Source organism: Bufo gargarizans, chromosome 2 (genome assembly GCF_014858855.1).
Source record: "Bufo gargarizans isolate SCDJY-AF-19 chromosome 2, ASM1485885v1, whole genome shotgun sequence".
NCBI classification, from domain to species: Eukaryota; Metazoa; Chordata; class Amphibia; order Anura; family Bufonidae; genus Bufo; species Bufo gargarizans.
Genome location: NC_058081.1, coordinates 152,535,331 through 152,679,509, shown reverse-complemented (window position 1 = coordinate 152,679,509; position 144,179 = coordinate 152,535,331). Strand labels below are relative to the sequence as shown.

General features: G+C 43.7%; 2 protein-coding genes and 1 long non-coding RNA gene across 4 annotated transcripts in view; 1 reads left to right on the top strand and 2 right to left on the bottom strand.

Moving 5' to 3' along the window:
- The window catches only part of LOC122927611 (nicotinamide riboside kinase 2-like), a 15,198-nt gene extending 1,462 nt beyond the window's left edge, over positions 1–13,736 (bottom strand). Inside the window, exons 1-5 of the mRNA XM_044279607.1 lie at positions 13,523–13,736; positions 7,755–7,845; positions 5,854–5,899; positions 5,544–5,727; positions 4,211–4,282 (exon numbers count right to left, since the gene is read on the bottom strand). Of these exons, the coding sequence (XP_044135542.1) occupies positions 4,211–4,282; positions 5,544–5,727; positions 5,854–5,899; positions 7,755–7,845; positions 13,523–13,548 (419 nt within the window). The 5' untranslated portion in view covers positions 13,549–13,736. The remainder of the gene's footprint in view (positions 1–4,210; positions 4,283–5,543; positions 5,728–5,853; positions 5,900–7,754; positions 7,846–13,522) is intronic.
- A 61,319-nt stretch (positions 13,737–75,055) lies between these two features.
- Positions 75,056–142,469, top strand: LOC122929629 (CDC42 small effector protein 2-B). 2 transcript variants are annotated; one of them, XM_044283264.1, is made up of 5 exons: positions 75,056–75,100; positions 87,752–87,887; positions 92,458–92,556; positions 96,790–96,866; positions 141,174–142,469. In XM_044283264.1, the coding sequence occupies exons 2-4, from the start codon at positions 87,834–87,836 to the stop codon at positions 96,859–96,861; spliced, it is 225 nt and encodes a 74-aa protein (XP_044139199.1). In that variant the 5' UTR covers positions 75,056–75,100; positions 87,752–87,833; the 3' UTR covers positions 96,862–96,866; positions 141,174–142,469. The 2 variants fall into 2 exon arrangements, with proteins under 2 accessions (XP_044139199.1, XP_044139200.1); XM_044283265.1 differs by lacking the exon at positions 75,056–75,100 and adding an exon at positions 75,133–75,151 and having other exon boundaries at positions 141,179–142,469.
- Positions 114,754–116,694, bottom strand: LOC122929630. The gene is made up of 3 exons (XR_006387989.1): positions 116,543–116,694; positions 116,319–116,439; positions 114,754–114,876 (listed from the first exon to the last, which is right to left on the bottom strand). It is a non-coding gene; the product is annotated as an uncharacterized LOC122929630 (long non-coding RNA).
- Positions 142,470–144,179: the final 1,710 nt, after the last annotated feature.

Sequence of the window (144,179 nt, the reverse complement as noted above, 5' to 3'; positions counted from 1 at the left end):
TGAGACACTGAAGATCAGAAGGGGCTACATTTGTAGAATAAAACTCTACAGGAGTTCATACAAATACATGATCAAATTCCTGCAGCTAGATGGAAGTGGTTTCCCACCTTTTTTTAACAAATTTGGCCCCTTATTCTCATTCTGATGGTCCTATGAAGGGAAGTATACTTACCTGCTCCCCGCTATTTAGTTCAGGCGTTCTGGTCACTTTTGCCATGGACAGGGGTCAAGTGTGCCGCTGCAGTCAATGACTGGCTGCATCTGTGACATGTCCCCCAACTGGCACATGACCCAGTGAGCAAGTATGTATGTTTCCCTCGACAGGTCCAGCGGGAAGGACCCAGAATTAGTTCAAAAGGTGGAGAATCCATTTAAGTCCCCAAAGAAATTCTATCAATTTATCTGACTATTGTAATCGAGCCTCTAGCCACCATATTGCTTGCAGAAATCACACTGGTCTTCCACAGTAAGAAGCTGCAGGGCAGTGTCCCTACTTGGTGCCTTGGCCTGGAGGATCTCTCAGTCAGAACAGTAGATCACACAACATAAAGGAGATCTACTATTGTCACTTTTTGTAGATGTAAAGTATTGCTATACAACAACCAAGAAAGTCCAGTGGAGGTTTCTATATGTAGAAGGCCAGGAGAAGAAGTACTGGCTTCAGGCATCCTGATCCATGTGAAACTCACATGAAAAGATTTGGTTTTTCTAGCATATTATCCTTATAGATTCAGTTGCGGCCAGCAAATTCCAGTAAAATTACTTATATGGCATCCATCAGTAACACAATTGCACTGGATCCCCATTTGAAGCGCTACATAAATGGGTTCGGAAGTTAAAGGGCTTCACAGATCCCCCCCCCCCCCATAACAGTGCGTCATCCACAGATCCCCCCCATAACAGTGCGTCATCCACAGATCCCCCCCATATAACAGTGCGTCATCCACAGATCCCCCCCCCATAACAGTGCGTCATCCACAGATCCCCCCCATAACAGTGCGTCATCCACAGATCCCCCCCATAACAGTGCGTCATCCACAGATCCCCCCCCATAACAGTGCGTCATCCACAGATCCCCCCCCATAACAGTGAGTCATCCACAGATCCCCCCCCATAACAGTGCGTCATCCACAGACCACCATTAGTTCAAAAGCTACCAAAAGCACACCTTTTGGTTCAAAATATTTTTTTCTTATTTTTCTCTTTAAAAACCTAGGTGCGTCTTATCATCAGGTGCGTCTTATAAAGCGAAAAATATGGTAATTATTTTGGTCCACTAGATTGTGTTAAAAACATGCTTTTAAAATATGCAAAATTACCTTGCTACCAGCAAGTACGGCGGCTACTTGCTGGTAGCAGCCGCATCCTCAGATCCTAAAGACACCTCCTCATGTTGATTGACAGGGCCAGGGAACGGGATCGTTTTCTGCTAGCCCTGTTTGCATTCAAAATCTCGCATCTGTGCCGTACCTGTCTTCAATCGGCGCAGGAGCACTGAGAGGCGGACGCTCGATTTTGATAGATATGCAAATTAACCTGAGACGAGTCAGAGCTTGAAAATATGACTCTTCTCTGGTCACACAAGTAAGATATGAAAGGCGGGAAGTACAAAAATGCATAATACTTTTAGAAAAGCTCAGTGAGGGTAGCATAGTAGAGGTGACAGGTTCCCTTTAAAGTATATTACAAAAATAGTTAACATCACTGCCCCTATACATTACACAAATAAAAATAGAGCAGCAGTTACACTTTAACCTCCTAACAGTCACGTTAAAATTGGAAAACCCACCCAAGAATGTAACTTTTTTTATTATAGATTTTTAATGTGTGTCTGCAGTAAATCTTGTAGGCATACAACTCAAGGTCACTATTGCTTTTTTATGCCCTTAGTGAATTAATTTTAGCCTTAAAGACCAATAATATTTCTCCCCTTTGTGTTCAATAAGTAATTTTTTCTTCTATATTTTTTTATTTAATTTTATTTTGCAGGATTAGTTGTAGGTTTTTTTATGAACCATTTTGGAGTATGTATAGTGTATTAAATAACTTATTTTATTTCTAGGAAGAAAGAAGAAAAAACAGCATTTTATTTATTATTTTGTAGAATTTATTTACGCCGTTGACTGTGTGGTACAAATAATTTTATTATGCGAGTCCGTACAATGATGATAATGCCATATTTTTTTTCCCTTTCCTCCTGCAGCCTGTCAGCTCTGCAACTACTCCCCTCCTCCAGACTGCTGACGCTAGAAGCATGTAACTGGTCTTGCTAGCTGGCATTCCAAGCTTTCAAACAATACCAGAATGACTGCATTATCTTCAGTACATGGGGAGATATCATTGTTAGAATTCGGGAGGCAGTGAACACAGATGAAAGTAAAAGCAGGTTTTACCCACAAATATTCCTGACTGTTTAGCTTGGACTTTAGCTGTCATTTTGGGATGCGAGCTTTCAAACAAGACCAGTTCCATGCTTCTAGCTGCTACTATTCCGGAGATAGCAGCATCTAAAGCAGTCCCCCCCCCCCCCCTTCCCCCCTCTACTTCTGCCCAAGCTGAACAGTTACCAGGTAGGTAGTTAAATCCCCTGATGATTCAACGCAGATGTTCCAGCAGTTTCCCTCCAGTCTTTGCTTACAGGCTGCCAGCGACTTGCCGCATCAGCACATTGCATTACCAAACCGTCATTGCTGGCAGCCTGTAAACATAGGCCAGTAGGGGATTGAGGAGAGGTGCATGGTTTTATTTTAGCATTTTCATTATTTTCCCCTCCAACTGTCAGACCCCGCTTTAAAGGGGTTGTCCGGGTTCAGAGCTGAACCCGGACATACCTCCATTTTCACCCAGGCAGCCCCCCTGACTTGAGTATTGGAGCAGTTCACGCAGCCAAATAGCCATGTGCTGCTTGCAAGTCAAAAGGAGGAATAGAGGTCAAAAGAAAATGCGTAATATCTTAATAAGGGATCTGGAACATGTTATCTGCAGGACAAATACATGAGCCGGGCCGGAATGCAGACATCATCATTCTAGGAAACACTTGAATACAGAACACTAAAGTCACAAAGTTTTATCTCATCCCTAAATCTCCACTCTCCTTCAGGACAGTCATCTGTATGCAGACATACTCTCTACAGGGGTGGTGCAGTATGGTTACAGCTGGTTAACCCTATCAATCCCACCAGTGCCTGGGATTACAAATATTTCAGCTGTTTTGTGGGCGATAAGAAAACACATGTTCTATGCTATTCTGGTACATAAGGTCTCTAGATAGGAAAGTTCATCACATCACATTGTTTCAAACTATCCCAAGGAATGACTAAGCAAGCTGCGATACCATAGTGCCAGGGCCAATGGTACGGTGTCCACTCTACAAAAAGAGGACAACTGCGAACATATGGCTATTTATATAGTAAGTGAATGTGATCACTCCTCTCACCGCAGTATTTCACATTCACGTTGCCAGAATGCTGACAGCAAAAAGTATCACCCTCCTGTCCACTAGCAGCTGTCTCCTGTGATATAGCACAGTGCCACGTCCTGCCATTAACACTGTGAATGCCAGAATCGCAAATCCGTGTAGTGCCATCACAGCTTGCCAATAATACATGTGTCACCAATTCCTAACCTATATAACATTATTAGTGTAAAACCACATGAGGCGGGGTGTTGCCTGCAGATTTGTTGCAAATTTCCCCCTGTGCATTGCAAAGGTTGAAACCCGCATCAGGAATTCGCAGCATAAGCTGACATGCCGCAGATTAAAATCCGCACCACTGGTCAAGTTATGCTGCAGATATTCCACTTTCATGCAAATCGGTCAGTACAGTTCATTACAGCGGAGCCTTATAAAGGATTATAATTAGTTGTCACTATAGCAGCATTCAGACTGGGAAATGACGCCTACACATTGAGAGCGTTTCCTGGAATGAACACGCTCGTCTGAAACTAGCCTAACGTTTGCATTGGCATAAAGGGAAAAGGCACATATCCTGTCCCATCCCATGAACACTGATGTAATGAGCACTCATTATAAGATGGGTGACAACAGACGACATCCTGCCACAGCATCCCTAACCCCCCGACTGCTAACAGATTCCTGCTGGACAGACATGAAAAGCTACAGTGTAACAAGGATCAGGCTGAAAGGGATATTGCACATTGTAGAACATGAGTGATTCACTAAAATATACATACAAACAAGTGCATTTACCTCCTTCTTTTCTTGCATTCATCGTAGGGTATGGAAATAAAATATCGGTGTGTAAATAACTCAATCAGTGGTCTGCAATGTAAAAAAATAAAATATATGAATCAAAACTAACATTTCAACAAGCGCTATATTGAAGTTTTATTATACAATTATATATTATACAAAAATAGAATGTATAGCCTAAGATCTGATATTCTACACCCAAAAGGTATGTGGCTTTTATTAGTTACACACATTGCAAATTGCACGCCAACTCACCCCATGTATTTAAAGAGAACCCATCACCTCTACTGACAGGTCTGTTTTAGTAAATACTTGCATTCATCATGAAATTACAATTCTGGAGCATCTATCCTTAGAACACTGACCAATCCCCCCCCCCCCCCTTGGAAAAAGATGAATAATTTGGCAACTGAGTGTCCCCTGCACAGTCCGATATTGCCACCACGGAGCACGTAGGGACAACCTGGTAACACCCAGATGTCCAGTTCTTCATAGGTTTCCAAGAAAGTTCTGCGAAAAAAATACTCCAGATGTCTTATTTCACAGGAATATAATTATGTCCTAAACAGACATGTCAGGAGAGGGGACAGGTCCCCTTTAACATACCAGTCCACAGCATATAAAGAAAACAAGGACGTTTCTAACAGTCAGGCAGAGGGCCCAAATATTGGCGGATGAACATCCACAAAGCATAAGGTCCTTGGCTTAGGGGGCAGACCCATGGGCCTTAGGCTTATGGATACTGCTGTATTACAGAGATCCACACTACACAGCCATAACCTGCTATAGAGCAGAAGTACCGCCATAGGCCTTGAATTTTAAACAAATGCACAGAGGTTTTTCCTTACGGATTCAAAAGGAATCCGCAAAAAACCATTGCAGCATGCTATATTACAGAAGTATTCTTCCCTAGAAGCAGTCCAGAAGGAGGCTCACAATACAGAACCGCTTCTAGGATGGAATATGATGCCATATGGAGAAATGCATACGGGGCAATACTCAGGACTTTGTGTGGACCATAAAGGGTCGGCCACCATACTGTGCAGCGTGCACGAGACTATTACTTGCAGGCAGAATTTATATATGATCTTTTAACACATGTAGGTATATGTCAGCAGCTACTGTATAGGCATACATCAGTCAATGACTCCCAAAATAATTTTTATTTATTTTTTAAAAAAGGTCGGCTGATGCATACCAGCTCAACATATGCCAAGGAACCCTCTTGCCATATTCTGGGTACATAGGACTCGTGGATGCATCTTGTTGTGTTCGTCAGGAGCTTTCCCCATATACACAGCCAAAGGAAAAAACTAAACAAAACACTTACTCATAGGTGTACAGAAGAAAACCTTCCACAATCAGGATATGAAAAGACTCCTGCTCCTTGGTTCCTTCGGAGGTCTCACTATCCAGACTGTTGTTTACACCATGGGATCGCTCAAACTTCACAGGATCCTTTTTCCAGGCCGCAATGGTTTCAATCATGGCTTCAATATCCAAAGCACCTATCACTGGAAAGGAGCGAAACACAAAGTAGTCGGAACGTTGGACTCTACAGAGGGAACTCGTTTCATGAATTTGCTAGCAGCAGCCGCCTTCAGTTATGTGAGGGGAGTGTAGCAGCGACACCTTCTTACCATCATACTGCTTAAATCCATCTTCCACTGAGATCTGGTCCTGAGGCTGAAACAGTGAAAAATATACAAGAGCATTGTCTCTATAAAACCGTAACATACAGCAGACTGACAGAACATGCAAACCATACTAGTCAATGTCCCAACGTGCACGAGCAGAGCTCTTCAGACTATATATATGTGTAGATTGTGGGCCCTCTCTCCTTCTGTACCAGTCTAGTCTAACTCGTCTTGTTCATGCTTAGTGCAATTATCTGTATTATGTATGTATACCCCTTATCCTATGTACAGTGCCATGGAATGAATGGCGCTATAATAATATTATTATTATTAATTCTCTTTAGTATTTAGTGTAGATTCAAAAAAAAACTTGCATTGAATAGGGTGAAATCCGCACACAAAAAAATAATATAGATTTGCACGAACAATTCACATGCTGCAGATTTCCAAATCTGCATGGCAGGTCAATTTCTGCATGGAAAAAAGAAAAGTGTACATGAGATTTGTCTAATCTCATTCACTTTGCCGATACTGTATTAGGGTTTGTTCACACGACTGTTGCCCCTCCATGCTGTGGACTGCCGCACGCGGATCACGACCCCATTTACTTGAATGGGGTCCACGATCCGTCCGTTCCGCAAAAAGATAGAGCAAGTTCTCTCTTTTAGCAGTGCGGAGGCACGGAACAGAACCCACGGAAGCACTCTGTAGTGCTTCTGTAGGGTTCCATTCCGCATCTCTGGAATTGCGGACCCATTCAAGTGAATAGGTCCCGCACCCGGCTGGTGCCCAGTGTATTGCGGACCCGCGTGTAATCTGAATCGTTTGCAGGCACCTTTAGGGTAAGAACACAGGCTGCGGTAAACGCATCCAGCCGACACCCATTACACATGCAACAACTAATGGCTCCACACTTTATTAGGCAATACCTCAGTTTTACCCGCAAAATAGTGAGACCATTATCCACTGAACAGAAGGGCATGTGAACCATGTATTAAGCTGTATACTAAAGTGCCAGCTGCAAAGACAACTATATCGCTCTATAAATGTCCCATGCCAACTAGAGGGTGGCACAAAATAAGCACCTAAGTAATCACCTACGACTATGAATGACTAATACACCATGATCCAAACTATATCATACACTTAACTTCTATCTCTACAGTAAGAGAACACACAGAAGGCTACTTTCACATTGGCGTTTTGGTTTCCGTTTGCGAGATCCGTTCAGGGCTCTCACTAGCGGTCCAAAACGGATCAGTTTTGCCCTCAATGCATTCTGAATGAATTAGGATCCGCTCAGAATGCATCAGTTTGCCTCCGTTCTGCCTGCATTCTGCTCTGGAGACAGACACCAAAACGCTGCTTGCAGCGTTTTGGTGTCCGCCTGACAAAACTGAGCCAAACGGATCCGTCCTGACTAGAGATGAGCGAACTTCTGTTTTAAGTTCGGCGTCTAAAGTTCGGGTTTGGATTAGCGGAGAATCCCGATCTGGAACCGGATATGGATTCCGACTTCCGTTGTGGTCCGTGGTAGCGGAATCAATAATCGGCCATTATTGATTCCGCTACCACGGACCACAACGGAAGTTGGAATCCATATCCGGTTCCAGATCGGGATTCTCCGCTAATCCAAACCCGAACTTTAGACGCCGAACTTAAAACAGAAGTTCGCTCATCTCTAGTCCTGACACATAATGAAAGTCAATAGGGACGGATCCGTTTTCAATGGTGATCAAGACGGATCAGTTTTGGCTATGTTACAGATAATACAAACAGATCCGTTTTGAACGGATGCAGACGGTTGTATTATCTGAACGGATGCGTTTGTGCAGATCCATGACAGATCCGCACCAAACGCGAGCGTAAAAGTAGCCTAAAAATAGAATCATTCACATCATTACCTTGAAGAAGTCATCTTGATGCACAACGCAACAGTTGGGCAGAGATTTTATTAATCTGTTGGTCAGAGTGGTCTTCCCACCGTTGGTAACGCTAAAACGAGAAGAAACATCTAGATGAGATGCAGTATACTTAGTGGCCCCACATGTTCTATTACGAGATCAGGTACAGCGCATTCAGAAAGTCTTCAGACCTTTTTTCACATTTTGTTCTGTTGCGGCCTTATGCTCCCAAATGTCACGTTTTCCCCATCATTCTGCACTCAATAGCCCATAATGACAAAGTGAAAACAGAATTTTATATATATATATATTTTTTTTTTCCAAATTAATAAAAAAAGGAAAAACTAAAATTAAATTAAAGTTTAGTCACTACTTTTGACCATGCTAAACTGATGGGTAGGGGCTGGGTAGATACCTTGTGTGGGGCTTTTTTCATCAGTAGTGAGAACATGAACTTTTATTGCGCCAAATTCTGATCCTGCAAGTGCCTAATGTGGGACTTCACTATGAAGGGCTCTCTGCATTGAGCTGCTTCACAGCCCCTCCAAGTGACAGCTGTAGTATCCAAATAGGAGACCACTATGACTGTCACTTGGAGGAGGGATTGTGAAGCAGCTTAATGGACAGAGCACTTCATAGTAGCTCCACCTCCTGGGTACTGAAAAAGGCAGAATATAACTTCATATTCACACTGCTCCTGAAGAGAAAATGTCATAAAAGGTATATTTCTAATTCTCTCCCAATCCCTACCTAGTGCTCTCTACAGCTTAGCATTGACAAAACTGCTGACAGATTCCCTTTAACTGCTTATCTGCATATGGACTAAAAGTACTTTTTCTCCAGAATAAAGCTAGCGCTACAAGTTAGTGTGCCTAGTTTAACAGTAAATTCCCTTTAATGGCTAAAAGTATGGAGAGGGTGTGTACTTTTGGTACACATTTGACGAGTATAAATCAAGATCGCACAGTCCCAACTACACTTTTAAATACAACAGTGCACAGTTATGGTATTTAAAAAAAATATATAAATTTATGGTAGACTTATGCTATTGGTATGGACAGACCAACATAGCGCAGATACCATGCCAAGGAAGACAGTAAACCTTGAACTACTAGCAACCTCAAAAGGAAATACCTGGCCTTTTTAAAAAAATAAAAAAAAAAAAAAGTATATTATCTATCTATCTATACACACACACACACACACACACACACACACACACACACACACACACACACACACACACACACACACACACACACACAAATTCTGATATAAAAATAAAGAACTATGGATGCTAAAACTTAGTACTGCCGTCAGGATCTTCACATATAACTAGTAACCTTGGCACGGCCATGGTAAGCAATATTATTAATTAATGGGAAATACAGTAGATGAAATTAATAATGAAATGTCACGATCAAAGAGCACCAAGCAGCCAACCAACCAGATATGAAGAACAGAACCTCGCGGAATCATGAATATTAGACTGTCTTAATTCCGACTGATGGCTAAGAGAATTTGTGATATGTAAATGACATACTGACCCTAGAGGTCCTAGATCAATAATTGCTATGACCATGGTAACACGGACAAGCGCCATGAAAGGCAGGCTCAGCGAGAGAACTTGACATTAAGGAACCCTGCAGAGGAGACACCATTGTCTGGATTTCCTCATAGGAATCAACAAGCAACGACTCATTGTTCTGCAGCCTAGTAACAAAGTCAACATTTTACAGCGTCTCTGCCTTAAAGGGAATCAGCCATCTTGAAAATGCAGTGCAATCTGCAGGCAGCACATTATAGAGCAGGAGAAGCTGAGCAGACTAAGTTTACTTTCACACTCCCATTTTGGACCGCTTGTGAGAGCCCTGAACGGATCTCTCAAACGGAAAGCCAAAACGCATCAGTTTTGCCATAATGCATTTTGAATGGAAAAGGATCCACTTAGAATGCATCAGTTTGGCTCCATTCCGTTTGCATTCGGCTTTGGAGGCGGACACCAAAACGCTGCTTGCAGAGTTTTGGTGTCCGTCTGACGAAACTGAGCCAAACGGATCCGGTCCTGACACACAATGTAAGTCAATGGGGACGGATCCGTTTTCACTCAAACAATCTGGCACAATAGAAAACGGATCCGTCCCCCATTGACTTTCAATAGTGTTAAAGACGGATCTGTCTTGGCTATGTTAAAGGTGTTCTACAGTTTGTTAAAACTGATGCTCTATCCTCTGGATAGATCATCAGCATCTGATTGGCGGGGGTCTGACACCAGGGACCCCTGCCGATTAGCTGTTTGAGAAGGCAGCGGCGCTCCAGTAGCGCCGCGGCGTTCTCACTGTTTACCGCAGGCCCAGTGACATCACGACTAATATCAACTGGCCTGGGAGCGGCTAGGCTCTGTTCACTTGAATGGAACTTAGCCCCGCCAAGGCAATTGATGCTAGTTGTGACGTCACTGGGCCTGTGGTAAACAGCGAGAAGACGCGGTGTTCTGCCAGATTTCTATAGTTTGCCGAAAGTCTATAGCGGAAGTGACGTGTGCGCTGCGCAAGCGCACTTCTACAAATCATCCGAATCATCGCCTTAAAGTGACAGTCACCTCCAGTAAAATACAGCATCTACATGAATTTGTACGCTCGCCACGCATCGGGCTCGGCCTCGCTGCGCTCAGCATTTAGTAAAACTGACTATGCCGCCATTGATAGTAAAGAAAGAGACTATCCATCTCTTTCTTTACCATCCGTTTCCTTCTTTACTATCAATGGCGGCATAGAGTTAGTTTTACTAAATGCCGAGCGCAGCGAGGCCGAGCCCGATGCGTGGCGAGCGAAGCGAGCCCGCGAGGGTACAAATTCATGTAGATTAATGGAGATGACTGTCACTTTAAGAAAGCTATACCCTTAAGTCAGCGCACGCGCGGTGTGCGAACTACTCCAGTGGAGGCAGCAGGAATGCTTCACTGGAGTACGCTTGTGCGCTTGCGCAGCGCACCACGTCACTTCCGCTATAGACTTTCGGCAAGCTATAGAAATCTGGCAGAACAGCGGCACTACTGCCAGCGCCGCTGCCTTCTCTAACAGCTGATCGGCAGGGGTCCCTGGTGTTGAACCCCCGCCGATCAGATGCGGATGATCTATCCAGAGGATAGATCATCAGTTGAAACAAACTGCAGAACCCCTTTAAAGATAATACAAACAGATCAGTTCTGAACGGATGCAGGCGGTTGCGTTATCTGAACAGATCCGTACCAAACACAAGTGTGAAAGTAGCCTAATATGTAGTTTCATGAAAAAAGATTTATAGGGGTTATCCAAGTCTAAAAATACCCCCACAATGCCCAGGCCCCTTCTATACTTAACCCATTGCCCGGCACCCGCGTCACTCTGGATCCCTGCACGGCCACCGGAGGTTTTGATCCACGCGATGGGGGTCCAGTCTGCCTAGCATCACGGGTGACGTCATCAATATAAAAAATCCAGAAAACCCCTTTAATGTAAATCTCATTCTGAGCTAAGCAGTCATGTAGGTGGTCCAAATCTGTGAATGCGCACTCAGCGAGAAAGCCGGCAGTCTGAGTAGGGCCACCCACATGACTCCTTAAGCACAGAACGTTTTTCTGAGTCTTTTCCCATAAAACTATACATCAATCTGCTCAGCTCCTCTCGCTCTATAGCCTGCAGCTCACACCCAGAGTGATTAGTTTGAATTTAATATGAGCAATTACCGTCTTATGTAATATTGTGCAATTACTGAACGACGAGCGATAAATCAGTCATTTTCCATGGATCAGACGAATCAGTCACCACCATACCACCTCATTTAATCACTTAGTAGTGTAAATGCTCTAGGGGCGAACATCAAATACATTTAGGGAGAGATTTATCAAAACTGGCATAAATGAATGCTGACAGTTGTCCATAACAACCAATCAGATTGCCCCTTCATTTTTCAGAGATCCATTGGAAAATGAAAGTTGGAATCTGGTTGCTATGGACAACTAAGCCAATTTTCCATTACACCAGTTTTGATAAATCTCCTCCTTAGCGATTATTCATTTCTGTTGTTGCTTGCCGAAAGGGGCGGATTGGCAACTAAAACTGGCCCTGGAAAAAAAAAAAAAAATACTAAAAGTGGCCCCATTTTGTAGTCAGGTCCAAATTGATGAAAGGCAGGACCGGCAATACCATATTGTGGCACATTATGCCACCCCACAGAGCCAAATACCACAGTCATCACGAAATACTGCCGACAGCACAAAATACATCCCCAGAAACTTCCACTGGCCGGCCGTGCGGAGGGCCCAGGCCGCCCCCTGGGAATTTTCCCTGTAAGGTCTATGGCCAATCGGCCTCTGCTTGCCGCTCATTAACGAAAGAATATCTGCCCGTCTAAGGGAAACTTTAGCCTGTCCAGTGGGGAAAACAGGCTACGCGTGGGAGTATGATTACCTGTTATGGACACTGCTATAATAACTTATAATGCTGTGTGTCTCTGGCCGACCTTAACTCTAAAGGTCCCTTTATAGGGGACAATGTACCAGCAGATTGCCGGGAGGGAAGCTTTCCTTCCTGACAACCTGCTGATCACTGGTGGAGGAGACCAATGCTATTACATGCAGCGATCTCCTCCACAGTATGGGAAGGAGTGATTGCTAATGCCATCACTCTTTGCCATATTGACTTGCTTGGTGACGCAGCGCAAACTGCTGTCGGTAAACAATTATTTTGGCGTGCGCACAAATGATCGGCTTAGCCTTTTTGCTTGTACTTTTTCACAGCCTGATCATCGCTATTGAGTGTTACTATGAGCGCTCGTTAGCGATCATCTGTACGATTAAAAACAAAAACATGTCCTATTCCTGTCTGTTTGGCAGACAAGAATAGGCATTTCAAACATATAGGGAGATGTGCTGATCAGCAAAATACGGAACGCTGAAATGCACATGGCCAGTATCCGGGTTTTGCAGAATGCCAAACGGATATGGTCAGGTGAATGCCAGGCAGAGACACAAAGCATTATAAATCATTATCATACCGCACGGTCCTGTAAAAGGTGGAGTGTCAAATAATGGGAAATCACGCTCCTCTGAAATACCCTAATGGTAATAGGACCTTTAAATCTGGACACTACAGTGGGACGTGGTCTGATCCCAGCTCCGTATCGGTGATCCGGGGACAGCACATGCTGGATGATGCAAACCATCAGTCCAGTTACCACACAAGACGTGTCCTGAGAATGGAGGGAAACATTATCACATCTCGCCAAGGCCACCACACCCACCGGGCACAGAAGTTACGTGTAACAGAGGAGATGGTAAGGGACAATATTAATATAGACGTAGAAATTAAGAGAAATACATTGATTAATTACGACTAACAGGACAGAAATATTCACAATCATGTATAATCAATCCTTATGACGTGACTGGATCCGAGAGTTGGTGCAGTCGGCAAGAAAAGCCACTTAATGGGACAAGAACCAGAAATACGGTGACATATTTACAACCTGATGACGTCATAGGACAGACAAGAAGTCCAGAGGACATGGCCATAATCTGCATGCAATTAAATGACAGTCCCTCTACCCCCAGTAAAACCATAGACTACAACACATCAGGATCTTTCGGCTCTAAGCCATGGAGCACTCAATCGCACACGCAGCAGCCAATCACAGCAGTGGGAGGCATGCTGGGCTTTACAGTCCGCCAACATGAAGCAGCAGCTGTTGCACAGCCTCGTGCAGTTAGCGCATGCGCAGTGACTCACCCGCCAATGCCTAAGATGATCTGCATAATGTCTCCTTTCAGCGAAATCCACACACACGAAAATAAAAAAAAGATGGAAATTGGTAAACCCTAGAGATGAGCAGAGAGCAGAAGGGGACGAAGTCAACGTCAACTACTTGTAAAAGCCTCCATTTTGACCGGAGCAGCGCGGAGCACAACTTCTCACTTAGAACGGGAGATAAGGAAAGGACGAGCCTGGGCTGCGGAGGGGGGCGCCAGGTGCGGCAGCCGCTCCTATTGGCCGCCAGTGTGGGAGGGAGGAGGAGCAACGTGACGTCATCTTCTGCTGTCAGTGCAGCGCTGAGAGATGCTAGGACTCGGTGCCCTGCTCCGGACCCCGGCACGGCTGTCACAGGACGGGAAGCCGCACATGTCACAGTGCCGCTCAGGAACCGCAACTGCTGTGTGTCTGGTCACCATGCTGAGACTGCTGCGCTGGGCAACCTGGGAATACACGGGCTGTTCCATCGCTTCTGCTGGGGTCCTGGAGTTTAGCTCTGCGCTTTTCTGAAACTCCTTAGCAAGGGACATACTAAGAATACTATTTGTAAGACATAGAATAGAAATATATTCTATATAACTATAGGAAGTAATCAGCTCCATGTATTTATTAAAGATGGAAAGAACACATATCCCACATCTACAGGTGTATAGTGAATTCCCTGTGCTTCCTAGAGGGGGAATGAGCAGGATATATGTGGAGTCTATAGTGCAAAGAACACATATTCCACATTAGTGATGAGCAGCATCAGGCAATATTCGTGTTCGCCTATATTTAGCAAATTTTTAACCTAATATTTGTGATAAATTAGCAAATTCTAGAATTCGTGATCTCCAGTCATTATTTTTCTTGATTGCGAAAATCGGCAATGTAATATGCGCATATTGTGTGCGCAATACAGGCGTGGGTCACTTTTGTTACATTTTTCAAGCTGCTAAAAGTTTCCTGAGACTGGAGAAAACACCCTGCACTGGAACCTATCAGCTACACTATATCAGGATATAACCTACACTGACTATCTCCCACTAACTATCTGTAATATATATATATATATATATATATATATATATACACTATCTAATATAATTGGATAAGGAATAAGATACAGATGAAAGCACAGAGCACAGCAATGTCACAGCTCAGAACTGCAAAAAACTGCAGAAAATGGCTGCTGGGCAGGTTCTTATATAGTAAGGGGTTTGGCAACTTTCCTATTGGTTGCTAGGGATGTTGCTAAGCTCAGACAAAGACATTGCAGCCTTCTCATTGGCCCACAAGCAAGAAGGGAGGTTACAGAAAAAAAAAATCTAGAATATTATTTGCGAAGATATAGCACTAAATTCTACATCTTCGCGAATTCTCAAAGTGCCGATAAAAATTCACAATTAGAATATTCACGATTAACACTATTTCACATATATAGGTGTATAGTGCATTCCCTATGCTTCCTAGAGGGGGTAATAAACAGGATATATGTGTAGTATAGTGGAAAGAACACATATACAGGTGTATTGTGAATTCCTTGTACTTCCTAGATAGGGAATGAACAGGTGTGGGGATTCGCTCTGGTAGTTAGGATTAGCGGGTGTAGCACAGAAGCAAAGTACCAGTTCTTGGTTCAAAACATCAGTGTTTATTCACACATGAATGCAAAACAAAAACCCAAGTTGCTTGGTGATCGTTCAAACACATGAAAAGTTCATATACAAAACAGTCACATTTTCTCCTGGGTGTTACTTCACACCCTGTTGGAAGTTCTGCCTTGTCAAGTGCATAGGCAGGCGTTAGGTGGCCTGTTCGCCCTCACAAGTGTGTGAGCCCTCCAGCCCGGCTCAAGCCGCAGATCCCAACACAGCCCTCAGATGACAGCTCACAGACCTCCTAAGCTCCACTGTCAGACGGAGGTAATCCTCTCCACCTGGCAGTGCTGGCTGGTTTTTATGCCTGCCAAAAAAGCCTGGAACATGGGGAGTAGTCACCCACCCAGCACTTTGACTACTCCCAGTAAGAGCAGTCCCGGATTAGCTATTATAGCCATACTAAGTATCAAGGTGTCACAGCAACTGCTGCTGACACATAAAAAACGTCTCTTACTCCACCGAGGACAAGAACCTCGGTGATATGTAAGAAAAGGGGCAGTAACGTGTTAAAACCTATAGTTTATTAGGACAATTAATATCCCTAACTGGGAAGAGAGAGCCCCTACCAGACAAACTAAACAAACATCGGCAAGGGACCTAGATAGATAGGTCACCATTAGGTCAGATCCACTTGGGCCCTTGAGGTGGTGCGAGAGTGTAACCAACCAGAAACATACACTGTGTTAGGACCACGGCGGTGTGCCTGAGGTCTAAAAATATGCCATTAGGCAAAAGTGACAGGGTAGATCTTACCGGTGATGGACGCCCCGACCGTCTACTAATATATCCACCATTATTAGTCCTTTGGGACTTAGAATATATCCACCAACATTAGCTTTCTACACCCTGATAGCTCAAGCCCCTTACAGGGCCACTTCCCCTGTCCTTACAGGGTCATCTAGGGTGTATTATTCAGGGTCAGGTTCCGGACGGGGCCACCCCTTGCGGGGATAGGACCCCGTGTTAGGAGGTCACCTTAGGGCATAATAGGCCAAGTAGGGAATTAACAGGGATAGACTTTTCCCTGCGGCCCTCGGCTACCAAGGTTTAACCTATTGAAGGACACGTTCAAACGCAAAGAATCCCCTTTCCCTTGAGCATTTGGACTACACGGTCCGGGCGTCCATTACCGGTAAGATCTACCCTGTCACTTTCGCCTAATGGCATATTATTAGACCTCAGCCACACCGCCGGGGTCCTAACACAGTGTATGTTTCTGGTTGGTTACACTCTCGCACCACCTCAAGGGCCCAAGTGGATCTGACCTAATGGTGACCTATCTATCTAGGTCCCTTGCCGATGTTTGTTTAGTTTGTCTGGTAGGGGCTCTCTCTTCCCAGTTAGGGATATTAATTGTCCTAATAAACTATAGGTTTTAACACGTTACTGCCCCTTTTCTTACATATTTCCGCTTTACAGAGCAGTACTCTTCAGGGGGTGCTTCTGCACCTTCTCCTCCCAGGGACCACCCCTTTTTTTCTCCAAGAACCTCGGTAACACGTACCTATCATCTACTAAGAGGAACATGATTACTAGTATGGGTACTATGGGGCATTATTTCTTCTGGGGCAAAATAAGGGACATTATTACTATTAGGGGCACTGTTACCACATAGTGCACTCTGGCAGATAATTAATTACTATTGGCGGTATGTTACAGTGGGTGGGCACCCTAGCACACTATCAGCTTAGAACAATTATTTTTGTAGGACACTTTACAGCACTATAAGTGTTAGGGGCAGTATTTGATGGGCACTGTTTTTTAAGGCACTGTGTGACAATAATTATTAAAGGGGGCAATATCTGTGGGGTAATAGTATTTTCAGGGATACTGTTTCCATATTATAGTATTAGGGAGCACAGTTGACACAGTACTGGGGGTGGCAGAATGGGGTGTTCAGAAGGTGGCGAAGAGGATGGAAAAGTAGGAAACTCATCATGGTGGTCTGGTTTGAATGGAGATAAGAAAGGTGAACGTGTACATCAGAGGAGACCTAACTGGATGTAAAAGATATAATGCACTATGTTAACCTGTATGTTTTGTAGCACAATATGTAATGTTTTCGAAGTACCAGTATACCTTTAACAGTGGCGCTGGAGGGAAGGGGTTAGGTTGACAATTTGGTATAGGGGGGAGGATCGTCATTTCTGTTTCTGCCTCAGGCAGCAGAAAGGCTAGGTGTACCCCTAGAAAAGAACACATATTCCACACATACAGATGTATAGTGAATTCCATGTGCTTTCTAGATGGGGAATGACCAGGATATATGTGTAGTTTATAGTGGAAAGAACACATTCTACATATTGTGGGGACTCACTCTGGTAGACAGGATTAGCGGACGAGGTATAGAGGCAACAACAAGTTCTTTGGATGAAACAGTTCAGTGTTTTAGTCACACTTTAGTCAAGTGACAAAACAAGCAGTCATCTTCAAACAAAAAGTCACCTTGCGGTGTTGGTGGTAATTCACACCATGCAGTAATTCTGCCTCAAAGAGTCCTTGCTAATAGCAGCACCAACCTGTTTTCACGCCAGGTAGCAAGCCTTCATCCAGACACAAGACTCCCAGATCCGAACACATAGACCTCGCTTCTGAGCCCAGCTGCCTATTTAAGGACAGCCAGGTGCTGCCAAAACCCAGACCGGCACTCAAAATCCAGTCCGGTATTTGACCTCACCTGGCTGTAAATCAGCACAGCAGCACATACTGGGAGGAAAATACCTGTTTTCCCAGACCAAACCTCTCATTGTGTCACAATATACATGTATTTAGTGAATTCCCTGTGCTTCCTAGATGGGAAATTAACAGGATAGATGTACAGATGTACTAGAATGAACAGATATTCCACAGGACTAGGGTCCTGTTACATGGACCGATGATCTGCTGCATTTATGAGCGAATGATTCAGCGATTACTTTTCCCGTTGAAAATCAATGTTCATAGTCTGCTGTGCAGGATGGATGATTTTCCATGCTGCCGGAATGACACAATCACCCAACGAACGAGAATTTTCTCATGCATGAAAGTCTATGTATGGCAACGCTGACAAGACGCCCCAAAGAAGCTCATGTACTTCTTGGGGCGTTTTACAGCGCGATCGTACGCGCTGTAAAACGCCCAGGTGAGAACCATGCCCATAGGGAATCATTGGTTTCTCCTTGTTGAGCGTTTTACAGCACGTAGGAACGCGCTGTAAAACGCTCAGGTGTGAACCCAGGGTTACAGATTAATGGGAGCAAGAGTTTATACAAAAGCTCTTCCCTGACATATAATTGGTCAGTATAAAAGGAACGATAGAAATGGAATAGTAATACATGTAGCTGAACAGGAAAAGAAGCAGCCTCATTTTGTAGAGACCTGGGTGGAAGACCCCTCAGCCCCTTGCAAGCGCAGTGGAAAGGGCAGCATCAATGGATCTGGGAATGACTAAGTACTATGTAAAAGATCTTCCTTCAACAGGTTAATACCAGCCACAGAAAAAGTTTCAAATTACTCATGTTCTATGTTAAATTTAATAAATTATTATTAAATATTTCCTACACACCAGTGCTCCAGATAGCGACCAAAATGGGCACCCATGAGACTTAGAATTTGTACATGGCGACAAAACGTTTCAGTCTTGTCGCCATTTGTGACTTGACCCACTGCTGCCGCTCTTCAGTTGAATACTGCGGCAGGGCTTGGGAGCCAAAAGTTCCCTGCCCCGCTGCCGAACACCCTCATAGGCCTCAGGCTTAGTAGGCCTTAAGCCTATAAGGTAGTAAATAGCTGCGTGATGACATAACGGCTGACGCATACATGCGTGATGAAGTCATCACTCCAGCCTGCGCTGAGACAAAGTGTGCCTGCCTTTTCCTGCCTGCATTCCACCAGTCCAGGCCATAGACCAGAAGAGGTTGTGGCCTGCATCGTGAATATTAGCGCACAGGAGTATTAGTTTTTGGCCTTTTTTTTTAATGCCAACTTGGGGGACATTACCGACAGAAAGGAGAGCACTGTGGGGGGCATTGGGGACAAAGTACTGAAGGGGCACTTTGAGGGACATTACTCAAGGGGAGGGATGAGCACTATGAGGGACATTACTGGGGATAATGTGGGGATACTACTGAGGAGAGAGAAGGAGATCACTGAGGGAGACACTACTGAGGGGCATTGTGGGGGACATTACTACTGGAGGGGCACTGTGGAATACATTGCTATTGGGCGGACACCGATGGGGACATTATTATTGTGGGGGACATTACTACTGGAGAGGCACTGTGGAGGACATTGCTACTGGGCGGACATCAGTAAGGACATTATTATTGTAGAAGACTTTACTATTGAAGGGCCACTGAGGGTTACATTACTAATGGAGGGGTACTTTAGGGGGACATTAATACTGTGGGGGGCATTACTACTGGGGGATACATAACTGGCAGCATTATTGGGGCACTGTAGAGGAATTTTTAATACAGGGGAGAGTATAAGGCTATTACTGGTGGCACTGGGGACTTTTAATACTAAGGCACTATAAGTCGTATTACCGGGGGGAATTTTTTAATATGAGGGCACTATATTAGGCATTACTGGAGGCACTGGGGGCATTTGAATCCTGGGGCACTATAGCAGGATTTTTTTGTACAGGGGCATTACTACTGGGCACTACAGGGGACATTAATACTGGGAGCAAACAATATAGGGTTTTATTATTACTGGGGGCATTTCAGAAGACAGTATTATTACTGGGGGGCATTCTAGGGGAAATATGGACACTACTCCTACTAGGGTCACTATTTATTCAGCAGTATAGTATTTGGGGGCATTGGGGAGCACAGTGGGCACAGGATTGGGAGGGACAGCAGGATGACATTGTTCAGACACCATGATGGGGAGGATGTGTTGAAAATATGGGGAGGTTGATGGAAAAAAATGGAGAAGCCTAACATGTCTGTAACAAACTCTGCAGATATGAGATGTGTAATTACTGTAAATTGGGGACGCAAAAACAAAAAAGTCTTTATTCATTATCACTCAATTAAGGAGCTCACGAGCGGAGCAGAACGCTTCCGTCCAGCCCTGATGCAGTCTGAATGGATGCGGATCCGCTCAGACTGCATCAGTCTGGCGGCGTTCAGCCTCCGCTCCGCTCGCCTCCGCACGGCCAGGCGGACACCTGAACGCTGCTTGCAGCGTTCGGGTGTCCGCCTGGCCGTGCGGAGGCGTGCGGATCCGTCCAGACTTACAATGTAAGTCAATGGGGACGGATCCGTTTGAAGATGCCACAATATGGCTCAATCTTCAAGCGGATCCGTCCCCCATTGACTTTACATTGAAAGTCTGGACGGATCCGTCTGAGGCTATTTTCACACTTAGCTTTTATATGCCAATATAATGCAGACGGATCCGTTCTGAACGGAGCCTCCGTCTGCATTATTATGATCGGATCCGTTCAGAACGGATCCGATCGAACGCTCGTGTGAAAGTAGCCTTAGTCAGTCAAGGGTTAAACAAACAAACCCTGCCGCTAGATGCTCATTTCAAATGGTTACTACCTATGCTATTGCTCCCTATGCCGTGGCTCAATGAGTTTCTTATAGTAAATCATCAGGAGCCCTACAGCACAAGCATAGTGTAAGTTGTTTTACATATATCAGAGCAGCATCACACCACCCCCCAACATGTATGGCGGCAGCGCACCGGCACTAGTTCATTCAGGGTATTTAAACCTGAAAACTCTCCCATCGCAGGGGAAGCAACGTCCACCCAGTGTCACATAATCAGAATGAGATGGAGAGATCCTAAGCGCTTCTATGATTCACGGATGCTGGCACAGTAAGGGGGGAACCTCAGGGGGGACAATTCCCCCAACAAAACTAGGGGTCAAAGAGGCAAATATTTTAATAAGGACCTCAGAAAACCAATACCAATAACGGACTAGGACGAGAATGCTCAAAAGAAATATAAAATTGTAAAAAAGAAAATAAAAAAAAACACACATATTAGGTATCGATGAGTCCGTAACAACCTGCTGTATAAAAATATCCCATGATTCACCCTGTCCAGTCAACATTGTAAAAAATATATATATTAAAACTGTGCTAAGCAAAAGCTTTTTGTCACCTTTTATCACAAAAACTGTAATACCAAGCGATCAAAAAGTCATATGTACCCAAAAATAATACCAATCAAACCGTCATCTCATCTGGCAAAAAATGAGTCCCACTCCCTACATAAGACAATAGACCAAAAAAAAAAAAAAAAAAAGATATGGCTTTCAGAAACTGGAGACAGAAAAACATCATTTTTTTGGTTTAAAAAATGCTTTTATTGTTTAAAACCAAAATATATATATATATATATATACAGGTCCTTCTAAAAAAATTAGCATATTGTGATAAAGTTCATTATTTTCTGTAATGTACTGATAAACATTAGACTTTCATATATTTTAGATTCATTACACACCAACTGAAGTAGTTCAAGCCTTTTATTGTTTTAATATTGATGATTTTGGCATACAGCTCATGAAAACCCAAAATTCCTATCTCAAAAAATTAGCATATCATGAAAAGGTTCTCTAAACGAGCTATTAACCTAATCATCTGAATCAACTAAGTAACTCTAAACACCTGCAAAAGATTCCTGAGGCTTTTAAAAACTCCCAGCCTGGTTCATTACTCCAAACCGCAATCATGGGTAAGACTGCCGACCTGACTGCTGTCCAGAAGGCCATCATTGACACCCTCAAGCAAGAGGGTAAGACACAGAAAGAAATTTCTGAACGAATAGGCTGTTCCCAGAGTGCTGTATCAAGGCACCTCAGTGGGAAGTCTGTGGGAAGGAAAAAGTGTGGCAGAAAACGCTGCACAACGAGAAGAGGTGACCGGACCCTGAGGAAGATTGTGGAGAAGGACCGATTCCAGACCTTGGGGGACCTGCGGAAGCAGTGGACTGAGTCTGGAGTAGAAACATCCAGAGCCACCGTGTACAGGCGTGTGCAGGAAATGGGCTACAGGTGCCGCATTCCCCAGAAACAGCGGCAGAAGCGCCTGACCTGGGCTACAGAGAAGCAGCACTGGACTGTTGCATGTCATTCGGAAATCAAGGTGCCAGAGTCTGGAGGAAGACTGGGGAGAGGGAAATGCCCAAATGCCTGAAGTCCAGTGTCAAGTACCCACAGTCAGTGATGGTCTGGGGTGCCATGTCAGCTGCTGGTGTTGGTCCACTGTGTTTTATCAAGGGCAGGGTCAATGCAGCTAGCTATCAGGAGATTTTGGAGCACTTCATGCTTCCATCTGCTGAAAAGCTTTATGGAGATGAAGATTTCATTTTTCAGCACGACCTGGCACCTGCTCACAGTGCCAAAACCACTGGTAAATGGTTTACTGACCATGGTATTACTGTGCTCAATTGGCCTGCCAACTCTCCTGACCTGAACCCCATAGAGAATCTGTGGGATATTGGGAAGAGAAAGTTGAGAGACGCAAGACCCAACACTCTGGATGAGCTTAAGGCCTCTATCGAAGCATCCTGGGCCTCCATAACACCTCAGCAGTGCCACAGGCTGATTGCCTCCATGCCACGCAGCATTGAAGCAGTCATTTCTGCAAAAGGATTCCCGACCAAGTATTGAGTGCATAACTGAACATAATTATTTGAAGGTTGACTTTTTTTGTATTAAAAACACTTTTCTTTTATTGGTCGGATGTAATATGCTAATTTTTTGAGATTTGGGTTTTCATGAGCTAAACAATAAAAGGCTTGAACTACTTCAGTTGGTGTGTAATGAATCTAAAATATATGAAAGTCTAATGTTTATCAGTACATTACAGAAAATAATGAACTTTATCACAATATGCTAATTTTTTGAGAAGGACCTGTATATATATATAAAACAGACATATAAGGTATCGCCGCGTCCGTAACGACCTGTACTATAAAAATATCACATAAGCTAACCCGTCTGGTGAACACCGTAATTTTATTTTTTAATAAAAACCGCACCAAAAAATAAATTATTTTGTCACCATACATCACAAAACGTGTAATACCAAACGATTTAAAAGTAGTATGTACCCCAAAATAGTACCAATCAAACCGTCATCTCATCCCGCTAAAAATGAGACCCTAAGTAAGACAATCGCCCCAAAAAAAATAATAATTAGACTTTCTGAAAATGGAGACAAAAACATGATTGTTTTTCTTTCAAAAATTGTGCACTCTGCCATGTTCTCATACAGCGGTTGACAACCACATATGGGGTTTCTGAAAACTACAGAATCAGGGTAATAAATATAAAGTTTTATTTGGCTGTTAACACTTGGTGTAAATGGAGAATCTGCCAAAAAAGTGAAATTTAAAAATGTAATCTCCTTTTCCTTTAATTCTTGTGGAACACCTAAAGAGTTAAAAAAGTTAGTAAAATCAGTTTTGAATATCTTGAGGGGTGTAGTTTTTACAATGGCCCACAAAGTGACTTTAGAATTGAAGTGGTCCTTAACCCCTTAGGGACACAGACTTTTTTCACCTTAAGGAACAGGCCATTTTTTGCAAATCTGACCAGTGTCACTTTAAGTGCTGATAATTTTAAAACGCTTTGACTTATCCAGGCCATTCTGAGATTAGTTTTTTCGTCACATATTGTACTTCATGACACTGGTAAAATGAAGTCAATTTCTCTACTTCTATAATACATAGTAATACCAACAAAAATAGTTATTACTTTACATTCCCCCATATGTCTACTTCATGTTTGGATCAATTTGGAAATTATATTTTATTTTTGGGGGATGTTACAAGGCTTAGAAGTTTAGAAATTTTCAAAAACCCACTTTTTAGGGACCAGTTCAGGTCTGAAGTCACTTTGTGAGGCTCACATAATAGAAACCACCCAAAAATGACCCCATTCTAGAAACTACACCCCTCAAGGTATTCAAAACAAACGTCGTTAACCCTTTAGGTGTTCCACAAGAGTTAATGGCAAATGGTGATAAAATTTCATGAATTTAGATTTTTTGGCAAATTTTCCATTTTAATAAAAAAAATTCCAGTAACAAAGCAAGGGTTAACAGCCAAACAAAATGCTATATTTATTGCCCCGATTCTGTAGTTTGCAGAAACACCCCATATGTGGCCGTAAACTACTGTACGGGCACACAGTAGGGCGTAGAGGGAAAGGTGCGCCGTATGGTTTTTGGAAGTCAGATTTTGCTGGACTGTTTTTTTGACACTATGTCCCATTTGAAGCCCTCCTGATGCACCCCTAGAGTAGAAACTCCATAAAAGTGACCCCATCTAAGAAACTACACCCCTTAAGGTATTCAAAACTGATTTTACAAAACTTTGTTAACCCTTTAGGTGTTGAACAAGATTTAATGGAAAATAGAGATACAATTTCAAAATTTCACTTTTTTAGCAGATTTTCCATTTTAATATTTTTTTTCCAGTTACAAAGCAAGGGTTAACAGCCAAACAAAAATTATTATTTATGGCCCTGATTCTGTAGTTTACAGAAACACCCCATATGTGGTCGTAAACTGCATTATGGGCACACGGCAGGGCGCAGAAGAAAAGGAATGCCATACGGTTTTTGGAAGGCAGATTTTGCTGGACTGTGTTTTTTTGACACCATGTCCCATTTGAAGCCCCCCTGATGCACCCCTAGAGTAGAAACTCCAAAAAAGTGACCCCATTTTAGAAACTACGGGATAGGGTGGCAGTTTTGTTGGTACTAGTTTAGGGTACATATGATTTTTGGTTGCTCTATATTACACTTTATGCGGTAACTAGAAATAGCTTTTTTGGCACTTTTTTTGTTATTTACAACATTCATCTGACAGGTTAGATCATGTGTTAATTTTATAGAGCAGGTTGTCACGGATACCTAATATGTATACAATTTTTTTTTATGTAAGTTTTACACAATGATTTCATTTTTAAAACAAAAAGAAATGTTTTAGTGTCTCCATAGTCTAAGAGCCATAGTTTTTTCAGTTTTTGGGCGATTATCTTAAGTAGGGTCTCATTTTTTGTGGGATGAGATGACGGTTTGATTGGCACTATTTTAGGGTGCATATGACATTTTGATCGCCTGCTAATACACTTTTTGTGACGTAAGATGACAAAAAATTGCTTTTTTATAAACCTTTTTTTTCTTTTTTTTACGGTGGTCATCTGAGGGGTTAGGTCAGGTGATATTTTTATAGAGCTGGTCGATATGGATGGGGTGATACCTAATATGTATACTTTTTTTTATTTATGTAAGTTTTACACAATTATTTCATTTTTGAAACAAAAAAAATATGTTTTAGTGTTTCCATAGTCTAAGAGCCATTTTGATTTGTACTATTTTGGCATACATGCGACTTTTTTTTATCACTTTTATTACCTTTTTGGGGAAGTAAGGTGGGCAAAATTTCCATTTCATCATAGTTTTTAATTTTTTATTTTTATGGCGTTCACCGTTTGGGTAAAGTAAAATGACTGTTTTATAGATCAGGTCATTACGGACGCGGTGATATCAAACATGTGTAGGGAATTTTTTTTTCTTCATTTGTAATCAGTGATAAATGTGTTTTTTGATTTTTACTTTTTTTTCACTTTTTTTTTTTTTTTTACCCAGACCCACTTAGTTCTTAAAGATCCAGTGGGTCTGATGTCTGTATAATACAGTACAGTACACTATATAGTGTACTGCACTGTATTTTACTTACACTTTGTATGAACAGATCTACGCCTTTAGCACAGATCTGTTCAGCACCATAGACAGCAGGATGCCTGAGAAGACGTCCTGTTGCCATGGGAACCTTCCCAGTCTGCTCAGTTCTGGCCACAACTGCGCAGACGGGGAAGGGTAAGGAGGGGGGCTCCCTCCCTCTGTGACACCATCCTGTCTGGGGGCTGCAAACATGGTTATAAGGGAACATGATAGCATTCTTAATACAGAATGCTTACTAAAATGTGGCTTGAGGGGTTAAAAAATAAATAAATAATTAACTCACCTCATCATCTTGTTCGCACAGCCTGCATCGTCTTCTTTCAAGACCTGCCAAAGGACCTTTGATGACGTAATCGTGCTCACCAAGTGAAAAAGTCCGGGTTCGCGTCTGGGTACCACATTCAGTTTTATATCACGCGCGTGCAAAACGCATGGCACCCGCGTGATAATAACTGAACAATGCAACGCAATCGCAGTCAAAACTGACTGAAATTGCGCGCGCACTCGCGTTGTTTTCCCGCGATGCACACGCAACGCATCCGGAGCAAATCCGGGACGCCCGTGTGAAAGAGGCCTAAAAGCCGAGAAATTTGCCAAATTTTCATGTAAATTCTGGATTTTTTTTTATAAATAAAGGTAAATTACATTAACTAACATTTTTCACTATAATGAAGTACAATGTGTCGCGAGAAAACAATCTCAGAATGGCTTGGATAAGTAAAAGCATTCAGAAATTGTCACCACATAAAGTGACACACGTCAAGTTTCCAAAAAACGGCCTGGTCCTTAAAGTGAAAAATGGCAAGGTCTTTAAGGTGTTAAAAGGAGGAACAATGAGAACCAGATTGCAAAATGATGTTGACATGCAGAGAATTAATCAGAGAAGTATTAATAGGAGTAGGACATCACTAGAATGTACAAAACAAAGAGAATTAAATGGCATACAAAATATATAATTGCACAATTATCCAATGTGTATAACATAAGCTTTGCTGTCACATCCATTGTTGACCCCAGCATATCATGTCCCATACTTATATTGTAAATCATATGGTCCAGGGACATAGATTTATGCAAGGTTCAAGAGGTATACCTGTAGAGTGTATAACTATAATAATCTATAGCCCAGGACTATAGGGAAATTATTATACAAAGAAATGTAAAGGGCCTCCCTTGCTATATATGGTATCAACATATTCTTAGGTACATAACAGCACCAGCCTGATTCATAGGAAACAAGTAAAGGATATGTGCTCATCAAGCTCCATTGTGCTTCCTTTTTAAGAAGACTTCGGTCGAAGTCACCTTCTCTTGGGGATGGTCTAACAACCTCAATGCCCTGGAACATAATTGCACCTGGGTCCCCATTATGGTGTTCAACCACATGGCGGGCCACAGATGTATCCTCTTAGTTTTTGACATCATTGAGGTGCTCCCCAATCCTTCTAAACTCTCTCAGAGTCTTTTCCACATATTGGACACCACAGCTACAGGTGACTAAATACACCAAACTTGTGGTTCTACAACTGATAAAATGTCCTGATGTCATAAGCAAGACGAGTACATGTACTTTGATAGCTCCACATGCAATGCAACCACACATTAGCTGGTTATCCAAGTGTGAGAAATGGGTTCATGAAAACTATGGACCAAACGATCCTTTAGATTCCTTCCTTGACCATAGGTGATCGCTGGAGTGTTCCCCACTGGATACCCAATATCAGGATCAGCTTGTAAAATTCCCCAATAACGGGATAAAATCTCCCTCACATGAATATGGGCCTCATCAAATTCTCCAATGATCCGATTCTGAGGGCCTAGCACGATGAGTCAAAAGAGATTCCCTTTCACATCCCAAGGTGTCCTGAAATGCCTGATTGAGCACTGTGGGAGGGTATCCACAGTGTATAAAAAGGCTGCCTAAGATCTTTGGCAGCCAAACGGAAATGCAGCAAAGGGGGGTGCATTTATGGCCCCATAATGAATTGGTGTTACAACTGATGAAGTTTATTTAGAACATAACAATTTCATGTTCAATGAAAAAAAATCATTGTTCCTTGTTCCTCCTTTTAATGGTAATGGCTGAGGTCATTATTGCATTATTCTCCTCTTTGATCCCTAGTCTTGTTGGGGGGATTGTCCCCCCTGGGGTCCACCACTTACTGTGCCAGCATCCGTGAATCATAGAAGCGATTTGGATCTCTCCATCTCGCTCCGATCACGTGACACTGGGCGGGTGTGGCTTCTCCTGCGATGGGAGGGGTTTCAGGTTTAAACACCCTGAATTTTGGCGGCCGCTTCACGGCCGCACTCAGGGGTGTATCTGTCACAAGGCAAACAAGGCATTTGCCTAGGGCGGCAAAATGCATTGTTTGCTTAGTAATAGTTACACAATATGCTAAATATTTTTATTGCTCCTTGTCCGATCCAATCCTTCACTATGCGAGCGGTATCGCCGGCGCCGCATAGTGAAGGAGTTGAAAGACTTACTTCCTCCTACTCCTGACTTCCTCCCGACCTCCCCTGCCTTTTGTGTCCGCGCGTTGCCGTCCAAGTGCAGAACGGATCCTGCACACGGTCCCTGTGAACACTGAGGCCAGGCCCCGGCCACCAATGCACTGATCCCTGAGCCTGCTGTCTTCAAAAACTGTAAGTACTTAAATTACAGTAATTCACAAAAAATCTATTACTTAGTTGTTTTATGGGGTAAGGGGGTTGGGACTCGTTAAGTGGTTAGAGGGGGGAGAAGGGGTGGGTCAAATTTATATTAGGGGGGTGCCCGAGTTTAGTCTCGCCTAGGGCAGCACAAAACCAAGATACACCACTGGCCGCACTAGTGCAAGATCACTGTCTTCATACATGTTGGGGGGTGGAGTGATGCTGCTCTGATATATGTAAAACAACTTACACTATGCTTCTGCTGTAGGGCTCCTGATCATTTACTATAAGAAACGCGTTGAGCCACGGCATAGGGAGCATCTAGCGGCAGGTTTTGTTTGTTTAACCCTTGACTGACAAAAAAGTGTGTCTTAGCCAAACTCCAGCTGCCCCAACATGCAGCGATAGTGGATGGTTTGCGGTTTAAGTGTCACGCTGCTACGTGTTTTGATTGTGTAGTCAGTCGGGTTATGTCAATATAGGCTACTGAAGAACAGAGGGGGTGTAATTACACCCTGTGTTGCATATTGAAGCCTCTTATCAGTGGTAACTATTGTGCACCCTATAAGTTTGGGGTGCAAATGACAATTTGGGCTTGCGGGTTTACTCCAGTTTATTACCTGAAATGTTCTTTGCTACCACTGATAACTATTTATTACTGTGTATTTAACACATCCTTCCCAACTTTTTTAGTGGATAGTGAATAAAGACTTTTTTGTTTTTGTTTTAGCGTCCCCAATTTACAGTAATTGCATGATTAAAAGGTGACCAAAACCTAATTTGGCTAAGCAAGCCTTCTGTGAGTCTTAGGGATGAGATGTGGCTGAAATAATTTGTCATGGCGGTCTGGGTCAAACGGAGGAGAAGAGGAAGTTTCCTAGTGCTGGCAGGCAGTATGCTGCAAGTAGAGCTGGTTCACTACTGTGACCTGCGTCTCACCTCCTCCAAGTCTTTTTTTATTATAATTATATGTATTTTAAATTTGGCGACTACAAATTTAATTTGACTCCTATATTTTTCAGTTAAGAAGCCAATGGCCCTAGGTATTTTTTTTTTTTCTGGACCACTGCATACTTATTAAGAGGTATCATGTTTTAATTGTGCACCAAGTTATGCAACCCTGTTCATATCATTATTTAAAAATGCCATATGTTCAGTTAAAGGGGTAGTCCTATCTAAACATGTGTGGAATATCGAAAGGATATGCCACAAATGTCAGATGGGTGTGGGGCATACCTCCGGGACCAATTCCTATCTTGGGAACGGGTCCTCCGAAGTGAAGGGAGAGCATATGAACATGCAGCCATCCTCTATTCACATCTCTGGGAGTTCTGAAAATATCTGACAGTGCCATGACAGTGAAAGGAGAGATAGCCATGCTTGGGCATCTTGATCTCCATTCACTGTTATGGCACAGTTGAAAATAGGTGAGTGCACTTGCTTGGCTACTTTCAGAAGTCTCATAGCAGTGAATGAAGGGTATTTGAGGGCCCCATTCTCGAGAGAGAAGCCTATTACACATATACCAATGCAAGGCAGGAACTATTTCTTCCAGGGCAATGTGCTGCCGATAATCGGCTTATAATATGGGCCAGTTATTGGGAACAAACTTCTATGAACAGCCTGACGTTTTTGTACTGCCCACTAAGCACCACTAAGACTAATAATAGGCGCTACTTCTTTGTCTCTATGGATCCAGCTATATACACAATGCATTCGGATTTCACATTTTTCCCCCATCATTCTGCACTTAATAGCCCATAATGAGAAAGTGTTAACAGAATGTTCAAAATATTTGCTAAATTTATTGAAAGGGAAAAAAATAAATCTTGCATTGACATAAGTATTCAGACCCTTTATGCAGTACTTAGTTGAAGCACCTTAGCCAGCGATTACTGGAAGTACAAAAAATCTGGATCAAAAATACAGTTCACGTGAGGCCTTAAGCCCTTCAGGACCCTGCTATTTTCCATTTGTGCATTTTCGTTTTTCACTCCGTGCCTTCCTGGAGCCATAACTTTTTTATTTTTCCATTCACTTAGTCATATGAGAGCTTGTTTTTTGCAGAACAAATTCAACTTTTTAATGGCACTATTTACTATTACATACAATGTGGTGGGAAGCGGGAAAAAGTTCCAAATGCAGTGGAATTGAAAGAAAAATGCAATTCCGCCACAGTTTTATGGGTTTTGTTTTCCCTATGTGGTAAAACTGACCTGTTACCTTCATTTTCCGGGTCAGTACCATTACGGCGAAACCACATTTATATAGTTTTCCTGAAAAAAAGATATACTTTGGAAAAAAAAATATATTGTTTTCTTTTCATAGCCATATTCTGACCCCATAACTTTATAGTTATGTCTATGCAGCCGTATGCTTATTTTTTCAGGGGCAATCTGCAGTTTACTACCATTTTGTAGTGTGTATGACTTTTTGACCACTTTTTATAACTTTTTTTTTCGACAGGTGAAGTGAATCGGCCATATTGATTTTTTTTTTTCTGTTACACCGTTCGCCGTATCGGAGTAGTATTTTTAGATTTTAATAGTACTCTTCCAAGAAACCATGTTTTGTATTACATATGTGTATCTCTTATTTTTATCTGAATATGGGGAGGTGGAAATAAGATTCTTAAAAATAGAGCTTTTTTCCAGTGTCCCTAAAAAAATAAAAGTAAAAACAGACACGTACGGTATAAGGCCTCTTTCACACTACAGTTTTTTGCGTTCCGTATACGGTCCGTTTTTTGCGTTCCGTATACGGTCCGTATACGGAACCATTCATTTCAATGGTTCCGCAAAAAAACGGAATGTGTTCCGTATGCATTCCGTTTCCGTATTTCCGTTTTTTCCGTTCCGTTGAAAAGATAGAACATGTCCTATATTTGGCCGAGAATCACAGTCCGTGGCTCCATTCAAGTCAATGGGGCCGCAAAAAAAACGGAACACATACGGAAATGCATCCGTATGTCTTCCGTATCCGTTCCGTTTTTTGCGGAACCATCAATTGAAAATGTTATGCCCAGCCCAATTTTTAATATGAAATTACTGTATACTGTATTTGCCATACGGAAAAACGGAACGGAACAACGGAACGGAAACGGAACCACAACGGAAGCAAAAAACGGAACAACGGATCCGTGAAAAACGGAACGCAAAACACTGAATGCAACATACTGTAGTGTGAAAGAGGCCTAAGAGTTTTTTTTAGGCTGGTGGTATTTAAGCAGATCGTTTTGATTATAATTATCACTTTGGTGCTCACAGCAAATGCTGGTAATGAGTTCTTATCAGTGTATTGAGCTACAGTAATGTATCACTTATACAGGGAGTGCAGAATTATTAGGCAAGTTGTATTTTTAAGGATTAATTTTTTTATTGAACAACAACCATGTTCTCAATGAACCCAAAAAACTCATTAATATCAAAGCTGAATATTTTTGGAAGTAGTTTTTAGTTTGTTTTTTAGTTTTAGCTATTTTAGGGGGATATCTGTGTGTGCAGGTGACTATTACTGTGCACAATTATTAGGCAACTTAATAAAAAACAAATATATACCCATTTCAATTATTTATTTTTACCAGTGAAACCAATATAACATCTCAACATTCACAAATATACATTTCTGACATTCAAAAACAAAAACAAATCAGTGACCAATATAGACACCTTTCTTTGCAAGGACACTCAAAAGCCTGCCATCCATGGATTCTGTCAGTGTTTTGATCTGTTCACCATCAACATTGCGTGCAGCAGCAACCACAGCCTCCCAGACACTGTTCAGAGAGGTGTACTGTTTTCCCTCCTTGTAAATCTCACATTTGATGATGGACCACAGGTTCTCAATGGGGTTCAGATCAGGTGAACAAGGAGGCCATTTCATTAGATTTTCTTCTTTTATACCCTTTCTTGCCAGCCACGCTGTGGAGTACTTGGACGCGTGTGATGGAGCATTGTCCTGCATGAAAATCATGTTTTTCTTGAAGGATGCAGACTTCTTCCTGTACCACTGCTTGAAGAAGGTGTCTTCCAGAAACTGGCAGTAGGACTGGGAGTTGAGCTTGACTCCATCCTCAACCCGAAAAGGCCCCACAAGCTCATCTTTGATGATACCAGCCCAAACCAGTACTCCACCTCCACCTTGCTGGCGTCTGAGTCGGACTGGAGCTCTCTGCCCTTTACCAATCCAGCCACGGGCCCATCCATCTGGCCCATCAAGACTCACTCTCATTTCATCAGTCCATAAAACCTTAGAAAAATCAGTCTTGAGCTATTTCTTGGCCCAGTCTTGACGTTTCAGCTTGTGTGTCTTGTTCAGTGGTGGTCGTCTTTCAGCCTTTCTTACCTTGGCCATGTCTCTGAGTATTGCACACCTTGTGCTTTTGGGCACTCCAGTGATGTTGCAGCTCTGAAATATGGCCAAACTGGTGGCAAGTGGCATCTTGGCAGCTGCACGCTTGACTTTTCTCAGTTCATGGGCAGTTATTTTGCGCCTTGGTTTTTCCACACGCTTCTTGCGACCCTGTTGACTATTTTGAATGAAACGCTTGATTGTTCGATGATCACGCTTCAGAAGCTTTGCAATTTTAAGAGTGCTGCATCCCTCTGCAAGATATCTCACTATTTTTGACTTTTCTAAACCTGTCAAGTCCTTCTTTTGACCCATTTTGCCAAAGGAAAGGAAGTTGCCTAATAATTATGCACACCTGATATAGGGTGTTGATGTCATTAGACCACACCCCTTCTCATTACAGAGATGCACATCACCTAATATGCCTAATTGGTAGTAGGCTTTCGAGCCTATACAGCTTGGAGTAAGACAACATGCATAAAGAGGATGATGTGGTCAAAATACTCATTTGCCTAATAATTCTGCACTCCCTGTACAGTCATGGCCGCAAGTTTTGGCACCCCTGAAATTTTCCCAGAAAATTATTGCAATTACACATGTTTTGTTATACACATGTTTACGTCCTTTGTGTGTATTGAACAACACAAAAAGAAAAAAAATAGATAAATAAAGGCAAAGTGGACAATTTCACACAAAACTCCAAAAATGGGCAGGACAAAATTGTTGGCACCTTTTTCTAAATTGTGGGTAAACAACTTTGTTTCAAGCATGTGATGCTCATTCAAACTCACCTGTTTGTTGACTCAATCTTTGCACTGTGTGTGCCACGATAAGCATGGAGAACAAAAAGCGGAGAAAAGAACTGTCTGAGGACTTGAAAATTGTTGAACAATATCAACAATCTCAAGCCCATCTCCATAATTAAGAAGTTTACAACCCATGGAACTGTAGCTAATCTCCCTGGACATGGACAGAAGAGAAAAATTTATGAAAGGTTGCAACGTGTCACGAACCAGCGGGTGTGAACCCACTGTGCCACGTGTCCTACCTCCTCTAAGGGCATTGTCTAAGTGAACCCCTCAATCTTAACAGTACCCCTGATGGTGGGGATAGACTTTCTGAGGGGAACACCAGGTCGCTACCTCTTGAGGGGGATTGGCACATGAGGCAGCTGGTCCAGGCGGACCAGGAGGTACCTGAGCGAGGTACCAGAGGTACAGGCGTTGTCAGCAGGCGTTGAGTCGTAACCAGAAGCAACAGTGCAGGACCGAAGGATGAGGAAGAGGCGAAGTCAAACAGGCAACAGGGCAGGAAGCATAGGTATATGTCAGGCAATCCAGATCGGCAACAGGAGAGTCAAGGCAAGCAGACAGGGATCAAACAAGTAGCAGAGTCTAGGAATACAAGTACGAGTCATGAATACAAGCAGATATCAGGAACCTTAACAGGACACAAGGACCTTGACACTGAGTCATCTGGGAAGGGGGCTGATCCACTTATATACGTGCAGGAGGGCTAGGATTGGTCAGCGAGGTCACATGATCCAACCCATAAAGCACAGGAAGTGACGCGCGCCGGCCCTTAATGAAGTGCTGCAGGAAACAAGCAGCAAGCATGGTGTGGCCAGGGCTGAAAGAAAACACTGGCAGCAGATCACAGCTCAACATGGCACCCGGAACCGCGGCAGTGAGCAGGGGAACAGCGGCGCACAGCAGCCGCTGTTACACAACGCAGAATAGTCCATATGGTGGATAAGCAGCCCCAATCAAGTTCCATGCTCAGGGTGCATCAGTGTCAGCATGAACTATCCGTCAACATTTGAATGAAATTTGTCTGTAAAAAAAATGTTGGTTGTCTGTGTTTTTTGATAACTTGCCCAAAGAAAATTAATATATTTAGCTTGGTAACTCTGACTAGTAGTCTATGGAACATTCTAGGTATTTGAAGAAAAGTAAAATGTTCATATTTGGTGGGTAGTTTGAGGATGGAATTGAATGTAGTGTCCTATTATAAGGAGAAAATAGAACATGTGCTTAACTCATAGCTTGCAAATGGGCAAACAGTGATACAGGAAAAGTTGGGTGATTAGAGTGCAGAGTGTTATCGGATTTTGGGGTGTTGTCTATATGTGGGCTGTTGGGTAGATTTTCTTACAGTGAAAGACCAAATCCAATTGCCCATTCTGGAAGTTAGGATTTCTTGCGAGGGTAAAATAAGAGTTGCTGGGGTTAAGCCCATAATTCTGACAGAATATTTTTGGCACGCATGCCATGTGAAAAATAATAGAGTTGTCCTTTACTGACAAAGGGAGAGATTTTTAAGTTGAGTATAATAGGTTAGAAAGAAGCATTTTTTCGTATATAGGTTTGTTTCAAGTCAATGTCAGTGTGAATGGAGACATTTTGGATCCAATCTTTGATAATTCTTAGTTGGTTTGCAAAATTAAGTGTCTATATGTCAGTAAAGTTAAAGGGGTTTTTGAGGCTTCTGATGATCTATCCTCAGGATAGGTCATCAATATCTTATCGGTGGGGGTCCAACAGCAGATAATCTATTGATAAGCCGTTACCTGTAGTCTCTGGAGCTCGAACCAGCACTTTGAATTGTGCCTGAAGACTCCATCTCAAGCAGGGGCGTAGCTATAGGGGGTGCAGAGGTAGTAGTCGCTACCGGGCCCAGGAGCCTGAGGGGCCCAAAGACCCTTGTGCCACATAAGACACTGGAATTATATAAAGTGCATGCTGGTCAATTTACACCTCTGCCTGTAGGGAAGGGGTTAGGTCAATGGCTTTTAGCTACGCCCCTGATCCCAAATGTAGTTGCCATGTTGGGTTACTGCAGTTCAGAGCTACACTTGGAATAGCTGATCAGTTGGGGTGCAAGGAAAAACCCCTTATGTCCTACATGCAATGCAGTATCGAATTATATTGTATGCGGAAGGGGAGAGATTTAATATAATTTGAGATGTTGGCAGAATAGAGTCTCATGGGCGTTTTGGTAATAGCAGTGCCCAAATAGTTAATGGATGACTTATTCCAGCATAAAGAAATTTATGACACTGACTTTTAGCTCCTGGACCAGTGATGACTGATATAAAGTGGGGGGGGGGGGGGGGGGGTAAGTTGGATGTGTTGATGTTGGAGAGTATTGACTGAAATATTGAAAAGAAAGGGACAGAATGAAGTGAAGAAAAAAAAAAAGATTTAAGTCAAATGTCCCCCAGAGGTCTTGTATGACCTTATGGGTGACACAAAGGGTGAAATAAAAAAATAAAAAATAAAGTATAAAAATTTAAAATCACCGCATCTGCAACAATCAGCTCTGTAATAATATAATATGATCTACCCCATCAGGTGAATGCTGTAAAAAATAAATAAACAAACATTGGGCCAAAACAGATTTTTTTAGTGAGCTCACCTCCCAAAAAACATAATGTTAATCAATAAAAAAGTCGTATGTACCCCAAAATGGTAGCAATAAAAACGTCACCTCCTCCCGCAAAAACAAGCCCTCACACAAGACTATAGCCACAAAATTGAAAAAAATAATATGGCTCTAAGAAAATGGCAGCACAAAAACGGAATGTTTTTATTGTGTAAAACGTAAAAAAATAAAAATTTGACATATTTGTTATCGTTGCATCCATAATGACCGGATCTATAAAAATATCACATGATCTACCCCATCAAGTGAACAGTGTAAAAGAAAAATGTGAAAAATTACACAAAACAGCTTTTTCTGTGACTTCACCTCCCAAAAAACGAGATAAAAAGCAACCAGAAAGCCAAATGTACCCCAAAATGGTGCCAATAAAAACTAAAGCTTGGCCCGCAGAAAATAAACCCTCACGCAGCTCATTCAACAAAAAATAAAAAGTTTTCACTCATAAAAACCATGACAGAAAATTCCATGTTAGAAAATCCAGATGAAACTCCTTCCCTTCTGAGCCCTGGCGTATCCCCAAATAACAGTTTACGAATTGGGGTCTTACTGTATTCAGGAGAAAATAGGAAGCAAATTGTGGGTGGATATTCTCCTGTTATCTTTTGTGAAAAAGAAAGTTTGGGCCTAAAGCACCTGTTGAGTGAAATGCTCGCTACACCCCTTAAAAATTCCTTAGGTGGTGTAGTTTACAAATGTGCTATGGGGATACCTCAGGGTCTCTTCAAATGCAACATGGTGCCCAAAGACCATTCCAGCAAATTATGCCCTCCAAAAACCATACTGGCGCTCCTTGCCTTCTGTGCCCTGCCGTGTGCCCATACAGCGGTATATGACCACATACGGGGTGTTTCTGTAAACTGCAGAATCAGGTTAATAAATATTGAGGTTTGTTTTGTTGTTAACCCTTGATGTGTGCCAGGAAAAAATTTATTAAAATGGAAAAGCTGCAAAAAAAGTAAAATTTTGAAATTTCACCTCTATTTTGCTTTAATTCCTATGGAATACCTAAAGGCTTAACGGGTTTTGAATAGCTTGAGGGGTGTCATTTCTAAAATGGAGTCATTTATGGATTGGTTCTATTATGTAAGCCCCCCAAAGTGACTTCAGAACTGAACTGGTCTTTAAAAAAAGCTAACTTTGGAAATTTTCTTAAAAATGTCAAAAATTGCTTCTAAAATTCTAAACCTTCTAACATCCTAAAAAAAAAATCTAATTACATTACCAAAATTATGCCTACATAAAGCAGACATATGGGTAATATTAATTGTTAAAGGGAATATTAATTATTAATATTTTGGGTTAATATCAATAATTAATATTCATAAATAGGCACGAGTCGTCTAGTGATGACGCCGCCTATTTATACTATAAATACAATCTACCTCGTGCGCTATGTTATATGCGGTGACTACAAATGATCACACAGCCTGCTCCTTTACCAGACTGGGAGCCACACCCAAGTCAGGCAACAGGATTAAATAGCATCCCTGGACATGGGCATATTCCAAAATCCCACACTGGAGCATGGGGAACAGGCACCCACCCTGCACATTGCCTGTTCCCAGTAAAATCCCACCCCAGACTAGCTGGAGCCAGCTAAGCTAACTATCTTGGTGTCCACCAACTAACTTAGTGGCCACCTATATCTAGGGCTTTTACTCCACCAAGGTCGGGCCCCTTGGTGACACGATCCTGGTGCAGACAACACCCCCTTTTCATGCTTCCCCAGGACTTTACTGCACCCATCACTATTCACATTGCCACTATATACATATTATATTTAAATCTACCCCTTCCCTCTACATTAATTAATGAATATTTTATGAGGTATCACCATCTGTCTTAAAAGCAGAGAGATAAAAAATTTGAAAACATTGTAAAAAAATTTCGTTAACTTTTGGATTTATTTTTATAAAAAAAAGGGTAAAACATATAGACTCAAATTTACCACTAACATGAAGTACAATGTGTCAGGAGAAAATTAGGCCTAGTCAGGAATTTGGTAAATGGCCCAATCTGGAAGTGCAGGGCCTTAAATTTGCAGGGCTCACTAGGATCATTGTCATAAGCCACTTTATTTCTTAGTATATTTTGGAGTGCAGGAGTAGACCTACACAAACACGGGGTAAGCATACAGTACAAACCCCATGCAAACATTGCCCTTGGTCAGATTTGAACCCAGGATCCTATAGCTGCAAGGCAACAGTCCTATCACTGAGCAATCATACTGGAATCCAGAGCTAGAACCTTTGGTGGTTATTGTAGATTAGTAATTTGCAGGTAGGGGCAAAGGTACATCTCCTTTGTGTAACTGAGGTCAAATAGTCCTGGAATACAAAGATTTTATTACCTCCAGTGCATTTGGTCATCTCCTTTGATGGTCTGAGGAGTTCCCAGTAAGTGAAGGTTTTTCTTCCTGGATATGTTTTCCAGGTTGTCACTTGCCTTGAAGGGATTTTGGGACATCTTCCTGAGTAGAGTCTTTCTTGAACAATAGAGATTGCTGTCTGTGAAGGTTCTCATTTATCCAGGTCATGGTATATATCTGTAAAGAAAAAAATCAAGGCAACTGGACGTACTGTAGATTTCTTGAAACTTTTTCAAGAAATCTACAGTACGTCCAGTTGCCTTGATTTTTTCTTTACAGATAAATAGAGATTGATGTTGTCCAGGAGTTGCATTATCCTCCTAGCATCCTCTTGCACCACAAGTCCATCGAGAGGGCACCCAGGCTGCTTGGCGAGGAATGTAGGGGGTTGCCACCTAGTTAGTTTCAGATATTGAGAGCAAAGGAGGTTGTAACAGGGTCATGGAATTTGTGTTTTTTTTTTTTGGTTTTTTTCGAGAGGGGGGTAACATATTTGGAAAATTGTCCTGTTTGTGCAGGTTCTGACTGGTGTAACATTTCTCCTTTTTACATGTTTGATTGGTAAGGAAAATCCAAGGAGGGAACATAAAATAAGTAGTTTAACAGCTATAAGATGTTGGCAGTCACTGTGGAATCAGAGAAGCAAGGTGTTACATCAGGAAAAGAGATGTCACCTCTTGTGGGTTTGGCGACATTTCTGTAATCACTGAGGGTAACAGGTGCTGCATCTCAGATTTAATCCTCTAAATGGATAATGATTTTGACTGCAGCAAGTGCTATTGGTGCAGTAATCCTTTACGGCGGGGTTGGGGGTTGCTAGTTGTTTTACATGGAGGACCTTGGTACAATGTTAGCTCGCTGGTTAGTGGAAGATGCTGCAGTACTGTCACCGGGATCATACAATGACAAGGGTCCCTGGAAGCCCTGTAACTCCCCAAGGTTTTGCTTAGTTCCAGTATTTGGCCAAGTGAAAAGTGAGCTGTGTGCAAACAGCCTGTTGAGCGGCCCCAAAGAATTGCAATGTAGGGTCCTAGAGTTTAGGCCATATGAGACTTCTAGCCTTGGTACCTAAAGCCCTGATCCTGGATACTGAGTCAATCAGGTTCCTGACTCAGCGTCCAATCTTGGAGCCCTTCATTCTCTGGGTCAATATGATTACAACAATACCACATACGTATAGGTTTGTACAGTCGTGGCCAAAAGTTTTTAGAATTACATAAATATTGAAAATTGGAAAAGTTGCTGCTTAAAGCGAACCTTTCACCTGCATTTCACTTAATAAACTATCAAAAGTACCTTATAGATCATCCTCATTGTGTTATCATACAGTCTTGTCCCACTATTCTGTCATGTATATGCATGAAAAAAAATCGCCTTATCGGGCGGACTCAATCGCGATCGTGTAATTCAGTTACAGGATCGCGCTTGAGTCCGCGCGATAGACGGGATCGCTCTGCTACTGAGGCCAACGGCGCATACGCTGCCTGTACAAGCGCGGTCCCGGCGACTGAGCCGGGTGTCAATTAGACTGCATAGAGGCGGGGTTAGGGCAGGGGAGTTACAGCCTGGAGTGAGGGAAGGGCTACCCCCTTGACTTCTATCGTGACTTGTGGAGCTGGAGAAGAGTACTTTATAAGGCGATTTTTTCATGCATATACATGGCAGAAAAGCAGGACAAGACTGTATGATAACACAATGAGGATGATCTACAAGGTACTTTTGGTAGTTTATTAAGTGAAATGCAGGTGAAAGGTTCGCTTTAAGTTTTTATAATAGCAATTTGCAGATACTCCAGAATGTTATGAAGAGTGATCAGATGAATTGCGTAGTCCTTCTTTTCCATGAAAATTAACTTAATCCCAAAAAAAACTTTCCACTGCATTTCATTGCTGTCAATAAAGGACCTGCTGAGATCATTTCAGTAATCGTCTTGTTAACTCTGGTGAGAATGTTGACGAGCACAAGGCTGAAGATCATTATGTCAGGCTGATTGGTCCATTGTTAACCATGGAGACCTGCAAAGAAACGCGTGCAGCCATCATTGCGTTGCATAAAAATGGCTTCACAGGCAAGGATATTGTGGCTACTAAATCAACAATTTATAGGATCATCAAGAACTTCAAGGAAAGAGGTTCAATTCTTGTTAAGAAGGCTTCAGGGCGTCCAAGAAAGTCCAGCAAGCGCCAGGATCGTCTCCTAAAGAGGATTCAGCTGCGGGATCGGAGTGCCACCAGTGCAGAGCTTGCTCAGGAATGGCAGCAGGCAGGTGTGAGTGCATCTGCACGCACAGTGAGGCGAAGACTTTTGGAAGATGGCCTGGTGTCAAGAAGGGCAGCAAAGAAGCCACTTCTCTCCAAAAAAAACATCAGGGACAGATTGATCTTCCGCAGAAAATATGGTGAATGGACTGCTGAGGACTGGGGCAAAGTCATATTCTCCGATGAAGCCTCTTTCCGATTGTTTGGGGCATCAGGAAAAAGGCTTGTCCGGAGAAGAAAAGGTGAGCGCTACCATCAGTCCTATGTCATGCCAACAGTAAAAGCATCCTGAGACCATTTATGTGTGGGGTTGCTTCTCTTCCAAGGGAGTGGGCTCACTCACAATTTTGCCCCAAAACACAGCCATGAATAAAGAATGGTACCAAAACACCGTCCAACAGCAACTTCTTCCAACAACAGTTTGGTGAAGAACAATGCATTTTCCAGCACGATGGAGCACCATGCCATAAGGCAAAAGTGATAACTAAGTGGCTCGGGGACCAAACTGTTGACATTTTGGGTCCATGGCCTGGAAACTCCCCAGATCTTAATCCCATTGAGAATTTGTGGTCAATCCTCAAGAGGCGGGTGGACAAACAAAAACCCACTAATTCTGACAAACTCCAAGAAGTGATTATGAAAGAGTGGGTTGCTATCAGTCAGGAATTGGCCCAGAAGTTGATTGAGAGCATGCCCAGTCGAATTGCAGAGGTCCTGAAAAAGAAGGGCCAACACTGCAAATACTGACTCTTTGCATAAATTCACAGAAGCACCACTATTCTAAAACATAACCTTTAATACTTTAATGTTAAAAGTCAATACACCCTTGTAATCATAGAAAATGAAATTAAAAAAAAATGAATAATCAAAAAAGAAAACCAAAACCTTAGGTCAATTGCTATTCCATTGCACAATGCTTGCAAGAGGGTAGGCACATGTTTATTGGGCCTTAATTGGGGGCGGTGTCCCTAATACTGGCCCTAAATCTGTCACCCTGCCTAAATACGGAATAGCCGCCCCGATAGGGGCGATCCTGTGTCTCGTGCCTCCTGGTGATCCTAGGATGACCCTAGCACGGGGGGGGGGGGGGGGGGGGAGATTCCAACAATGTGGAATATATAGCCCTATATTTAGAACTGGACTATATTAGATACAAAAAATAATAAAAAAAATACACATACCCAGATGTAGTGACAGAAAACACCCTAAATATTAGGTGAGATTAAACATACAATATAGAAACATAAAATAAAAAAGTTCATAGAAGTGTCCTATATCACCCTACGTGTTTCGCCTGGTTGGTGTCAGGCTCATCAGGGGACATATCTGACTAGAAAATACCTATCACCAATAGTAATCACCTGAGCACTTCAAGATACACTATATACAAGTTAATTTATTTAATGAATTTTCTTTTTACTTTTTACTCTCTCTTTTCTGATAGTGAGATGATCACTATTATAGGTGATCAATATTTGTTACCAGCTACTGACTGGCTCGTCTTATAGACTTAATGTATTCCGGCTAGCTGAACAGAAGACAAAGTTCATCAGGCTATGATAAAGTCAGTGTTATAGAGGACTGACTAGGACTGAAGCCAATGTCTAATGTTCATAGCTGGGGCCAAATGGGGTATGCCCATTTTTATCCAGCGCCTGCACTCCCCTAGGAATTGCTAAATGTTTATCTCCCAACCGTTATTAATTATATAAAGGCCTGTATCATGTAAAATTGTATTGGGTTTAACCTGATATTGTAGTACCCATAGATACAAATAAGAAGTAGAATAAAACAATGATGTCTTATTGAAGTTGCTCCAACTCTTTAAAAAGGGGCATCCCCAAAGGGCAGTTTTTAAGGGTTCGGAGGAACTGTTCTGAACCTAAGAACTTTACACATGAAGCATCCAAGCTTTTTGATCGGTTTAAACAAAGGGGGTATCCAAACCCATGCCTATATGAAGCATGGAACTGGGCAAACTCGAGAGATCACACCTCCCTGTTACAACCACAAGTAGTAAAAAAGAAGAGTCTCCAAGATCCAATCAGGATCATTTGAACATTTGATTCAGAGTCTCAACAAGTTCGAGACATCTTGAATCGATACTGGTCATTATTAAAGACTGACCCTGATCTGACTCCTAAACTATCTGAAAACCCGGCTATCACATATAGACGTGGACGCAGTATAGGTGACACATTAGTCCATAGCCACTTTGAGCCTCCAGAAAAAAGCACTTGGTTGTCCAACAGACAGATGGGCACATTCAAGTGCGGCAAATGCAAGGCGTGCACTTTTATAGCTCCAGGAAAAACTTTTATGACTAGCTTGGAAGATCAGATATTTTACACCCGCAGCTTTGCAAACTGCAATACTTCCGGAATTATCTATTTGGCTCAATGTGACTGTGGACTCAAATATATTGGTAAAACAAAAAGGATTTTCAAAAAGAGAATCCTTGAGTATATTGGGGACATCCGGAACAGACGGGATAAACCCATATCTAGACACATATGGACTAACCATGCAGGGTCCACAAAGGCTATCCATTTCTCCATGATTGAAGCATTAAAAATGTCCAAAAGAGGTGGGGATATTGACAAACTGTTAAAACAAAAAGAGTCCAGATGGATTTTCAGGCTAAACACCGTGGCACCTGCTGGAATAAATGAATGCATTGATTTTGAATGTTTCATATAAGGGGCCCTCTCTATCTTTGAATTAAGAATCAATCTATCGTGTGAATTATATACAGTACAATGATTGTTGACTGGGAGGTAAACCCCTCCAAAGTTGATCCTTATAATGTTTTTTAGCCAATCGCCCTTTCAATAATCTACTTAATCCAGCAGCTGGATATGTACATATGAATGTACTAGCCTGGGTGCCAAATGGGTCATACCTATATATATTTGCTATTGGATACATAGAAATATACTAAATAGACAATAACTTACTATTAACTTATGTAATCAAAATACATGAAAGAATTTATATCATCTATCATGTATATTAGCACACGACTCCTGTCCTGCCTCTTTACAATGGCTCTGATGACCGGTCATGTGATCGGCACTAGGGTCATGTGCTAGCGTCTGATGTCAGACGCCACCCGGCATCAGCATCACGTGGGAGCTACCTACGTCACCCGGAAGTAGCGCACAAAAAGGCGAGGACGCCAGCAGCACCTGACTGCTACATCTGCCGGACATCTTTGCCACTGTGCCTTTGAGTCATCCCGATGCTCCCACCAGAAATGGCCCCCTGAAACCGGAGATCACTGAAGGCCCATTCGACTACTTCTCATGGGCACGCAAGTACCAATAACCATATCAGTACTCATGTGACACTGGTTCATATTATATATTGACATTTGAATTATCTATTAATCATATGGACCTGTAGCCGTTTTTGGAGCAACTTCAATAAGACATCATTGTTTTTTTCTGCTTCTCATTTGTATTTATGGGTACTACAATATCTGGTTAAACCCAATACAATTTTACATGATACAGGCCTTTATATAATTAATAACGGTTGGGAGATAAACATTTAGGAATTCCTAGGGGAGTGCAGGCACTGGATAAAAACGGGCATACCCGATTTGGCCCCAGCTATGAACATTAGACATTGGCTTCAGTCCTAGTCAGCCTCTATAACACTGACTTTATCATAGCCTGATGAACTTTGTCTTCTGTTCAGCTAGCCGGAATACATTAAGTCTATAAAACGAGCCAGTCAGTAGCTGGTAACAAATATTGATCACCTATAATAGTGATCATCTCACTATCAGAAAAGAGAGAGTAAAAAGTAAAAAGAAAATTCATTAAATAAATTAACTTGTATATAGTGTATCTTGAAGTGCTCAGGTGATTACTATTGGTGATAGGTATTTTCTAGTCAGATATGTCTCCTGATGAGCCTGACACCAACCAGGCGAAATGCGTAGGGTGATATAACCAACTTTCTTATTTAATGTTTCTAGATTGTATGTTTAATCTCACCTAATATTTAGGGTGTTTTCTGTCTGGGTATGTGTATTTGTTTATTATTTTTTGTATCTAATATAGTCCAGATCTAAATATAGGGCTATATATTCCACATTGTTGGAATCCCCCCTTCCCCCGTGCTAGGGTCATCCTAGGGTCACCAGGAGGCACGAGATCGCCCCTATCGGGGCAGCTATTCCGTATTTAGGCAGGGTGACAGATTTAGGGCCAGCATTAGGGACACCGCTCCCAATTAAGGCCCAATAAACATCTGCCTACCCTCTTGCAAGCATCGTGCAATGGAATAGCAATTGACCTAAGGTTTTGTTTCTCTTTTTTGATTATTATTATTTTTAATTTCATTTTCTATGATTACAAGGGTGTATTGACTTTTAACATTAAAGTATTAAAGGTTATGTTTTAGAATAGTGGTGCTGTGAATCCTATTCAAATGACCACATTTTACTATAATTCCCCTGAACAGGACTGTGTTCAATCTGTGAATACTCTTTGCATAAATGTCATATAATTGTCGATAAAAGCCTTTGAAACGTATGAAGTGCGTGTAATTATATTTCACTACATCACAGAATCAACTGAAACAAAGATCTAAAAGCAGTTTAGCAGCAAACTTTGTGAAAACTAATATTTGTGTCATTCTCAAAACCTTTGGCCACGACTGTATGTCTAAATAGTATCAATTTTTTTTTTTAACTTTGCACATTTTTTTTACATCACCATATTATGACCCCCATAACTTTTTTATAGTTATATCTACTGAGCTATGTGGGGAGCTTATTTTTTGTGGGACAATCTGTAGTTTTTATTGATACCATTTTGGAGTGTGTATGCCTTTTTGATCACATTTTATTAAATTTTTGGGGTAAGAGAAGCGATGAAAAAATAGCAAATGGACCCTTTTTTCCGTTATGCCATTCGTCATATTGGAAAAAGATTTTGCTATTTTACTAGTGCGTGCATTTTCAAATTGCAGTATTACCCATGATGTTTATATTTTTTGGTATTTTTTTATTCTACGGGAAGGGGTTGATTAAAACTTTTAGATTTTTTTTACATATTTTAACAGTTTTTTTAAATCTTTTTATTATGATTTTGAAGCTTATATTTGAGCTTACAAAATCAAATTTTTTATATCCATTAATTGTTCAGAATTGCAATTTTTTTAATGTTGGCCTGCCACCTGCAGGCCAAAATAATAATTGCATCTTAAATGCCCTACGTCTCTTTAGCGAGACCCAGCACATTAAAATCAATTACCAGTGTCCTCATTGGTCCCAGAGGATGCTGGTAAGAAGCCCGGAAGCTTCCGTATTTAATCACCCTTTGTATGCTATGATCTCACTTAATGACGGCATCTAAAGGCTTTAGTGACCGTGATCTGCATTATTGCCGGTTGCAGTCATTAGCCACAGGTCTCTGCTGTTTGAAACAGCGGAGGCCCGCCTGCTATGACGCCCGCTGCACGTGCGAGCGAGATATTTGCCCATCGCTCCAGCGTCGTAGCGAAGGGGTTCAACTTTTAATATTTGAGTGTTTGTTTTTTTTAAACTTTTTTTCATTTTTATTTAATAACTATTAGGGGCTAGAACCTGGGATCTTTTTATTCCTTGTCCTATTCACCCTAATAGAGATCTATTAGGGTGAATAGGATTTTAACAGCAGTGTCCATGCTGCCATGGTAACCATGAGAGCCACATCCCTCTGCCTAACTCTAAAGAAGCAAAGATCAGAGTTGAATGCAGCACCTGAAGAGTTAAATGACAGGGTTCGCCAGGATTGCCATTCCCCATCATTGCAGCCGGGTGCCTGCTGTATGATACAGCCAGCACCCACCACGTATGGAGCAGGCTCACCACAGAATTAGTAGGTTTTTGTTTGTCCACCCGCCTCTTGAGGGTTGACCACAAGTTCTCAATGGGATTAAGATCTAGGGAGTTTCCAGGCCATGGACCCAAAATGTCAACGTTTTGGTCCCCGAGCCACTTAGTTATCACTTTTGTCTTATGGCACGGTGCTCCATCGTGCTGGAAAATGCATTGTTCTTCACCAAACTGTTGTTGGATTGTTGGAAGAAGTTGCTGTTGGAGGGTGTTTTGGTACCATTCTTTATTCATGGCTGTGTTTTGGGGCAAAATTGTGAGTAAGCCCACTTCCTTCGGATGAGAAGCAACCCCACACATAAATGGTCTCAGGATGCTTTACTGTTGGCATGACACAGGACTGATGGTAGCGCTCACCTTTTCTTCTCCGGACAAGCCTTTTTCCTGATGCCCCAAACAATCGGAAAGAGGCTTCATCGGAGAATATGACTTTGTCCCAGTCCTCAGCAGTCCATTCAGCATATTTTCTGCAGAAGATCAATCTGTCCCTGATGTTTTTTTGGGAGAGAAGTGGCTTCTTTGCTGCCCTTCTTGACACCAGGCCATCTTCCAAAAGTCTTCGCCTCACTGTGCGTGCAGATGCGCTCACACCTGCCTGCTGCCATTCCTAAGCAAGCTCTGCACTGGTGGCACTCCGATCCTGCAGCTGAATCCTCTTTAGGAGACGATCCTGGCGCTTGCTGGACTTTCTTGGACGCCCTGAAGCCTTCTTAACAAGAATTGAACCTCTTTCCTTGAAGTTCTTGATGATCCTATAAATTGTTTATTGAGGTGCAATCTTAGTAGCCACAATATCCTTGCCTGTGAAGCCATTTTTATGCAAAGCAATGATGGCTGCACGCGTTTCTTTGCAGGTCACCATGGTTAACAATGGAAGAACAATGATTTCAAGCATCACCCTCCTTTTAACAGGTCAAGTCTTCCATTTTAACCCAATCAGCCTGACATAATGATCTCCAGCCTTGTGCTCATCAACATTCTCACCTGAGTTAACAAGACGATTACTGAAATGATCTCAGCAGGTCCTTTAATGACAGCAATGAAATGCAGTGGAAAGTTTTTTTTTAATTAAGTTAATTTTCATGGCAAAGAAGGACTATGCAATTCATCTGATCACGCTTCATAACATTCTGGAGTATCTGCAAATTGCTATTATAAAAACTTAAGCAGCATCTTTTCCAATTTCCAATATTTATGTAATTCTCAAAACTTTTGGCCACGACTGTACATTGTTTTGTGGGATCACATTAATGTCCATAATATGTAATGCTGTTTTCAGGAGGCACATTGAGTCACTATTATATGCCAATATTCAGGGGGGCACAATGTGTGGCAGCATTGTTTTCAGGGGCACAGTGTGAGATTGTATTCAGGTGACCAGAGTGTGTCGAACTATGAGGAACTTGTCATAGAATCTTTTGCAAAAGTGAGAAGCCAAAAACATCTGGATGTCAAACTACAGAGGTAAGAAATAGCTATACGTGGTTGTCATGAAATCTAGGGATATGTTTATTCTGCTTCTATATCACTCATAAGGCCTGTAGCTAGATTCTTGTTTGTGAAACATCTCCCAGTATACCCTTGTAGCCTGTGCTAGAATGTACAACATGAGAGAACCTGGTTCCCAGGTATACTTGCCAACTCTCTTGGAATGTCTGAGGTTTCTGGAAGAAGGGGAGACCTCCCAAACTCTTGGAAGAGTTGGAAAATATCCTGGTTGCTGAAAAAACCCTTGACTACTCCCAGAGAGCAGCCCTAACTCTGTGTGGCACTGGGATCAGGGGCTGGCTAGCCATAAATCCTATAGGGAAACTTCCTGGTTGGCCGATGCCCAGGTGGCCTCATGAGCCTTCCTCAAGAAAGCCAGCCAGTTAAGTAATGATCTGACGTTCGCCTCCTGACTCTTGAATCTCTTTGCATTGAGTTCCCCTAGTGGTGGCTGTGTGAAAATGGAGTGGAAAAGAAAAGCTAGTTCCGTGCGGTCCCCCCTCCCCCCGGCCCCATTGCAGTGGCATGGTCTGCCTCTATTGCAGGTACTCCACTGCTCATGAAGCTGGTGACTTGTGTCTACATCTTGGTTTACATAGACTTCACAAGCCTTAGCCTATGCCCCATACAATAAACTTAAAGGGGGTATTCTGGTAGGTAAAAGTTTTTCTCTATCCACAGGATATGGGACAACTATCAGATTGGTGGGGGTCCTACCACTGGGACTCCCATCAATCATGCAAACGGGGGCCCTGTACCCCCTGCAGGCCCTCGTACAGCTCTCTGCTATCTCCGGAACTCCCATAAAAATGAATGACCCCATCCAGAGGTTTACATGCTGGGGACTGGAAGGAGCCGGACTGGAGCTTTTGCGCTGGAACAGAGTGACGAGAAGAAGGCTAGTGGTTGGCTTTAATTTTAGGTACAATGTTTTTGGTACAGCACCTTGATAAAATGAAGCTGGACAACCCCTTTAACCTTTTCTACACCAGACGATTTTTTGTTTTTGTGTTTTCATTTTTTACTGCCTGCCTTTTTTGGAGCCACAACTGTAATTTTGTCTCCCTGTGTTCCCTTCCCTGACTTGTGCCCTGCACGTATATAAAAAAGGGACTGCAGTCCAGTTGAAGGCCGCTGTTTAGGGAGGATCATGCAAATAGGTAGGGACAGTGCTAGGCAGGAGTACAGGGCCCACTGTTTCCTGCTGTTACAGAATGGCACAGCGGACATAAAACAGAACCAAAAACTTCCCGGGCCGAGGTCAATACAAGGAGAGTCCAAACCAGAATAAGAACCAGAAATGCAAACCAGGGGTCAAAACCAGGAGATCACGTCAAATCCAAAAGGTAAGACAAGTCAGAGTAAGGGTAGCCTTGACTCTGATTGGCAGGCACTCCCTCACCTAGACACCCAACATGTTCTCTAACAACCAGACGCTGGCGGTGCTGCTGGGAAGCGCCATGGCGGTCAGAGGACGTGACAGCTGCAACCTGCAGGCTCCAGCCTATTACTACAGTGTAACAGCTTCCCTGTTCTCAGCGAGAGAAGGCTGTTACAAGTAAGTAAGCATGAAGATCTGGCATTTTATCCCTTCAGATGCTGCGGTCATTTGACCAAGGCATCTGAGGGGTTAAATATCCGCGGTGGGCATTTTGGGCTGTCTAGCAGTCTGTGCATATACGCACCAAATCCACGCGTTACTTCCAGATTTAGTTGCGGATTTCATGCGGTTTTGCCGCAGATCTTACTCTTCCATTGAAAAGGTTGAAATAAGCACAAAAAAATAAAAAACCGCAAGGTAGGTTAATTCCCACACGGAAGCAAAATCTACATAAGATTTTTGATTTGCCTCATCTCATAAACTTTACTGGTACTATATTAGGGCTCATGCACACGGCCGTGTTTTGCGGTTACCAGCCGAGCGCATGTCAGGATTTTTTTCACTCCAGCAGAAATGTCCTATCCTTGTCTGCAAAACGAATGGAAAATTTTCTATATATATTTTTTTTTTTTGCAAGGCCACGGAATAGACTTACAGAGCGGACAGCACATGGGTGTATTGTTCACATGTTTTGCGGACCCATAGAGATAAATGGATTGTCATCCGATCCACAAAAAAAAAAAAAAACGGATCGGATGAGAAGCAAAACTACAGTCGTGTGCTTGAGCGTTTACACTGCAATTTTTCCACATAGGAATCCGTGCAGAAAAATTGTGTAAAATCCACAACACGTGCAGTTTTTCATGTGGATTTCTGTGTTTTCAGGGTACTGCCACAAAGTTGTTGTAAAGGTCTTATTTTTTGGCTTTTCTAGGAGTTTTTTTTGGCCAAACTGTGTTTAAATACAGGCTTTTTTTTGTTGTTGCATGTCTTTAGTTTTTATATAGGAAAGTAAGCACTTCCCTCCACTTCCTCTGTAGAGCAGAATGCAAAAAGATGTGTTTCTAGGGGGAAAAAAAACATGCTAAAACCCCATCAAAATGCAGCACACAAACCGGTGCCAAGGAAACCTGGCTTAGGTGCCCAAAGCAACCAATAAGATTCCACCTTTAATTTTCCAAAGAAGCTCTGAAAAATGAAAGGTGGAATCTGATTGGTTGCTATGGGCAACTAAGCCCTTTTTTCTTTACACCAGTTTTGATAAATCTCTTCTATTGTCATTTACGTATTTTAAAGCAGGACAAAAAAACGAAACCAAAAACAATGGATGTATATGGGCTAAAAAAAAAAGCCATTAACCCAAAAACTGGTTAACCCTGTAAAAATAAACCTACAGAATAAGACATGTTTGTCCTGCATTTAATATTACCCATAGACTTCCATAAATCATCTGGAGCTGGCGCTTTTTGCGAAAAATTCTCCAAAACCATTTAGAATGCCAACAATATAGATTGTGTTACACCAGCTTTAGGATATACTCACACAATGCAGGTTTCGAGTCACATTCAAGACATATTTATTTTTTCTCATTTATAATTTATAGATTTTTATCAAAAATTTAAATCACAGTGTGCAAGAATGGTAGCAGACGAATAGACAGATTTATTTAAAGTACATTGCATAGTAAAACAATAAAAGAATATAAAATGAAACAGTGTCCCTCCAGGTCTATAGTCCTATCATAGTTTTGCGAGTGTCCTACGGTTGCCAACATTTCAAGAATTTGGTCGTCGTATTCCACTAAAGAGCAACCGAATACTCCAGGGATCTGACATCTTGTATCTGAGTGTAGAGGTCTGAGCCAGTCCTCCCACTTCTGCATATAGCAATGTTTACCCATAGGAAAGTCCAAGAAGGATAATATCTGGTATATGTCAGAAATAAGGTCTTTAGAAGAGGGGCTCCGGGTATCTATGCGCTGAAACGGGGTGAGGGTGGGGACTTTCGTGGATCTTAGCACACTCTTACAGTAGTGAAGAATTCTGTGGTATTGAAACTCTAGAGTGTGTGTGAGGGAAGGGGGGGGGGGGGGGGAATTTAGCCTGCAATTCCCCAAACATCATAATTCAAGCAGGAAACGTTTTTTTTTTTTTAGGTCAAGAAAGCGATAGAGACCTGCAGCCGCCCACGGTCTAACCATCCCTGCCTCAGAGCTTACCGGAAAATGAGGAGTGAAGATGAATAGAGAAAGAGGGGAGCTGAGTGTAGCTAAATTGTATCTAATCCTAGTCCTATACTATATCTCTCCCGTAAATAACATAGGGCCGAGTAATTGTAAAGAAGGAATAGAGGTAGGAGAGCCCCAGATCATTGTTCCGGGGTGAGTTGGTGCCAGCCACAGCCTCTTAATCACGGCAGTGCTCCAGACAAAAAAATATATAAATGACCAGGAGCCATTGGCTCCTAAACGAAAAAATTTAGGAGCCAAATCAAATTTTTTACTCGCCAAATTTTAAATGCATATAATAATAATAATAATAAAAAAAAAGGACTTGGAGAAGATGAGACGCAGGTCACAGTAGTGATCCAGCACTACATATAGAATACCTATAATGAACAATTATGACCCTACCTGGGAAGGGTTTCATAAATCATCAAAAACTAAAGCCTAATTTGGCCAATAGCCTCACTTGTCCCAGATGATAAAACTTTACTTTTAATAAAGTGTTTAAGAATTACTTAAATAACTGAGCTAGAGAGGATTAAAACTATCTGATGCCTAGTCTGTAGTGAGCTTGATGTGCTATAGTTGCTATGACCAATGGGGGTGCACTCCCCAGGTCACACACTTACTAACTATATAGCACTCAGTGCTGTAACGTCCTATGTGTTTAGTTGGTGTAATTCAGCCACTATTCGCTTGTTGAACTGTAGTGACGCTAGACTGCACTTTTCACTTAGAACAGACATGTTTCAGAAGCTAAAAACACTAAACTCTGTACCCCAACATGTTTCGCCAGCTAATCTGGCTTCATCAGGGGTTCCGGACAGCATTGAATAGAGACGCTGCTGCTGGACTTTATAAAGGGTATCTCTACCTTCACCACCTGTTAGAGAGCCAATGGGTATGTGGGGCGGAACACGGTGGTAACAACAGTTAGCAATCTGCCAATAGGGAGTCCAAACAACACTAACTGTTGTTACCACCCTGTTCTGCCCTGCATACCCATTGGCTCTCTAACAGGTGGTTAAGGTGGAGATACCCTTTTATAAAATCCAGCAGCAGCGTCTCTATTCAATGCTGTCCGGAACCCCTGATGAAGCCAGATCTGTGGCGCTAATTGGTAGCGCTTTAAATATGATTAGGGACATACCAGCAAACCGCTTTACAGGGGGAGCGCCAAACACAAGGAGGCCTGGAATATGTAAGTCAAATGAATTATATACACTGAATGGACTGACACCTACATGTTGGTGTATAATTGGTGATCCTGTTTTTTGATCACAGTGTGGGCCTTATCAAGGCTATCCGCAGTGGGACGACAGGGATGTTGTCTAAGTAGGGTGCACTATACGCCTAACCGTGAGTGTATATTATTTCATTGTTACTTGATATTTATCATCGTGGAACAACACATTGACATTGGTATATGATCATCTTTATTCAACAGGGTGTGGAACACACTTGTCTTTGGCCTTCAGGACCTGCGACTGCAGCACCGATATAATAGCCACATATGATAACTGTGGTTGTGGCTGACCATAATTGGTGCCATATTTTAAGTTGGTCGGTCTCAGTAAGCTCCCTATATATATTTTATGTATAGCGGTTATCTTTCTAATGCAACTTGGTATTGTCTGAGTATTTATTGTACTATGTCAGTGCTTGATAAATTATGATAATTAATATCTTCACCTCCTGATGATCCCATAGTATTAACTAGGGGGGAAACGCGTCAAGGTTTTTCTTGGGTTTTGACTATATTGTTAACCCTGACTATATGTATGTGCACTTTGCCTGTAGCATCCAGTATATTTTGCGTATTTTTTGGGCACTTCTTTATCCTTGCTTCATACCCGGGGGTATCCAGACGAAAAAACCCTTAGGGACAATGCAGGGTCATCAATAGCCTAGGAACGTGGACAGGGGGTCTACACCATCAGGGGTCCTCCCTGGGCTGAGGCTTTAGGATAGGGGTAAGTATAGTGACAATTTATTTCCCCCCATCCCCAAGTAGCACTATCAATTATCTGGATGCAGTTTATTAGTAAATCACTCTATGTTAATTTTTTGTTTTGGTATCGGAGGTCCGTTTTGGATCTTTTTAATGTGTACCAATAAAATTATGATTTTAGGGGTTTCTTTGCTGGAACTTTTATATTCATTGGTGGCACAGTGGCGACAGCTCCTCCCCTCCTCCTCCCTGCTATTTCCCCAATGGTGGTAGTAAAAAGTCTTGTCGCCATCTGCAAATTTTAAGGTGCATTGGCGACCGTTTTAGTCGCCATCTGGAGCCCTGCAACACGGTCCATCAGTTGTATGAATGGAGCGTGGACCATGAGGTAACACGCCTCAAATCTGTCGCTAAGTAATATGAAGTAACCGGAGCTACTAAAATCTGATTAGAAAACCTGTGTCGTTTATAATTCCAGACAAAATTAGCGAAGAGCCGCAGCAGGCAACCTCACCGGAAGGGTCTCAAAGAGGTACAGGAATTTAGGGAGAATGGACATCTTTGTGGCTGTGATGCGGCCGAGGAGTGATATTGGGAGTGATTTCCATTGAGTGAAAAGGGCATTCATTTCTGATATCAACTGTGGAAAGTTAGCTTTGTAGAGAGCGGAGTAATGTGAAGTGAGTTGAAATCCTAGGTATTTTATTGATTGGGGACGCCACGTGTATTTAAACCTGCTTTGGAGGAGATGGAGTCTGTCAGGGGAGATATTGATAGGTAGCACTTCAGATTTAGAGGTATTACATTTATAACCCGATAACGCACCATAACAGTCCAGAGCCGCGTGGTGGATAGAGAGGGAGTGAAAAGGGTTTGTCAAAGTTAGCAGCGCATCATCAGTGAAAAGGGAGATAGAAAATGATTTTCCCCTGACGTCTATACCATGAATGTCTGGACTTTCATGTATAAGAGCCGCCAGAGGTTCAATGCTGAGAACATAAAGGACGGGGAAAAGGGGGCATCCTTGTCTTGTCCCATTGTAGATCGAAACTGAGGGGGAGAGGGCATAGGGCAACCAAACCACCTTCGTCGGGGAGGAGTAGAGGCGTCTCAGGGCAGTCAGAAATGGGCCCTTAAAGCCAAAGTAGTGTAATGTACGGAACATGAAGTCCCAATTCATGCGAGCAAATGCCTTTTTGGCATTCAGGCTTAGCAGAAAGGCCTCCACTCCCCCTGTCAGCCACATCCACCAGGTCAATGACTCTCCTAGTGTTGTCTCCCGCCTGGCGGAACCGAACAAAACAGACTTAGTCTTTATGAACCAGGAGATAAAGCCAAAGACTCAGCCGGTTCACTAACAATTTGGTGAATAAGATCAGGGAGGGACATCAGCAGAAAGTACCCTGCACCCAAATGACAAGTCCTGTTTTTTAAGGATGTCCCGTCTATAGTGATTGAAGAATGTCATAGGATTGGCCCAAGTTGCGGCCCTACATATCTGTTCTAGTGATACTGATGCCGCCTCGGCCCATGAGGATGATACTGCTCTGGTGGAATGAGCCCTTAGCCCAACAGGGGGCTGGAGGTCTTTCTGCAGGTAAGCTAACTTAATCATATTTTTTATCCATCTGGATATCGTAGGATTGCTAGCCCCGCGACCTTTGTTGGGCCCTTGGTACTGTAGGAACAGTTGGTCCGAATGCCTGAAGGATGAGGTTATGTTGAGGTAGCAGATTACAATCCTTCTTGCATCCAAGTTGTGATATTTCTTCTCCTTTTCTGAAGTTGGTGAAGGACAGAACGAGGGCAGCGATACTTCTTGTTCGCAGTGAAACCTAGACACTATCTTTGGTAGGAAGGCTGGGTAATGTTTCAGGACTATGCGGTCATCGTGGATCGTCAGATAAGGAGGTTTATATGAGAAGGCTTGTATCCCCCCAACTCTTCTGGCAGTTGTGATAGTTGTAAGGAACACGGTCTTCAGCGTGAGAAGTCTCAAGGATATTTCTTCAAGTGGCTCAAATGATGGAGACATTAAGACAGATAGCACTAAGTTAAGGTCCCAGGGAGCAACGGTAGGACGGGCTACAGGGGTCTTTCTCACAGCACCTTTAAGAAAACGCTTTACTAGAGAGGACTCTGACAACTTAATGTCCAAAAACACACTCAGGGCTGAAACCTGCACTCTAAGGGTTGCTGGTCTGAGGCCATTGTCAAGTCCAGCTTGAAGGAAGTGCAGAATTTGAGGAATATCTGGCGAAATTACTTCACCCGTGAATTTCTGAAAGGCTTTCCAGGTCCGCAGATAATTTCTGGACGTTATGGGTTTTCGGCTGAGCATAAGAGTGGAGATAACTTAATCCGAGAGTCCCTTCTTTCTTAAGGTACTGCGTTCAGTCTCCAGGCCGTCAGTTCAAGTGTTTGACGTTTGGGTGATTTACTGGGCCTTGATGAAGGAGATCCAGTACGGATGGAGGAGTCCAGGATTCTCCTGCCGAAAGATGAAGTAGAAGGGGGAACCAAGATCTTCTCGGCCATTGAGGGGCTATAAAGATTACTCTGGCCTTTTCTTCCTGCATACTTCTATTATGACGGAATGAATAACGGAATGCCTCTAAAGGCGTTCCGTTATGCATCCCGTCATAGAATTGCATTATGGTTCGGGGTAACGGAATCCATAACGCAATTCATGTTTTACCAGTAAACGAAGTGTGAACGAATTTCAAAATATGAAATTCACTTATCTCTGGTAGCTGAGCCAAATACAGTGACCTCGTTTGGGGAGGAAATAGCGGCAGCTTGTCAACCGTGGTACAAGACTAGATATTCCCCACCCCAGAACTCCACAGATAGAAGGAACCTATGAGGAACACTAGGGATGAGCGAATAGACTTCAGATGAAATATCCGAAGTCGATTTGCATAAAACTTCGTTCTAATACTGTACGGAGCAGGAGCTCCGTACAGTATTAGAATGTATTGGCTCCGATGAGCCGAAGTTATTGATTTGCAAAGTCTTGCGAGACTTCGCGCAATAACTTCATAAATTAATTTGTACTGTAAAAAACATTTCCCGAACTCTGGCTCGGTTCTAAGTGGCACCAGGAGCTCCGTACACTATTAGAACAAACTTTTATGTGAATTAACTTCGGATGTGTCATCCGAAGTCGATTTGCTCATCCCTAATGAACACCTTTTATAGAACACGTTAACCTGCTCAGGGAAGGAAGAAGTGGAGACCGATCTAGAGAGAGAGAAAAGGAGAGAGAAAATAATAAAATAAAAAGAGACATGATAATACTCCTGAAGAGAAACTTTCTAGGTAGAGGGCGGATGACGAGACGCAACCAACCATAGTTGAGAATTTGGTTGTAAATATCTTGACGAGTCAACTGACGAGAGACCAACTCCAAGTCTTGGGACAGGGGCTGTCCTTTTGCCCTGGACATGAAAGGGACTGGTTTGAATTGGAACTAGATCTCCATCGGTTTTACCGTTCTTTGAGACTGAAGGACTTCTTTTCCAGTAAGGAGGAGAGGGTGGTACCCATACCCGATGTAGGGAAGAGCGCTGACTTTGTTTTAAAAGCACTAGAATTGAGTAATAAAAGTGATTTTGCCCCACCGCGCAACAACCATGTTGTGGAGGCATATATCGATATAGTATCACAACAAATTGACCAATTGAGAGAAAAGAAGGGGAGGGGGGCCGTATCGAACCTGACACAGAACAAGACCCTGACGATTAAACCAGCGGACAAAGGAGGGGCGGTGGTGGTGATGGACGCGCTGGGCTATGAACGGGAGGTACATAGACAGCTGAGTGACCGGGAGGTATACACCGAGTTACACAATGATCCCAAGTGGGACATCAAGTGTATCTTGGAAAATGTAATCGGTGAAGCTTTGGGTGAAGGTATCATCGATTAGGATGTTAGTGAATTTCTCCTTGTTGAGCACCCGGTCACTCCTCTGTTCTATGTGCTCCCCAAAATTCACAAAAGCTTGGTAGATCCACCTGGCCGACCGATTGTGTCGGGCAGGGGATCAATTTTTAGCAACATAGCCATATTCCTGGATAGGGTGTTGCGTGTCCATGCCACCAGCGCCCCGTCCTATATCAGGGATACCAGCCATTTTTTATTGAAACTCAGGGATCTGAGTCTCCCCTCTGACCCTCTCCTCGTCAGTTTCGATGTGGTCTCACTATATACCTCCATTGGACACACCTATGGATTAGATGTTGTTGATGTGGCCCTGGCCGGCACCGGGCTCTCCCCGGGGGGCCGTGGGTTTGTCCTCCATCTCCTGGAGGTGGTCCTGAGGCGCAATTACTTCCGCTTTGGGGACACCTATTACCAGCAATTGCGTGGCGTGGCCATGGGTTCGAACGTGGCACCCACCTATGCCAACATGTTCATGGCAGAGGTGGGGGACAGACACATTTATAGATCACCCCTGTACAGGGGGGCCCGGTGCTGGTGGCGCTACATTGACGACATCTTTGTAATATGGGGGGGCTCTCATGATGAATTACAACAATTCTTTCAGTTTCTCAACAATATGATACCTGGGTTGGGGTTCACCATGACAGCTTCACCAGTCTCCTTGCAATTCTTAGATGTAATGGTACATCTCAGGAACGGGACAATCGAGACGGATATTTTTCACAAACCCACAGACAGGAATAATGTACTGGAGTTTAGTAGCAACCACCCACAACGGATGGTGGAATCACTGCCCTGGAGCCAGTTGTTGAGGGTGAGACGGGTGGTATCGGGGGATGAGCTGTTTGAGAAGAGAGCGGATGAGATGGGGAAGAAATTCCTTGACAGGGGTTATCCAGGGAAATTAGTGAAGAGGGTTGCACAAACGTTGGGTTGGTTGACCGCGAGTCCACGTTCCAGGGAAAAAAGAAGGATAGGGACCTTAAAAGGATCCCGTTTGCTTCAACATTCGGAGCCAACAGTGGAGACATAGCCCATATTATGCGTAAAGAATAGCACATTCTACAAAAAGGGCTACCCACAATAGATGAATTTGAGAGTTTTCCCATGATGACATACAAGAGAGGTGCCAACCTATGTGATAAATTGGTAAAAACCGAGGTTGGGGAGCCCCGTGGGGATGGGCAGAGGTATCTGGCACCAAGGAAGTTGGGATGTTATCCCTGCCTTGGCTGTTGCAACTGCGGCAACATGGTGAAGGGAGATACCTTTGCCCATCCCTACAGTGGCAAAACCTATAAGATTAATGTTTTTTTTACATGCAGATCACGGGACGTGGTATACATGATCACGTGCCCTTGTGGTCTCATCTATATAGGTGAGACCACAATGGAGGCCCGTGAAAGTATCAACTCTCATAAGAGCAACATCAGAAGGGCCCAGATTGACAAGCCTATGGCAAAACACTTCCTGGAGCGTGGACACTCGGTCAACCAACTCAGATTCCGAATCATTGATTCGGTTGGTAAAATGAGAGGTGGGGGAGACAAGGATCTTACGCAAAAAAGAACTTAAGTGGATCTTTGAAATGAGAGCACTCCAACCCTTTGGGATGAACCTAGATTTCTATGTGGGGAATGTGTAATGATCCGATTGACCGTTCACCGAAATCTGTTATCTATATAGTGTCTTTTAATGGATTGTTGTTTTTTACTATTTTCACTTGCACTTTAGTTTCCAGTCCACATTACACCATGTTGCACTGGATCCCTCTGTGGTCCTTCTCTGCCTAGGTCCCTGGCGTGTGCGCGGGGTTCCTGGCATGCGCGTCGGGGACACGGATGGATAGAGGCCCCCTGAGCGTCCTTGACAACGCAGGGTTGTCTAGCTGGAGTTCCCTGTGTGCCGGACTACATGGGTGAGGCGATTTTGGTTTGACGTGGTGCTGCGCCTAAATTAATCGCCTCTTAGGGAGAAGGCCCTTCCGCCGATGTCCGGGACGCGATTGTTTGGATTCGCTGCGCTTGCGCCGGGGCGGTGGGTGGATGGTTCCACAGGCGTCCCTGGCAACGGTGCGCTGGTAGGAGGAGGATTGGGAGGTGTCTCGATGACACTGTGATCACGTAGGCGGAGTGGCTGATGATCAGGTGACTCGGAGACGGCCATGTGATGACATGGCCCCGCCCCCTCTGACATGCGCGCTGGGTGCTACAGGACGCTCGGGAGATGTGCAACATGTAGGTATGTGGGGGGCTGGGCTATATGCCCGTAGCGGGCGCATACTATGACACCATGTATGAGCACTTATATTCACACCTGCGATATTAATAGAATTTCGCCGATGGGGCGATTGGCCACATCTGTGAGAGTGGGTGTGGTCTGTAATATTTAAGCATGATCCTCTAGAGCACACATTGTGTTTGATAAAGGCTGTGGGTCAGCCGAAACGTAACTACCTCTTGCACATGTATTCACTGTAGCGGCTCCCAATAAAGGGACATTTTGTACCGGACATGCTGCCTCCATCTCGATTTATTGGACTTGGTAGAGGGTCCAACTCCCTGCTCAGCAGCCACCGGTCAGGTTCGTCATTTGCGTGGGACCCATGACGGTCCAAGTCGCCGGGATTGTTGGCAGAGTAGAAGGTGTGTCCCAGTCAGGCAACTGTGGAGGAGTGATAGCAAGGTGAATGCAAAAATCAGATAGGTCTTTTTGGGTTTTTCATGGTTGCTGTAGTGCCATTTTTGCATGCGGTGAGGCTAAAGGGGAAACCCCAGCGATGGGGGTTTCAGGGCTCTCTGCTTCTGAAGGGTGATCCAGGAGAGATCTTGAAATAGAGACACCTTAGCCCCCTGATAGTCTACTTGTCGCATGGTACGAGCTTTCGCCATAATGTCTTCCTTGAGGCCAAAGTCATTAACATAACATATGATCTTGCGGTGGTCCCTCATGATTTCTGTCGAAGTGCCCTATGTTCACAATCCATCAAGATAGGATGAGTTGGGGGGCGACTCAGGATAGAATTGAAAATCAGGGATTTTATAAATCAATCTATCTTTATTCCATGATTATAATAAAATAAAAAAACACACAATTAAAAAAGATTTAATCTGTGGTGGTACATAGAATACATAAGACCAATAGCCGACGTGCATTTCGCTCAAAGCTTCATCAGGGGGTGATGAAGCTTTGAGCAAAACATGTGTCAGGGTGCAGGGTTCTCCCGGTCAGTATGGTATTCTTATAACTTGCACTATATGTTGTTTCTACTTGGCACTTTTATGGGCATTTTTTATTTAGCCCATGTTTATCTGTTTAGTCTCTTTGCACTTGCACTTTACTAGTTATGTTTCCAGCATTAGGGCTGTAGCGGGTATCGAATTATCGTTACTATTGTACCGGGATTTGACATTTACTACTACTGTGCAGCCTAGTATCAGAGAACATGGAGCGCACGCCATGTTCCCTCAGCAGCACAGGGGAGAAGGAGTCTCTCTCTCCCTCCCCCCTGTGCTGCTGCTCCTGCCAATAAGAGAGAGGGGCAGAGGAGGGGAGGGGCCACTGCGCCACCAATGATGATAACTCACCCATTAATACAAATACAGGAGGCGGGGGGATGACATGACAGGGCACTGCGATCCGCAGCAGTTAACCCCTCAGGTGCCTCACCTGAGAGGTTAACTGCCACAGAGGTCTTCATAGAAGTCGGGTGCCGGCTATGTGATTCTGCCGCAGGCAGCTGCCTCCTGTATTTGTATTAAAAGGTAACTTATCTTCATTGGTGGCGCTGTGCGCCCCCCCCCCCCAGTACTAAAAACATTGGTGTCGCAGTGCGCCCCCCCCCCAACCCCATCCAGTATTATAATCATGTGAAAGGGCTGTGTACTGGCTTGTACACACTATGATACCTTTTGGCGCAAAACCACAATAGCAAATGTCGTCTTTTAAGAGATATTTATTTGTTCAGATGACAATGCGTTTCGGAGTGACAATACTCCTTTATCAAGTCTAAAAGAAACAGTGGTGGTCCCTACTGATACAGCACTCTCTCTAAAACGTTTTACCAAACAATACTACCCTATGAGCGCCTTGTCTCTCGTTTATCCCACCAAAATTGCAGTATTATAATCATTCCATTGGTGGCAGTGTCCACAGGGTCCCCTCCCCGCCTTCTCCTCATTGGTGGTGCAGTGGCAGGTTCTGATCGGAGCCCCAGCAGTGTAATCCTGGGGCTCCGATCGGTTACCATGGCAGCCAGGACGCTACTGAAGCCCTGGCTGCCATGGTAACATCCCTGTTGCTGTGTGCACAGAGCACGTATGAGATCCTATTCAACCTAATAGAGCTCTATTAGGGTGAATAGGACAAGGGATTAAAAGATCACAGGTTCTAGCCAGTCTAAGTGAGTATGAACCTGTCGTACTGAAAAACAACCACCAGAGGTCAGTCTCAGACTAATAAAAATACGCCTCCTAATACATCATCTGCTGTGCAACTTTTAATAAATACTCAGCAAAATAAAGACATCCAAATCAAATATGCCAGTTTAATTTTATGGCCAAAAACAGGCGAGCTTGATAAATGTGATAAGTGTACATGACAGCCGTCTATTCTCATACACTGCTTTTTTTCTGCACAAAAGTGTGAACAGAAAGAAAACGCACCTAACCCTTCGATAGGTGGACTAGGGGCACCACAATCGTATACTGTAGATCCTATTTCATTATCTTCCTTCTATTGACGGAGTAGTTGCACAACCAGTAGTGCCTGCACTACCAGTGGACCCTGTACATCTGTCGGGTTTCCCTTTTTCTGTCAGCGGAGGAACTCTACTATACCACTGGAAACTGTTCATCCTGTTACATTATCAGTCTTTCTTAGGTGGAGATGGGTACCACACCTGTATACTGTAAGATCCTTTAGCATTATCTTTCTTCCATCGGCGAGGTAGTTCCACAACCAGTGGTACTTGTTCTACCAGTGGATACTGTACATCTTGTCGGGATCCCTTCTTTCTATAGAAGGAGTATTCCCACTACCTCTGGAATCTTCCGCCTTATCACATTATCCCCTTGTCGCATTCCATCCTGTTCCAAGGGTGGTCTCTTTGCTAGACACAGACAATTGCCTTACCCCCAGTCATAGGTGGTATTTTGGCACTACCACGGGTTCACACTATCCTTTTCCTCAGGTAGTCATTGTACAGATTGGGGCCTGGCGCTTACATGGCAGCCTCTGTCTTTCCAGGGTATTGACCCACGACATGCCTCTCCTCGTGCCTTGAGTTCCCATGCGGAGCATTCTAATTTTGTTATTTTTCCTTGGTGCGCTCGGCATCCACACTCCTTCAGTAGGTGGAACGTCTGCACGGGTTGCCAGTTTTCTTCCTTCCCCAGTGGAGTATTGCGCTACCAACAGTTCATGTTGGCTACTGCTGTTTGACCTCATTTTCAGGTAGAGTCTCCCCTCTGGAGAGTCCATGAGTGCTGTATGGCCTCCCCCTATGAGGCAGTCTTTGCGCTGGCCATAGATTTTTGGGCTACTCCTGTTCCGTGGCTACTACTGTGTGACCCCTTCCCAGGGGGAGTTTTTGCGTTCTTCCTTCAAATGCCAACAGTCACTGGTTCTGGCTTACAGGATGCATTGTCAGTGGGTGCGGCACCGGAGGTTCATGCCGCATCCCCTTCCTCCATGTGGGGTAACGACCCTGGCATACAAAGCCATTCTACTGGTGATGGCTTTGCTCACTTCTGGTGGGCACTAGTGCGGTTTTCTGTACCTGGTATAACCTACCGATTTCTGTGGTGCTGGTTTAGTGCCTTGTTCCCTTCACATGATGTGCATTGCCTCTACCATCTGCTACGGTGACAGCATCAACGTTCCCTCCCTGTGGAAGTTTGGGTATGCACTTATCCAGTTTGTGTCAAGATCAGTGGGGGGGGGGGGGGGGGGGGAAACTCCACACTAAACACAGGAGGAAAGGGGAACAGTAACTGGGCCTGGAAACTAGGAAAGAAACAGGTCACTTCCTAAACAACTCTAATCCAGGCCCTAACTACCTATCAATATGAATAGACCTTGAAGGTAGGAATATTCATATGCTGTATACCTAGGCCCTTATAGCCGTATAAACCCCTGGAAAGGAAGTCTCTGTCTCAGGCCCAGATACAAACAACAGGGAATATAACAAACACAAAACAATAAGATTAGACAATACTTATCTTAAAGTAGTAAACTGGCAACTCCAGAAGCACCACAGAGTACACCCGACCAGCTAGTTAGAAGGCAGGAATAAAAGTCTATAAACCGCACCTCCAAGAGTGAGAAGCTGCTACTTATGGGAAAGGTAGTTTACCAACAAGCAACACCTGAAGCAAGGGGTCTGGCATTCACCAAAACACAGACACAATAAGATCCACAGTGAACTTGTCAATTTAACCCACGAGTTGCCAGTCTCTCTGATCTCCTGGTACCTGCCACGGGAACGTCCGTGACAGTTTGCCTCTGTGAGTTGTCTGCACTGCTTCCCCCACCGGATACGGCAGTCGTACTGTCCTTGTTGTCACCATTTACACTAGTTCTCTACTGAACCGTGTCAGCCTGTTCTACTTCTCCCCTTCCGCAAGGCGAGTAGTTGCACTTCCCCAGATACTGTTTCTGCTTGCTTGGCCAGTTTCCATAGCCGTCAGGTTCCTGTAGGCCCCTGTGGAGTATCTGCGCGGGCAGTATGGTCCGCACTCCTTTCCTGGCGCAGTATTTATCCCATATCTGGTTCCGGTCAGGCCGTTTCATACATTCCTTTCATAGCCTCCTTCTCTTCTCCTTTAGGCAGAGTTGGTCCGCAGTGGCAGGTCAATGGTGTTTATGGAACTTTTACGTTTTCAGACATATATGTTGCTTCTACCGGTTCCCTTGGTCTCTGTACTTTTTCTTTAGCTTCCAGTTAGATCTACCAGTTTAGGCAGCTTTCCATAGGTATCAGATGGCTTCTCTCTTCTCTTGTTATGGAGCTTAAGGTCCTCCTCTCCATGTCTCTGCTTACCACATTGTCATTCTCCTTGAGGAACATTCTTATGAGACAAACCCCTTGGTCGTAGGTCTAAAGGGGACTTTTTTTGATCCCAGAGGACACTATTTTCCTACCAGGTTACTCCCCAATTCTGCATTTTTGGGGGTCTCTTCTCTCCCTCAATACTCTTTTCTTGTGGGCCATGGTCATGCCTGACATCCAGGTTCTCTACCCCTTATTTGTTAATGGTTCTGCTGGAGTGCTCTACTCCTTTGACAGCCTCATATGGAGTTGGGGATTGTCGCCTTCTGACACCTCTACTTCTTACCCCATGGGAGGGGTATCCAGATACCATTTTCAGTTTGTTTTCTTCTCATGCCATGGTGACGTTTCTGTTGATATCTCTGGGGGGAGGGTCTTTTCCTAGGGTGCTGGTCCTTGGGTATCACCTTCCTTAGAAGTCTTCTGGGCCCAGGCTATGTTTTCTCTCTCCGGTATATTGCGTAGTCGATCCGTTTGCTCTGGCTCCTGACTTGTTTTCATTCTTGTCCATCTTGTGGATATTCGGTGGGATCTCCACTTCTTCCAAAGTCTCCTAAGCCATGGCTTATGTCCCCGGGTCTGTTCTTGCATCTGGGTATTCAGACACTCTGATGGCCTTCCTGGGAATGGCTTTTCCTGTCCTTTTTTAGGGGTCCGGGTGTCCTTCCCCGCAATTCTGTGGGGGGCCTTATGACAGGCCTTGGATTCGTTCTGATCTTGTTTCCTCACCATGGAACTGCTCTTTAACGTCCTATAGTCTTCTGTGTCCCCCAATGATACAAGCGAGAAAGTAGGATTTTTTGTCTTACCTGTAAAATCCTTTTCTCGCTGAGTTCATTGGGTGACACAGCTCCCACCCCGTAAGTAAATTTCTGGCTCTCCTTGATGGGTCCCTCCGGTTTCGGTTTCTGACCTATCTTCGCCTTTCTTGCTTTTTATTGTTTTCTGTTGGCTTCTCCTGGCTGCTCCTACTGCTTTCGTACAAACTGATTAGCTCAGTGTCTGCAGGAGGGGTATAGCTGAGAGGAGGAGCTAACACTTTTTTTGCTTAGTGTCGCCTCCCAGTGGGAACAGCTATACCCATGGTCTTCTGTGTCCTCCCCAATGAACTCAGCGAGAAAAGGATTATACAGGTAAGACAAAAATCCTACTTACTACACGTTTTCATAAGCATTAATGTTGTTTACTTTAAGAATTCATAAACCCTTTTTAAAACTGTCCACTGTTCCTGCTGTGACCACGTCCTGAGGAAGTCTATTCCACAGATTCACAGTTCTTACAGTAAGGCCCCTTGCAGATGAGCGTTTCTCCCACAGCGAGTCCGCATCGCAGCACCCGGCCTGACCTCCCAGCACTGGCGGGATTCACATAGCATTATATTGATTTATGATGCTATGTAACCCTTACAGTTCTGGAATGTATTGGATAACACTGGCAGCATTATGCCAGTGTTATCCAATACATTCCAAAACTGTAAGGGTTACATAGCATCATAAATCAATATACGGTAATGCTATGTGACCCCCGGCAGCACTGGAAGATCTGGCCGGAAGCTGCGTTGTGGACTCGCTGTGGTCTGAACGCTTGTCTGCAAGGGGCCTAAAGAAGCTTTGACGCTTCTGGAGACTGAACTTTTTCTTCTCCAGATGGAGGCAGCGCCCCCTTGTCTTTTGAGGGCATTTTACATGGAACAGTTTTTCGTCATATTTTTTGTATGCCCCATTTAAATATTTGCAGGCTACTTTCACATCTGCGTTTTTACTGGATCTGTCAAGGGATCAGCAAAAGCGTGCCCGGTCAATAATACAACCGTTTGCATCCGTTCAGAACAGATCCGGATGTATTATCTCCAAAATTAACAAGACAGATCCAACACTAAAACCATTGTAAGTCAATGGGCACCGTATCTGGCACCATTGACTTACATTGTGTTTCATGCTGAATCCCGTCTTGATCAACAAAACAAAACAGAGCGCAATCTGGTGGACTCTGTTCCATTCAGTTTTGTCCCCACTGACAATGAATGGGGACAAAACTGAAGCAGTTTCCTCCGGTTTTGAGATCCTCTGACAGATCTCAAAACCGGAACGGAAAACTTATATGTGAAAGTAGCCTTAATCATGTCCCTCCTTAGGCTACTTTCACACTTGCGTTCAGAGCAGACGATGGATCCGTTCAGAACGGATCCGTCTGCATTATATTGTAAAAAAAATTCTAAGGGTGAAAGTAGCTTCAGACGGATCCGTCCAGACTTTACATTAAAAGTCAATGGGGGATGGATCCGTTTGAAAATGGAGCCATATAGTGTCAAATTCAAACGGATCCGTCCCCATTGACTTACATTGTAAGTCTAGACGGATCCGTTTGCCTCCGCACGGCCAGGCGGACACCCGAACGCTGCAAGCAGCGTTCGGGTGTCCGCCTGCTGAGCGGAGGCCAAACACCGCCAGACTGATGCATTCTGAGCGGATTCGCGTACACTCAGAATGCATTAGGGCTGGACGGATGCGTTCGGGGCCGCTTGTGAGAGCCTTTAAACGGAACTCACAAGCGGAGCCCCGAACGCAAGTGTGAAAGTAGCCTTAGACGTCTCTTCTCAAGACTAAATACATTTAATTATTTTAATATTTTTTCATAACTAAAACCCTCCATGCACCTTATCAGTTTAGTCACTCTCTGTACTTTTTTCAGCTGCAGAGCGTCCTTTCTATGGACTGGTGCCCAGAACTGAACTGCATATTCCAGATGAGGCCGCACTAACGCCTTGTAAAGTGGTAATATTACATCCCTGCCCCGCGAGTCCATGCCTCGTTTAATACATGACAATATCCTGCAAGCCTTAGAAGCAGACGTTCTATGCTGCTATTTAAGCTCTGAACCCGGACATACCCACATTTTCACCAAGGTAGCCCCCCTAATTTCATGCTCCGATGCTCTCCTTTGCTCTGCGCTGAATTGTGCAGGAAAAGGCATTTTCAGGAGATCCGGTGGACCTACCGGGCTCTCCATAGGGACTGCTAGACGGAGGCTGTAAAACGGTTAGGGCAGCTCTAAAGCCCGCCCTTCAGTGCCGGTGAGGTTACCGAATACACTGCTGGGTAGAGGCCTCTGCCTAGCAGTGTAAAAACATGAACAAAAATACCCAATGCTAATATCAGGGGGGCTGGAGGGGTGAAAATGGGGATACCCGGAAAACCCCTTTAATCTATAATCTACAGGTACACCCAAATCCTTCTCTATAAGTGACTCTCTCAGCGTTACTTTCCCTAGGACACGTGATGCACATAGATTATTACTACTACTACAAATTGAACCTCATTTGCCAAGATGATGCCCACTCAGTGTGTTCAAGCCATCTTGTAGTTTTTGGATATCCTCTATAAGCTGCACAGCAGGGATGAGCAAACTTGGGTTTTCAAGTTTGGCGTACAAGGTTCAGGTTATCTAAGAATTCCGCTAGCAGAGACCATAAGTTATGATCCGTGGTAGCGGAATCCATAGGGGAATTTTTAGATAACCCGAACCTTGTACACCGAACTTGAAAACACAACTTCGCTCATCCCTACTGCCCAATATTACATAGCTTGGTGTCGTCTGCAAAAATACAAACTGTGCTATTAATTCCATCCTTGATATCAATAAATGTATATAATAGGGGTTACAGCACTGAACCTTGGGGTACACCACTTATAACCAATTTAAAATTTTACGATCATTGACCTGTGGTGTGGAACGTCAATTTATGCTCTCCATTCCAGCCTCTACAATTTAAGTAGGCCTCATACACACCACTGTATTTTGTTGTTCAATCATTTTATTAAGGATGAACATAGATAGATATGAAACATCATGTACAAGTATAATGTGGAATGCATATCACATTATTAACTGTAGGGCTACTCAGCAAGCTTGTTGATGCCTACACAAGATAATAACCCACTTGCACAAGAATAATTACCACATAAAACCTGTGCATACATAACGAGACAAGACACGCGGGCTAGACAAACTTAAACAATACACACGAGACACATAAGGGGAAGGACAAACAACAAAGGTATCCCCACATGAAACCATATACAGTCACCCTGAAGTAGCTGGAGAGATGCTGGCCTGCTCCAGCCAAACAGAAAACTCCTGAGACCCCTTAAAAAGAAGCCATGGCATCCATAATTTCAAATATTTCTGATCAGTCCCTTCATCTTAAGCAATTAGTTCCTCCATCCTTCACATATTTTCGAACGTCTCTAGCCATTCCCATACCAGTGGGACATCCTGAGACTTCCAGTGCCGCGGCACCACCAAGCGTGTTGCCTGTACAAAAAATCTCAGGAGACCCCACTTAGCTAACTGAATGGAACCGGGAAGCATCGACAGCAGAGCTTTTTCTAGAGTCCATCTGGTCGCAGCATCCGTTACTCGATTGTACAACTTGTTTAATGCAGACCAAAACTGAGCTATTTTCGGGCACTGCCACCAGATATGGGACATTGTGCCAACCTCCTCCAAACATCTCCAACATATATTTGAACATTAAGGATAAAGGGAATGCAAGATAACAGGAGTCCTATACCATCTAGAGAGGACCTTATAATTTTTTTCCTGCACCCCGCAGCATATGGAGGTGTAGACTTGTGAGACAACGTAAATGCTTTTACCCATTGTTCAGTAGAAAATTCTTTGCCAAGTTCTTTCTCCCATGCCCGAACATAAGGCAAGGAAGAGGGAGGTCCAACACTCTCCTGAAGCAGCCGTACACCAGAGACACCAAATGCGTAGGCGGGGATGATTGTAAGCACACTGCCTCAAAGGATGTTAAATCCCTAGAAAGAGCATCTAACGGACCCAAGGATAAAATGAAATTCTTCAACCCACTATACAGTATATTTGGAGTACACAAGTCTCTAAAGTAAGAAGAAAACCGCAGTATACCTTCTGCGCACCACCTTGGGATTCTGACAAGCTTCCGAGTATTTCCAGCAAAGAAACTAAAGTCCAGCCTTGTCTTGCACCAAAAGACACAAAGGTACGCCGGATTCCACAGCCGGATTCCACAGTGGGTCCAACTATTCATTGACCCCGGCGTTAAAGCGGACTGTTTCCTTGTTCTAAAGACATTTCTCACTCATGATAAAGCCAACTGGAGGTAAGACCGCAAGTGCTGACAATACGTGGGACGCCCCGCAAAGCACAACAAGACGAACACCCCATCGCTGCCAAAAGTGAGTAATGGGTAGCAATTAACTACAGCAAGGCTGCATCTGTGAAATCAAAATTATAGCGGTGAAAAACCACATACCGCAAACCAAAAGGTCACCATACTTGTTTTGTAATCCCCAATAGTGGAATTTATTATACTAAACAAACCGCAGATATACCGCAGACCATTAAAGAGACCGGATTCACTAACGTCTTGGCCGAAACCAAAAACTTTGAATCAGGCAGTGTATCTAATACTGCAGTCTACGATCTTACCATAAATTAATCCTTAGGGCTTTATATTAATATTGGTTTTATATATTATTTGTAATATTTTACTGTGATTGATTAGGTACCTATGTTATATATTATAATAAATTTAACTTTAATATATTGGCTAGTGTTTTGTGTGAATCCAGATGTAGGTGTGCCCCCCTATCCTTTTTTACACTATACAGTATCCACGCCCCCCTCCCGCCTCGGCCTGGTAAAGAGTCTAATGGTCGAATTGAGGTCCTCGTGATCAACTGATGCACTCAGTTGATAACATCTTCCCCCTTGCGTAAACCCAATATTTCCTCCCTCTCCACCCCCAGCGGGAAACCTGGATTATCAAAAATGGGCGTCATAGGACCCGGGAAGGTCGTACACCCCGATGAAACAGCGCACCCATCCCACACCTGAAGAACACCTGCCGTGAGAAGTGGGAGCCTACTACTGCGTAAAGCTACCCAAAGAAGATTCTGAGGAGGAGCCTCGACCTTGATCCTCTCCAATCCAACCCACCTCTTAGTAGTCCCACTATGGAACCAATCTAATATGTACGCAAGGATTGCCTCTCTGTGATATGAGGTAACATCTGGGACACCCGCTCCACCCCTATCCTTAGGTCTCAAGAGGAACTTAATCCCCAATCTAGGTGAAGCCCCTGCCCAAATGAAATCAAGAAACAAAGAGCGCATGGTTTTGAAGAACACACGCGGTAGTGGGATGGGGATGGTCCTAAGAAGGTACAAAATCCTAGGGAGTACATTCATTTTCAACGCGTGTATCCTTCCAAACCACGACAGTGGTAAGTGCTTCCAGGCGGAGAGATCCTTCCTAATCTCTGACAGTAGTATAGAAAAATTCAGCTGATACAGGTTCTCTAAACGGGCTGGGACAGACACCCACAGATATGAAATGTAATCCGTCCTCTATTGGAATGGAAAAGCCTGTCTCAAGGATTGCACAGTGGTGTGCGGAACCATGACATTCAGAATCTCGGATTTATGGAAGTTCACTTTGAAGTTACTTAAGTCTCCAAATAAAGAAAACTCGTAATATTCGGTAAACTAACCACCGGGTCGGAGCAATATATCAATAGATCATCTGCGTAAATGGCAATTTTAGACTCTAGTAAATGGCCTCTTATGGACGCATTAGCCCTAAGTGCCCTTGCAAGAAACTCCATGACCAGAATATATAATAATGATCTGCTGCGAATGAGCCGACAGTACCTTATGCTGGTCCTCCAGCTGGTCGTGGAAGGCCTCTTGCGCCTTCTCTGAGGCCTCCACCTGGTGCCCAAGTGCTTAATTTCCCCCTTGAGGGTCTCCATCTCGGATCGGTAAGTCTGCTCCAACCTCTGCACCGATTGCGCCAGGTCATCCTTAGTAGGCAGCGCTTGCAAATAAGTACGGATATCTCAGTCTCCATCCGCAACACTGGATGCCGGACTCCTGGGCTCCCTATCAGAAGAAGGTGGGCTTGTGTTTCCGACTGCCGCGGGTAGATTTCTCCCGGTAGCCATCTTGGGCGTCTCTGTAGGCCCCGTAATGCTTGACTGCGAGCCAAAAAACGTCTGTATTCCGGAACTCTCCGACTGCTGTGCGGGCTCCTGCAGCCCCTTAGCAGTTTTGCGACCCATCAAGAACCATGAAAAGGCAGGTAGACTTGTTAGAATAGCCAATAATGTGGAGATGGCGGGAGAGCTTCACTTCCCTGCGTCCTACTCCGCCATGAGCAAGCCACGCCCCCCCCCCACTGTATTTTGTATCCGTGTCTGATCTGCGTTTCTTGCGGATTGCACTCAAACCCATTCATTTTTATGTACAGCACTGGGTTTATATTGTGCTCCCAGATCCATGTGTACAATCCAGCCATTTCTAGTGATGGGAGTGAGAAAAATGTAGAGTGCACATGGAAGGTAAACGTATTTAGTAGACCACAATATGTATATGGTTGTGTGCATAAGGTCTTAAGGCTCATGTACACAACTGTATGTATTTTGCGGTCCACAAAAAATGGATCCGCAAATAATCCATATGATGTTTGTGTGTATTCCGTATTTAGCAGAACGGAACAGCTGGCCCGTAATAGAACAGTACTATCCTTTCCCGTAATGTGGACAATAGTAGGACATGTTCTACTTGTTTGCGGAACAGACATGCGGACATACAGAAATGGAACGCCCACAGAGTAACTTCCATTTTTGTTGCGGACCCCTTGAATGGTTCCGCATACGGTCCGCAAAAAAAAAAAAACAGACAAAGAAAATATGTTCGTGTGCGTGAGCCCTTACGCTGGGTTCACACCTAGGCCTTTCTCAAACGCGCGTTTCTATGCGCGTTTTTGTCGCGCGTTTTTTTTAAGTGAACGCGCGAGTCTATGGCCCAAACGCGCGTCAAACGCGCCAAAAAAAGCTCCTGTACTTGTTTGAGCGTCGGGCGTTTTACAGCGCGATCGTACGCGCTGTAAAACGCCCAGGTGTGAACCCTTCCCATAGGGAATCATTGGTTCTTGCCTGTTGTGCGTTTTACAGCGCGTAGGAACGCGCTGTAAAACGCTCAGGTGTGAACCCAGCGTTAGGCCAAGTTCACATCACCACTAGATATTTTAGAAATAACGGAAGGGCCATATAGGGCACATAACTTTCCCAAACAAAGCTTAAGGGCTCCTTCACACGAGCGTGTCCGGATAAGGTCCGATTGCGTTCAGGGTGCATTCAGTGAAACGCGCACTATTTTGCAAGCAAGTTCAGTCGGTTTTGTCTGCGATTGCATTTAGTTTTTTCCGCGCGGGTGCAATGCGCTTTGATGCGATTTTCACACGCGTGATAAAAAACTGAAGGTTTACAAACAACATCTCTTAGCAACCATCAGTGAAAAACGCATCGCACCCGCTTGCGGATGCAATGCGTTTTTCACGCAGCCCCATTCATTTCTATGTAGCCAGGGCTGCGTGAAAAACGCAGAATATAGAACATGCTGCGATTTTCACTCAATGCAGAACTGATGCGTGAAAAACAACGCTCATGTACACAGACCCATTGAAATGAATGGGTCAGGATTCAGTGCGGGTGCTATGCGTTCACGTCACGCATTGCACCTGCACGGAAAACTCGCTCGTGTGAAAGGGGCCTAAAGGCTCATGCACACGGCAATTGCGGTCCCCAATGCAAGGGCACTATCTGTGCGGGTACCGCGACAGATCCAGACCCATTCAACTTAGGCTACTTTCACACCTGCGTTAGGTGCGGATCCGTCTGGTATCTGCACAGACGTATCCGCACCTATAATGCAAACACTTGTATCTGTTCAGAACGGATCCGTTTGCATTATTCTTTTAAAAAAAAGTCTAAGTCAAAACGGATCCGTCCTTTCTTACATAGAAAGTCAATGGGGGACAGATCCGTTTTCAACTGCACCATTTTGTGTCAGTGAAAACGGATCCGTCCCCATTGACTTACATTTTAACTGAGGACGGATTCGTTTGGCTCCGCACCGCCAGGCGGACACCAAAACGCTGCAAGCAGAGTATTGGTGTCTACCTCCAGAGCGGAATGGAGACGGAACGGAGACAAACTGATGCATTCTGAACGGATCCTTATCCATTCAGAATGCATTGGGGCTGAACTGATCCGTTTTGAACCGTTTGTGAGAGCCCTGAAACGGATCTCACAAACCTAGTGCTTCCATGCCTCCATTCCGCACACCTCCGGATTGCGGGCCGCAATACGCGCCACAGCCGGCAACAGCTGTGTACATGAGGCCTAAAATGGAGTACATTCAGTTGTCACTTAGAATCCTGTTTTTTGGTTTCTTACAGGACAAAAAAGTCCCATGTAAATGACTATTTCATCTTGTCTTTTTCACAGAATCTGTGACTGAGGCCCCAACGGAGCCTCCAGCACAGATGTCAATTCACCTAGAGGCCCTGGCCTCATGCATTGTACACAGACCCATTAATTTCTATGGGTCCTCAAAAAACAAACAAGAAAAAAACGGACAGCACACGGATGTCATCCATGTGATGTCCACACCTGTGTGTCCTTCCACAAAAAAATAAAACGTCCTATTTTTGGCGGACCACGGTGCCATTGAAATCAATGTGTCCACAAAATTTTTTTTTTTAAACACGCGGAGGTCACCTGTGTTTTGCAGATCACAAAACGGATACGGTCATGTGATCGAGGCCTAATAAAGTGAAGTCCTCAGACAGGATTTGGGTGCCATGGACTCCCATCCGGACACCATGCCCCTACTTGACATGGTGTTGGCTTTAAACGGTCCACCGCATGAACTGCAGCGCTGCATGGGCGGCAGACACTATACAGTGCCACCAGAAGCAGCATAAACAGTGTGAACATGCCCCAAGCCTGTGAAAAATCCGCATGTAACCTGTGCATTTAGCTTCAGAATCACAGCAAAATGCACCAAGTGGCCGCAGACTGAAACTGCATGTGTGATTCCAGCCACAGGATGTATATTTTTTTTACTACTACATTTGTCAGTAAGCTGTATGTTAACCACTATTGTACAAAAAAAAAACAACAACCAAGAACCAGCACGTTTTTACCGCACACGACCGAAGTTTCCACTACCGCACCTGCCAGTAATCAGCCACTACGAACTGGCGGAGGAGACTAGGAGCGCCGTGTAAGCCCCGCCCCGGGGCGTGGCTATGGAGATTGCTGCAGACGCTCTGGCAGTGGTGCTGCAGTGAGGGCTGATGCCTGCAGTCTTGTCGTGTGAGTATTCAGAAAGGATGGACGGGACCATTGATTGCGGGGCGGGGGGAGGTTGGTATATTGCTCCAGGCATTGATAACATGGAGCAGTGAGGTAGACATTGCCGGAATTTGAGGACTTCCATAAACTTTCTTGTTAACGTGCGTTATATTGTGGCATTCTCATTCTCATTGTATTGCATGAAGTTTTTAGGACCCTTTGTAATTGCTGGTTATTACAGTGCGTCTTATGTCTATGAAATAGATTTATAGCAGGGCTCATAGAGGGACCCCAAGAGCCGTCACCTCCAGAAACGTCTTCACATGCATTGGGTATTTAGGCGGCAAAGTGCCCATATACAACCCCCTCTCCCCCCATCCAGATTGGGCATAGGGGAGTGCAAGGATGTAATTTGCCATAATGGCCCTTCCCCGCTGTCCCAGAAGCGTGCTGAGGGTCCAGACATTTATGGAAAGTGTGTAAAAATAGGTGACTTTTCCTGTGTCCGTGAAAATAAATGGATTAATTTTTTTGAGGCCGGTGGTACTTTGGTGGTAATTATCCTTTTACAGGTGATGAGCTGTTACCACATATTGAGCTATAGACATGGATTGCTTATAATCTTCGTTATTCATTATGGTTTTCCAATTTGTCTGTCAAAAATATTGGCTGTTTATGAATCTGGGATAAATTGTCCAGAAAAATTCTGAATGGCAACCCTGGTGCCAACTGAGGAAGCTTTTGCATCTTCGTAATAGCGCATCACATCGCCTTTTTACAACTTAGTGCAGTGCCCCGTTGTAATGTCTTAGCGAAGCGCGGTTATGTATAGGAACCCATAAACCCTGGATTGTACTGTCCTGATATGACCGTCCCATGGAAGGCTTTCTGTATGAATTGTGGTGGCAGCCCATCAAGGGCAGGGAGTCACCAGAAGGAACTGGTACCGTGACCAGTCCTCCAGACCAGTGGTGATCAGCTGATTGCGATTTAGAAGAGGGAATTGTCCGAGATTAATCTCATAAGGGTCACTATACATATTTGATTCTGCTGGGTTTTGTGTGTGTGTGTGTGTGTGTGTGTGTTTTTTTACCACCAAATGCCACAATAGTAGCCAGTTTTAGTTTTGGTTTTTTGGGCGGTTTTTGCACCCAGTGGAGGTCATTTATCAAAGACTGGCTTTTTACACTGGTATTTGATAGCCCCTGCTCAGCCGGTGGAAGCACCGGATTTATGGTACATTCACACGAACATAAGCCGCTGTGCTGTGGTCCACAATGCACAGGCGCCGGCCGTGCGTATCCCATATTGTGGTGCAGAATGGCTCAGCGATCCTCACTGTAGGCAGAAGGTAGGACATGTCCTAAACTTTTGCAGTGCGGAGCCACAGACCAAAAATCCCACAGAAGCTCTTCCGTGGGCTTCTGACCCGTGCCTCAGCACTGCGCGGTATCTTGAGGATTACAGACCCTTTCAAGTCAGTGTGTCAGCATTCGTGATTATGGTATTCACACAGCCGGTGCCCTTATATTGCTTGCAGTCCGCGATAGGGGCCACGGATAGCCTACAGTCATGTGAATGGTTCCTTATGATGATGCACAAGCCTCCCTGTAAGGCCTCGTTCACACTTCAGTGTTTGGTCAGTGATTTCCATCAGTGATTTGTGAGCCAAAACCAGAAGTGGAGCCTCCATAGACATTAGGTAGAAGGGAAAGATATGCTCCTGTTCTATGTTTAGAGCTGCACCTGGTTTTGGCTCACAAATCACTGATGGAAATCACTGACCAAACACTGAAGTGTGAACTAGGCCTAAATCAGGCACCCCTCCGGCAGTCTATGTACCTAAAGTGAAAACTACTATAGCCCCTCACAGGTGTAGTTTTTACTCTTTTATGTATGTTTCCGGGTGTAAATGTTAAGCCCCTTGCAGACAAGCGAGTATTCTGCGCAGGTGTAATGCGAACGCATTGCGCCCGCACTGAATCTGGACCCATTCATTTCAATGGGTCTGTGTACATGTGTTGTTCTTCGTGCATCATTTGTGCTTTGCGTGAAAATCGCAGCATGTTCTATATTCTGCGTTTTTTTTCATAGAAGTAAATGGGGCTGCGTGAAAATCGCATCGCATCTGCAAGCAAGTGTGGATGCGATGCATTTTTCACGGATGGTTGCTAAGAGATGTTTGTATACCTTCAATTTTTTTAATCACGCGTGTGCAAAACGCATTAAATCGCATTGCACCCGCGGGATAAAAACTAAACGCAATTGCATACAAAACTGAATGAACTTACTTGCGAAATCACACATTTTTCACTGAACGCATTCACAATGCATCCGGACCTAATCTGCTCATGCTAGTCTGCAAGGGGCCTTAAATGGCCGGGGCAGAATAAAAACGCACGTGCGGCCAAATGTGGTCGCATGGCTGTTGCCGCCAAATGGGGTCTTGCGACTTCTGTATGCTAAAACCTGGTGTAGGTTTCTTAATAAATGACCCCCAGTGTGTCTTACCACTAGAGTTTTCTTCATGGTGTTTTTTCTAAAGAGAAGATGTGAAAATGCTTAAAAAAAACAAACACCATGCTGCTTTTCTGAAAAAAAAAAAAAAAGCAAGAAATTCAAATAAAGGCACCTAAGAACAAAAACACCAAAAGAAAAAAATAACAAAAAAAAACCTACTGGTGTGTCCTGCGTTTCATATTCCCCATAGACCTTCATCTGTAGCTGGTATTTTAACTAGGGATCGACCGATATTGATTATTTTATTTTTTTTAGGGCTTGATTCCGATAAGTTATACCGATATTCTGTGAACTTTCATTCTAGAAAAAAAATAAAAAATTCCTGCACAAATCTGCTGAAAGTTAATGTTTATTGTTTACGTGTATTTATTTATTGTAATCTTTATTTTTCATTTAGGCCCCTTTCACATGGGTGAGTATTCCGCGCGGGTGCAATGTGTGAGTTGAACGCATTGCACCCGCACTGAATCAGGACCCATTCATTTCTATGGGGCTGTTCAGATGAGCGGTGATTTTCACGCATCACTTGTGCGTTGCCTGAAAATCGCAGCATGCTCTATTTTGTGCGTTTTTCACGTAACGCAGGCCCCATAGAAAAGAATGGGGTTGCGTGAAAATCGCAAGCATCCGCAAGCAAGTGAGGATGCGGTGCAATTTTCACGCACGGTTGCTAGGAGACGATCGGGATGGGGACCCGATCTTTATTACTTTCCCTTATAACATGGTTGTAAGGGAAAATAATAGCATTCTGAATACATTCTGCATAGTAAAATAGCTCTGGAGGGGTTAAAAAAAATCCATTTGATCGCGCAGCCGGCATCTCCTTCTGTCTTCATCTTAGCTGTGTGCAGGAACAGGACCTGTGGTGACGTCACTACGGCAATCACATGATCTTTTACCATGGTGATGGATCATGTGATGACCGGAGTGACGTCACCACAGGTCCTGTTCCTGCACACAGATAAGATGAAGCCGGGCTGCGCGAACAAGTGAAAATTATTTTTTTTACTCCTCCAGCGCTATTGTACTATGCATTCTGTATTCAGAATGCTATTATTTTCCCTTATAACCATGTTTTAAGGGAAACTAATACAGTCTACAGAACACCGATCCCAAGCCCGAACTTCTGTGAAGAAGTTCGGGTACCAAACATGCGTGATTTTTTTTCTCACGCATTACAATGTTTTGCACTCGCGCGGGAAAATCACGCGTGTTCCCGCAACGCCCCCACACATTTTCCCGCAACGCCCGTGTGAAAGAGGCCTAAGACATTCAAAGGGGTTTTCACCGAATCACATTTGGCCTTTCAGTCAAATGTGTAATAATTATGTCATGAGATGGTAATGGATTCCAGGCAATCTAACAATTTCCCTAAATACTTATTTACTCGCAGTCACCTAAAATGTTAAGCCATCAGATTGTTTGTTTGAAACTGGAGGATACATTCACACATGGCAGAGAGATCTGTACCTGTTCTGTGTTTTTGACCCGCTCACAGTAAGGGCTCATTCACACGAACGTATGGTCACCATGGCCTTGTTGCGGACTGCAAATAGCGATACACAATTTTACGAGCACTGGCCGTGTGAACTCCGTGCTGCAGGTGCAGACCCATTGAATGGGTCAGCGATCTGCGAGGTTTGGCAAAAGATAGGACGTGACTCTTTTGCAGTGTGGAGGCATGGACCCGAAAGACCACGGAACGGCTACGAGTGTTTCTGTGGGCTTCCGATACGTGCATCCGCTCTGCAAAAGATCTGTTTCCGAATCCTGTAGACCACTGCTGTGTGCATCTCACCACAAGGACCTCTCTGCACCTCAAGTACCTTAGTAAGGGTCCATTCACACGTCCGCAAAATGGATCCGCATCCGTTCCGCAATTTTGCGGAACGGGTGCAGACCCATTCATTTTCAATGGGGCCGGAATGTGCTGTCCGCATCCACATTTGCGGATCCGCACTTCCGCATCCGTGCTTCCGTTTCCGCCAAAAAATAGAACATGTCCTATTCTTGTCCACAATTGCGGACAAGAACAGGCATATTCTATTAGTGCCGACAATGTGCGGTCCGCAAAATGCGGAACCCACATTGGCGCTTTCAGTGTTTTGCGGATTCGTGGCTCCGTGTATCCGCAAAACACATTGCGGACGTGTGAATGGAGCCTAAGTATAAGAACACGCTTCACACCTTGTGGATGTCATAGGCATAACCCCTTTGCTGGCCTCTGGCTTGGCGATGCAGCAGTGTATATGGCAATTAACCGCAGCATATACAGTGCGTGCCACATATACTAAAATGTAATTTGCCTTGCAGATACAGAATCTATAGCGCTCTTTGAGATCCCGCCTGAGATTATATGGATACTAGTACAATATGGGTGGTATTGTCACTATAACAGGGTCAAGGGGAACCCATAGAAATATTTATTTTCCAGTTCTGCACAGTTTACCTTTTCTTGTACGAGTGACTAAGGCTACTTTCACACTAGCGTTAATATTCTCCGGTATTAAGATCCGTCATAGGGTCTCAATACCGGGAAAAAAAAACGCTTGTCAATGGGGACAAACGTAACTGAACAGAACAGAATGCTCCAAAATGCATTCCGTTCCATTTCCATACCGGAGAGCAAACCGCAGCATGCTGTGGTTTGCTTTCCATCATGGGATGCGGAGCAAGACGGATCCGTCATGACCCACAATGCAAGTCAATGGGGATCCGTTTTCTCTGACACAATAGAAAACTGATCTGCCCCCCCCCCCATTGACTTTCAATGGAGTTTATGACGGATGCGTCTTGGCTATGTTAAAGATAATACAACCGGATCCGTTTATAATGGATGCAGATGGTTGTATTATCAGTAATGGAAGCGTTTTTGCTGAACCCTGCCGTATCCAGCAAAAACTCTAGTGTGAAAGTAGCCTAAGGGCTCATGCACACAACCGTTGTAGTTTTGCGGTCCGTTTTTAACGTTTTCTGTATCTGATTTATTTTATTTTTTTTCTGTTTCGTGGCCGCATCCGTTCCATTATGCCACAAAACATATCTGTATGGTTTCCGTATGTGATTCGTTTTTTGCGGAACGGAAACAGGAAGTTTATCATTACTGTAATGTATGCAAACAGCAAATACATGGGCAAAGTGGGCATGGATCTGCAAAATACAGACATACGGATGTGTTCTGTATGCATTCCCTATTTTTTGCGGACCCATTGACTTGAATAGAGCCACGGAACGTGATTTGTGGACAAAAATAGGACATGCACTGCTTTTTTGCAGAACTGCCAAGCGGACATATGGTAACGGAATGCAAACTGAGTCATTTCCATTGTTTTTGCGGACAAAAAAAAATAACTGACGGAAAGAAAATACGTTCGTGTGCATGAGCCCTAAGAGTCCTATATTTCAGGATTTTTAAGAAAGGTTCTCCTTCTATCTCGTGATTGGCACTTAAGTGTACACAAAATGGTAATACGCCATGTAAATAACGCCTAGGATTGAATACATTTTTAGTCGTCCTGTGCATCTGTAAAAGAAAATGAATGCTTGCTCCAGTTCTTCTGTTGAAACCATAAGACAGGCCGACTGATTGCCATACATATAATGACATACTTGTGGTCTGAACGTTTGGTTTCTGTGCTTTGTATAAAGTTGATGTTGCAAAAGCAAGTGAGATGTCAAAACGTATTTCCTCTTTTATATTTATAGATGTGTTGACTTTACAAGGAAGCTTTTCTTCTGTCTTTTAGACTGGCTTCGCTATTCTGGGGAATAAATAAAGTTAAAGGGGTATTCCGGTTGTTTCAAGTTATCCCCTAGCCTTTTACTCGGCTATCTTCGGAATTCCCATAGGATAGACTGGAGTGGCCACGATCATGTGTGACCAGCTACTCCATTTGTTTCAGGGGGGCTGCAGGGGGTACAGAGTAATGTTATGCAGGAGGTGCGGGCTGTCAGGCCCTGTCAATCAGCTAGTGATGGCCAATCCTGAGGATAATCCATCACTTAAATTCTGGACATCCTCTAATGCACTAAAAGTCCCAGTTTGGGAGCACAAACCTTTTATCCTTGAAAGTATGTGGAGTACACCTCAGATGCTACCGCATCTATCATAGAGAAGAATATCTCAAGGGCCACAGTATGGATAGCTATACTGCATTTTAAAGTAATAACTGTGACCTAATAGCTAGGGCTAGAGCCTGGGGACATCCAGGGCTTTATTTAATGTGTACCTGGGTGGGGACATGTATATTGATTGAATGCTTCTGACAGATACTATACAGTATAATTTAAAGAGGTTGTCTGAGATGTTTTTTTTTTTTATTAGTAATGACATTGTTATAATAAAAAAAAAACCTGTTCTTGCCATCCTGAACCCCATATTGTTCCAGCGCTGCTCCTCCTCTCCTTTCCACTGCTGCAACCATAATGTAAAGTTTTTACTGCAGCAGTGACTTGCCTATGTACAGCACATGACTGCTGCAGGCAATCACTGGCCTCAACAGTATACAGCTTAAGATCACGGAGGCCAGTGATTGGCTGCAGCAGATATCAGTCATGTGTGGTATCATTAGAGAGGCGCAGCCTGCTGAGAATCTCTGGAGGCAGGCCTGGGGCCTTCACTGGCATCTGCACTCCTCGGTCTTAAAAATCTTAAAATTTTTAAGACCATTTCCAAAACCCACTTTTTCAGGACCAGTTCAGGTCTGAAATCACTTTATGGGGTTTACATAATAGAAACCACACATAAATGGCCCCTTTTAGAAACACCACCCCTCAAGGTATTCAAAACTGATTTTACAAACTTTGTTAACCCTTTAGGTGTTCCATAAGAATTAATGGAAAATGGAGATGAAACTTCTGAATTTTACATTTTTGGCAGATTTTCCATTTGAATCCATTTTTTTCCCCGCTAACAAAGCAAGGGTTAACAGCCAAAACAAACTCAATATTTATTACCCTGATTCTGTAGCTTACAGAAACACCCCATTTGTGATCGTGTACTGCTGTATGGGCACACGGCAGGGCGTAGAAGGAAAGGAGCACCATGTGGTTTTTGGAGGGCAGATTCACTTGAATAATTTTAAGTTGCCATGTCACATTTGAAGCCCCCCTGATGCACCCCTAGAGTAGAAACTCCAAAAAAGTGACCCCATTTTGGAAACTACAGGATAAGGTGGCAGTTTTTTTGGTACTATTTTAGGGTAAATATGATTTTTGTTTGCTCTATATTACACTTTTTGTGAGGTAAGGTAACAAAAAATTGCTGTTTTAACAACGTTTTAATTTTTGTTTTTTTACAATGTTCATCTGACAGGTTAGATCATGTGCTATTTATAGAGCAGGTTGTTACGGATATGACAATACCAAATATAACTACGGTACTATTTTTGGTTGTTTGTTTCAGTTTTACATAATAAAGCATTTTTGAAAAAAAATATTTTTTAATGTCTCCATATTGTAATAGCCATATATATATTTTTTTTTTTTTTTTTAGGTGACGGTCTTATATAGGGTCTCTTTTTTTCGGTATTTTTTAGGGTGCATATGACTTTTTGATAGCTTGGTATTACACTTTTTGTGATGTAAGGTGATATAATAGCTTTTTTGATTTATTTATTTATTTATTTTTTACGGTGTTCACCTGAGGGGTTAGATTATGTGATATTTTTATATAGCAGGTTGTTACAGAAGCGGGAATACCTAATATGTATACTTTTTTATTTTATTTATTTAAGTTTTGCACAATAAAAGCATTTTCAAAACAAAACAAATCATGTTTTAGTGTCTCCATACAGAGAGCCATAGTGTTTCTTTTTTTTTTTTTTGGCCGATTTGTTTTATGTAGGGGCTGATTTATTTTTGCGGGATGAGGTGACGGTTTGATTGGTACTATTTTGGGGGGCATACGCCTTTTTGATTGCTTACTTTTTGTGATGTAAGGTGACAAAAAATGGTTGTTTTATCACAGTTTTTATTTTATTTTTATAATTTTCTATTTCATAAAGCTGGTCGTTACAGACGCAGCAATACCCAATATGTCTGTTTTTTCATTTTATGTGGTTTATTTTGGGAAAGGGGCTTTTTTTTTTTTCTTTTTTTTTTACTTGAAACTTTATTTTTATTATGAAAAACCAGTTTTTTTTATTTTTTTACTTTTTATTTTTGTCCCACTCTGGGACATCAACTTCTAGGGTCTGTATTATAATGCATTGGCTGTCAGCTTTTATGCTGACATCCTGCCTGTGAGACCCATCGGGCTTGCCTTCTATGCCATCGGTCCTCGCCACTGCAGTGTGGAGCCCTCATGGAGATGCGGAGGGCAAGCATACCCTTCGCAAACCCTCTGCCTGCCGCGGTCAGCTTTGACCGTGGCATACAAGGGGGTTAATACCCGGCATTGGGGTCTTCAGGAGCCCGGCTGTCAGTGACTGCTGGGTCCGTGCCGCTGATCAGGCGGGCGCTGACGCTGCACTCGCCCGATCAGTCCGCCGTACATGTACGGTCTGGGTCCTTAACGGGTTAATTGAATAGGAAGGAGCCGTCCCATTGAAGTGAATGGAAGCGCCGGAGTTGTAATTAAACCTGATGAACACTGCAATGTCAACGGTGAGCAGTCAGGCCCCTGCCCATCTGAAATTGATGATCTAATCTATCCTTAGGATAGGTCATCAATATAGCATAAGCGGAGAACCCCTTTAAGCACTTTATGCATGACACAGTGAGTGCAAATATACAGTATTTCTTGTTCAGTTTCAGCATTCATTAAAAAGGGACGCTAAACCTAGTAAAGTAATAAATGAGGTATTAAGATTTTAACAATTTTCTAGTAGACTTTTGTGGATGATCCATCCATACAGACCAACCTCAAAAGCTAGACGCCATTGGCAAATTTCCGAGGTATCCTGGCTCCTGGGATTTATCCATACGGATGTGAAAATAAGAAAAAAATAGCTGAAATAAAATGTTCACTTCCTGTATAAGAACGGATGGTAGTGCTTTGTATGCCACATGCATGATCCAGATACTGTTTACTGTATGTATTTTTCAATAAAAAACTAAACTTAATCACTTTTATTACTGCCAAGTTGGATGTGCAGGGTGTGGAGAGGATGATTAGATCTATCATGAAAAAGTCCAGAGAAATGTCTGTTTGTAGATCAAAACTTTTATCTAAGCAATCCTCAATCCCAAACTCTTCCAGGAAAAATGTTCACACCTATTTGTAAAATACATGATCAGCTTTATACCTGTTAGGGCTCATGCACACAAAGGTGTTCCCAGGGACGCTTTGGTCATAGACCCTAAAAGGAAATTTCCCAGTGGGCTGATGCCTAGGAGGGCCACCCAAGCCCTCCTCATTGCCGCCAGCTGGGTACATAATGATCCGATTCTCGTTTGCACAGCTGGCCAGCAGCTGCAGGTGCCCTCCTGAATTCAACTGTATTGACATCCACAGGACAGTGATACAGTTGAATACTTTGGCACGGGTGGCAGTATTTTGTGCTGCACTTTGGTATTTGGTTCAGCTGGGGCGGTGGTATTGCTGGCCCTGCCTACTTCTGTTGTCCTTGCCTAATTATTTTTCTCCGCCTTCTGTCAATTTGGGCCTGCCTGCAACAAAGGGACACTTTTACCATTTTTTTTCTAGGGCTACTTTTAGTTCCCAGTCCGCCCCTGCATGTGCCGGCCAGGCTAGTATTGCTACCTGCAAACAGCGGGTCTACAATAAACGGGCATCGGCCGTTTGTGCACCACATCACGGATGCGGACCCATTCACTTGAAAGGGTAAGCAATATGGAAGGTGCAGTGAGGAATGGAGGTACGGAAACACTATAGAGTGCTTCCATAGGTTTTCTGTCCGTGCCTCGCACTGCAAGAAAATAGAACTCGTTCTAATTTTGTGCGGACGGATTACGGACCCATTAAAGTTGAATGGGTTTGCGCCAGCCACACGGACAGTGCCCATGTGGCTGGGTCAGACGGATGCAGACAGTGCCCATGCATTGGGGACCTCAATTTTCAGTACCCAATGCACGGAACAGGTGGCACACCTGGTTCATGTGCTTGAGCTGATTTATATCGGTTATGCTGATAAGGGTCCATTCACACGTCCGTTGTTCTGGGTCTGCGTCCATTCCGCAATTTTGCAGAACGTGTACGGACCCGTTAATTTCAACGATTCAAAAAAGATAGAGCATGTCCTATCATAGGGTCGGCCATGTGGTCCGCAAAACACTTACAGACGTGTGAATGGAACCTAAGTTAAAAACTGGGAAAATGAAAAAAAAAAAAAAAAAAGTACTATGCTCTTATTACTAAGTTGTTGTTGTTGTTATTATTATTATTTTGGTTTTTATTACACTACAGGTCCAAACTTTTTTTTTTTTTCTTTTCTAAGCTGACATCTAGCCTTTGTGTTTGTCATGTTTAAGGCTACATGCACATGACCGTATGTGTTTTGCGGTCCGCAAATTGCGTATGACATCCGGTGTGCTGTCCTCGTTTTCTGCGGACCCATTGAAATGAAAAGGTCTGTATCCTATCTGCAAAACAAAAAAGGAAAGGACACGGAAACATACAACGTTTGTGTGCATGTAGAGTAAAGGGTAACTGTCATGTTTTCATCAAAAAATCTATTTTAGCATATGTTACTGCTTCAGCAGCATTATGCATAAAGCAATCTTTAGTGTCTTCACATACCACTGTTTTCCTTGATATATATTTTTTTTTCCTCTTAGTTTCGGGTGTTTAAACATGTACAATATGATGACCTTATCAAGATGGCTCCTCTGCCAGTTCTCTGAGGCCAAAACTGCTTTCCCTCACTTCCCATACACACTTGCTGTAGCCAGCAGCTCCCTGCCAGCCAATCAGATTGGATTACTGAGAGACACACCTCCTCACTCTGAAGCCTAATGCAGGCATGCAGTGTTAAGGACCACCCCTCTGTCTTAGGCCTCTTTCACACGACCGTGTGGCTTTTTCAGTGTTTGCGGTCTGTTTTTCATGGATCCGTTGTTCCGTGTTTTTTTTTTTTATTTCTGTTCCGTTGTGTTTGTTTCTGTTCCGTTTTTCCATTCAGCATATACAGTAGTTACATAGGAAAAATTGGGCATGGCATAAAATTTTCAATAGATGGTTCCGCAAGAACGGGTACGGAAGACATACGGATGCATTTCCGTATGTGTTCAGTTTATTTTTTGCAGACCCATTGACTTGAATGGAGCCACAGAACGTGATTTGCGGGCAATAATAGGACATGTTCTATCTTTCAACGGAACGGAAGATCCACAATACATGGGCACCGTTCCGTGTGCATTGAATGGGTCCTCAAATCCGGAGGTACAGAACGGAACCCTACGGAAGCACTACGGAGTGCTTCCATAGGGTTTCGTCCTGTACTTCCGTTCCACAAAAAGATAGTGAATGGGTCCGCGATCCGCTGCGGCTGCCCCACGGTGGGTGTTCGTGCACGGCCATGGAGTGCACATGTTTGTGTGCAAGAGGCCTCATGTTTATACTAGAAGACAGACAAGCCCTAGTAACGGTCTTTTAAGGGAGCAGTGAAAAGGGACAGGGGACATTAATAAAAGCTGTTATAAGGTAATTGCAGATCTTTTGACAATCATTGACAGACTAAGGGTTCATTCACACAAACGTGTGCTGCTCGTTGCCGTATTGCGGCCCGCATTTTCAGATCCGCAATACACGGGCACCGTTCCGTGTGCATTCCGCATCATGGAGGCAGACCCATTCACTTCAATAGGTCCACAAATCCGGAGATGTGTAACGGAAGCATGGAACGAAAGCACTACGGAGTGCTTACTGGGGTTCCGTTCTGTGCCTCTGCACTGCAAAAAGATAGAACATGCTCTATCCTTTTGCGGAACGGACGGATCGCGGACCTATTCATGTGAATGGGTCCGCGATCCCCATGCGGCTGGGCCACGGTCGGTGCCCGTGCATTGCGAACCGCAATTTGCAGTTTACAGCACGGGCTTCACACGGTCGTGTGAACAAGCCCTAACTCAGGTATACATGCCTAGCTCTAATAAACTATCAAATAAAAAAATATATATATGACCGTTACCCTTTTAAAGGCTGACAAGAATGTTCTTTGATTTACTTTCCGGGGTGTTTCTTCCGGATAGGTTTGTGGTGGTAGCATCAGACGCTGGCAGGAAGAAAAGCTATTTTTTTCAAGCAAACGGCTTCCATTAACCCCTTTTAAGAATGACTGAGCTTCTGTTCTGCTTCAGTTGCTGCATTGGAGAGCAGCCACAGCCGGTATGTTTCAAACTTTACTTTTCTTCTAGTGTATTGTAGGATCAGAACAATGAACAGTTTCTGAAGAATTTTAGGTTAACTGCTAAAAATATAGTAAGCCTTGGGGTACTGCTTCTGATGTCCTTCGTCTGTCCCTGTGCTCTCATCTGTATTAACCTTATTGGGAACTTTGATGTAAATATACATGCGATGTGCCGAGAACAGTTGATCTTTAGCCCTGGGACTAATCTGCTTCCTCTTGCTGTTCATATAGGCCAATTTCCTTAATGAGTATCATAAAACGGAAATGGGTGGAGTTGTACTAAATTGCACCACTTTGGTCCAATCCATAACTTAAAGAATTTACTTTAATGAATTTAATTATTGGAGAAAAGAGGGCATTCACGTTGTTGCACAGGTACAGTCGGATGGAGGGATGAAAAGTTTTGAACAGCTCCAGACAGACTGGCAGTTTCACCACACTTATGCGGCACAAAGTAAATTAACTACCGGTAGTTTGCAGGTTAAAGGGGTATTCCCATCGCAACGATCACGGTTTAATCTGTTAATGATGTGCCAGTGATCATTTTTGTAAATATATTGTATTGGCAAATTCCCACCCTTTTTGATAAAATTATTTCCCTCCTACCTCATTGTTGTGATATGGCCACCGCTCGCCTCCCGAATTCATGGGCCGCGCTTGCGCAGAAGACACTTTATTTTCACCCAGCCAGCTGCTCATTGCAGTCCTGAACGCGCATGCACAAGGCTTATTTCTTCAGTGCTGTGCCTCGCATGCCCTGTATGCAGTGCGGCTCTGTATGAGACACGGCACTAAAGAAATAAGCTTTGCACATGCGCGGCAGGGTGAGCTCTCAGGACTGCAATGAGCGGCCGGCTGGGTGAAAAAAAAAAAAGTCTTCTGCGCAAGCGTGGCCCAGGGGTTCAGGAGAGAAGCGGTGGCCATAGAAGACACATGAACGAGCACGCAAGGAGTGTGATGTCAGAAACAGGCGTCGCGGGGCTTCAGTTAAACTGCCTCAGCCCGCCCAGCCTTAGAGGCATGAATCCAGGGAGTGAACAGCAGAGCTGGCTGCAGGTGAGGATGAATTAGCAAGATGGGAACACCCCTTTAAGGGTACGGCGACACTGGTCGCACGACATCTGTCACGGCCAGGGTAGCAGTAATCTCATAGGCTCGACAAATCCAGCCATGGGCCATATGAAATTCTCATTCATTTCCATGGGATCACTGCTTCTCTGCCATCCTGGCCATGACACCCATGATGTGCGACCAGTGCTGTCGTGTAGCGACCTGTTGCTTAAACAATATATATATTTTTTTTTTTGTTAGACGGGTTTTATAATTTCTGGTGTTATTTTTAAATTCTTATGTCAATTATCAGAGTTTAAACAAAATATATAAAATTCTGCACTGGCCACTAAGGCTACTTTCACACTAGCGGCACAGACCTCCGGCAGGCTGTTCCATCGGGTGAACAGCCTGCCGGATCCGTCCTGCCGCTAGTGATCGTGTGCCTCCGGACTGCCGCTCCATCCCCATTGACTATAATGGGTGAGGAGTTCCGGCAAGGCACGGCAGCGCGCGGCGAGAGCCTGCCGGAATAAAACTACGACATGTCCGACATTTATTCCGGCAGCCTCTCACCGTGCGCTGCCGTGCCTCCGCTGGAACTCCGCCCCTGCCCCCATTATAGTCAATGGGGCAGAGCGGCAGTCCGGAGGCACACGTTCACTAGCGGCAGGACGGATCCAGACGGCTGTTCACCCGACGGAACAGCCTGCCGGTGGTCCGTACCGCTAGTGTGAAAGTAGCATAAGCCTAATAATAGGTGCCACTTCTTGGTCTGTACAAGTCACTTTACTGCAGTTATCTGCTTATTACAGGCAGGATTAGAATGACAGATATCACTTCTGTGTATAGATAGACAGGATCCACCATTGACAATAGGTGACTGTCAAGACTTATCTACTCCCTCCTGACCTCAGCACAGGTCACAGAGCATGTCTAGAGAACTCTCCCATAGATGTCAATGAGGTCCCCTACTGACCATTGTGTCTGTGACCCAGGTGGATGCTGTAAAGCAATTCTCTAAATGCTGTTAAGAACAGCTCATGGCAGCCCCCATAATCATGTTCAGGAAATAGCATATTTGCAGTCAGAAAATAAGAAAAAATGATGATTGTCGCTATCTGGTTTTAACTGGCAGAAAGCTTTTCGGTGACACATTTCACTTTAAAGTGAACTTTGTATCCTCTCAGCACTACTCATATCTGTCATTTATAAGCATCTGTTGTCGGCTCATTTAAAAAATGTTCCTGGACCTGCCAGACCATGATGGGACGCTGATGTGGGTGAACTGGCAGATGAGCAATGGTACAATCGAAGTTATCTTTATATGAGATGCAAATAACTATTTCTTATATATAGCGCCTATAAAACGCCTAGTCTGTTACATAAATGGGGTGTTCAGTCTGACTCTGCCTGCCCTAAGTGTGGACTGTCAGATGCACATCTTAGGCTACTTTCACACTTGCGCTTGATCGGATCCGTTCTGAACGGATCCGATCATATTAATGCAGACGGAGGCTCTGTTCAGTACGGATCCGTCTGCATTAATAACTTAGAAAAATTTCTAAGTGCGCAAGTAGCCTGAGCGGATCCGTTCAGACTTTCAATGTAAAGTCAATGGGGGACGGATCCGCTTGAAGATTGAGCCATATGGTGTCATCTTCAAGCGGATCCGTTCCCATTGACTTACATTGTAAGTCTGAACGGATCCGCTCGCCTCCGCACGGCCAGGCGGACAGCTGAACGCTGCAAGCAGCGTTCAGCTGTCCGCCTGGCCGTGCGGAGGCGAGCGGAGCGGAGGCTGAACGCCGCCAGACTGATGCAGTCTGAGCGGATCCGCTCCATTCAGACTGCATCAGGGCTGGACGGAGGCGTTCGGGTCCGCTCGTGAGCTCCTTCAAACGGAGCTCACGAGCGGACCGACGAACGCAAGTGTGAAAGTAGCCTTATGTGTATGATATGGGAATGTCTGGCACCAGGCCCTCATTGGAATGACATTTTGGTATTGGTGAACAAGGTCTATAAACTGAAAAATTGCAAAGCAGAGCCAAAGCTTTGCGTTATGGGCCTTGTGGAGGAAAAACAGGGAATCTCCCGTATGCTGTTTCATGCACTGAAGCTGATGGCTTTAGGCTACTTTCACACTAGCGTTCGGCTGTCCGCTCGTGAGCTCCGTTTGAAGGGGCTCACGAGCGGACCCGAACGCCTCCGTCCAGCCCTGATGCAGTCTGAATGGAGCGGATCCGCTCAGACTGCATCAGTCTGGCGGCGTTCAGCCTCCGCTCCGCTCAGCAGGCGGACACCTGAACGCTGCTTGCAGCGTTCGGGTGTCCGCCTGGCCGTGCGGAGGCGTGCGGATCCGTCCAGACTTACAATGTAAGTCAATGGGGACGGATCCGTTTGAAGATGCCACAATATGGCTCAATCTTCAAGCGGATCCGTCCCCCATTGACTTTCAATGTAAAAGTCTGGACGGATCAGCTCAGGCTATTTTCACACTTAGCTTTTTTTTGCCAATTTAATGCAGACGGATCCGTTCTGAACGGAGCCTCCGTCTGCATTAATATGATCGGATCCGTTCAGAACGGATCCGATCGAACGCTAGTGTGAAAGTAGCCTTACATTGGATCAACCACCCCATGAATTTTGAATTTATTGCCAAACTTAAGGGTGTTATCCAACCCCTAAAATGCCTCCCTTACTGCCTGGGCCCCTCACACTGATTATACTTCTCCTGCTCCACGGCACCCGCGTTGCTTCTGATGCCCGCATGGCTACCGCTGCATGTCCTCGTTGCGTGGATGAAAACATCCAGTGTTGGAGGGGGGAGCAGCCAATAGCAGGCTGCGAAGGAGATGAGCCTCCCTAGTGTCACCCGCGATACTAGGGAGGCTCGTCCCTGTCGTGGCCTGTCATCGGCTGGTCACCCCATCACCTGATGTTTTCATCCACGCGATGGTGAGATGCAGCGGCGGCCGTGCAGGTGTCAGACACGGTAAGCCGGGCCTATGGTGGGGATTTTAGTGGTTTAATAACCCCTTTTAATGGAATTATTCGGTTGGAGAAAGGAGTATATAAAAAAAATGAATGCAGAAGTTTAATCATATTTGGGGTTCATGGCTAGATGCTTTGGGGTTTTTGTATAATGTATATGCTGAGGGGTAGTTGGCGTATCCCTTCAGGAATGCTGATGCTATGTTCTTTGTACTTTTCAGTAGTTTGGCTGGGTCTTGTGTATCTTGTAAGCCCTAAAGTACTTTTTATATAATTTACCTGCTGCATATTTAAGAATGCGCTTATACCTGATCAGTTGTCCCATAATGGGATCTTCTCTGGACGGGGCGAGTTCAGGGATCTTTTTTACACCTGATTGTTGTACTGCTTTGTTACTGTATTGTGCTGAACATGGAAAGTGAATGGGCGGCGGGTGATAAAGGTTATTCCAGTGTCCACAAATGATTATGCCTGTGTCCATATGTCTTGTATGATGTTTTTCAGAGGCGCAGGCGGATTGATAGAAGTATGATTGGAGAGCCAATGAATTTCGTACATACTGCTCATGTAGGATCAGGAGATTCCAATGCAGGGTTTGCAATGGTAAGTCAAAAACAGGAATGCAGTAAATGCAAGGGCAACTGTTTTCTCTGGTGATTGTAACATTTGCAGTCACATTTTGTGTGATAATCAATTGGCAATAACTAATGAAATTTATTTATTTCATGGTGTTGTATAATATATTGAGCATTTTGGGAGACCGCAAGTGTGTGAAACAGTACAGTCATTGTTTGGGGAGGCTTTTTTTTTATTTTTTTTTTATTATCATTCCTTTTTAAAATCGGGCTACATTTCATGTTTTGTTACAATTCAATAGCGTAATACTTGCTCCGCAACAAACATCTGCAGTGTCGGACTGGGGTGCCTAGGGCCCACAGGTAAAATTCATTCTGGGGACCCAAAGGACAGCTACATGCAAAGACTACCTGTTCACACAGAGGCAGGCAGGTGCAAGAAGCTCAAAATCATCATTTCAGTAGCAACCACAGAGAACGGCAAGTCTTCACCACTTCTTCATCACGTGTGACTTTAGGGAGACCAGTCCCAGTTAATAGTGATTAAGGGAGTGTGGCTTCCTGAAATGCCCCACATGATCAGGAAGTGGGGAAGACTTACCGTTCCCTGTGGTTTCTACTGAAATTATGATTTTGTGAAAGTCTTTTGGATACTAAAATGGAAATATTAAGGTACTGAAGAATCATGAGAGAAGTATTTGGCTCACTTCGGCACTGATTGGCTGCATAACTTGCATGTCTTTTACAAAATGCATCTAACATAACAACTTGATTGAAACAATTGGTCATTTTCTGACGATACAAAACTTTTTTAAAGGGTCCTCTCCCATAAACTACAGTAATGCGTGAGTCTTATAAAGGATGCTGAGTTGAGATCAGTCATTTTTTTTTTATCTTTGTACCCACTGCCGTTCCCCTGCTGTGGCAGATATATAACAGAGAGAGGTCTCCTGAGTCTGTGTACATACAGGGACTCTCAGACTAGTTCTCTCTATCGCACAGTGGGGGAATGGCAGCGAGTATAAAGATACGAATTACTGATTTGAACCCTACATTCTATATATACTATTCATACATTATTGTAGTTTATGGGGGTGGTCCAAGGTCACAGGCCCTTTTAATTAAATAGGACTGTGGACAAAAGTGTCGATATGCATGCATATTTTTCTTAAGGCCTCTTTCACATGACCGTATGGCTTTTTCAGTGTTTTGCGGTCCGTTTTTCACGGATCCGTTGTTCTGTTTTTTTTTTCTTTTTTGTTTTTTTTTTTTGTTTTCATTGTGTTTCCGTTTCTGTTCCGTTTTTCCGTATGGCATATACAGTATATAGTAATTACATAGAAAAAATTGGGCTGGGCATAACATTTTCAATAGATGGTTCCGCAAAAACGGTCAGACATACGGATGCGGACCAATTGACTTTTGCGGGCAATAATAGGACATGTTCCATCTTTCAACAGAACGGAAATGCGGAAATGGAATGCATATGGAGTACATTTCGGTTTTTTTTGTGGAACCATTGAAATGAATAGTTCCGTATACAGACCGCAAAAAAACGGCCCATAAACGGAAAAAAAAATTGGTCGTGTGAAAGAGGCCTAAAGCTTATATTACAGATCAGCCAGGCGATTGCCAGGAAGGAACGCTTCCCTCCTGACAATCTCCTGCTCGGTAGCGGAGGAGGCCGCTGCTATTACATGCAGCGATCTCCTCCACAGTGTGGGGAGCAGCGATCGCTAATGCCATCACTCGTCCCCACACTGACTCATTGTTTTCCGTCAGCAGATTGTGATTACACACCACCATCTGCCGCCGGCAAGCAATGATTTTTAAACCTGCTGAAAGATTGTGATTGTTCAATGAAGGTTTGCTCATTCATCTGGTAATCGGCGGCAGTATTACATTGCTAGACCATTGCTAATGAGCGTTCCTACAAATGCTTCTTAGCAATAATCTGCCAGATTATCTGCTAGTGTCATATAAACTTAAAGGGGTATTCCCATCTCGGACAAGGGGGGCATATCGCTAGGATATGCCCCCATTGTCTTATAGGTGCGGGTCCCACCTCTGGAACACGCACCTATCTCGTAAACTGATCCAGCGAAGTAAAGAAGGGTGCACCGCGCATGGGCAGCCACCCTCTATTCATTTCTATGAGGTCACCAAAAATAGCCGAGCGCTGGCTCGGCTATTTCCGTCTGTCACATTGAATTGAATGGAAGCGGTAGCTGCACAAATGTGGTGCGCTCCCATACATTTTTATGGGGGAGATGGAAATAACCAAGCTAGTGCTCGACTATTTTCGGCAGCTCCATTGAAATGAACGCAGGGTGGCCACGAATTTGCTTTGTGCCCTCCAGGGGTGGGGCCGGCACTTATCAGACAATGGGGGCATATACTAGTGATATGCCACTGTCTGAGATGTTACCCTTTTAAAGGGCATCTGTCAGCATATTTGTACCTATAAAACTGGCTGACTTGTTATATGTGCACTTGGCAGCTGAAGGCATCTGTGTTGGTCTCATGTTCATATGTTCCCCCATTGCTGAGAAAAATAAAGTTTTCATATATGCAAATAAACCTCTAGGAGCGATGGGGGGCCTTGCCGTTATGCCTAGAGGCTCCGCTGTCTGTGACACTGCTGCGCCCTCTCCACTTTGACAGGGCCAGGTAGTGAAAATATCCTCACGCTTAGCCCTGTAAATTAAAGTGGAGAGGGTGTGTCAGGTGCAGAGAAGTGAGCCTCTAGGTGTAATGACAATGCCCCCATTGTTCCTACAGGCTCATTTGCATGTATTAAAACAGATTTTTTCTTAAAAATGTTGGCAGATGTGAACATGGGGCCAACACAAATGTCTTTAGCTGCTCAGCCAGTTTCACAGGTAGAAATCTGCTGACAGATACCCTTTAATGTTACCCCACAGACTATGCCATAAATGTCTAATTGGTGGGGGTCTCGCCTCTAAGACCTCCACCTATTGCAAGAATAGGGGGCCCCCTGATGCTGAATGCAGCATCCAAGCAGATAATGGTATCGCCACACATTTGTGCATCTCTCTCTATTAAAGTCTATAAAAGTTATGGAAATGTCCAAGCAATTTATGGTATGCTCCATTTCAAGCCTTTTACAAAAACATTGAGGTCTGTGAACTGCTTAAAGGGGTGGTCTCACTTCAGCAAATTATTCAGCATTTATTATGAAGAGAAAGTTAATACAAACAACTTACTAATGTATTGTGATTGTCAATGTTGCCTCCTTTGCTGGCTGCATAGATTTTTCCAATCACATTATACACTGCTCGTTTTCATTAATATGACCACCCTACAATCCAACAGTGGTGGTCGTGCTTGCGCACTATAGGAAAAAGCACTAGCTTATGTGTGCTCCTACGGTCCCAGCCACCAGAGAGGTCTGTGCTTTTTCCTATAGTGTGCAGGCACAACCACCACTGATAGATTGTAGGGTGGATAATGTATGGCTAATAACAGTATATTAATAAGTGCCTTGTATTAAAGGGGTTGTTTCATCATAGACAATGGAGGCATATCGCTAGGCTATGCCCCCATTGTCTTATAGGTGTGTGTTCCACCGCTGGGACCAATATAGAGAATGGAGCACAGCGCATGCGCAGCCGCCCTCTATTCATATTTTATGGGGCCGGCGAAAATAGCCGAGCGCTGGCGAGCCCATAGAAGTGAATGGGAGTGGTGGCCGGTCATGCGCAGTGCGCTCCCATTCACTTTTATGGGGAGCCGGCTTGGTGGTGGCTGGACCGGAGTCCTCCAGCCACCACCTTGCGGGGCTCCGTTTCCAATATAGGTGCGGGTCCCAGCGGTGGGACCCGCTCCTATAAGACAATGGGGGCATATCCTAGCAATATGCCCCATTTGTCTATGATGAGACAACCCCTTTAACTTTCTTTACATGATGAATGCCATTTGCTGACGTGAGACAACCCCTTTAAATAAAAAAAATATAAACTTTTAAAAGCTGTTCCTTTCAAGTGCAGAGACCATCTCTGCTGTTTCTGATCCCTGGCATACCAGAAGTTATGACGTCCCATTTGTGGTCACGTTACTCTGCAGTTAGCGCTGACAAACTGTTTAAAAACAAACACAACTTTTGGAAGCCCTGCTGCCGTTCCAGTACCAAGGCTGGGCTTTCAAATGTTTGTTTTTAATCAGTTATCCAGACAACCCCTTTAAGAAAACCTTGACTTGTTCTATAGTGTATGATGTTCAGATTGTTGTTTTATTTTAGGCTGGATCATTTCAGGATCAGATGAAATCAAAAGGTGGTTATACTCCAGAGATTTCAGATGTGGCACTGTAGCATTTGTAAGTATCTTACGTATTACCGTATATTTTATCTGAAATTTATTTATTCCTAGCAAACTCTGGAATAAATCAAGGCAACTGGACGTGCTGTAGATTTCTTGAAAACGTTTTGTTCGTTCTTCCAACGAGCTTTCGCAATTCTAAGTGACTGTGCAATAATTCTCTGGGAATAAATATGTAACTGAATCAACATCTGGTAATTATACCCCACATGGAGTCAGAGGTCATTATACCCAGCATGGGGTCAAAGGTGTTGATTCCAATATCCTAATTGGAGTCAGTAGGTGATAATGACATCCCAGAAAAAGGTGTCAAGACAGCATTGTATGTGGCAGCCTCTATTCAAGCTTGGCTTCTCCATTTTTACGTAGATGGCCTCCTTCACACCTTGTTTGTACCAATCGGCCTCCTTATCCAAAACACGTACTTGACTGTCTTCAAAGGTGTGACCCATTTCTTTTAGATGTAAGTACACGGCTGAATCTTGACCAGAGGTTTTGGCTCTTCTATGCTGAGCCATACGCTGATGTAGTTGTTTTGTTTAGCCGATATACAGTTCTGAGCATTCCTCGTTGCACTGGACTGTGTACACAATGTTGTCCATCTTGTGTTTAGGCGTTGGGTCTTTGGGGTGAACCAGTTGCTGCCTCAGTGTGTTTCTGGGTTTAAAGCAAACAGGAATGTGATGTTTATTAAAAATCCTTTTGAGTTTCTCAGACACCCCAGCTACATATGGGATAACCATATTCTTGTGTCTGTCATGCTTCTCGCACTCATTGGTAGTCTTGGTGCTCTTTCTTCTCCTTCTGTTTTGACAACCCACAAGTTTTAAATGCCCCTCTGAGGTGTTTGAATTCCTTCGCCTTGGCCTCTGTGCTGGTGGGGATTTTCTCTGCCCGGTGGTGTAGAGTCTGGATGACTCCCAGTTTGTGGTCTAGAGGATGGTGGGAATCAAATAGCAGGTACTGGTCTGTGTGTGTTGGTTTTCGATAGACCTCTATTCCCAGCTTCCTTCCCTCTTCCACTGTTATAAGACAGTCCAGAAACGCCAGTTTGTTGTTCTGCATATCTTCCCGCGTGAAATTGATGTTATGATCCACTGAGTTGATGTGGTCGGTGCAAGCCTGTAACTCTTGAATTTTAACCCAAGTGTCATCCACATATCTGAACCAATAACTCGGTGTAATTCACTTTGAAAGTGGTCAGGGCTTTCCTTTCTACTTCCTCCATATACAGGTTCGCTACAATAGGTGAGACTGGCGATCCCATAGCACAGCCATGTTTTTGTTTGTAGAACTTGTCCTTATACTTGAAGTAGGTGGTACTCAGACAAAGGTCCAGTAAGGCACACACTTGGTCTGGGCTAAGTTCTGTTCTGCAGCCTAAGGTGTTGTCTAGTAGTAACTGTTTCCTGACTGTTTCAATTAGGATAATGGAATCAACACCTTTGACCCTGTGCTGGGTATAATGACCTCTGACCCCATGCTGGGTATAATTACCAGATGTTGATTCAGATACATATTTATTCCCAGAGAATTCTTGTACAGTCACTCAGAATTGAGAAAGCTCTTTATTCTATACAGATATTCCATGACCTGGATAAATTAGAACCTTCACAGACATCTGGATTGTACCAATTTCGTCATTTGCTATAATACATATACTACTGTTTCAGTAATAACTTGTAGAAACACACTGATAAAATAAATTAAGGCAATACTGAAAGCACACATTGGATCTCAATGAATGAAAGGTTCAAGCTGAAAATCTTTACTGATATAAATTGTGTACCAGTAATTTGTTGAGAAAAAAATTATCAACAGTCAGTGGACCCCAAAGTCTGCAACCAATTGAGGGCCAGATTCCAAGTCACCCCAAAAGTAAGAAAATTCAAATCACAGATGAATCCAACGACTCTGAGGATTTCATCTCGGTACCTAACAGAAGTCGAGGTACCGTTTGTTATTACGTGGAGATTTGTACAACCTCCAAGGGTATGCCTCCCCAGACCCGTCAGTGACTTGCCTCCAAACCAGTCATCTGGATAATGTTGCAGACAGCATAACATTCACCATGGTGTCTTCAGACTTTCACATCTCTCACATATATTCAGGGTGAACCTGCCTCGTTTTTGAAGAGAACGAGGTGCCAGTGGAGGAAATGCCAGTTCTCGTGTTCTCTGGTGAACGTCAATTGAGCTGCACAGTGCGGAGTTGTGAACACTACATGACATCGGGCTTTCATGCCACGCTCATGGAGTCTGATTCTGACAGTTTGATCAGCAATATGGAAACCATTAGCATTCTGGAGGTCATTTTGTAGGGCTTCTCCTGCTCCTCCTTTCACTAAGGAGCAGATACCTGCTACTGGGTTGATGCTTTGTCCAACTCTTCTCATGTAACAGCCTGTATCCTAGTTTCATCTTCATACTTTTAAGACCTTTCAACAAACCTTTCTGTGATGGCACATATGGATGTACCATCCTGGAAAAGCAGGACTACCTGTGAAACCTGATTGGGTTGCAAGTACAGCCTCATCTACCAGTATTGACAGGGACACTAGCAAAAAGCAAAACTATAGAAGAATCAATCAGGAATGATAAGGAGAGAAAAATACCTGTAGCCGCCATCTGCAAAACCATTAGCTTTTTGTGGTTTGTCAGTGCACCTGTTGTCTCCTTCATTTGCACCAAAGCAGATGAAACTCGTTCACAATCGGTTATGCTTCCTAACTGGACAGATTGATATCTCTCAAATTTGATTTGGGCTTACACTGAAAAAGTGATATCGGAATAAATGGTGAAAGGCATTTCTCTGGACTTATCGTATTTAGCTTTTGTCTTCTTGTTTTGCTTATAAAGATAGGTGTTGTCAGGGATTAGATTGAAAAAAATAGCTTTACTCACATCACTAATCCCACCACCACTACCATTCCAGTGTTGCTCCAGTCCCTACTGCTCTCCCCTTCCTGGTCTTGGCTGGAAATGCACGCTTAGTCAATCGCTAGCTGGAAGGAAGTGGAGTACAGAGAGGACCAAAATGGCAGCGACAGGGGATTTCCCGTTATAGACACTAATTGTCTCACAGGATCGCAGGCATTATAATTTTATAATGCTGTGTCTCTAGCAGACCTTGAATCTACTGAATTATACTGACATACGAGCAGTGTCCATAACTGGAAATCATGAACTGGACATGCTAGTCTGAAAGAGGCCTTCAAGGAAGGATAAAGAGTCAAGTACTCCTCCATAAATTAACTAGGTTAATCAAGTTGATAAACTAGATTCAGGTGTGAGACAGTTGCAGGGGCGTTGCTAGGGTCTCAAAAGATTCTGGCCCGAATTAATATGGCCCAGTTCTCTAAGTTCCTCCCCCCACACACCGCATTTTGCTATATAGCAGCACATATCTGTCACATCCAGGGCCTCACAGGTGACGTCTCCTCCTATGTAGATCTTCTCGGTCATAATCTCTATTTGGTACGGACATCTCTCAGCCGCCTCGTCTCTGCAGAGTGTGACACACAGACATCTTAGCTTCCTCACATTTCTATTATTATGCCCCAACCTGGAATCCCCACAGTGTTATCCTGCTGCTTGCTGTGCCCCCCAGTACCCCCAAATACTATAATGAAGAGAAATTTGTGCCCCCCATAGTAATAGTGCTCCTCAAAGTCCCACCAATAGTAATTCCCTTCTAGAATGCCCTCATTAGTAACAGTGCCCCCAACAGTGATAATGCTCCCAAGAGTGACCCCCATTAGTAATACAGCCCCTACAGTGCCCCAACCACAATAATGCTCCCAAAGAGTGCCCCCATTAGTAGAAGAGCCCTCCAGTATTAATAATGCCCCCAGTAGACACAAGGCCTCCTATTGTTCCCCCAATGGTAATAAAGTTATCTACAGACCTCTCAATAGTAAGAAGTCCCCCCTCCTCCCATAGTGCTCTTAGTAGAAATAAGGTGGATCTAGAAGTCCCTCCTATAGAGCCTTCGGTAGTAATAAGACTGCCTATAATGTCCCCATGATTTATAATTCCCCTACAGTGCCCCCAGTATTTATACTGTCCCCTACTGTTATAATGCTCACCCTGAAATGCCGTCAGTATTTATAATGCCCCCTGTAGTTATATTCCTCTCTCCACCAAACAGTCCCATGTAAATAACATGGATAAGTTTAGGGCAAAAATGGCAGTACTACCAGGGCGCTAAGATTTAACCACACTTTATTTTAGTATAAAACTAGACATAAACAAACAGAATTTACACAAAAAAAACCTGAAAATTACATCATTGGATTGACAAGTTCAGTCCACAAATACATTTAGTTGCATAAATAATTAACAACTGAATAAAACATTGTGCAAATATATTATATAAAGACATAAATAATAGTGTGTATAAAATATATATATATATATATATATATATATATATATATAAAAACAGGATAACTGACATAAAATCATTATTTATAATAAAAAGCTCTGTTAAAATGAGAAGTTCTGTTGAAATAATTTATTTTTTATTCTATAGTGAATATTTATTCATTTTTTCAGCATTCAATTAATTGAAAATAACGATTAAACTGAAACGGGCTGTTTTTCAGCTGATCAAAAGTTTAGGACCACACCTCCCAAAAAAAAACGTAACCCCCCCCCCTTCCCAAAACAGAAATCCAACTTCCAAACTCAGTAATGAGTAGCAACGCCGTTATTGTTTCACTTCCAAAATTCGTTTCGGCATGCTTGATGCAAGCGTTTCCATGAGGTGAGTGGAAACATTTCTCCAAGTGGTGAAGACGGCCGCACGAAGGCCATCTACTGTCTGGAACTGTTGTCCATTTTTGTAAACTTCCCTTGCCATCAATCCCCAAAGGTTTTTATTTGGATTTAGATCAGGGGAACACGCAGGATGGGCCAAAAGAGTGATGTTATTCTCTTGGAAGAAGTCCCTTGTCCTGCGGGCATTGTGTACTGTAGCGTTGTCCTGTTGAAAAACCCAGTCGTTACCACACAGACGAGGGCCCTCAGTCATGAGGAATGCTCTCTGCAACATCTGGACATAGCCAGCGGCCATTTGAGGCCCCTGCACTTCCTGAAGCTCCATTGTTCCACTGAAGAAAAAAGCACCCCAGACCATTATGGCGCCCCCTCCACTGTGGCGCGTAGAAAACATCTCAGGTGGGATCTGCTTGTCATGCCAGTAACTAGGGATCGACCGATATTGATTTTTTAGGGCCGATACCGATACCGATAATTTGTGAACTTTCAGGCCGATAGCCGATAATTTATACCGATATTCTGGGAATTTTCATTTAAAAAAAAAAAATAAAAATTCCCACAAATCTGCTGAAAATTAATGTTTATTGTTAATGTGTATTTTTTTTTTGTAAATCTTTCTTTTTCATTTATATTTAATATTTTGGTGTTTTTATTATTTTTTTGTAACTTTTTTTTTTTAACTAACTTTTAGCCCCCTTAGGGACTAGAACCCTTGTCCTATTCACCCTGATAGAGATCTATCAGGGTGAATAGGAGCTCACACTGTCCCTGCTGCTGTGTGCTCTGTGCACACAGCAGCATGGAGCTTATCATGGCAGCCAGGGCTTCAATAGCGTCCTGGCTGCCATGGTAACCGATCGGAACCCCAGCATTACACTGCTGGGGCTCCGATCGGAGGAGCAGGGGAGAGGGGATCCTGTGGGGGGGGGGGGGGGCGCACTGCGACTGGGGTGGGGGGGAGGGGGGGCGCACCACTGCTTAATACTGGGGGGGAGGGGGGGCGCACTGCGCCACCAATGTCTGATACTGGGGGGGAGGGGGGGCGCACTGCGCCACCAATGTCTGATACTGGGGGGCTTGGGGGGGCGCACTGCGCCACCAATGAAGCTTAATCTCTAATTTATTAATATACAGGAGGCAGGAGCTGGCTGCAGGATCACATAGCCGGCTCCCGACCTCTATGAGCTGTAGCTGCGATCCGCGGCACCTGAGGAGTTAACTACCGCAGATCGCAGCTACAGCTCATAGAGGCCGGGAGCCGGCAATGTGATCCTGCAGCTCCCGCCTCCTGTATATGAATGAATGATAGATTAATCTTCATTGGTGGAGCAGTGGCCATAGCTCCTCCCCTCCTCCTGTCCCCTGTACTTTTATTGGCTGCAGCGGCAGGAGCAGCACAGGGGGAGGAGACACTGCTCCTTCTCCCCTGTGCTGCTAAGGGGAACACGGAGAGCGCTGACAGCAGCGCGATCTGTGTTCCCCATACACTATCGGAATATCGGCAAAATAGATACCGATACCGATAGTGTTCAAAATCCTGAATATCGGCCGATAATATCGGTAAATCCGATAATCGGTCGATCCCTACCAGTAACGTTGGAAACCATCAGGACCATCAAGGTAAAAAAAAAAAAACTCATCAGAGAATAAAACTTTCTTCCACCTTTTGAATGTCTCATGTTTGGTGCTCTCTTGCAAAGTCCAAACGAGCAGTTCTGTGGCGTTCAAGGAGACAAGGTCTTTGAAGACGTTTATTGTTTTTTAAGCTCTTCAGTCTCAGATGCCGTCTGATGGTTATGGGGCTGCAGTCAGCACCAGTAAGGGCCTTAATTTGGGTCGAGGATCGTCCAGTGTCTTGACGGACAGGTAATTGGATCCTCTGGCTCAGTGCTGATGACATTTTTTTGGGTCTTCCACTTGACTTTTTTGTTCCATAACCCTCAGGATCATTTAAGAAATTTCAAATGACTGTCTTACTGTGTCCCACCTCAGCAGCGATGGCGCGCTGTGAGAGACCCTGCTTATGCAGTTCAACAACCCGACCACGTTCAAAAAGGGAGAGTTTTTTTGCCTTTGCCATCACAACGTGTGGCTACCTGACAATATGACAATTTTGACAATCTGTGCAAAATGGCAATGAATCCACATCTTTGCACATATTTGGCCTTTTAATCGTTATTTTCAATTAATTGAATGCTCAAAAAATGTTTTGCCTCGCTATCATTTCTTCTTGTTGCATGTTGAAGCTCTACTTGGAACCTTGTTAAGATCCAACAATGTAAAATATGATTTTTTTTTTTGCCATTTTTCAAGTGGTCTTAAACTTTTGATCAGGACTGTATAATTAAAATCCAATGCTTCCCCCGCTGATACGAATTATCCGTATTTACAATGTATGCCGCGGGCCTGTCGATGATTTTACCCTCCGGTAATAAATTGCACGGAAATGCACCTTTAAATATGCGCCTGCGTTAATATCAGCTTTAATAACACAGGCAATTTCATAATTATTCATGTTTATTGAAAATCATATAATTCCTCCCGATTATTTATTTCAATAATATTTTCATGAACTGAATATACAATCATGTTAATTGTGTTCGCAATTGTGTTCAAATCTAATTTCAGCTCTCAGATTGCTAGTTTTTACTAGAGAGAAATGACCACCGGGCTCTTGATCCGGCGATAAATCAAAAGCGAACAAAGTGTAACCGTTCAAAAACTCGTGCCAATCCACGGATAAAGCTTTGTCGGCCTTGTGTTTCCCAGAAATATGTACTAGGGCCATATATTCACGAACAGCTGATTCATCTTGGAAGTTAGGTTGAAAAGGTTTTGCCGGTATCTGTTGACCATCCAAATATAAGGCTGCATAATTCACATTATAGTGGTTGAAGCACAAAGTATTTTTTTGGTAACTCCCGGAAAATGATTAGTTATCCACAAACAATAGTATTACTGTTTTTGGTAGGTTTCCGAGAAAAAGATTCTCGTGGTTAGATACGCAAATACCAGCGGGTACGCTATACACTTTAAGCGACGCCCGATCGAGTACTTTGCATTAGCTGTTAACGGAGCGCGACTGTGACCGATTCTTACAGCGGGCGATACTTGTACTCTTTTGACAAACAGGGAAGCGTGCTGTATTTGGACTTTAAAACGGGGCGCCTTGGCCGACATAAGGCAGAAAGTGTCTTTGTTTCTGGTCAATTTTATCTTTAGATCTAAACCGTTCAGTATTAACTTCGGTTGATTAAAAATATCGGCGTAAATGGGTTCCATTAATTCCACACTTCTAGAGCGTGCGGAATACTGTGCTCTATTGCGGAAACCGACATTACGCTGCCGAGAACCCGGTCATCATGATGTCCCGTCATCTGTAAATTGGGACGCTAAAGTTTGTGAATTATGATTTATTAGGGCCTCTATATACGCTCTATACGTATAAAGGTTGTCGCTTCTTGAAATCAACGTGTCGCCGAGTGTTATATTCAATTGATTAAAAAGACTTTCTATAGGGTAGTTAATAAGTGCAACGAGGGATCCTTCTGGTATGGGTGTGTTATCAGGACTAACGATTCTGCAAACCACGTGTAACAATCTGTTATTAAGGTCGTAATAATATTCACCGCTGCCTGTGATGTAGAATTCCAAATGGGCATTGTCAGTGATTGCGGCGATTGGTTGCACCTCTACATAAAGCGATTTTTCAATGCTTGTTTGTGTAGGCGGTATTTGAAGGATGTCCAACTCTGATTTGGCATACTCGGCGAAGGCGTCATGCACGAAAGCCATAGCGTCTGACTAGAAGATGTCGCTCGCCATAGCGACGCCTTAGTGACAACGTCTTTAGCAATGTTACGGGCAGTTTTTTTCACGTGCGGCTTTACAAGCTCCATGCCTTTCTTAAATAGGGGAACGACACGCCGGGACAGACCCCGAAATAACCCGGCGAAGCCAGAACCATGCATGAATTCTGTACCGTGAAATCCGTCCTCACCATGACTGGCTTGCGTTATGTAATAATGCGTATACGCGTCCGGGTCACCGTACACTCTCTGGGACATTTTAGTGCGTCGTCATAGCGTGTGGTCTAAAGTGTAATCGCACAATAGTCTTACCGTATTTGAATTTAACAGGTCTAGACTGATCCGTGAGTATCGATATTGTAACCTTGTCAAAATGATGTTTACAAACAGGTATATAGTCCGGCCGGTTATACTTTTGCATGACTATCTCACCATTTTTACCGCCTAACTTGACAGTTCTTAAAAGTTGTACGTAACTATCGCCAACAAGTTGATGTTGGACGATATCTGTACAAACAAACATTGTATAAAAACCGGCTTTAATATCTGGATAAATTTTTTCTCTTTTGATGAAACTAGAGCAATCCCCTTTATACCACCAGCAGGATGTTCTAAAACAGGTAAGCCGGGTCCTTTGTAGCGGAGAGCGATGTGCTCTGCGTCTACATTCTTAAGGCTGGGTTCACACCTGAGCGTTTTACAGCGCGTTCCTACGCGCTGTAAAACGCACAACAGGCAAGAACCAATGATTCCCTATGGGAATGGTTCTCACCTGGGCGTTTTACAGCGCGTACGATCGCGCTGTAAAACGCCCGACGCTCAAACAAGTGCTTGAGCTTTTTTTTGGGCGTTTGTCGCGCGTTCCCGCACATAGAAATTCGGGAACGCGCGACAATGTGTGAACGGCAATCTCTGTATGCGCGATTGTAAACGCCCGTACAATCGCGCATACAGAGCGCTCGTTTCCGAACGCTCAGGTGTGAACCCAGCCTTAGCGATGGAGCTTGCGAATACCCCGGCAGCCCTAAAATATTCCCCAACTTCTCACAAGGCATGAACTTGTATAATGGTGAATTCATTACATAAACGGTTCTGTCAATATCGTCGTATCTCAGGTGCAGTTGATCGGGTGGTATTTTTATAGATTCAAGTTTGTTATTAATGGCTTTGATGAGATCGTGCATATTGGAGTAATAACCCGATTTAACAAAAAGCTCCCGGATCGGCTCGTCGCGATGCGCTATGTAGAACACACCATCTCCGGGGCCAAAGGTTTCCCACGTACTGTATGTGGATACTGAATCTCCACTAAAGCCACTTCGTAAGGACTGCGAAGATGGACCGCTTTTGCTAACTTAGTGGTGTAATCGGTGATGCTGTTTTCAGGATAAAGTTTGGCGGATGCTTTGCAGGGTAGCGTGATAAAAAAAAAAACGATCCGTCCTCCATAGTTTACAGACTCATCAACAGTTTTTCAGGCACCCAAGAGTTAAACTGGTCAGGGTATCCTATCGACTTTACAAAACACAATGTTTTACCCCGAACTTTCTTCTTTTTTCAGTATTTTTTCTATCCTGTAAACCCGTAGCTTGTCGAGGGTTACTTTTTGGACATCCTCCGGGTAGAACGAGCCTTCAATGAACTCGTCGGACAGGTCTTTCAACTTATAAAGGGGTCTGAGGCCTCTAGTGTTTACAGCGTAAATTTTAAATATCTCGTCCGTATAGGTTTGTTCATACCTCTTTGTGAAAGCCCCCTTTATAGCGCACAATTCTGACGTGATCACCTATATTTAATACCGGTTTAACTTTTTTAATAGTAGCGTAATATCCGTAGATATTTTTCCAAACGGCTATAGTTCGGGTCGACGCCTTATAGTTCTGTGGTATGTGTGGTTATAACTATACAACAGGTCTTGTAACTTGTCGATGTACCTGTACGTGTTTTGTTCTCTAAGATAGCGCCACATTTTTGTTTTCAGCGTTCTATTAAAACGTTCGACCAACGATGCTTTAACAGCATTTGTAATTAAAAAATGATGTATTTTATAGGTTTCACAAAGACGCTTCATAGGTTTGTTTATAAACTCGCTGCCCAGTCTGGAGCTTTCTGGGGGTTCGTTCGCTTAACTTAAATATCTGATCAAAAGCAGAAGCCACTGTAGCGCCGGACTTATTTGAAAATGCCCAACACCAAAGCATATTTAGATAGAATATCAACGACTGTCAGCAGGTATTTTACACCATTATTTTCTTTAGAAAAATCCATCATCGACACAAGATCTGCCTGCCATTGATCATCTATATCAGACACCATAACCTTGTTTCTTGTAAATGATTTTTTTAACAGGTTTGCACAATGTGTAAGTATCCTCGTTGCTCAACCAGTTTTTACAGAGTCTTTTCTTATTCCAAATTTCCAGACTTCTCTGAATAAGGATTCCACGCCCCCATAAGAGACGACAGCTTTTGGCGTGTAGTACTGTTTTCTCAATATTACAGCATTTGCCTTCATTTTAGCAGCGTTTTAAGCCGCGTCTACTCAACAACGCGACCTAACTGTTAATACAATTTTAAATAATCAAGATATATTTATTGTAAAAAGAAAAACGGACTACATTTTATTTAAAACAGTTTATGTATAGTAAATAAAACATCACACAAATAAATTTTATATACATGCAAAGTAAAAATGTATGTAAAACAAATAAAAACATTATAAGATGTTTAATACAAAGAAAGTTTATATACAATCGCCAAAGTAAGAAAATTTACGACGTTAACCAAGCCGCTTGCATCAAAGGCGGTAGCCTTTTTTTTAGGTAGTAATGAGCCACGCGTCGACACAGTAGGCGATGTTAATGACAGCGGCGGTGTAAAAGGGCTTTGAGCCTCGTCAAAGGGCTCACTCAGCGACCGTTTTTTCAAATTCTCAAAGTTCTCTTGTTCTTGTATTACCGATACCCGTTCAGCTGTGCGATAGTCTCCATAAAATAGTCCCAACCGTGAGGTTTAATCTTGGGCAAGCCATGACTCTGGGTAGCTGTTCGAATCAGGTCAATAATGTTGGATCCGGGTACGGTTTGTTCTTTGTAAATGAATTCGCCCATAAATGAATTAACAAACCTTCAATACGGTTTTCCCGTTAAGTTTGTAGCTGTAAGTTTTTGGGCCGGCGGATACAAACTCGGTAAGGCTCCTTTCACACTAGCGTTCGCTGGTCCGCTCGTGAGCTCCGTTTGAAGGAGCTCACGAGCGGACCCGAACGCAGCCGTCCAGCCCTGATGCAGTCTGAATGGAGCGGATCCGCTCAGACTGCATCAGTCTGGCGGCGTTCAGCCTCCGCTCCGCTCGCCTCCGCACGGACAGGCGGACAGCTAAACGCTGCTTGCAGCGTTCGGGTGTCCGCCTGGCCGTGCGGATCCGTCCAGACTTACAATGTAAGTCAATGGGGACGGATCCGTTTGAAGATGCCACAATGTGGCTCAATCTTCAAGCGGATCCGTCCCCCATTGACTTTACATTGAAAGTCTGGACGGATCCGTCCGAGGCTATTTTCACACTTAGCTTTTTTTTTGCCATTTTAATGCAGACGGATCCGTTCTGAACGGAGCCTCCGTCTGCATTATTATGAGCGGATCCGTTCAGAACGGATCCGCCCGAACGCTAGTGTGAAAGTAGCCTTATGTGGGCGTCGTCTGGTATTTCACTAGTTAGCTCACTGAGAAAATCGCCCATGGGTGGAGTCCATTCAGACCCCTTACTCACGAATATGATGAAGTCTGTGTTGTGATATAGACAACGTTCCTGCAGTCTGTCTTGGAGCTTGTATAATTCGAGTCTGGCATAGGTGGTTGTAAAACAGGCTATAAAAATGTTTGTGTTTTTGTTGTAGATGTAGCGTTCTTTTACATAGCACCAATTGACTACAGCCGTATCGTCATAGATGAAATTAACCTCGGAGAGGTCGTAGTACGGCACAAAAACTAATTTGTAGTCATAGATGAAATTAACCTCGGAGAGGTCGTAGTTCGTCAGGGTCTGTGACTATGCTGGTACGTGACAAGTTAGAACGCTGTCCAAACTTACCCCACAAAGAGTTTAGGAACAGTTTTGAAATTGTTCTTTTTGCTGGGTTTACAGCTATCTTATCAGATCGCAAGCGGACATCTTTTTTTTAAAATGCCTCTATGTAAGCTCTTTTTTTAAGAATCAGTTTTACACCAACTGGGATAACCGGAAGCCTCCTGTTTATCTCTGAGGTGTAATTTGATGTACGGGGTGAACAGATCGTCTGTTGTGTTCGGAAAATGCCAGACCTCGTAGAGCTCGGCGATCCTGTAACCTTTTTCAACAACTAAAACTAATTCTATGGTGCACCATGTACTGGTCAGGGAACGCTCGTCGTCTGTGTGGCTGCAAATGTCTTTCTGACAGTTCGAGGCGCATGTGTAACATAGCGGAAACATCGGAAACATTAGTTTTTTTATTTAGCTTTACAGGCAGGATCTGAAAAAATAAATCTCTGGGCGGGTACACTTTAACTTTGGCAATGCTAAAGTATTTTTTGATGTAACCAAAATGATCATAAATGATTTTTGGGTGTCCTACAGGGTAAGTCTTAGTTTTATTAACAAAAGGGTACAGACTGGTGAAATGGTAATAATGCACTGTTTCATCGGACTGCACCTTGTGATGAAGTTTAATGGTGTTAGTGCGACCGGCGTGAAGCGTGTCACTAGGTTCCAAAGCAGTCGGGAATTTCATTTTAATCAAAGTCTTTGACCCCCGAATCGTTTGCAATCATTTCCCGCCACTCGTGTTCCCACAGGACGTGGACCCTAAATCCTTGTCTCTGTAGTCGGCTTTTCCTGACTAGGAAAGATTGGTACAGCTACCCGAAGGACTATTTAGTAAGCTCGTTGCTGTCATGGTCGTTATAGCACACAGGATGCCCGTGATAAAAACAGCCCTGAAATTCCAAAGGGGTGTTTTTACTGTTAACCAAACGCATACCCGTCCCAAAAATATTTACCGACCTTTTTTTCACCGCCCTTTAACGCTTGTTGTATAGAAATAACTTCAGCATGTTCAATGTACATGTGCCACTGTATAGCGGGTGTTGAAAATTGTTTCTGGGTCTTGTGGTAATTATCTGCCGGGACAATCGATATGGTATTTTTGGGTAGAAATTTAAACCGCTACATAGCCATGCACACGGATGCCAATGTGTTAAGTTGGAGCGGATCAATACATTTAGGGACCGTTCTGTATTTCTTTTCACATCTAATGTATTGCAGAACTTTTTGTTCCGTCATAGCCATAATCGTGTCCCTGTAACACTCACAAGCCCTTCTCAAAACCTCAACATCCTGCTTATAGTAGGATTTTAACTCTTCCTGAAAATTAAAGTTTCTCGTATCAATCCGTGAATTCTTTTTTCTCACCGGGCATCATGTAATCGACGCCGTAATACCTAGCGGCCAGTAGGACGCCTATGTAGTTTTGATTTTCTGCCGTGTTGAAAAACCCCATAGTATCGGACATCTTGCTGAGATTCATAGGCATGAAATTCAGCAAGTCTATGAATCTAATTTTTAAGTCATTCAGGGTAACGCACATTAACCGACCACCTTGATTTAATAATATCAATTTGAAATTTTTCATTAATCAACTCCTGTAAAACAAAATAAGCATCGTAGCGCCCTGCATTGTGAGCTATGAACTTGTAACCTGAAATCTTACCGTTGGCAAAAAATCGCACAAAGTCACGAGTACAGGATTTTCCGCTAAAATGCCAGGAGTTTGGGCCGTATAGTGTGGTTGCGTAAATGAAATTGGGTATATGCAAGCCTGTTTTTTGCATGCATTCAAAATCGTAAAAGATATACTTCATACTTTTTTTTTTTTTTTTTTTTTTGGGGTTGTTTGTCTGCTTGTAATAAACATGGTTGTCAACCTGTCCGCCGCAGATGGTGCTTTTTAAACCGTTACATTTGTGATCATCGCTGCAGTCTATATATCTGTAACAAAATCCGCAAAAAGTTTTTTTTTCTTACAAAGAGCGTTATCACTAAGTGCCAGGTTTCTATGTGTTTCAAAACAATCCTCTGAACGACAATACGTCCTACATATCGGGCAACGTGTATTATTAGACTGCTCAACACAATTCGGTCTCTGGCACGCTTTACAAAACTGCATACACCCGTGTCTATATTTATGTTTGTATACAGTGCAACAAACGTCGCAAAAATAATCGAAACCGATAAAAGATTTTAGATTTTTTTATGCCATAATAATGCTTTTCATGGTGCAATATATAGACTGTCTTCTCTTTAGCTGTGCGGGCTTTGTGATAATAACACCACAAATTTTAATTGTGATGTTTAATTTTTTTCAAATTCAGCAACGTCAGTAAATGACACCAAATACCCCTCGGGTATTTGTAAGTCTCTATGCAGTTGTCGAGCTTTCTCTAACAATGCAACGTCGCTCAAAGCAGCAAGCTTCAAAATAGCGTAAACCCTAGCTGCTAGGCAGATATTATTATCGTAATTATTAAAATCGTATAAATGTTTTTTACAATCAATAATTCGACTATACGCGATACCGCCTGACAATGATGACAACTAGTTTAAGTGAATTACCGGATATGCATGCCGCGTTACCACGGCTGTGGAGTCGGTAGATAAATGGAGTCGGTAGATAAAGGAAAGAAAGGCAACATACATGTCATTACCACAGGACTACTGGCTGAGAAGCCAACAGTCTAGTGTATTGTACAATTTAAGCAAAAGACCAACACAATGAAAACAACGTTTTATTATTATTTTTTTTTAAATCAAGTGGCTGGATAGTAGCAGCAGGCATAAAACATCAGGAACAGTAACTTTAACAGTTCAAAAATACAAACCACATTATTTGGTTGTTTTAGAACAAAAACAAAGCTTATCTATATAAACCAAAAACTAAATCTGTAAAACCTAGAAATGGTTTATATTAATCTTGAAATGTAGTTATAGGCTTGGCAAATGCATATCAATTCAATGTGGAGTTCTAAGGAAGAGAATTGCCTCTGCCAGATCCTCTTTCATAGAGGCTCTTAAGTCAGACTTTATTATTTTTAGAGCTGAAAATAATCTTTTGACACTGACTTGGGTGGGTGGCATTGCAGTAACAATTCTGGCCACATCACTAACGATCTCTGGATAAACAAGGATGGCTTCTTCAACAGTAAGTTTTGATGAGCGATCATACTTTTTCAACTTCTTTTAGTGCTTTACAAAACTCCTGTTGGAATTTTTTTATTTGGACATTTACTGGTTCTGTAATGCTTATGCGACGTCGCTTTCCTTTAGCAACTTCCATTTTGTCTAAAAAGGAATCAAAGTCTAATTCTTCGTTTGAAGATGATCCTGAGTTACCACTATTGCTTAAAAGAACTTCATCCTGTGGAGGTATTTCAGGTCGTAATCCCTTCATGCGAACTGCTACATCATAGTGCCTTTTTCCCAGTAGCAGTCTGTTCACTGTTCAACAAAATTTGGCTCATTGGGTCGACATAAATAGCCACCAACAAGATTTCATTTTCAAGCAAAAGACTCTCTCTTTTCATCATTGAAGATGCAATGCCATCAGCTATTAACCCTCCATTATGGTTCAGGCGATATATCGGGCTCTTCCATTCCAATAAGAATTTACCCGGGGTTAGATCGTCACATTGCAACCTCTTGGTGACAGTGAAGGGGTGAGAAAGAAGGTTCTCCAGCTCTTTTGTTTGTGTCCACTGGCTTTCAGTTAATGAAAGATTTTTATTGTCCATTTCTTCTATGAAGTCTTTAAGTTCAAGCAAACGCTTCACCATTAAATAAGTGCTTCCCCAGCGAGTTGCCTGATCCAAAATGGCTCCTTTTCCTGCACGTCTTTTCAAAATTGCATCTGTTTTCGGGGCCCTGGCTGCAACAGTTACGTGCCGTAATTTGCCAATTTGTGTAGCTGCATGGCGATCTTTTAATCCATCTCTTATGGCAAGTTGCAGTGTATGAACAGCACATCGCATATGATGAATAGTAGCAAGCTTCAATTCTTCTTCAACTAAGTTGTCTAAAAAAATTCAGCATTCTCGTCAGTTTCTAAACTTTCTTCAATACAGCTTCAGTCTTGAACTATTGACTCCCCATTCCCTTCACTTCTCTAGTCCTGCAAAAAACATATTTACTTAATCAGTTATCAGTTACTCTGTAAAGCGTTAGCGATAATGTCCAAAAATGTTTCGTCTCTAAATCCATCTCTAGAATACCTATTATAAAAAGTCGAAACAAACGCTTCGCCGCCGTCTAAACGCAGTTGTATGAAATCACCCGGATCGGCGTCCCGTAAAACCCTATCTAACAATGTCTGTATAGAAGCGTGTATTGCATCAAGAGCGTCAACAAATGAGCAAATGGATTTGAGGTTAGCGATTCTGAAGTGTTCTGTGTACATAGTACTATGAAAATTCGCTAAGTCACGCTGTTGATGGTATACACGTTCTAGGTAAACAGATCTAACGTTTTGTGGTTCAGGGCGTTCGTCTGTAACATCCGTGTTATAGGTCATGTCGTCATTTTGTGGGTCGCCTGACCGAATACGCTTTGATTGCGTGGTCTGCGATTGCTGATGTTTTTCCAGCATTCAGACGAGCCGACGCACCAGTCTTGTTGCAACATTCCTGTCTTTTTTTTTTTTTTTTTTATTGCTATTTTGTTCGCCGGCGACGCTTTTTTTCTCTAGCTATTTTAGAACGTTTTAACTGAAAAACAGATTTTTATACCCTGTTTTAACTTTCTAACCCTAGTTGTTTTTGCGCTTTTAAAAGGTTGTCCACCTCCACCAGTCATCACTAGTCAGTCTGTCTAGCAGCTCTTTTTCAAGAGCGTCAAGATGCGTAATCAGTCGTGTGTATTTGTTACGCGTAGCGTGTATTTGCCCCGCAGTAATTTTGTTGGGACTGTTAAACTGCTAGAGACAGTCTTTAACGTAACATTTTAAATACATCGCCACGTGTGCCATTTTGTCGTTACATTTCGCGATATCCCTCAATTCGTCGTACATCTCTCCACCCCGGCAATAACAGGAATGGACAAGAGGCGCGTATCGCTCTTGGGGTTCGCGTATCTGTTGTATGTTGCTGCATGTGTCTGGCGTATCAAATGTGATGCGCTTTTTACAAGGTATTACATCTTGCGTATTGGGTATTGGTGTTATGTCGCATAAAGCTGTAATATCATTTATTACGCTAGTTGGCTCACCACTCTGCAGAACCGGCTGTGGCGTTGTTAGAATTCCAGCTATTGGTGTAAACTGTTCCTGATGAAGATTTGTGGTTGATCGTCGTCTCTCTTTAACGATGTGGAATTTGGTGTTTTCTTTTCTTTTGGCTGAAATTTAAAGACCAACATTAAGATATAAGTATTAAGAATTTCAATCTCCCCTACTTCAAGGGTTATTTTATTGCCGCTCAGTTATGGACGTGCCATGGCAAAATAGTATCTTCCTAAGCAGGTTAGTGAGAAGTTCCTCGTATAATAACATATTTACGCTTCTGGAATCGGGGTTATCGACCAATAGAGATCAGGGCCATAAGAGACTATAAAATTATTAATGAAAATTTGGGCTACTACTAGAGCATGGTTGGGGGTAAAGGGTTCACTTACATTCACACCTCTTTGGCATAATATTCACTTAGTCCTTAGAAGGTATAGCAAGAGATCAATTTTGGCAAAAAAGATTGGATTTTTTTTTTATATTACACAGGTTGTTGAGAATAGAGAGATTGTCGTTTGTGGAACTATCACATAATATAGGGAATCTTTCATGGCTTAGGTATTTCCAGCTTCGGTCGGCACTTTTCAGTTTGAACGACAAATCGCTTTTATAAATAGATAATGCTTCTTTGTTAAATGGGTGGATAGGGAATGTATCACAAAGAATGAAGATTTCAAATATATATAAATTATTACTTAAGTCACGCTTTGGAGAGACACAATCGCCGGGACAAAGGGCCTGGGGGATGGACTGTCCAGATATACAATAGGTAGGGAGGGAAAGTATTTTTAGTAATTCCTATTTACTATCCCATAACTTTTAATCATGTTTTAATACAGTTCAATATTTACCATAGATTATATGTTACTCCCATTTGGTTAAATAAGTGTGGGCTAAGAAATACTTCTAAATGTCCTCGCTGTGATACTCTAGGTGCGGACTACCTGCACATGATCTGGGCTTGCCCAGAACTTGGAGCCTACTGGAATGGTATTAATAATGCCCTTCTACAAAAACTGAAAATGCGAATTCCTTTTGAGCCTCAATTGTATCTATTGAATGATTTTTCTTCCCTAGGTAACTATAATTATAAATATAAAAATATTTTGTTAGGTAGATTATTATTACTGGCCAGGGTTTTGATTCGTCGGAGTTGGTTCGCACATCATACTCCAGAGGTAAATAATTGGATAAATCTGGTTAATAAGGTAAAAAAAAATATGAACAGATTCTTTATAAGCAGAGAGACGCATTAGAGAAATGGATTAAGATATGGGCTGACTGGAAGTGATGAGTTATATGTTTTTGTTTTTTTCTCTTTTTTTCTTCTTTCTTCTCCCCTTCTTTCCCACCCCCTGTGATGTGTCCATCCCCCTCCTGTAGGGCAGAGAAACGGGGGGCTAAGGGTAAATTGTTATTAAATAATTATATTAAGCTTGAAGCTTTTTTTTTTTTTCTTTCTGTGTACTGGTTTGGTATATCAATAAAGGTGTTGGAAAAAAAAAAAAATTCAAGTGTGGTAATTTAAGCAGAGCGCCGCGTAATATTAACTTACGGGCATCAGGGCAGCGGATAATCTGCATTGCTGGATTTTCAGACCGGCAACTGTCGCGGGCGCTGGTGCACGGTTCTAGGAATGAAGCAGTTCTGCTGACACTTGCGCCACTACCAGGCATCTGAAAAAACATTTAAATTACAAGGTTTGATTAACCAGTATTGTTTATACACGCTTAAAAATTATAGACATGGTTGTTTGATCGGATGTAGAGGGAGCCTTACCTGTTATGTTGATTTCTTTGATGCCGCTTTGGAGACATCGGTCGTGGCCATTCTTCTTTTCAGCGCTGCATAAAAAAAAAAAAAAAAGTATTTAGACTTATAGACCATGTTTAAATATATTACAGCAACAATGCGTTTTGGTCCTTACGCTCTTTGCCCCGCTTGCGATGCTTTTGTAGGGCATCATCGGCGAGTGTCGCGATGTCGTCAATTGTATACACTTTTCTTTTCAGTGCTGCGTTTAAAAAAAGTGTATTATAAATATAGATAATGTTTAACCCCTTAAGGACCAGGCTCATTTTCACCTTAAGGACCAGGCCATTTTTTGCAAATCTGACCAGTGTCACTTTAAAGGGTTTCTACCACTTGCAGATCACATATTTGGTGATCAGACACTAGCGATCCGCTAGTGTCTGATGTAGCTTACAAGCTAATTATTACCTTAATCCGTTCGGCCCATACCTCAAAAAAAGCACTTATATCTTTATGCAAATGAGCCTCTAGGTGCTATGCAGGCGTTTTTCCAGCACCTAGAGGCTCCGTCTACCTTGCAGTTTGCCGCCCATCGCCTCGCTCCAGCACGCCCATCTCTTACCGTATTCGATCCTCCCCCTGCTTCAGCCTTCAGAAATCCCGCGCCTGCGCCGTTCGTCGCGGCATTCGGAGGCATTCGGCGCAGGCGCAGTCAATGTCTGACCGCTCCGTGCTCAGACATTTCCACTGCGCCTGCGCCGATGTCATCCGCGCAGGCGCAGTGGAAATGTCTGAGCACGGAGCGGTCAGACATTGCCTGCGCCGAATGCCGCGACGAACGGCGCAGGCGCGAGATTTCGGAAGGCAGAAGCAGGGGGAGGATCGAATAGAGTTGAAGATGGGCGTGCTGGAGCGAGGCGCTGGGCGGCAAACTGCAAGGTAGACGGAGCCTCTAGGTGCTGGAAAAACGCCTGCATAGCACCTAGAGGCTCATTTGCATAAAGATATAAGTGCTTTTTTGAGGTATGGGCCGAACGGATTAAGGTAATAATTAGCTTGTAAGCTACATCAGACACTAGCGGATCGCTAGTGTCTGATCACCAAATATGTGATCTGCAAGTGGTAGAAACCCTTTAAGTGCTCATAACTTTAAAATGCTTTGACTTACCCAGGCCGTTCTGAGATTGTTTTTTCGTCATATATTGTACTTCATGACACTGCTAAAATTGGGTCAAAAAAGTAAATTTTTTTTGCATAAAAAAATACATTTTTTACCAAAAATTTTGAAAAATTAGCAAATTTCAAAGTTTCAGTTTCTCTACTTCTGTAATACATAGTAATACCCCCAAAAATTGTGATGACTTTACATTCCCCATATGTCTACTTCATGTTTGTAGCATTTTGGGAATGATATTTTATTTTTTGGGGATGTTACAAGGCTTAGAAGTTTAGAAGCAAATTTTGAAATTTTTGAGAAATCTTCAAAATCCCACTTTTTATGGACCAGTTCAGGTTTGAAGTCATATTGTGAGGCTTAGATAATAGAAACCTCCCAAAAATGACCCCATTCTAGAAACTACACCCCTCAAGGTATTCAAAACTGTTTTTTCAAACTTTATTAACCCTTTAGGTCTTCCACAAGAGTTAATGGCAGATGGAGAAACAATTTAGAAATTTCAATTTTTTGGAAAATTTTCCAATATAATCAATTTTTTCCAGGAGTAAAACAAGGGTTAACTGCCAAACAACACTCAAAATGGGTTGCCCTGATTCTGTAGTTTGCAGAAACACCCCATATGTGGTCGTAAACTACTGTTTGGCCGAACGGTAGCACATAGAAGGAGGGGAACACCATATGGGTTTTGGAAGGCAGATTTTGCAGGACTGGTTTTGTTTATACCATGTCCCATTTGAAGCCCCCTGTTGCACCCCTAGAATAGAAATTTCAAAAAAGTGACTCCATCTAAGAAAGTACACCCCTCAAGGTATTCAAAACTGGGTTTACAAACTTTGTTAACCCTTTAGGTGTTCCACAAGAGTTAATGGCAGATGGAGAAACAATTTTGAAATTTCTATTTTTTGGAAAATTTTCCAATATAATCAACTTTTTTCCAGGAGTAAAACAAGGGTTAACTGCCAAACAACACTCAAAATGGGTTGCCCTGATTCTGTCGTTTGCAGAAACACCCCATATGTGGTGGTAAACTACTATTTGGCTAAACGGCAGGACATAGAAGAAGGGGAACGTCATATGGTTTTTGGAAGGCAGATTTTGCTGGACTGGTTTATTTACACCATGTACCCTTTCAAGCCCCCTGATGCACCCCTAGAGTAGAAACTCCATAAAAGTGACCCCATCTAGGAAACTACGGGATAAGGTGGTTGTTGTTTTGGGACTATTTTTGGGGTAAATTTGATTTTTGGTTGCTCTATATTACTCTTTTTTGAGGCAATGTAACAAAAAAATTAAATTCTAAAATAGTTTCTACATTCGCTATTTAGTTTTGTGGAACACCTAAAGGGTTAACATAGTTTGTAAAGTAACTTTTGAATACCTTGAGGGGTGTAGTTTCTTAGATGGGGTCACTTTTTTGGAGTTTCTAGTCTAGGCTACATCAGGGGGGGCTTCTAATGGGACATGGTGTAAAAAAAAAAAAATGTCCATCAAAATCTGCCTTCCAGAAACCGTATGGAGTTCCCTTCGTTCCATGCCCTGCCGTGCGGCTATATAGCCATTTACGACCACATATGGGGTGTTTCTGCAAACTACAGAATTGGGGCAATAAATGTTTAGTTTTGTTTGGCTGTTAACCCTTGCTTTATTACCGGCAAAATGGATTTAAATTGAAATTTTGCCCAAAAATAGGTATTTTGGCACCGTTTTTATTTTATATTTTTAACACCGTTCATCCGAGGCGTTTGGTAAAAAGTTATTTTTATAGCGACGACTTTTACGCACGCGACGATGCCCAATATGTATGGCTCTCAGACTTTAGAGACACTAAGCAGGCATCCTAAAACTGCAGCCCTCCAGATGTTGTAAAACTACAATTCCCACCATGCCCTGATGATGGCTGTAGGTTTGTCTGGGCATGCTGGGAGTTATAGTTTTACAACATCTGGAGGGCCGCAGTTTGAGGATGCCTGCACTAAAACTAATATTTTTTGGGGAAAGAAAAATTGTTTTCGTGTCTCCAAAGTCTGAGAGCCATAGTGTTTTATGTTCTCTAGTGAACTGTTGGGGATTATAAAAATTTAGTACTCCATGGAAGTGTGATACTCCCTGAAGCAATTGATAATGCAGAGGCCCGGATGATCGGGGCACGTGTCACATTGAGTAGTGGTGTCCTTCCGTATCCCCCTCTTGTGACACACTCTGCACTTTTTTGGGGTTCGTCCCTTCTTTCCAGTATGGGGGACCACACCTGGAAAGTGTTGGCCAGGGACGATCCGGGCGCCTCCAGTTCCCGAGGTACTCCGGCCTGCTCTTTCCCGGTCCGAAAAGATCAGGTCCTTGAGGACTGCCTCATAGAATTGGAGGAATGTCCCTGTGCTGCCAGCGCTTCGGGATAGTACAAAAGAGTTGTACATGGCAACCTGCACCAAGTAGACCGCAACTTTTTTGTACCATGCCCGGGTTTTGCGCATGGCGTTATATGGCGTGAGGACTTGATCAGAGAGATCAACTCCTCCCATATACCGATTGTAGTCGACGATACAATCGGGCTTGAGGACCGTTGCCGCGGTACCTCGCACAGGGACTGGGGTGGTGCTGTTACCGTGGATTGTGGACAGCATAAGGACATCCCTCTTGTCCTTATACCTGACCAGCAACAGGTTTCCACTGGTAAGTGCACGGGTCTCACCCCTGGGGATAGGTACCTGGAGGGGGTAGGCAGGGAGGCCGCGTTGATTTTTCCGCACGGTCCCACAAGCGAACGTGGATCTGGCGGCAAGGGACCTGAACAAGGGAATGCTGGTATAAAAGTTATCCACGTACAAGTGGTAACCCTATCCAGCAGTGGGTACATAAGGTCCCACACGAGTTTCCCGCTAACACCCAGAGTGGGGGGACATTCTGGGGGTTGAATACGGGAATCTCGCCCCTCGTACACACGAAATTTGTAAGTGTACACTGAGGTACTCTCACAAATTTTGTATAGCTTCACGCCATACCTCGCCCGCTTTGTGGGAATATATTGGCGGAAACTGAGTCTCCCCTTGAACGCAATGAGAGACTCATCAACCACGACCTCCCTTCCAGGTACGTAGGCCTGCTGAAATGTGGCCCCAAAGTGATCGATGACCGGCCGTATCTTATACAGCCGGTCATAGGCAGGATCACCTCGGGGTGGACATGCTGCATTATCGGAATAATGCAGACATTTCCGGATGGCCTCAAACCGGTGACGTATCATGACCATACTGTACAGTGGGGTCTGGTACAGGACGTCCCCACTCCAGTATTGCCTGACACTGGGTTTTTGGACTAGACCCATATGCAGCACGAGGCCCCAAAATGTCCTCATTTCGGCTGCACTGACCGGCGTCCAGCCACCGGGTCTAGCCAAAACTGAGCCTGGGTTTTGAGCGACGAACTGTTGGGCGTACAGATTCGTCTGCTCCACCATCAAATTCACCAGTGGGTTACTGAAAAAAAAACTAAAATAGTCTATTTCAGTAAACCCCACTGTGGGAATCTGGATTCCAGGATTGCCAGCGAAATCCGGAATCTCAGGCTCAAAGTCCACTGGGGGACACCAGCTAAGTTCATCGGCAGGGGGCTCCGGTGGACTTATTTGGTGGGCCGGGAAACCAGTACGAACCCCAGGGCGGCTCGTACTAGGGTGGGCCACAGGATCCCTAGCATGTGCGGCCCCTGGCTCCGCCTGGCGGCGTCTCCGCCGCCTTGGTGGCTCATCGTCATCCGATGATGATGAGGAGGATGCGGATGATAAAAGGAATGTGGGGTCATCCTCATCCTCACTGGGGCTCTCAGAGTCGGAGGCAATCTGGGCATATGCCTCCTCGGCCGAGAACACCCGGCGGGCCATGGGTGTGTGTGTGTGCGTGTAGGTGTGTGTGTAGGTGTGCGTGTGTGGAAAACTTTATTATATGTGCGTGTGTGTGGGGGCAACGGGTGTTCGCGTACTAAAAAAGGCAAGAAAAAAAGGGCAAGTGTTAGGAAAAAAAAAGGTTAAAACTTGCTGATCAGCGGTACAACGCTGATCAGCGGTGGGGCGGGCGATGCGCTAACAGTGGACAGACGCTAAAAAGTGCCGGCCAGTCAGCGCACGCAGAAAAAAAAAAGTGGTGGGGGGTGGGGGCAAGTGGCAGGGGGGGTCGGGGTTAGGGTTAGATGGATAGATGGAAGTTTGGAATAAAAGTACTTTTTTTTTTTTTTTTTCCTAACTTACTTTTCCCTTCTTTCCCTGCCTAACGGTGCCTCTCCCTCACTGACCCTAACCTACCTGGGTGGCGATGGGTGCAGGAGGGTGATGGATGCCGATTAGGGGGACACAGGAGCTGGTGCTGGACGATGCTGCACGGTCAGGGTGCTGGACAGGAAGAGGAGGGGAGAGAGGAGCGCAGGAAGTTTGAATCTCGCGCCTCTCTCCCCTGCACCAATCAGCACCCTGGACAGCAGTGTTTAGCACCAGGGCCAGCACCGCCTCCTCAAATCCTCGGACTGCGATTGGTGGTGTAAAATTACGCCACCGATCGCAGTCTTTTTCCGGTTCATCGGGTCACAGGACACCCAAATGGACCGGAAACGCAGAAAACCGCAGGTCTGAATTGACCTGCGGTTTTCTGCGATCGCGGATACGGGGGGTCCAATGACCCCCCCCCCCTGCGTTGTTACGGGATGCCGGCTGAATGATTTCAGCCGAAATCCCGTTCCGATTAACCCCCCGCGGCGCCGGAATTACATTTTTAAGTCAGGACGTACCGGTACGTCCTCGGTCCTTAAGGACTCGGGAAATAGGGCGTACCGGTACGTCCTCGGTCCTTAAGGGGTTAAAACCGACAACATCAAAGACGTCGATCGAGCCTTAGGTGTTCTAGCTAGCCGGGTCGTCTGTTTCATTTCAGGTCGCCCTGGGGTTGTGAGATCGATAACTCGCGCTGGATCGTTCTCCTTTAGATCGTCAGAATTGTTGTTGCTAGTAACTGCAATGTTTGAATATTTTGTATCAACGTTTCCGTTTACAATTCTTAATGTCTCTAATTTGATCGTCTGTAATAAACGTGTATGAAATATAACTAGCGCTAAAACTATATATGTAATAAAAGCATAAGATGGTTATACTTACCGATCAGGCAAGGAGTCGCCGGATTGTAATCGGGTTAGTTTGAAATGTCAGTATGAGCTATCGCCATACTGTGCGCCTTGTCTGAAAGCAATTGTGCCCACCACCTCATGTACGACTCGTCAGCCGCGATAAGACGCTGCGCGTCGGGGATAATGTTGTCTCCCCATAAATTTTGGTAAGAGTCCATCTAAACAAATTGTATATTGTTAGTTAAAATATAGCAACATTTGTATGCTGTAAAAGAAAGACATTTAGTTAGTGACGCATTACGCCCTATAAATAAGCACAGTTACATAGATACAGATAACATAAGTCATATTCAATAAATAGTGAAAGATTTAAAAGCATAACAGACAAATGGTGCTTACCTTTTGAGGTGTTTAATTTCTTGGTGACCTATGCCTGTCCTTGCATACGTATTTCTGTACTAGCCCTGCACAGAATGTATCCTGTTTATATACGGTAGGCGGTTCCTGTTGTAAACCACACAATGTGGCAACGATTAGCATATTCATTAGTTGATGTCTCTCAAATAGGTAGATTATGTTTTATAAAAATGTATATTTTTATTATAGGTCTTTTTTTATGTCTGAATCTTAATTTTATATCAAAAGCTTATCAAAATGTTATAAATGGGCTTATCAAAAAGATTTTATCGAAATAGGATTTTTATCAAAATGAAGTTTATCAAAATAGTATTTTTTATCAAAATAAGTTTCATTTTGATAAAAATCCTATCAAACTATAAATTGATATAAATTCATATCAAAGTGGGTGGCTTTTATATCAAAAGCCAGACATTAGATGTCACCATCTGTAGTAAGATGCCATAACCTTTGCACTAGAAAGCCATGCTTTAAACAGATGTGCTTTTGTAAAAAAGAAAATGTTATTAAGATCCGGCATCAAAAAGAGATGGATGGATAGATACATACATACATACATACATACATACATACATACACTGATTGTCAGTTAAAGATACATGGCATGTACAAGTTAGAGAAGCAAGTCATAAGACAATATTGTAAATACAAGTTAATGCCTGGATCCCATATTTTTTTTTTGCCTCCAATAATGCGCCGGCGCGTTGTCAGTAAGATAAATTATAAGCATACGTTGCCCTATGAATTATTCTAAATTGGGTCTCTCTCCAATGTTCACTACTGATAACAGTCCTTATTCTATCCATCCCTTCCCTTATTTTAAAAGTGAGCTTATCATCGGCTAACTGTCTCTCCCATTCCTTGAAGACCGTTTGCGCGACCCCCTCCAACTTGGCATTCATTAGTCTTCTGTATGAGAGAGTGTCACTACCAGAGCTTTGAGACGTTCTCACAGCTCTGTTTCTCCACCCCTGTGATGATGTCACTACTAGAGCTTGGAGGAGTTCCCTCTGCCCTGTTTCTCCGCCCCTGTGAAGAGGTCTTTACTTTCGGTTTCCTTCCTCCCAGCTGTCTCTCCTGTGTTTGATTTCGCTGCCTTTAAATCACCCCTCCTCCTTTGTAGAGGTGCGGATTATACTTTTCATTTGAGCTGTATCTCTCGCTTGAGTAGCTTCACCTGTGTGATATCTTTTCACTGGATCTGTGTTCTGCTGAAGCAAGTACTTCGGATATTGTCTGCTGACTTTGGATCTGTTTTCACTGCAGCCGCAGCTCCGTCAGATAAGTGTTCAGACATTGTGTGTTTCTTTGCTGACTGGATCCGAGGCGACCCCGGTTCCGTCCATATACTGAGCAGGGCACCGGTGGCCGTGCCCCTTCCACTATTGTAGGGGTTTCAGTGGTCATCAGCCTGAGGTACGCGGGCATGTCTCGATCCACCATATGGATCCGGACATGTGCATAGCAGCTTAGGGAGAGCTTTTAGGGTCTGACAGGGGTCACCCTTTATCCTCCCTAGTTTGGGTCCGGTCAGTTGCTATTTACTGTGTGTTGCTCTCTTACAGCCGTGACATTATAATCCGCCAAACCGTCCTTTTTTGACATGGATCCGCTTTCTGACCTGGTTGACCGCATGCAGGGTCTTTCTTTGGAGGTAGCGGATCTCCATCAATCCATGACTCAGCTTCAAGCATTGGGCTTTGCTCCGGCCCATGGAGTCTGTTGCGAGCCGAAGGTCTCACTTCCGGAAACGTTCTCCAGGGCAGTGAGAATTTTGTTTGTTTCAGAGAGGCATGCAAACTCCATTTTTGCTTGTGTCACCATTCCTCTGGTAATGAGGAACAGAGGGTGAGAATTGTCATCTCCCTGCTCAGGGGTAATGCTCAGACTTGGGCTTTTTCGTTGCCATCAGGGGATCCCTCCCTTCGATCCGTGGAAAGATTTTTTGTGGCCCTGGGGCAGATATATGATGACCCGGATCGTGTTGCTCTGGCCGAATCTAACTTACGTTTTTTATGCCAGAACAAACTGTCTGCAGAGATTTATTGTTCTGAATTTCGGAGATGGGCAGCTGATTCAGGTTGGAATGATGCTGCACTCCGGAGTCAGTTCTCTCATGGTCTCTCAGAGAGATTGAAAGATGCGTTTGCTTTCCATGAGAGACCAACGTCCTTAGAGTCTGCCATGTCAATGGCGGTACGCCTTGACAGACGTCTAAGAGAAAAAAACGAGACCTCTCTGTCCAGTCATTTTCAGTCTAGGGGCAGTGGTGCGGACTCATTCAGTGTGCAGGGGCCTCATCCTCTCTCGGTTCCCTCTGTGGAGGAGCCCATGCAGCTAGGTCGACTTGCCCCTGATAAGAGGATTTAGTCCTCAGAGAATGGTGTGTTTTTGTTGTGGGGGCATAGGTCATTTGGCAAATGTTTGTCCGTCTAGGAAATTCTTGAACTGTACTAAGAGTTATAATAAGAGAAAAACCTCAAAAGGTAAATCAAGCTCTGCTTCATCTGCTACTTTGGGCAAAGTTGATGTAGGAATTGATGCTTTTCCTCTGACCTGCAGTTCCCGTTTTCTCCTTTCTGCCAGGGTAGCGCTAGGGAGCAAAGTCATTTCTTGTGAAATTTTTGTCGATAGTGGAGCGGCCGTCAATCTTATTGATACTCAATTTGTAGCCATGCATGGTTTTCAGGTTTGCACATAGAAAAGGATATACCTGTTTTTGCTATTGACTCTGCTCCACTCTCACAGAGATCCCTGAAGGGCATTGTTCACAATATCCGGTTAGCGGTAGGTGACACTCATGTGGAGGATATATCTTGTTTTGTCCTTAACGGATTGCCTTCTCCTCTAGTTTTGGGGTTACCCTGGCTCACTAGACATAACCCCACTATTGATTGGCAAGGAAGGCAAATAAATGAGTGGAGTGAGTTTTGTAGAGAGAATTGTCTCACAGCGATTTTTGCAGAGGTGTCTACTAAAAAGGTGCCATCATTTCTCTCTGATTTTCTCGGACGTGTTTTCCGAGAGCGGTGTTCAGGAGCTACCTCCTCACCGGGAGTTTGACTGTCCCATTAACCTCATTCCCGGCACCAAGCTGCCAAAAGCACGCCTCTACAACCTCTCACAACCGGAAAGAATCGCAATGCAAACTTATATCTCTGAGAGTCTCGATAAGGTGCATATTCGTCCCTCAAAATCACCTGTTGCCGCTGGTTTTTTTTGTTAAAAAGAAAGATGGCTCTGAGACCTTGCCTAGATTTTAGGGAGCTGAACCGTATCACGATTTGCGATCCCTATCCCCTTCTTCTGATCCCGGACCTCTTCAACCAAATTGTTAGGGCCAAGGTTTTTTCCAAATTGGATTTGAGGCGCGTACAACCTGGTCAGGGTCAGAGAGGGGGATGAATGTAAAACGGCCTTTAATACCCCTAACGGGCATTTTAAGAATCTCGTTATGCCTTTCGGCCTGATGAATGCTCCGGCCGTCTTTCAGCATTTTGTTAACAGTATTTTCTACCATTTAATGGGGAAATTTGTATTGGTGTATCTTGATGATATTTAGATTTTTTTCCCCCTGATGTTCAGACCCATCAGGATCATCTTTTTCAGGTTCTGCGGATTCTGCGGGAGAATAAATTGTACGCCAAGCTGGAGAAATGTGTTTTTTATGGTATCGGAGATTCAATTTCTGGGTTTTTCTCCTCTCTGCTTCTGGTTTTCGCATGGATCCGGAGAAGGTCCGTGCTGTGCTGGAGTGGGAGCTTCCTGAGAATCAGAAGGCATTGATGCACTTTCTGGGTTTTGCGAACTATTACAGAAAGTTCATTTTGAATTATTCCTCTGTTGTCAAACCCCTCACTGACATGACAAAAAAGGGGGCGGATTTTTCCTCTTGGTCGGAGGAGGCGCTTGCAGCTTTTTCTAAGATTAAAGAGAGTTTTGCGTCTGCTCCCGTCTTGGTGCATCCCGATGTTTCCTTACCTTTCATCGTTGAGGTGGGTGCGGTTTTGTCCCAGGGCCCTTCTCCTGCCAAGTGCCGACCCTGTGCCTTTTTCTCTAAAAAACTCTCCCCGGCAGAGACAAACTATGATGTGGGAGATAGAGTTGTTGGCCATCAAGTTGGCTTTCGAGGAATGGCGCCATTGATTGGAGGGGGCCAGGCACCCTGTCACTGTTTTTACCGACCATAAGAATCTGGCGTACTTGGAGTCGGCCAGGCGTATGAATCCGAGACAGGCCAGATGGTCTCTGTTCTTCTCCAGATTCAATTTTTTTGTTACATTCCGCCCTGGGATCAAAAATGTGAAGGCTGATGCTCTCTCTCGCTGTTTTCCGGGAGGAGGAAACTCAGAGGACCCGGGTCCCATTTTGGCGGAGGGGGTGGTTGTCTCTGCTCTGTATTCTGATTTGGAGGCCGAGGTCCAGGCTGCCCAGACTGAGGTACCTGCCCGTTGTCCTCCTGGGAAGTTGTTTGTGCCTCCTGAGTTACGTCACAAACTCTTCAAGGAGCATCATGATACTGTTCTTGCTGGTCACCCCGGGAGTAGAGCCGCGGTAGATCTCATTGCTCGGAGATTTTGGTGGCCGGCTCTTCGTAAGTCGGTGGAGGGTTTTGTGGCTGCTTGTGAGACGTGCGCTCGCGCTAAGGTCCCTCGTTCACGGTCTTCAGGTCCCCTTCTCCCGTTACCCATACCTTCCCGTCCTTGGACACACCTCTCCATGGACTTTTATCACGGATCTTCCTCGTTCCTCAGGGAAGTCGGTGATCCTGGTGGTGGTGGACCGTTTTAGCAAGATGGCTCATTTCGTACCCTTCCCTGGTTTACCCAGTGCTAAAACGTTGGCGCAAGCTTTTGTCGAGCATATTGGTAAATTGCATGGCATTCCCTCGGATATTGTTTCCAATAGAGGCACGCAGTTTGTGTCCAGATTCTGGAAGGCCTTCTGTTCTCGCCTGGGGGTTCGGCTGTCCTTCTCTTCTGCTTTTCACCCGCAGTCGAATGGTCAGACTGAACGCGTCAACCAGAATCTGGAGACATATTTGCGCTGTTTTGTGGCATAGAACCAGGAGGATTGGTGTTCATTTCTCCCTCTTGCTGAGTTTGCTCTGAACAACCGTCATCAGGAATCTTCTGATAAGTCACCATTCTTTGGTGCATATGGGTTCCATCCGCAGTTTGGGACATTCTCGGGAGGGGCTCCCTTTGGTTTGCCTGAGGAGGAGAGCTTTTCCTCGTCTTTGTCTACCATTTGGCAAAAGATTCAGAGTAATCTTAGAAAGATGAGTGAGAAATATAAGCGTGTGCCTGGTCGGGACCTGAATGTGGGTGATCTGGTGTGGTTGTCTACAAGAAATATTAAACTGAAGGTTCCCTCCTGGAAATTGGGTCCCAAGTTTATCGGGCCTTATAAAATCTTGTCAGTCATCAATCCTGTTGCCTTCCGTCTTGATCTTCCACGGGTTTGGAAGATACATAATGTATTTCACAGGGCTCTTTTAAAACCATATGTCCAGCCCACGGTACCCTCCACTTTGCCTCCTCCTCCGATTTTGGTTGATGGCAATCTGGAGTTTAAGGTTTCCAGAATTGTGGACTCTCGCATTGTCCACGGTTCTCTTCAGTACCTCATTCATTGGAAGGGTTATGGTCCTGAGGAGAGGATGTGGGTTCCGGTGTCTGACATTAAAGCCACTCTCCTCATCAGGGCATTTCATAGGGCTCATCCTGAGAAGGTGGGTCCTGGGTGTCCGGAGTCCACCCGTAGAGGGGGGGGGGGGGGGGGTACTGTCACTACCAGAGCTTTGAGATGTTCTCACAGCTCTGTTTCTCCACCCCTGTGATGATGTCACTACTAGAGCTTGGAGGAGTTCCCTCTGCCCTGTTTCTCCGCCCCTGTGATGAGGTCTTTACTTTCGGTTTCCTTCCTCCCAGCTGTCTCTCCTGTGTTTTGATTTCGCTGCCTTTAAATCACCCCTCCTCCTTTTGTAGAGGTGCGGATTATACTTTTCATTTGAGCTGTATCTCTCGCTTGAGTAGCTTCACCTGTGTGATATCTTTTCACTGGATCTGTGTTCTGCTGAAGCAAGTACTTCGGATATTGTCTGCTGACTTTGGATCGGTTTTCACTGCAGCCGCAGCTCCGTCAGATAAGTGTTCAGACATTGTGTGTTTCTTTGCTGACTGGATCCGAGGCGACCCCGGTTCCGTCCATATACTGAGCAGGGCACCGGTGGCCGTGCCCCTTCCACTATTGTAGGGGTTTTAGTGGTCATCAGCCTGAGGTACGCGGGCATGTCTCGATCCACCATATGGATCCGGACATGTGCATAGCAGCTTAGGGAGAGCTTTTAGGGTCTGACAGGGGTCACCCTTTATCCTCCCTAGTTTGGGTCCGGTCAGTTGCTATTTACTGTGTGTTCCTCTCTTACAGCCGTGACAGATAGAAATAGAATCCACACTATTTGCCTGGCCCATCAGACCCGCAAATCTAGTTATGGCCGCCTCACTACCCAGTGATGTCGATTGAGTTGCGCAGAATGTCTTCACCTGTAAATACTGCAGGAATTGGTGCGGGGGTATAGAGTATTTAGCTTGCACTTCTTCCCAAGATAGTAGTTTCAATCCAGCCGTGTTTAACAGGTTTCCCAAAGTCACCACCCCTCTCAGACGCCATTCCCGGAACAATTTGTTAGTTCTTCCCTGAGGGAAAGACGGAAGGGACCATAGCAGCATATAGGCAGAACTGTAAATTGGGAGTTGGTAAATTTTCCTGACATGCTTTCATGTCGCTATTGTATCCCTGAGTATGGAGGCATGCTTAGCTATCTCTGGAAGTAGTGGAATCTTCGTATGCAATAGAGCGTGTAGATCAAGGGGTGCTACTAGTTCTTGCTCCAATCCCCTATCAGTGTAATTGGACGTGCCCCACACCCAGTCTCGAATATATCTATAGAGCGCCGCCAAATTGTAACCCCAGATATCGGGTAATTGTAGGCCTCTCTCCCACTTCAGAAGGCAGAGTTTTTTATACGCAATACGGGGCCTCTTTTTTTTCCACAAAAAAGCTACAAATGCAGCCTGTAACTTACGGATGTCCGTATGCTTCAATAGAAGCGACACCGTCTGTAGAGGGTATAAGAGCCTAGCAAAACTAGTCATGTTAATGAGATTCGCCCTCCCTAATAGCGTCAACGAGAGTTCCTGCAATCTTTGCAATTCCTGAATAATTTTGGTTATCAACGGGTCATAGTTTAGCCTATACATCATAGCCGGGCGTTTAGCGATTTTTAATTCCCAGGTATTTTATGTAATCCCTCACCACCGTAATCGCATCAGACGTGTCTCATTCCCAATCCAGCTCCTATGTGCAACAGCTGGCATTTGGCTACATTGATCCTATAACCCATGAATATCTGCACTCTGTCCAGGGAATCTAAAACTGTCGTCAAGTCCTTGGCAGGGTCCTTCAGAAACAGCAACATATCATCCGCGAAGCATGTCAGTTTAACCTCCCGACCCCCCCCACCTTTATTCCCTCGTACACCCCTGATCTTAGTAGGTGCAAAGCCAGAGGTTCCAACGCTATGTCAAACAAGAGCGGGGAAAGCGGGCACCCCTGCCTTGTTCCCTTCTGGAGTTGGAATGGGGCCGACAAAAACACCGGAAGGCATATCCTCGCCTGTGGGGCGGTATAAATCGCCTGGACAAATGCCCTGAAGGAACCTTGGATCCCCATCCTGTCTAAGACCATACCTAACCATTGCCAATAAATATTGTCTAAAGTCTTTTCGGCATCTAAGGCCAAAAGGGCTTCTCCCCCCGCCTCGTCCGTCTGCCGTCTTCTGAGGAGCCAGTCCTGGACCACCAAGACTGTGCGAATATTGATTGTTGCTGAACGGCCTTTCACAAATCCCACTTGATGTGGGCCTATCAATTTGGGCAAGATATATTCGCCAACTTATTCGCCATTATCTTCGCAAGGATCTTTAGGTCTTGGTTTATCAAGGAAATTGGCCTATAAGATCCCGGAAGCGTGAGGTCTTTATCCTGTTTAGGAAGCAATTTAATATGCGCTAAGTTGCCTGAAGGCATCACAGTCTGGGTTTGGATGATAGAATTAAACAGCAGCAGTAGACTAGACACAACTGCTGATCCCAGGGATTTATAAAATTCCGCCGGGAATCCATCAGGTCCCGGGGCCTTCCCGTTATGTAAAGATTTAATGACCGACAAGATTTCCTGCTCCGTAATGGGAGCATTCAGCGCCAGCAGGTCAGGCTCCTCAATGGACGGCAGAGAGATAGAGTCCAAGAAAGCGGTCCCCTCACGAAAATCACAGGGGTCCTGGGCATATAACCGCTCATAGTAATCTTTAAAGATCCCCAGTGTGACTTTCGGGTCGCTGCTCAGTTCCCCATTCGCTGTCTGAAGTCTGGGGGGTGGTACTTGGGACCTCCTCCCTTGTGCAAGTTTGGCCAATAATCTACCCGACTTATTTCCAAATTTAAAGAAATAGGCCGAGGAGTGATCAGCATGGATCCTCTCCAATTTCTCTGCATAACGGTCATAATTATACTTAGCTGTAACCCATTTTGTTTTCTGGGCCTCTGTGGGGGTTCTGTTGAAATGCAGTGTAAAGTGTCCTCAAGTTGTCTGTAGCCTCTAGGAATTTGGAACGCGTTTCTTTCTTTAAGCCGCTGTATAGGAAATAATATTTCCTCGTAGCACAGCCTTAGCTGTATCCCAGAACAGGGATGGATTATCCTGATGTTGTCCATTGGTATCTTTATATTCCCACCACCATACCAGTAATTTGGATTGGAAGGTCTCATCTGTGGCCAAATACCCTGACAAGCGCCATATGTAATCCTGGCCCTTCGGACTGTCTTCACTCAATCGCAATATTACCGGTGAATGATCAGAGATCACCATTTCCCCTATCTCCACCCCTTGCACCTTGGCGGTTAAGACAGTGGGTCCCAGAAAGTAGTCTATCCGGGACCAAGCACATTGCGAGTGAGAGAAGTGTGTATATTCCCGTTCCATGGGATTATAGTGACGCCAGATATCTGTCAACTTGGTGGTTTCTAACATAGTAGAGAGCACGGGTGATGCCTCTGACCTAACCAGCCTATCAGTCCTAGTACGTTTTCTATCTTCAGAGACTGAATGCACAGTATTCAAATCTCCTCCCACCAGCACTAACTGGTTGGTATCCTGCAAAACCAAACTTTCAGGTTTTCCAAAGAAAGGACCTGCCTGCGCATTAGGAGCATACACATTATAAATCGATAGCTTCCCTGTAGGGGTCTCTATAGTCAGGAAAACCAACCTCCCACTATCATCTGTGTCTGCCTTCAGTATTTTATATTGCAACTTTTTATGTAACAGTATGAGTACACCCGCTTTTTTCCTGTCGGACGGGGATCCTATGACTTCTCCTACCCACAACTTTTGCATTCTCACAAAATCTGATGCCTCGAGATGCGTTTCCTGCAATAGAGCAATGTCTGCATGCAATTTTTTCAAATGACGTAAGTCCATCAACCTCTTATGAGGAGAGCGGAGACCTTTTAACGTTCCAAGAAATTACTATAACCATTGTGGAAATCGGATTTTGATCCCTCACTCAAGTGTTCGACTATCTGTAATGCTATAAGTAAAACTCCCTCCCACCCCAACCAACAAGGAGAAAGACCCCCTAACCACCTGGGGTAACTACGAACTTATAAATTCCTGACTTCACTTTTTTCTTGTAAGCACAAAGATTCCGCTATCCCTTATCCTCCCCTGCCCAAACTTTGCAGCAGAGAAATAACATTCACCCGCTTTCCAGGAGAGACCTATGCCAAGTATACAGAGGGGACCCCCCTCGTAACCCTATCATTCCCGGCTGAATACATAGATGGATAATATCAATAAGATTCCAAGTCGGTCATCGGGTCGCAGTCAGCAGGGCACTCCCCTGGTGACCAGCCCATGAAAGCCATGGAAAGCAACGGCAACATGGATAAACATTAGGTGTAGCAAAAGAGAGAACTTGCAAACATAACCCTTTTCACATATATACTTGCATGCGGTCAGAGCAAATGTCCTATATGTCGGTCTCTCTCGTAGTGGCGGTCATAGATAGCTGGATTCCTTCGTCGGCGTGGTTAACGGGGCCTTTGGGAAAATGGTACATCACGCTGTGTTGACGGCAGCCCTCCTGCTTGTAGGAAGTAAACCAGACAATAATTCATCAATCCCGTCTCGTGCTGTCATATCCATGGCATTCACGGCATCCTCCGGTGTTTCAAAAACCTCCGACGAGCCGTCCTCTTTGAAAACTTTCTGAATCGCCGGGTACATTAGTGCAAATTTTTGTTTCTTCCTCCCTAGGGCTGAGCATATATCTGAAAATGCCCTCCTCCTTTTCGACACCTCGGCACTATAGTCCCCAAAAAGAAGCACCTTGTAGCCCCTGACCTCCACTGGTTTGGCCCTTATCTTAAAATGTCCCAAAATATCAGCCTTTTCAGCATAATTCAGATACTTGGCTATCGTGGGGCGAGGTCTCACGGCTTGATCCGTTGTCTGTGCGCCATTTTGGTCAATCCGCGGGGGCCCCACACGATGCGCCCTTTCCACTGTGCATGGGCTACGTATACCCAGCGCTTTCAGGTATATCCACAGCACATATCAACGCAAGTTGATTGGAGGGAATTGACTCTGGTAGGCCAACTATGCGTATGTTGCTGCTTCGGGATCTGTTTTCAAGGTCCTCAATTTTGTCTTGGAGCCCCACAGTAGATTCAAGCACTGTCCTCAACTGTTTCTGGGAATGACCCAGGTCACTTTCAAGCGAGCTGATCTTTTGCTCCAGCTCCGAAATTCGTGACGAGTGGTGGGAAACATCCGCCTGTAGTTGCGCCAACGTGGTTTCCACAGTGGCCTCCAGCGCAGATTTAATATCCGGGGCAATGAGCTTCGCTACCTCCACAGCCAAGGCCTTGCAACCAACCCCCAGCCCTTGTAATTCCCCAGGCTCATGGTCGGTGATGTCCGTGTCCACTACCTGTTCAGTAGTAGTTGAGAATACGGGGGGAGGATGGGATGAAGATCTAGCAGAGCGCATGATGCGGTCCGCCGCACCCGCCATCTTGTCTTCCCCGATGTCGCGGCTTGCTTGCCTGCGTTGCGCCGGGGTCCTAACACTTGTGCCACTCCTGGTCAAAAACTTCTCCATCCACTCCGGAGGAGATGTGTGAAAGGTGAGCAGGGTTTGCGCCCCTCTAGCAACTATTATGGCGATGTGGTCGGCCCTCTGGAGCGGAGCTCTGGTCTCCTGCTTCCTCGCATACGAGCGCCGGAACCGGAAGTCCCAGATGTGCTTTTGTATTTATTTGTAAACTGCCGGACATTAGATGTCACCATCTGAAGTAAGATGTCAGGAATCTCTCGACAATCAGAGGCGGCGGGAGAATGGGTTAAGGAAAAGATAAAGAGCTGAGCGGTGGGCAGGGATGTATGGGGCGTTGTAAGGGAGAATGCTAGTTTAGAGAACCAGGACTTAGGTTGCCTGGATCATTTGTGAGGGATGGGTGAGGTTTGCTGGTTGCCTTTTATTTTTTTTCTTCCTCCTCTCTGTTGTCCCCCTCCTCTGTCCCCCAGTGCCACTCTCTTATTCCTCCCATCTCCATATTCCCAACCTTTCTACAATAATGGGGGCCTTTTACACTCTGGCAATGGATAGGATTATGAACAAAAAACATGAGAATCTTCTCATGGAATATTAGGGGGCTGAGTAGGGGTTCCAAGAGAGTTGCGGTCTTTGATGCAGTACAGAGATCTCTTCCCGCAATAGTTTGCCTGCAGGAAACACACCTGACGAAGGAGACTAAGGATGGGATAAGTAGACCATGGATGCAATATGCTTTTTACTCAGTGTATTCAGCATACGTGAGAGGAGTAAGCATATTAATACATCGGGACATAGACATAAAAATAGTGAAAGTAACCACAGACAGGGAGGGCTGTTATGTCCTGTTGGACTGTATACTGGAGGGTAGAGCATGGTTATCAGGGCCGTCTTTAATATTGATTGGACCCTGGGCAAGAATTTACTTGGGCCCCCTGGATCCCCCCCCCCCCCACTTGCACTTTGCTGTACTTGCTATACAGCAGCACTTACCTGTCACATCCAGTGCCTCCAGGTGACGTCTCCTCTCTGTCATCATCTTCTCCACTCGGTCTGGACAACTTCTCTCAGCCGCCTCGACTCTGCAGAGTGTGACACACAGACATCTTAGCTTCCTCACATTCTATCATTATCCCCCAACTGGAGTCCCCACAGTGTTATCCTGCTGCTTGCTGTGCCCCCCCTCCCCCCCCCCAGGGGTGTAGCTATAGGGGGTGCAGAGGTAGCATCCCCCAGTAGTAATAGGACCTGCCTATAATGTCCCCTGGATCTGCAGTGCCCCCTGCAGTTATAATCCTCCCTCCACCATACAGTCCCATGTAAATAACATCACCTCCTCCCCAGCCGCCTCCAACGCACAATCCCATGTAAACATCACGCCCTACGGCTACTTTCACACTTGCGTTCCTGCAGATCTGTCCTGCACTTGTACAGGACGGATCCGCACCGATAATACAAACGAATGCATCCGTTCAGGACCGATTTGTATTAGATTTGAATTTCTAAGTCCCAATATGGATCTGTCCTGACTTACATTAAAAGTCAATGGGGGACGGGTCTGTTTACAATTGCACCATTTTATGTCAATGCAATGGGATCCGTCCCCATTGACTTACATTGTAAGTCAGGACTGATCCGTTTGGCTCCACAAGGCCATGCGGACACAAAAGCGCTGCTTCCAGCATTTTGGGGTCCGCCTCCAAAACGGAACGGGGGACCGTACGGAGCCGAGCAAATGCATTATGAATGGATCCGCATCCATTCAGAATGCATTGGGGTTTAACTGATGCGTTTGGGGCTGCTTGTGAGAGCCTTGAAACGGATCTCACAAGCGGACCCAGAAACGCCAGTGTGAACGTAGCCTAAACATTAAGTCCCATGTACATAAACATAATTCCCCCCCACAATCCACTTTCAACATACAGTCCCATGTAAAAAACATCACTCCCTCACCCAGCCACCTCAAGCATACAGTTCCATGTCAATAACATCCCTCCCTTCAGCCCTAACATACATCCCAGTTAAATAACTACAACTCCCAGCATCTGCCTCTCCCTTCACTTACCTTTTCTCCTGTACAGACATCAGCATTAGGCTCCTTCTCCTCTTCACTCCGGTCCAATCCTGCACTGGTCACATGATTGTGACATCATCCAGGTCATCCTATCACAGCCTGTTTTGCTGATCACATGACCTGTGATGTCACCGCAGGTCCTTCAGCTCTTCCCAGTGTAAGATTCAATTGTATTGCCGTTCTGTGTATGGCAATACAGTTGTATCTAGCAGGCAGGACATTCGGGGCATGGGACAAAACATCCCAGGCCCCGAATGTTTTAACCTAGCAACGCCCCTGGACTAGTGAATAGGAGTCAGGAAACGGAGCTCCCTTGGGCCCCCAGGAGCAACTGGGCCCGGGGCAGCTGCCCCTTTTGCCCTGTGGCAAAGACGGCCCTGATGGTTATTAGCAAGTGTGTATATACCGCCACCCTTTAAAATCGACGTCCTATCAAAAATGTATGATATTGCACTTAAGGCAGGGGATAAACTACTGGTGGTATTTTAATAGCGTAATGGATGCAAGAATAGATAGATGTAAACTGGGGAATAATCAGGGCCCCTGTGTGGGATCCAAATTAAAAAATATCACTAAAGAGTTGGGTTGGATTGACATTTGGAGGATTATGCACCCTAACTTACGTAAATACTCGTATTTTTCAAAGACTCATAGGAGTCTATCACGGATAGATTTAGTTTTCACAAACGAGAAAGGTTCACTGGAAATTATAGGGGTGAAATATGGGCAACGGGGCGTTTCGGATCACAATCCAATTAGTAGAAATATTAAAACGTTAAAAAAAGGAGGGATGAACATAAGTATAGGATGGATAAACATGATTGATACACACGATAAGATTTTGCGAGGGAAAAGGGAGTTTTTCGAGATGAACGATGGATCAACTACGGTTAGTATATTATGGGAGGCTGCCAAGGCCTTTATTAGAGGGATTATTACAAAGTATACAGGGCTATATAAGAAAGGAATAAGGGAGAAAATTACAAAGTTAGAAGGCGAGGCGGAAAAAAATGAAAACAATTATATTGCAAATCCCACAGAAAAAAATTACATTCTCTGGACAGAAAAGGCCTCGGTATTAAAGGACGAACTGCTCTTATTGGCAGAACAACAAAAAGAAAACCATGTAAGGGACAATTATATCCATGCACATATCCCTGGAAAAAAAACTAGCGGCCTTGGTAGCGACCCAAACAAAAAAGAATAAGTATATCCATTGCATAATGGACGAAATGGGACACAAAAATACTGCGCAAACAGCCAAGATAGAGCTACTTCAAAAATATTTCGCTGATATAGATATAGAGATAGATATAGATATATATATATATATATATATATATATATATATATATATATATATATATATATATATATGATAAATAAAAATTCAGAGTAAATACAACAGTTTTTGGATGGAATTACCATTTCAAAGCTAACAGACCAATGCAAGTCCCTCGATGCTCCCTTAACTCCTTCAGAAGTGTATGAGATGTTAAAGGGGATAACAAAGAACAAGGCTCCAGGCATAGATGGCGTCCCGTTTGAGGTGTATGTTTAATACAAAGAAATATTAATCCCGAAACTACTTAAAGTCTGGGAGTCAGCGAAGCTCCACGCGGGAAGCCTTGATCACACTTATCCTAAAGCCAGGCAAGGATCCGGCCCTGATGGACTCATATCGCCCTATTTCATTGATTAGTACAGATAATAAAATATTAGCTAAGATTTTGGCAAATAGACTTAAGATGTGTGATTCCGGTGCTGGTTGGTGAGGATCAGTCGGGATTCATGTTGGGTAAAACTACTACAGAGAATATTATGAGATATTTTGTAATATAATACCCAGTTTGAGTCCACAAATAGTGGAGAACGGTTGATTGTAACTGTAGACGCCTCAAAGGCCTTTGACATGATAGAATGGCCCTCCCTGATCAACACAATGAAGAAAATGGGATTTGGGGATGGTTTTGTCACATGGGTAAAACTACTGTATACGGAAATCTCTACAAGGGTGATAGTAAATGGAGAACATTCAGGTAGCACACCAATTGGCAGAGGGGTTAGACTGGGATGTCCCCTCTGCTTTTTGCTATAGCTATTGAACCGCTTGCAGACATGATCAGACAGGATCCGGGAATTGAGGGGTTTAGCTACCGTACCCATGAGGAAAAAATTGCCTTATATGCGGACGATATCATGCTGTTTGTGGGCTCACACGGATCACTAAATAGGATATTTCAGGTATTTGAGAAATTTGGCAAACATGCGGGACTTAGTATAAATTGGTCAAAATCAGCATGTGTCCCGATTGATCCTTTGAACGAGTTTAGACCGGGACAGTTGGAAATTAAGACGATGAATAAACCCGTTAAATATTTGGGAATTCAGATTACTCTGGACCCCAATGACTATGTTAGATTAAACGTGATCCCGAAAATTCAGGAAATTAAGAAGAAAATAGAGGTATGGAAAAGACTGTATATCTCGATGGCAGGACGTATCTCATTGGTTAAGATGTTTGTACTACCCGCCTTGAACTATGTCCTGTGGAATACACCAGTGATAATCCCTAAAAGATACTTGAAAATAATAGCTAGCTTATTGACTGACTTAATATGGCGAGGAAAAAATACGAGGATAAAGGTACAGATACTGTGTATTCAGGAGAGGGAGGGCGGATTGTCCGTATCAGATCTGGAACTATTCTTTAGGGCAGGGATTATAAAAAACATGATAACATGGAGTAATACGCAAAACTATAAAAATCTAATGGCAGGGATGAATAAAAGACTGGAGAAATGTAACATCTTTCAAGTAATAGAAACGGGTATTTTGGCCAAACAAGGAGGTAAATCTAGACCTTTTGATTCTGTTGATGGCCAAGAGTTGGGAGATGGTAAAAGACCTGTGGTCCCAAACGGGGCTATATGTAGATACCATATTATGGGACAATACTGGCCTCACAGAATTAGTTAGTTGAGCAGAAGATCTGGTGGAAACACGGAATATACAAACTGGGACAGGTATGGGAGGCAGGGGATATAATTCCTTATGAAGAGCTAAAAAGGAAATACCAACTGAAAAATATAGGGTCGAGGTTTTTTACTTACAACTGAAACATGCACTGTATAGGACGATAGGAAAAGGCACACAAATAGCCACTCTGCCACAGCCTTTGGAGAATATTACTGAGTTAATATCTGGTAAGAAAATGATTTCAAGAATATACCAATGGCTGTCGCATCAAAAGAATAACAGAGGGGCACTCAATAACCTGACCCATAAATGGCAGGGTATTCTGGAACCCGATGCGGAAAGAATTTTGGAATTCAGCTATACAGGCAAAGACTAGGGTTTCAAGCAATTTCTCAAATTAATATATTGTATCGTCTCTACTACACTCCGAAAAAGTTAATGATGTTCTACAGTACTAAAGTCTTTGCTTGTCAGAAGTGCAGAGAGATGGGGGTGGACGATATACATGTATTATGGACGAGCACAGAAATCCAAAACTACTGGGCAAAGATAATTGAAAAAATAGAGGAATACCATCAGCTTACAGTGCCTAGACATTTCGAGGAATGTATTTTAGGTGTACTGGATGGTGTGGAAGGGTTTCAACATAAGGAAATTGCAACTAAATTACTGTTCCAAGCCAGGAAATGTATAGTTGGGCACTGGGGGGTGTGAGGCCCCAACAGTTGAAGAATGGGAGAACCGCACAAGGTTGTCATTAGCCAGTGAGGAGCTTTGCTTGACCGTTTTGAAGAAAAAACATAGATTTGCTAGGCTGTGGCGGAGGTGGCTAAATAAAAACTGAGGGGAGTTGGGGGGGGGAGGGGCAGTGGAGGGAGGAGGTTATTAGTAATAATGTACTTATTTTTTTTTTTTTTTTTCTGTGTTTTTAAGGCAACCGACAAACTATGGGTAGGGAGGCGGGGAAATATTTATATGCAATTAACTCATGTAATTATGTATTAAAAAGATGTTATATGCAAATTTTGTATGAATTGAAAAAGTGTAATAAAGAACTATTAAATTTAAAAAAAAATGCAAATCTGGCTAATAAATAGAATAACTACAAATCTAAAAAAAAATAAAAAAGGTCAGGAATCTCTCAAAACCTCAACATCCTGCTTACAGTAGGCTTTTGTCTTCATTTGTAAACTGCCAGGCATTAGCAGTAATCTGAGAAGGATGTCTGGTAGAATGTCACCATCTGTAGTAAGCTGTCAGGATTTTGAGAAGTGATAAACCATCAATGGTAGAATACAAATGTAGTAAGAGTCAATATAAATTTAATATCAAGTAATATAAATTTTAATATCCGGCTATATAAATTTAATATCAAGCAATATAAAAGGGGTATCTGTATTAAAGGGGACGTGGTACCTGTCACTTTGCAGTTTGACAAAACATATACCCCCTTACTACTGACCTGCACCTATCAGACATTGGGGGCATATCTTAGTGATGTGACCCCAATGTCCCACATGGGACAACTCCTTTAAGTCCACCCCCATGAACAACTCTTAGTACACAGTACAAGTGTTGGTGACATATAAATGTATAATTTACAAGTTTTACAGAATTTGTTCCCATAAAACTATACATCAATCTGCTCAGCTCCTCCTGTTCTATAACAAGCTGTCTGCATAGTGTAAAGTCACTTACTTATGATGTAATTTTATATATTTCAGAGCAGACTTGTCTGGAAGAGTGTTTTGCACATTGCACAGAGATTCCTCACTGAAAACTCCCCTCAAGAATAAGAGAACGAGATGAAAGTCATCAAGTCTTCTTGGAAATCATTTTTGAGCAACATACTACTGATATAGATTTTTTACAGAAAGATTAGAATGGCTTATTAAAAAAAAATACTCCCCTCATTGATCGCACACCGCTCCCATCCTGGTGCTCCCCTGTTTTCCTGGTTCCCCTCAACACCGATTTTCCCCCATCCCCAACCAGTTATTGACCGACTGGTCACATTTCCTTTTCAAGAGGTAGCAAAAAATAGAGATTGGTGGGGGATGCAGGAAATGTTGGAATGTGAGCTGCCTATTCTTAAATCATTCTGACCCTATTAAAGAGAATCTGTCTCTGCACACCCCCCCCCCCCCATCTACAGTAAGCTGTGTATAGTGTAAGTGACAGAGTCCAATTATGTAATATTTTTTTTTTTAATACATGGTTTTTATCTTCATACTCTTTTGCATTCCAACACTGTGCTCTGACAAACCAGCAGAAAAATGCATTGAGCGGACTCCTGTCCCTTATGTTTGTGAGCTCAGGAGTCCCCTCAATGCATTTTACTCCTGGTTCGTTGGAACACTGCATCAGAATACAAGCAAGTATGAAGATAAAAATTACATAATCTGACTCCTCACCATTTACACCCCTCTCTGGTTTGGTCATCAATATTGGGTAGGCCGGTGGGTCATCAATATTAAGTCACTGCACACCCCTTTAATATATACATTTGTTTGCTTAGTGCAGAATGGTATTACTACTGGCTTTCTGCATATGTGCTGTCCTTATTCCCCTGTGGAAAGACAAGTCGGGACCTTTCTGGTGGCTTAGTGGCCTCGATCTTTTTTTGACCATAGCATGGTATTAGAGAGACATGATGGGTCAAACTAATCCTCAGGATGTGTTCATGTCAGGAGGGAGTTGTGCATTGCACCATGTAAAGTAATTCTTTCACAATTTTTCCTTTAGCTCTTTTTTTTTTTTTTTTTTTTTACACAATTTTATTTTTCTACAGGAAACTGTTCACACAAATCTCTAAGGTAAAGAGTTAATTTAAACAGTGTGTTCTTAGATGTTGCTCTTGCGCTTCTCTATACCAAGTTTTACAGTCTGTAGCATGCGCTTCACTTGGTTTTTGTTGAATCCTGAATGTATTTTTATGTACACTGTGTGTGCATTAATCGACAGTCTACATTGACTGCTAATGCAATTAATAGAAAATAAAAAGTATTTTATTAAATTGGTCTGTTGTGTTCTAGCTATTTATGTACATAGGATCTGCCCAGTTAAAAACCATTCAGGAAGTACATTCTGTCAGTCGCACAGTTACCCTTGTAACAGGTTATACAAGCATTCATAAGGATGTATTAATTATAGTCCCGGTGTCGTTATGCTGATAACTTTATGCAATGATTCCACTAATTAAAGGAACATGTCCTTTTGCATATCTCCTTCTTAACTCCATCATCCTTGTATAAGCATATCTGGTGAGAGATCTACCTTTTTGTTTCAGGGACATGATGTTATGTAGAGCTGTTTAGCTAGTTATAATTGTTACTCAGGGAGTTGTTACTACTGTTAGACATGTGATCCTATATATATACAGTACAGATCAAAAGTTTGGACACACCTTCTCATTCAAAGAGTTTTCTTTATTTTCATGACTATGAAAATTGTAGATTCACACTGAAGGCATCAAAACTATGAATTAACACATGTGTATTTATATACATAACAAAAAAGTGTGAAACAACTGAAAATATGTCATATTCTAGGTTCTTCAAAGTAGCCACCTTTTGCTTTGATTACTGCTTTGCACACTCTTGGCATTCTCTTGGTGAGCTTCAAGAGGTAGTCACCTGAAATGGTCTTCCAACAGTCTTGAAGGAGTTCCCAGAGATGCTTAGCAATTGTTGACCCTTTTGCCTTCACTCTGCGGTCCAGCTCACCCCAAACCATCTCGATTGGGTTCAGGTCCGGTGACTGTGGAGGCCAGGTCATCTGGCGCAGCACCCCATCACTCTCCTTCATGGTCAAATAGCCCTTACACAGCCTGGAGGTGTGTTTGGGGTCATTGTCCTGTTGAAAAATAAATGATGGTCCAACTAAACGCAAACCGGATGGAATAGCATGCCGCTGCAAGATGCTGTGGTAGCCATGCTGGTTCAGTATGCCTTCAATTTTGAATAAATCCCCAACAGTGTCACCAGCAAAGCACCCCCACACCATCACGCCTCCTCCATGCTTCACGGTGGGAACCAGGCATGTAGAGTCCATCCGTTCACCTTTTCTGGTTCGCACAAAGACACGGTGGTTGGAACCAAAGATCTCAAATTTGGACTCATCAGACCAAAGCACAGATTTCCACTGGTCTAATGTCCATTCCTAGTGTTCTTTAGCCCAAACAAGTCTCTTCTGCCTGTTGCCTGTCCTTAGCAGTGGTTTCCTAGCAGATATTCTACCATGAAGGCCTGATTCACACAGTCTCCTCTTAACAGTTGTTCTAGAGATGTGTCTGCTGCTAGAACTCTGTGTGGCATTGACCTGGTCTCTAATCTGAGCTGCTGTTAACCTGCGATTTCTGAGGCTGGTGACTCGGATGAACTTATCCTCCGCAGCAGAGGTGACTCTTGGTCTTCCTTTCCTGGGGCGGTCCGCATGTGAGCCAGTTTCTTTGTAGCGCTTGATGGTTTTTGTGACTGCACTTGGGGACACTTTCAAAGTTTTCCCAATTTTTCAGACTGACTGACCTTCATTTCTTAAAGTAATGATGGCCACTCGTTTTTATTTACTTAGCTGCTTTTTTCTTGCCATAATACAAATTCTAACAGTCTATTCAGTAGGACTATCAGCTGTGTATCCACCTGACTTCTCCACAAGGCAACTGATGGTCCCAACCCCATTTATAAGGCAAGAAATCCCACTCATTAAACCTGACAGGGCACACCTGTGAA

Bases quoted from the DNA above. Each gene is read 5' to 3' on its own strand.
- LOC122929629 (XM_044283264.1), top strand. From the start codon at position 87,834: ATGACTGAGCTTCTGTTCTGCTTCAGTTGCTGCATTGGAGAGCAGCCA. The intron at 87,888-92,457 runs GTATGTTTCAAA...GATGTTTTTCAG, and splicing joins TTGGAGAGCAGCCACAGCCG to AGGCGCAGGCGGATTGATAG. The intron at 92,557-96,789 runs GTAAGTCAAAAA...GTTTTATTTTAG, and splicing joins CCAATGCAGGGTTTGCAATG to GCTGGATCATTTCAGGATCA.